The 144,179-nt window shown below is 43.9% G+C and overlaps 3 protein-coding genes across 4 annotated transcripts; 2 read left to right on the top strand and 1 right to left on the bottom strand.

The window, feature by feature from the left end:
• Positions 1-12,911: 12,911 nt before the first annotated feature.
• GALNT15 (polypeptide N-acetylgalactosaminyltransferase 15) lies at positions 12,912-55,715 on the top strand. Of its 2 annotated transcripts, XM_036758743.1 has the most exons (10): positions 12,912-13,747; positions 26,603-26,769; positions 32,521-32,725; positions 41,998-42,165; positions 42,785-42,902; positions 43,322-43,516; positions 47,519-47,650; positions 49,372-49,476; positions 51,280-51,426; positions 54,969-55,715. In XM_036758743.1, exons 1-10 carry the CDS (start codon positions 13,176-13,178, stop codon positions 55,113-55,115), a joined length of 1,956 nt encoding a protein of 651 aa, XP_036614638.1. In that variant the 5' UTR covers positions 12,912-13,175; the 3' UTR covers positions 55,116-55,715. The 2 variants fall into 2 exon arrangements, with proteins under 2 accessions (XP_036614638.1, XP_036614639.1); XM_036758744.1 differs by lacking the exons at positions 12,912-13,747; positions 26,603-26,769; positions 32,521-32,725 and adding an exon at positions 40,511-40,537.
• A 7,497-nt stretch (positions 55,716-63,212) lies between these two features.
• DPH3 (diphthamide biosynthesis 3) lies at positions 63,213-87,083 on the bottom strand. Its single transcript, XM_036759968.1, has 3 exons — positions 86,867-87,083; positions 69,218-69,292; positions 63,213-67,878 (listed from the first exon to the last, which is right to left on the bottom strand). The coding sequence occupies exons 1-3, from the start codon at positions 86,972-86,974 to the stop codon at positions 67,813-67,815; spliced, it is 249 nt and encodes an 82-aa protein (XP_036615863.1). The 5' UTR covers positions 86,975-87,083; the 3' UTR covers positions 63,213-67,812.
• A 10,457-nt stretch (positions 87,084-97,540) lies between these two features.
• Positions 97,541-135,421, top strand: OXNAD1 (oxidoreductase NAD binding domain containing 1). Its single transcript, XM_036758561.1, has 7 exons — positions 97,541-97,817; positions 98,090-98,153; positions 108,586-108,692; positions 116,731-116,872; positions 129,163-129,405; positions 130,142-130,250; positions 134,804-135,421. Exons 1-7 carry the CDS (start codon positions 97,702-97,704, stop codon positions 134,956-134,958), a joined length of 936 nt encoding a protein of 311 aa, XP_036614456.1. The 5' UTR covers positions 97,541-97,701; the 3' UTR covers positions 134,959-135,421.
• Positions 135,422-144,179: the final 8,758 nt, after the last annotated feature.

Here is a 144,179-nt window from a genome sequence, read left to right as displayed (position 1 = left end):
CCAATTTTGCTTCTCCTCCATCCCTCACTAGAACATAAGCTGCTTGAGGGCAGAGATTGTTTCATTTTTGTCTCTGTAGCACAGTGCCTGATACGTGGTAAGTGCATAAAAAGTCCATGTCTTGAGGGCTTGCTTGTGACTTTATGCCCAGGTGCCCTAAGCTGGCTCTGCCTTCTAGTTTCTCCTAAATGAGCTTCAGTTGGACAGCTCCCCATGCCAAGGGTAGCTTACCCTCTGGGGAACAGGCCATCTGCAAACACAGTGGGCAGAGCTCACATCAACTAACGATTTGTCCTCTTCTGAGTTCATTTTCTCAGATGTTCAAAACCCTGGAACAAATATCTTGGGCAAACAAAGAAAACAGGAAGACCCACTTCTGTACCTAAACGGTGGTTGTTGGCAGCTCTTTGGAACCTAGAGCGCCTTGTCTTTTCTTTTCTTTTTTGGCCAAATATACAGCTCTCTAGAGATCCCAAAGTAGCTGGGTAGGCAGAATGTTTTATTAGATCCAACGAGCAGCAATACAATAGCATGAGTTTGAAAACATGAGGCAAGTGCCCAGAATCTTCCCCCTTCCCCCTTCCTTTTGGACACTACTGTCAAGTTTAAAATCTCAGCCCCGAGAGTGAAACTTTGCCTACTGCCCCACTCATCTACATGCCTCCCCCTGCCCCCAACAACCTTATTACACACCCATGGAATTCCCAGAGTCTTCAAGTCACAAGGTCCCTTAGAAATCTCCCCAGTCCAACCTGACAGATGAATCCCTTCTCTGACCTTTGACAACTAGTCACCTGGTTTTTGCTTGAACACATCTAGGGACAGGGAGCTCATTACTTCATGAGTTAGCCGAGGTCATTTTCCAAACAGCATGGTTCAGTGGAAAGGTTGCTGGATTTGGTGTAAGAGGTTGTTGTGGTTGTTCAGTTGTTTCAATTACGTCTGACTCTTCATGACCCCATTTGGGGTTTTCTTGGCACAGATACTGGAGCGGTTTGCCATTTCCTTCTCCAGCTCATTTTACAGATGAGGAAACCGAGGCAAACAGGGTTAAGTGACTTGCCTAGGATCACACAGCTAGTAAGAGCTGGACCACCTAGCTGCCCTTGGTGTAAGAGGACCTGGCTCTGCTGCTTCCTTTCTGTGGGCCTTAGTTCTTTCATCTGTAAAATGAGGAGATTGGATTACGCAACCTTGAAGGTCCTTTCCATCTATAATCCTATAATCTTGAAGGTCCTTTCCATCTTTATATCTAAGATTCTATCATTCCGATCGCTAGAAAGTTCTTTTGGACATGGTAGAAGCTGTCTCCCTGTAACTCGGGATCATCGATTTGGAGCCTAAAAGGGTATCAGAGGTAATCTAGTACAACCCTCATTTTACAGATGAGGCCACCGAGGCCTGGTGAGTGATGTGACTTGTCTGATGTCATGTAGCTAGGAAGGGCAGAGCCAGGATTCAAGCTCAAATTCAGCCTTCCTCCCAGGGCACCAAGCAGTAGACTCAATCCTCCTTCTGTGGCCAAGCAAGGAGAAAAAATCTATTGCCTTCTTCACATGATGGCCCTTTAAATGCCTGAAGACAATTATATGTGCCAATAATCAATAAACGTTTATTATTAATATATGATAATAATTTATTTAGCACCTACTATGCGCCAGGCACTGATTTCCAGTTTTTCCTTCCCTACTCCAAATCACTGTGTATTGCTTATATATCCTTTAATCTATGGACATGCTGTGTGCTCCCCAGGAGAGTTTAAGCTCCTTGAGGGCACGGACTGTCTCCCTTTTGTATTTGTGGCCTTATTTTAAGTCTAGCATAGTAACCTGGCATATAGTAGGTGCTTACAACATGCTTCTTGATTGACAAACGTTCTCAGCTCCTACAGATGATCACTACACGGCATGATATCAGTACTCCCTTCTTATCTGCTCTCCCAAACATTGCACGGGTGCTGAGGCTGCTGGGCTGGTACTTTTATCAATACTTTGACTGTCTCCTCTAATTAAGGGCTTTTCAAAACAACAGCTCTGAGCCCCACTGTTTTCCACAGATCTGCTTCCTCAGCCTCCCTTCCTCCCATCCCCACGCCTAGGATTGGGAAATCATCCTGATTCCTCATCTATGAACATACCTCCAGTCAACAATTGTCTCCAACCACAAGCTGCCTCTTACTGGGCCTGAATCATGTTTTCCGGAGACATTACAGAGTTTTCAAAGGCCTTCTCCAGGGACAGTCCCACCCTCCCAAATTGGAACACAGCGCAGAGAGAAGCTGACTGACTTAGGATTGGAGCCCAGCTCCCCGAGCTCCAGAGAAGGCATCTTCAGCCCCAGTCCCAAGTCAACATTTCCTGTAAGCCACATCCCTCCATCAGCCAGGCACCACTTACACATGGTTCCAAGCTCAGGGAGGGCCGGGAGAGAGGGGGGAGCATTGGGGGAAGGGCTCACTGATGGCACCTGGAATGAGTGAATCATACAGCTGGCATGCCAAACTAAGCACACTTTTTGGTAAGTCACCAAATACCTTAGCTGGGACACCTACGGAATCTTCATCGCCCTCACCCAAATCCTCTTCGCTTGTTATAAAAGCGAGCTCTCCAGCTTCCCTGAGCCCCTCATACCACTCCCTCTGCCAATAGTACACACAAGTAGAACAGCCCGGGCACTGCCAGCTGCCCAGAAGTCACAAGTTTTCCAGCGGTGACCCACTGTTTGGGTATGCCAGTAGTAAAACGCCAGCCTGTGTTTATTTCGGAAATCTACCAGGCAGCCTAAGGTCTGCACCCAAGATCAGGGAAGGAGAGGCAGGGACTAAGCAGCGCTGACGTCACAGCCCAGAACCGTGTCCTCTTGGTTGGTTTTCCTGGACCCAGCCACCCACAGGCCCTCAGCAGCTCCGGAAGCTGTGTGATTGCGGTCAGGCGAGAAGGTGCGGCAGCTGGGACCCACAGACACAGGGTTTTAGGGCTCTAAGGTACCTTAGATGTCATTTAATCCAACCTCCTTCTTGTAACAGATAAAGAAACTGAGGCCCAGAGAGGAGACTTAAGTTACCCAGGGCCGCATGATTCAATTCAACAAGTGTTTCATAAACAAATCCCTACCGTGGGCAGTGAGGCGGCACGGTCCAAAGAGCCCTGGACTTGGAGCCTCAGATACTTGGCACTAATACCTAGTAGTCACTACCAGCCTCAGTTTCCCGATCTGTAAGAGAGGAGTAATAATAGCACTTACCCACAGGGGCCGAATGAGGTAATACGCAAGGTGCTTTGCAAACCTTAAAGTGCAATACAAATGCCAGTTATTATTTTTAATATTGACTATGTTTCCAAGTACCCTGATAGGTGCTAAGGATAAAAAAACAAACAAAAAAAACCAGTTACTGTTCTCAAGGAGTTATATATTAATATCACTATAATATAAACCAAATAGAATATTAAACTCCAACAAACAAGTTATAGAAATAGAATTATAATATAAATAATATAACTCAAGGAGTTATATTCTGGGGGTTTTTTGGGGGGAGGGGATTTCACATGCACATAGGCTAGAAAGTTCATACAAAACATATTGCTAATATTATCCCTGTTTTGAAGATGAGAAAACTAAGGTGGACAGAGATTAAGTGACTTGCCCAGGGTCACACAGCTAGCCAGTGTCCAAAGCCAGATTTGAACTCAGGTTTTCCTGGCTCCAGTCCAGGGCACTGGGACACCTAGCCACCTCCATAGCCAAAGTAACTTCATGAACAGGAAATAGGCCTAACAAGGGCTGGGGGGTGGGAGGAGAGGTATCAGGAGGGGCCTCATGTAGGTAGTGTCCGAGCTCTGCTCTGAAGGGAGCTGGAGAGTCGAAGAGGCAGGGCTGGAGAGGGAGAGTGCTCCAGGAATGGGGATATCAATGACTAACCTGAAAATGGAAGCAGCCAGGGACTCTGTCTTTAATCCACTAAGCAGCCTGCCTCCCATCCATCTGGAGAAAAACTCAGCCACTCAGGAGGTTAATCAAAGAGCAGTGTGGCTTTGCCTGTGCTCCTTCTTCAGGGGCCTCCTAGAAAGCTTCCTTTTGGAACCTTCATTCTCCTCCCCAAATTACTTAGAAATTGCTCCAGAAACAGGACAGAGTCCTAAGCAGGCTGAATGGCTTCTTTTCTTTTTTGTTTGTTTGTTTTGTGAGGCAATCGGGGTTAAGTGATTTGCCCAGGGTCACACAGCTAATAAGTGTCACGTGTCTGAGGCTGGATTTGAACTCAGGTCTTCCTGACTCCAGGGCCAGTGCTTCGTCCACTGTGCCACTAGCTGCCCCCGAATGGCTTGTTTTCAAGGTCATCCAATCCAACCCCCTCATTTAGCAGAGGAAGAACACAGTTTTGTTCTGTTGAACCTTTCTTGATGTCTCCTGTTCCTACATCAGCGCCACTTCTGGATATACTCATCTCTCCCCCCATCCCCTAATTCCCACCCCAGTCTTTCCTTAAAACAAACAAAAACATACAAAACAAATTGAGCAAAACCGAATGATGCATCAGCTCCTTCCTGTCTCCGGAGTCAGAGGCCCTGGGTTCAAATCCTATTTCCGAGGCTTACTGTCTGGGTCATTAGACCACCCTGGACCTCTGATGCCTCATCTGTTTGGCCTAGATGGCCTTCGAGGTGTCTTCCAGCTCTAAGTCCATGCCCCCATTATCCTGATGCATCCGTGACATTCCATACTCAGATTCCACCATCTAGACAATGAAAAGGGTATTTCCTCATCTCTGTGACCAAGACTGGTCATTATCATTACACAACACTCAGCATTTGGTTTTCTTCTTTTTTTTTTTTTTTTTAGGGGGGAAGGCAGAACAATTGGGATTAAGTGACTTGCCCAAGGTCAAGAAAGTGTGTCAAGTGTGTGAGGCCACATTTGAACTCAGGTCCTTCTGACTCCAGGATGGGTGCTCTACTCACTGCGCCACCTAGCTGCCCCGATTTGGTTTTCTTTTAGTTGATGTTCATCTTATCACTGTGTAAATAAATGCTTTTCCTGGTTCCTTGCACTTCACTCTGCATCGGTTCATACAGTTCTTCCCATGTTTCTTTGAATTCTTCGAAATCATCATTTCTTATGGCATAATTGAAACTCAGAGAGCAGTTATGTGACCAGAGGGAAGGAGGAATAAGTAGATGTTGCTGCTGAGAGGTTTTGAGACCTGAACTGGGGCGGGAGGAGCTAAAGAACTGACTCTGGATGACGTTCTCCGTGAAGTAAGAGAAAAGGTCATCTGCTGTTGGGGGAGGGGGCAGGCTAGGGACATGGCAGGAGGGAAAAAGGAGAGAAGAGAAAGACACTGTGGGGAATGAGGGGAAAGGATGGCTGAGCACACTGAGGACCTAGCTGGGGTCATAGACCATGAGTATGGAGCAAGTAAAATCACCTAGGTTATAACAGGATTGTAGGAACAAAGATTTAGAGCAAGGAAAACCCCTAGAAGTCCAAGGAGGGACCTTAGAAGTCATGTATTCCAACCACCTCATTTTCCAGATGAGCACCGAGGCCAAGAGATGCTCAGTGAGTCACCCAAGGCCACACACATCCAAAATGGCAGAACCAGGATTCAAACACAGCTCCTTGGACACTATGCCCACTGTTCTTTCTCCGAAGCGTGTGGAGTATGAGGACATAAGTGGGAGACTGCCCCAGGGCAAAGCCCTGGGGACGGTAGAAGATGAGGGTGAAGGGCAAGGAATTCTCTTACCCTACTGTTTCCTACCTGACCTCTCTAATTCCAACGCAAAGTCCACCAAGGAAACTTATCTTCTACTGCTGATACTCTCCCCTGTCGCACTCAACATCGATCCTGGGCTTTGCCCTGGGGCAGTCTCCCACTTATGTCCCCATGGGGTACCTCCCATATGGCTGTGATGTTCTACACACCAGTTTCCATGGAGTCCAGATCCACTCAGGGAGAATATGTCTCAATGAAGTCGCAGTCAACAATAAGTGGGGTTTGTATCTTCACTACAAAGACTCCAGATGTACATTTTTATCTCTGCCTCGTGCCAACTGTTAATAGATCAAAATCCGGAGCTTTGATCGCTGCGGGGGAAGGGGGGGGCTGAGCTGGAATCAATTCTGTTCTAATTCATTATTAACACACTACTAGAAGGCTCCTTTGAAGTCCCAACAGGCAGAGCATGCCATGGACATGAGAAATTGGCAGCTTTGGGAACTGGATGGTTGGAAAACCGACCATTTTCTAAGACTGCAACCTGTGTGAGTAGTGGGATACAGGTGATGAAACTTTCCCTGCTGGGAGTCAGTCAGAGTTCAGAGGATGAGCTGGGACTTTCCAAGGGGTTTTCTATTCTTAACTCGTAGGCTCCCTCTTTGTTAGTCGGGGAACTTTGGGAACTTTGGAATTGGAGTGTCCAGGAAAGGATGACCGGGAGGACAAAGAGTCTCAAGGTCATGCCACGACCATCCACATCCAGAGAAAGGAATAGAGAGTCGGAATGCAGATTGAAGCATACTGTTTCATCTCTTTTATTTTGTTTTTCATTCTCATGGTTCATTTCATTGGTTCTAATTCTTCTATACAACATGACTAATGTGAAAATATGCTTAATAAGAATGTATATATAGAGCCTATATCAGATTGCATGCTGTCTTGCGGAGGGGGGAGGGGAGGGAGGCAGAGAAAATTTAAAACTTATGGAAATGAATGTTGAAAACTAAAAATAAATTAATTAAAAAAAAAGATCATGCCAGGATAACTGGGTAGGGAAGGGGCGAGATTAAGACTTGAGAAGGTATAACCTAGGGCAAAGATACTATCGTTCTCTTCACCCATCTGAAGAGACTTACCGTGTTTGGTCTCAGAGGGCAAAGTGGGACCTGGCAGAAGCTGAGAGGGGCAGATTTATGCAAGTGTAATGGGGGATTGGCCAATAAGGACCTGGGCCTGGAAACATGTATGGGCATAGGGGAGAGGAGGTCTGCCTGGTGCCAACCCAGGTGGATGCTGGGGGAATGGGCTTCTGAAGCATGAGATGATGTAGAATGCCTCTGATTCAAGGCATGTACAGGCATTCCTTGACTCTTATTTCTGTTGGCTGGCTACTTGGTGAAGAAAAGTGTTTGGTTGATGAGCCAGAACTGAGCATGCCTTAAAAAAAGGCATTCATGGGCCAAATCATTCTCTCACTTTCCTTGTGGTGATCAAGACAAGAACTACTGTGGAACTCTTGGTCTGACTTATAAAAGAAACACATCAGAAAAGCCAACTGGAAAGTTATGACAACAAATATGAAACACAGGTCAGAAAAAGTAATACAAATAATAATGAATAAAAAAATAGCTAGCATTTATATAGCTCTTTATGGTTTGCAAAGTGCTTTATATATGCTATCCTATTTGATCCTCACAAGAACTGGGTGGGGTAAAGGCTGTTGTTATCCCCACTCTGCAGGCAAGGAAAGTGAGGCTGGCAGGTGAATTGATTTGCTCAGGGTCACAGAACTCAGTGTCTGAGACAGGATTTGAACTCACATCTTCCTGACTCCAAGACCAGCACACTAACCATTGTACCACCCAAGATTAGACCTTAAGTCTTGTTCTTCCCTTCCCTTCTGGTAAGTATGGGGGTCTGTCACAACAGAGCCTGCCGTAGCTCTGCATACCTGCAGGGCCAGCCAGTTACCCTCCTCTCCAGCTTTAATAAAGGCTCTGTGTCCTCATGTTCCAGGCCAGTTTATGCTGTTTTTGGGCAGAACCAAAAACACCCAACTCTTTTCTGCACAAACAAAAAACCAAAGAGTTGTTTGCCCAGTAGACTGGCTTCCCATGCCAAGAGGGCGATGGCTTGTAGAAGGTAAGCGAAGAGGCAGTGGAAACTCAACACTCCATTCCCCAAGTGGCCCCCACAGGCTAAGGCTTCCAGCCCCTCATCTCTCCAGACTCTCCAAGATGGAGGGCTGCCTGTGGCTATTTTTCCAGCATAAACTCAAAGTCCTTTAGAAGTGAAAGATGGAATGTTTCTGACTTACCTCAATTTGGCTGGTTTCAAACCGGAGCTGAACTGTTGATTGCCGAGAGCCAGTAGTTTCAAAACGAGGTCCTGAGTCCATCCTTGTGTGAGCCAAGGTTGTCTCAGTAAAAAGAGCTCTGCATGGGAAGACCGGAGACCAGGGTTCAAATCCCAGCGGCATCATTTACAAGCTGGGTGGCCACAAGCAAGTCACTCTCTGAGCTTCAACTTTCTCCTTGGTGAAAAGAGAGCCTTTACAGATTTGCTAGAGGAGTCGAGGTGGGTTCTGAACCCTGATCATTTGCAATCTAGAAGAACCCAAAGAGATAACTTATAATATGGAAGCACTCCAATGGGACAGGCCCCAGAAGTTCTGGGCTGAGCATAGGGTATCTCAGACTAAACTGGACCTCTGTCTCTGGGCATACTGAACAACAGCCCAAACAAACTCCCGACATGTTCTGGAAATGGTGCCTGGCACAGTGTAAGGTCTTGATAAATGCTTTCTGCCCGCCATAGTTCAGTGTCCTTAGGGCCTTTAGGACTGGAAAACTTTCAGGTCTGGGCTGGATCTTTAAGGAAACACTAGCCTGGTTGGGCTTGAACTAAAATCAAGGGTTTAAGCTGGAACCAAACCAGCCTTGGAAAACATGGAATCAGAGAACTTCAGTGTTGGAACAGACCTCAGTGGCCTTCTAGATCAACCTGTACCCCAAATGGAATCTCACTAGAACACACCCACCAAGGGGCTATCAAGCCTGGGCCTGAAGACCTCCAGCGAGGTCCTGAGATATCCCTTTCACTTCTGGATGGCTTTAATGGCTCAGAATTTCTACCCGACTTCCAAGCCCATTGTTCCTCTTTGAAACTTAAGAGGATCATAGATCTGGAGCTGGAAGGGACCTTAGACACGATGTAGTACAATCCTCCCATTTTACAGACAAGGAAACTGATACTAAGAAGAGATAAATGGCTTGTTCAAGATCACAAAGTACTAGGTAGCACTTGAACCCAGGTCCCTAATCTCTAGAGCTCCTTCCATGATACCATGCTATCCAGTACTTAGTTCTTCTCTCTGGTCTCAAACAAGTCTAATACCTGTCTTCCCCATCATGGCCTTTCAAATATTTGAAGTCAGCTAACCTATCCCCCCTTAATCTTTCCTTCTCTACTCTTAGTTCCCTTAAGTGATCCCCAGGACCCACAGGATGCCATAGAAACTACCTGAGGTCCTTCCCCAGCCTGGCTGCCCTGTGGTGAGTATCCTCCTGATTAATGGGGTCCTTCATAAACTATGCTCCTCAGAACTGAGCACAATGCCCTAGGTGTAGTCTGGCATCATTCCTTCTCACGCCTGATTTCTGAGTTGGAAATGCTTAGAAATGGAAAAGTCAACAATCGGCTCTTGAAAGGCAGTTTGAGCTGGCTCCAGCACCCCCCTGCATACAGGGGGCAGGTATGACCAGGGCACCTGTGTGGACGGCTAAATCACCCCTCAGACTCTGCAGAAAACCCGATGTCTTCTGGTCACACTATCATCTTGCCCTTATTCACTCTACCCCATCCTCTCCCCCTGGTGTGGCATCTCTACTGAATACAGTTCTTCACTGGTCCTGTGGTGACTCCTGGTGACCACCAGGGAGGCAGCCTCACTGGACACTGATCCTCTGCTCTTCCCTAGTCCTGTGGAGGCTACTGGTTACAACAGTCTCTCCTGGGCATTGTTCCTTGCTACCAATTTATGAGATTCATCTCTTCCAGTCTACTCACCGTCCATCTCAGTTCTAGGATTCTAGGATGTAGTGGCTAGAACCTCACCCTGATGAGGGCAGGCTGGCAGCACTTTAGCTGTAGCCTTCACACACAACCAACAAAGGCCAGGCAGAGTGCCCCCAGGCTAAGAGCAAACGTTTTCTTGTCAAACTCTATATCACAGGCCTCAGTTCCAGACAATCACTTCACTTGGGGTTGGATATTTCCTAGATCTTCTTCAATTCAAATGAAATTTGAACCTGAAGCCAGACTTAAAAATAAGCTACGGAAGTAAATAAAAGTCATTGTTCTCCATCCACCTAGACCAAATTCTTGCCTTTCTTATGCATAGCCAGCATTGGCAAAACTCATGGCATTTAGAGCATTCATTCAGGCTCTGTTTGGGACAATGAAAACTCTTTTTCATTTTCATTGTAGTATAAATGTTAAATTATTATATATGATAAAGAGAAATAAATGCAAGTCCTACGATGGGAAGAGGCAGTAACATCAGGGCAGGAATACTACCTTGGGGTCAGAAGTCTTGGGTTCAAGTTACTGCTCCAACACAAGGTGATTTGTAGGATAGTTACTAACCTTCCTCAGGGTCAGCTTCCTCATTTGTAAAACAGGAATCCATTTACCTACTAAGTGCATTATAAGAGGCACCAGAGAAACAAAGACACCCAAACAATGCCTGACCTCAGGGAGCTTATATTTTATTGGGGGAGGAATACAAAATATACAAAAATGTACAAGATGTATCTGTATAGCTATAAACCTATATCCATACAAATATATATCTTCTATTTATACGTGTGTGTGTATGAATTAACAAAAAGTAGTTACAAGAGGGAGAGATTACTAAGAATTGAGGGGATTGGGAAGGACCTCATGCCCTTCTCTCCCTCCTTCTAGGGTAACTATGAGAAAAGCGCCTTTGAAAGTGTTGTACATGTCAGCTATTATTACTGTCTAATTCACCAAAGGGATGGCCTTTCTCCCTCTATCTACTGCCGTATTTGTTTTACCAACCTCACGCCCTAAGCTCAGGTGATTGACTGGCTACTTAGCCTGAACAAGGAAAGACTTCAAAGAGCTATAAGAGCTTCCTTCAAGTATTTCAAAAGATGCCCTGTGGAAGGGGGATAGGGCTTACTCTGCTTGGCACCAGATAATAGCCAGGAATGGGGGGTTGGGGAAGCCTCTGAGAGGTAGATTTCTGCTTGATATTAGGAAGAACTTGCTAACCCAAGAGAACTTTCCAAAAGTGGAATGAGCTGTCTCCTTTCCCCCCTACTGGAGGCTTTTCATCCAATGCCATATGACTCCTTCCTTGTTAGGGACATGAAGGAGGGGATTCAACTCTGAAATTCAGTGATTTTATGATTCTAAATATGTCTTATACTTCTGTAACCCCCAGGAAGACCAGAATTCAAATCCAGCTTCCAACATTTACTAGCAATGTGAATATAGGTAATTCATTTTACCCTCTAAGCTTCAGCGTCTTAATCTGCCTAATGCAGATAATAATAGCATTTACTTCATGGTATTGGTGCGAGGATCAGTGAAAAAATGTAAGCTGTTTTGCAAATCTTAAAGTACTAAGTGTTAAAACAAAGTGTGTGCCCATAAATCAGGGGATGGCCAAAGAAACTATGATATATGAAAGCAATGGAATATTTTTGTGCAGCAGGAAATGCCAAATAAGAGGAATTCAGAGAAACCTAGGAGGATTTGTACGAATTGATGCAGAGTGAGATAAGCAGACACAACAGAACAGCCTACACAACGACTTCAACAATGTGAACGGAAAAGAAGCCAAACTGTGTGTCATTGGAAAACATCCTGAGAGTGATCCCAGAGGACAAATAATGGGACATAATTCTTCTTTCTGCAGAAATGTGGGGACTACAAGGACAGAATGTTGTCTGTTATGGCCACTGGAGTCACTGTTTCTGCTTGACTGTTTTTCTTCATTACAATGCAGGGTTGCAGTGAGAGGAAGATTTGGCAATATCCGGAAATAAATGGGATGTAAAACCAAAGGCATCTATAAAACTTATTTTCTTTTTCAAAAAAAATGTTTTCTTTTTTGATTGCTTGCCATGGACATAGTGGGGCAGAGCTTAGCGTGGTGTACCCCAATAAACAAATATGTGCAAAAGTCTTGGGTCCTAAGTATGCAGTTAAATAGTCACCCCCACATCCTGGGGATGCTGCAGACTTTCTATAATGGGACAGGGGTCACCCCCATCTACTGGGATGCTGTCAGATTTTCTACAATGGGATGGAGGTCATCCTCACTTCTTGGGGATGCTGTCAGACTTTCTATAATGGGAGGGGAGTCAACCCCACCTCTTGGGGGTACTGTCATACTTTCTGTAATGGGAGGAGGTCACCCCCACCTCCTGGGGATGCTGTCAGACTTTCTACAATGAGAGGGGGTCTCCCCCACCTCCTGGGGTGCTGTCAGACTTTCTACAATGGGAGGGGTCACCCCACCTCCTGGAGATGCTACAGACTTTCCATAATGGGAGGGGGGAGGAGGGAAATATGGGGGAGAGTAGCAAGGAAAAACTTCCTCTGTAAGTCCTGGAAGAAAAAGAAATCCATTCTAGAAAGAGATTGTAATCTGGATTCCTGAGTTGTTCCTGTTTTGATCTGGTCTTGGCAGGGCCCCCACTTTCACTTTCTGCACTAGTCAGGCTCTGCAGAGTTGGGCTAGGCCAAGGAACAGTGAGGGCATTAGGACCGAGAGAAAGACACCCACTTTGCTCTGTATTATGTCTGGCAAAAGGCTCCCTGACTGAGCGCTGGAGTTATGTGTGTAAGAAAGTCAGGGGCTGACTCGTTTACATCTGTTGATCTGACCTGACTTGAAGCATCAAAACAGGGAACCGCGGCTGTCAAAGCCGTTTGAGAGAAGGACCAACCAGCTCACCCCAGACATCTATTAGCAACTTGGCCAGTGCAGGAAAACACAGTGGAAGAAGCAATTGAGAAAGATGGACTGATCATCTTTTAAAATTATTTGCAAGATAAAGAAAAGGGGCAAAAGTAGTGGTGGTGGAAGGTGTGGGTGGGCAGGGAAATCTAAGCTTAGGTTAGCCCCAGGGGGCTTATGAGCAATTAACAGAATTACTTTGCAGAGGAGCGAAGTGTTCAAGCTTTGTGCCCAAGGAGAGCCAAGGCATCTGTAGCCAGCAGGTACTACATACTGTTGGCAGATGTTGGGGGGAGGCGTGAGACCACGTTAAGTGACAGGCACGTGTCTTGTGGGAGGAAGCACCAAGAGGCTGCTCTGCTGGAAGCCACCTGGCCTGAGGCCACTTAAGCAAGGGTCTGACAGAGACTTCTGAGGCAGGACGAACATGACCTGCTGTACCGGGGGACCTTCTGCAACATGATCTTAAGGAGGCGGTCCAGAACCGGGCCCCGAAAGCTGCAGTTCCTAGTGGTGGTGTTGATGCTGGGATGCTTACTGGTGATGGTGACCGTGCTGCACCCACCACCTCAGGACCTCTTCAGGGATCCCTCGGCCCAAGCTGAGAAGCCCAGCCCCCAAGTGGGGTATCAGGTGGACTTTGGCAAACCCCAGGACTGGGTGCTGGAGACTGAGGAAGAGAGCCAGGAGTATTACCCCCTGGAGGGCCTGGCCCCCTTCATCTCCTTGAAAGAGGATGAGCTCCTGATGGCAGTGGCCTCTCCCAGGGACAGAAGGAACCAGAGCCAGACCAGGAAGAGAGGGAGCTACCGACTGGTCAAGCAGCAGGGCAGGCGGCTGGAGGAGGGAGCCCTGGACAGACCTGCCTTGCCCTGGAGGGCCGACATGGAGGGTCTCTCCCTGACAGACTCTGATGCCGCTGATGAGGAAGAGCAGCTAGATACATTTGGATTGGACACCTACGGCTTCAATGAAGCCCTAAGCCAACAGATCTCTCTGCGCAGGGAGCTGCCTGAGGTCCGCAATCCTCTGTAAGTAAGTCTCTGCCTCCCTCTCCTGCCCCTACCTCCTCTGCTCTGAAAAAGAGGGCATCCCTTCACCATTCTCTCCACCCCTTCCATCCCTCCCCTACAGAGGACTTGTTATCTCTGGCTAACCCTGAGCTCTCCTCCCCCCATCTCTGCTCCTCCTCCTTCCCACTGATGCTGGCAGTCAAGAGCTGGAAGGGACCAGCTAGTCCAACCCCGCATTTTACAAATGGGCAAACTGAGGCCCAGTAACTTGCCAGAAGTCCGAAGAGCAGAGCCAGAGCTTTAATGCAGGTCCCCTGGCTTAAAATCCTGTGCTCTTTCTACACTATCCTAGACCTGGGCTCAAGGGAGGCTGATGCACTGAAGCAGAGCTCCTGTATCCACCCCTGCTGTCCACGGAGAGCAGGAAAAGCTGTTTTCATCAGGCTAGCTTCATTTGTGAAAGCCTTGCCCACACAGGGCAGCTGAGTGTACAGAAGAGGCTAGTTTGAGAATGAGAAACCTCCTTACCCTGTCTTCCTTCTGGTTCCTACGGGAGGACCAGAGTCCCCCAGATTTTGATTCCAGCTGTCCCTGACAGAGCGTGTGTCTTTGTACCAGCCTCTCTCCTCAGCTATAAAAGCAGGGGCTTGGATTCGGTGATCTCTGAGACTCCCCTCCCACCTGGGAAGTTCTTTGTCTCTAGGAATTGAATAAATTCTGCTCTTTCTGTTGTTAGCTGAGATGGGTTGTTTTGTTTTGTTTTGTTTTTTAAAAGACAGTGAGTCAGAGAAGACAGAATGCCAGACTTGGAAACAGGGGGAGCTGGGTTCAAATCTTGCCTCTACGGCTTACTAGCCATGTGACCATGGAGAAATCACTTTACCTCAATTGCTTTATCTGTAAAATGGGGAAAACAAAATGTGCAATATCCACCTCACTGGACTGTTGTGAGGCTGAAATGAGATTGGAAACGAAAAAAGACTCTGTAGATCAAAAGGCGAGAGGAACATGGCATGGCCAACAGCAGAAAGCCCCAGAAAGCCCTGGGTCCAAGTCTGCTTTCTGATATGTACTTTGTCACATGACCATGGTCAGGGACCCAGGAAACCCTTTTAGCAGATGAGCTGCCCATCAGATCAGGATGGAGAGTTTCCACACTGGGAGTTCCCCCACGCTGATGAAATCACAAGTCTGGAGAAAAAGAAAGTGCCACATAAATACCAGATGTCATCGAGAGACAGGGAATAATAATTTTTATTACTCATTATTGATCTGAAGCACCAAAAAATATGGCAGTCCTGTTCCAAGGACGCTGAGCAACGGAGCGCTCGCCAGGCCTGAGTGACTCAGGAGCCTCACAGCATCCTCAAGAGGCAAGTTCTGAATGCGGGGGCACAAGACCAAGAGGCTCCAGGCCCAGAGAGGTGACCCTGCCCGTCCAAATGACTCTAGGTGATGGCAGCAGCTGGTGAGCAAAAGGCCGGCAGAGAGAATGACCCTGGACTTGGAGATTTCCAGTACTGTCTGTCTATCTATCTATCCATCCATCCATCAATTTATCTATCTGTCATCTATCCATCTAATCTATCATCCTTCTATCTACCTACCTATCATTTATCTATCTTTCTATCACATGTTTCTGTCTCCCCTTATCATGCCATTAGCCCAGAACCAAGGGCATTACAAAGAGGAGAAAGGCAACATTTTGATTCCACGAGGGCCCTGGCTCCAGTTCCCTGCTTGGACACTGAGGAGCTGTGAGGCCTCGGGCAGGTCGCCTCATCCATTACACCTTGGTTTCCTCATCTGTAGAATGAGGGGGTTGAACTAGATGACCTCTGAGGCCTCTCTGGATGTCCTGGAGTCAGAAGACCTGAATTCAAATCCAGCTTCAGATACTTACTAGCTATGTGACCCCGGGCCAATCACAACCATTGTCTGCCTCAGTTTCCTCATCTGTAAAATTGGGATCATAATAGCACCTATTTTGCAAGGTTGATGTGAGAATTAAATGAGCTAATACTTGTGAAAAGAGCTTAGTACAATGTCTGGCACATAGTAGGTGCTACGGAAGTACCTGTTCCCTTTCCTCCCCTGCCTCCCTTGGGCAGCAAGTCCACACTCATCTGATCCTGCGTCACACTTGTCCTTGAAACTGAGCGCTGCAAGGCGTTGTTGTGGGGATCATTTTGTGTTGTGGTGTGTGTGTGTGTGTGTGTGAGAGAGAGAGAAGAAGGAAGGGAGGGGGAGAGAGACAGAGAAACAGAGAAGACAAAGAGGAGAGACAGAAACCGAGAGAGGAGGGAGACACACAGACAGAGAGACAGAGAGGAGAGAGAGATGGGGGGGAGGAAGAGAGAGGCAGAGAGAGGGAGGGAGGGAGGGAGAGGGTGGCAGGGAGAGAGGGAGAGAGAGAGAGGGAGGGAGGGAGAGGGTGGCAGGGAGAGAGGGAGAGAGACAGAGACAGAGAGGGAGGGCGAGAGAGAGAGGGAGAGGGAGAGAGAGAGGGAGAGAGAGAGAGAGAGAGAGGGAGAGAGTCATCTATCCCCAGCTGGGAGAAACCCAAGGCAGTCTTCTTGGGCTGGACAGTGACCCCTGCCCAGGTTCCTGCCTGAATTGGGCTGGGAGGGGTGGAGAGGTGAGGGTCTGAGAATATTTTTTTCCCTTAGTCCTCAGTTCTTAGTCCTGCATCTGCTGCTGACAGGACTAGGCTCTTTCCCCCCCAAGTGATCTGCTCACTTAGCCAGGAAGGCTGGAGGCCCTTGGTCATTTCCCAAGGTTTGTGGCGCCCTCTGCTGGCACAATGATGTAAAAAATGACAATGGAGCAGTCACCTGCCCATAGGAAGGAGATCAAGGTCAGGCAGAGCTGAAAGCCACTGGACAGGTCACTGCTGCTGCCAAGAGGGCTCGCACAGAGGGGGGTGGAGGAGGCAGGGGACAAGGGCGTGACATGAACAACACTTCCTTTAAAAAGATAATTTGCAAATCTTAAACTAATTACTAAATTTAAAATATTTAATATCAGAAAATCACTCTCTCCAAGAGCCATTGGGTGTTTTATGATTAATCAGTCAGCAGACGTTTACTATGTGCCTACTATGTTTCCAGTACTATCCTAGACACCATATCAATCCACAAGCATTTATGAAGCACCTACTGGGTGCCAGACACCACCAAATTCTGAGAATACAAAGACCAAATAGTCCCTGCCTTCAAGGAACTTACCATTACTTGTGTTACAAGGAAGGTTCGAAGCCTCTGGGGACAGTACCCCCAGGAAGTACTGTCTTCAAAGCTAGCCTAAGGCCCCCAGGTCCTCTAAGTGAATCCAGGAGGAAGTCTGCTGAATTTGGCCCCTCCTAGTCCTTCCCCCCTGTACTAATGAAGACATTGAGGCCAAGAGATGTGTGACTTGGCTAAGGTTGGAGCTGGGAACCAAACCCAGTCTTCTTAGGAGCCAGTCCCAAACCCCTTTCACCAACTCTTAGCATTCAGCAGCTATCACCAGCATCCAGGGTGGAACACCTGGCATAAATCTCAGCCCACTAGGCAGATGATACCAGGCCACTGGGAAGAGTTTCCTACTCCCGAGTACATAGGCTACCTAATACCCCTACATTTGGGTAAGTGCCCAGTGGCCTGCTAGGGCAGTCTAGTCTTGGGGACAATCCTCCTTCTAACACATTGAGCAGAAATCCAAGAGCAACCCCTTCCCCACTTGGGCTTGGAATATTCAGGATGGCCTTTCACATATTCCCCTTCTCCTTCAAGATCCTGGATGCATCTCTCCCCTGAAGACTTTCTAGAGATGTCCTGCTTCATTCACTGCAGTAATATACCTGTCTAGTCCTGCCTACCTCATTCATTTCTTGTCCTAACACTTGTTTACTGGGCACCTACTATGGACACAGCTCTGTCCATTTAACTGCAATAAGTGTTTATTAAGCACCTACTATGTACCAGGCACTGAGCTAGGGGCTGGGGATATAAAGATGAACAATACAGTCCCTGCCCCCTGAAGCCTTGGTGTAGCAGGTAAATGGCGGAAGTCTGGAGAAATAAGGTGGATGAGGAGCCAAGCTCCAGGCTGAGAAAACCAGTTCAAATCCCACCTGGGAAAGTTATAACCTTCCAGTATTCCAGGTAACTCTCTAAAACTATAAATAGCAAACAAGGTGGTGATCTACATTGGTGGAGGGAATTTCCTTTCCCAGGAGTTCCCTATATTAACAAATTCTCAGGACCAGTCCCTATCTCTCTCCTTTGCAGTCTGAAAGAACTGAGTTTAAATCCTGTCTCTGATACATACCTGCTATGTGAGGGCCAAATAAAATAATGCACCAAAAGTGCTTTGCTCCCCTCAAAGCATTGTATTTATTATTATAAGGATGTTTGCTGTTTTTTACGCAGTGACGTTTGTTACTGTTATTTATAATGCTACGTTAGCTATATTTGCTACTATTGTAATTCCCGGAGGAAGCCCAAAGGATGCACAGAAATGTATGTTATGAGGTAGGCAGAGATCCCATGTGCTCTGGGAAAATCTGCAGAGGGGGGCAAACACTTTAGGTCAAGTAACAACAGGAGCCAATAAGGCGATGGATGTCACAGGGTCATAGATGAGTTAGGTGTCACTGAAGAAGCACGAGGTCACTGTGGGCTAGCCTGGAAGGCTCCATGGAAAAGGGCATACTTGAGTTGGGCTGGAGGATGAGCACAGAGCAGTTAGGAGGCTCTCCTCAAGCATCTAGCCTCAGGTGTCCTCCTCTGAACAGCTGCGGTGGTTTCTGTAGAGCAGGTCTGTTTTTACGTCTCTGATGCTTATGTTTATGGTTTATGGGCTCCACTGTTATCCTCAAAATACCAGGAGAAGACAAGGAAGGCTTCGCAATGAAGCAGTATGTTGTTGTGAGAAGACATGGCTTCAGAATCAGAGGACCTGTTGCTCCTTAGGCCAATTGCTTTGTCTCCCCTGGGTCTCTCCTTAAAATGGAAGGGACTGGCCTTCGTGGCCTCTGAAGGCCTTTCTGGCTGTCATTCTGTGATCCATGCTAGGTGTTAATGTGCTGAAAGGATATGAACAAGAGGCATCCAGGATAGGCAGGCGTGGATGGGGTATGATCTCTGTCTGTGGAGGGAGCACCTGCACTGATGAGATCCCACAGGGCCATTTAGAATATATATATATTTTTATGTCTCACTGTCCCATCAGTTCTACAGGGCATGGAGAGAATGGTGGTGGTTGGGACACCCAATCCAGAGCCCTTTCTTGCTCCTCCAGGGCCTCCCTACCCTCAGCAATTTGATCTGTTCTTGATGCAAAAGAGGAGGACAGATTACTAGCTAGGTATCCAGATCTTCCTTTGCTTTGTCCCTCCCTCCTTCCCCAGGGAGGCAAAACTAGGTAAAGCTCAGAAAAACATCCTTGGTAGCTTGGTTATATTGGGAGGTTGAGGGTCCTGACTGGACAGTTCCATCTGGATCCAAGTGAGGCTAAAGCATGAATCAGCCCATCCTGACTGCCCTGCACAGCCTGAGATGGAAAACAAAACCAGGACCTGATGCTGAGGGGGTGACCCCATCCCCAGAAGGGGTCAGGGGAACAGGGTGTCAGGAACTCAGAGTGCCAGTGACCTGCTCCTGGCTCCCAGTCTAGCCAGTTCAAGAAAGGGAAAACAAGCCCAGCACATCTACTCCCTCTTGGTCCCCCTGAGGACCAGCTGGCAGGGAGAGCAGAGTGAGGTCACAGCCACCAGGCCCTCCTACTTTCTCTTGGCAGCCCCTCCCTTGTCCTGCCCTCAACTAGTCCTCAGAGAACAAAGTCACTTTATGGTATGGTAGATGTTTAATTCAACATACATTCATCAAATGAGATAATATCTATAAATCACTTAGCACAGTAGATAGGCTGGCTTTCTTCCTTTCCTTTATTAAGCCCTGACAGTGGGCAGAGTATGGTGCTAGGCTCTTGGGAACATCTGAATGTATGATGTCTTGATAAGCTTTGCTGTTTTTCAATCGTGTCTGACTCTTCATGACCCCATTTGGGGTTTTCTTGGCAAAGATACTGGAGCTGTTTTGTTCTTCCCTTCTCCAGCTTATTTTACAGATGAGGAAAGTGAGGCAAACAGTGTTAAAGGACTTGCTCAGGGTCACACAGACAGTAAGTGTCTGAGGCCAAATTTGAACTCAGGTCCTCCAGACTCCAGTCACCCAGTTTCGTAACCTCAGAGTCATTGCTGACTTTATTCTCAGATCCTGTCCATTCTGCCTCTCTGGCCTCCACCCCTTTCCCTCTGCTCACACAGCCAGTGCCCTAGCTCATGCCCTCATGACTTCTCCCCTGGATAGACTGGAGGAACCGCCAAACTGGCCCCTTGCCTCTCCTCTCTTTAATCCATCCTCAGCATGGCGGCGAGTGATACCTCTATGTTTCAACAATCCGACTAGCAGCTGCTGTGGGGAGTGTAAAATCAACAACAACCAGTTCACAGAACGCTGCAAAAGCCCAGGTTCTTTTGATCTGCTTTGCTAAGGAAAGCAACGTTAGGGGGTTGACAGGCTTACTTTAATTCAGCATACAAATGTCATTCACTTAGTTCAGGGGAAAAAGCCAGCATACTGAACTTCAGAGCAAATACAAACAAATTACAAACATCGACAGACAGGCCACATACAATTCATAGTTACCAGCATCTAAGTTCAGCCCCGGAGCTCATAACAAGGGCTGGCCTAGAGTCACGCGCGCGCCACCACGGCTGTGGGTCACAGCTCTGGAAAAAAGAAAGCCAACCCTTGGTTTTATATCTTTTTCAGGGTCAAGGGTGAGTCACACATGTGACTCACCCACGTGACCTAAAATCGTCACAAAGAGGCGACTTAAACCCACATGGTCTAAAAGCCTCTGATGTTGCAAACAAGTCACTCAAACCCATGTAAACTAGGCTTTCCCTGGAGGAAGGAGGTCATCAAGAACTCCTAATTTTATCAAGGAAATAAAGGCCAAACTCTTCAAGGGCACTTGGTTGAACTGAGTGCTAAGAGCCCATTTTGATTGCCAACACACTCTAAGATACGTATCTGATGGTGCCATTTCCCTGGTCCACAGGCTTTAGCGCTTTTCTGTTGCCTCTAAGAGAAAGAACAAACTCCTCTGCTTGGCATTGAAACCAAATGTCCACAAAAGGCATTGAAGTCCTTCATCACCTGGCTCCAGCCCGGTAACTCACTTCACACCACCCCCTTCATGCCCTCAACATACCTTCCAGACTGGCCTCTCTGTCGTCCCTGAGCTTGGCACTCTATCACTCGCCTCCTGTCTCTGCTCATGCCTGGAATGAGCCTGGAAGGCCTGTCCTCCTCACCCCCACCTCCAAGAACTGCCCCCCATGCACAGCGGACTTACCCCCTTAGGGCCTCAGTGTCCTCACCTGTAGAGTGGGGATATCAACAGCGCCTACCTCCCAGGGCTTCTGTGAGGATCAAATGAGATGCTTGTAAAGCCCTCGGCAAATCAGAAAGCCTGCAATAAATGCCAGCCATCACCATCACCGTCTCCATCACTGTCGCCATCACCATCACCATCATCATGTCAAGGCCTCTTAGGATCTCTCTCCTCCACCAAAAACCCCGACTTTGTCTACATTTGCCTTCGCTTATCTGGGTGCATGCTGTCCAGTAGAGCAGGAGCTTCCTGAGGGCAGGGGCTGCTTTATTCTTGTCATTCTCCAGCACTAGCATATTGCCAGGAACTTAGTAAGAGCTTAATAAATGTCCGACGAATTAAACCGTTGACTTGAATTATGTGAAGAGAAGCAGACAGAAGAGACTCGGGCTGCGATCTTAGCTTCTGCCCTTGGTGTCTGTGACTGTGAGTCATCTTGGTTTACTCGTCTCTAAAATGGGTCTAATATTATATATGCCAATCATGATTATTATTAATATTATTAGACTTGCCTTGCCAGGTTACTGGGGTCTCAACCCTTTGTAAACCTGAAAGTACCGTAGATGTGGGAGTTAGGTGATGATGTTTACACTCATTTGTTTTGACAAATGAGCACAAAAGGATTACATAGAAAGAGTGACTAATAAAGGTAAATTCACTGAGCTCATTACTTAATGGAAGTCAAGGCTGCGTGCCTCAGGGCAAACCGCCTATCTGGAGAATGCAGAAAATAGAACCCTCTTGGCCTCTCAGGGCTGCTGAGAGGGCGGCCATTCCTGGAGGACAAGTGCTCTCTCCCTCCGGGGTACAGCCAGCTTTCAATTCTCGGTGAATGGATTATCCACTTTGCAGGCGATACAAGGCACACCTCCTCCAGCCCCCCCATCTAGCTGGTTCCCCATCTGCCAACAGCAGGGCTTTTCCTGGGAAGGGCCAGAGCCTGGGTAAGTGTGAACATGGCTGAGCACATGGGTGTGTCTCTGGCTGTATCCAAGGCCATAGGATCTGGGGGCTGAGCATTACTTCTGCACCAGCTGGATGTCTTCTCTCTGTTAGGTTATCAAGAATTTATCTCCACCCAGAGAGCGAACTACATGCTGTTGTTTGAACGTTGCCAGCTCTCAGGTCCAGATGCCAGGGGAGGCTATGGGAAAGATCTAGTTCAGTTGAATTCCTCAAATGCAGTAAGTGCCTACTATGTGCAAAGCTCTGTGCCAGGGGCTGGCTTTAGAAGATCACAGGTCCTACCTGCTGGACTGATACCATATTGAATCTATAATAACAACAGTCTAGAACAGTAAGACAAAGCAAAGTCAAATGATACTAAACAATCAACATAATTATTATATTTATTCTTAGTCTCATCTTATACTTAATGATGATAATGAGGAGTAGTTACAAAGCCAGACTTAGAGTTAAGAAGACCTGGGCTTAAGTCTTGCCTCTGACCTATACTGGTTGTATGACCCTGGACAAGTCACTTAACGCTTCAGCGTTCCAGGTTACTTTCTAAAAGACTGCTGATCAGCATAGGCGAAGGATGTTTCCTCACATAATTGGTAGAGCTCCCTCTACCAATGAACTCACAGGATCAGACCAAGCATACAGAAATAATTATTTAGCCCCCACAAGTCTTACTCTGATGACCTTTGGCATCAGATGATATTCATAAGCACGGCACCTGGCACAAAGTAGGTGCTTAATAAATGTTTATTCCCTTCCGTGGTGGTGTGGAGGTGACCCTGGGCTCTTGAAGGCCTGGTCTAGCAGGCTCTTCTCTGCTGAAATGACTTCAAAGATGGCGGCCCTAGCAACAGACTTTATTGCTTTCAGATGACTGGCCTCACTAGGCATGAGGAGACTCATCACCAGCAGTCTGGACACATGGGAATGAATTCTTTGGTCATGGCAACTACCCCACCCTCCAATGAAAAAAAATCAAAATAATTATGAATAATAGCTCATTTGTGCGCCCTCCAATGAAAAAAAATCAAAATAATTATGAATAATAGCTCATTTGTGTGCTGTAAGACTTGCAACATACTTCAGATACGTTCTTTCATTCTATCCTCAAAATAATCCTATGAGATGGATGTCCTCATTATCCCCATTTTGCAGTTGAGGAAATCTACTTTTTGGACTGACCCTGGGGAAGGGAATTCTCCATGAGGAAACTCCCTCCAATAACGCGGATCTGCCACTTGCAGCCTTATCAAGTCACCTAGAGGCCCCAAGGAACTTGGTGTCATTGGTCCCTCTTCATGGCCACCTGTCCAGGTTGGTGAGAACGGACGAGGTAGCAGTTCATACAGCTAGGAACGTTGGCTCTAGGAGTGACCAGCTGTTTCTTTTTGGTGATAAAGAAATTTCCACCTAGAGAGAACTTATGTGCCTGGTCTGGAGCTATAGATTGTCTTAGCTTTTTCAAAGACCTGGGAAGGGCAGGAGGGGCCCATCCATGGCTCACAACACATAAGAACCAACTCTGGCACCCCATCCACCACCATACAGATACTGCAGCTCAAGGAGCACCAGGTTTCACAGTTGTGGAATAAAAACATTCTTCCCAGAACCACCAGAGTTTCCTAGTCAATTTACTGGTCCAGGGGGAAGCTCATAAAAATCCCAAGCCCAAACAGGGCTCTTTGTTTTGGGTTTGCCTCCTTTTCCCATAATTTCATTCCAAATACACAAAGAAGGCCTCCCCTCTGAGTCCTTGGTTGAATCTATTGCCCTCCCCAGTTACATGCATGATAGACGGCCAGTGGAGATGACCCTAAACATTCAATTCACAAGATCATGAAGCTAGACCTAGAAGGGGCTTCAGAGACCATTTGCTCCAGCTCCTTCATTTGATAGATGACGCAGCCAACGTCCAGAGGTTAAGTGACTCAGCCCAGGTCACCAAAGCAGTAGGTAACAAAGGCGGGATTTGAAACCCGGTCTTGGGACTCCAGACCCATGGCTGTTTCTGGCATACTAAATTCGATTCAAGTCAACACACATTTATTAAGTGCCTGCCATGTGCAAAGCACTGAGGACCCAAGAATGAAAACAAAGCAGTCCCTTTCCTGAAGGAGCTTACCTTATAAAAGATACTTTTCTCCCTGTCCCCTCCATTCCTCCCACCCCCTCCTTTCCCATCAGACACAATGCATTCACAATCTGACTGCTCATTGGAAGTGTTCAGGCTGCCTCCAAACCTCATGAGACCTGTGTGTTCAAGAGCCCAGGGGGACGTAGGAAGCCTGGTTTTGACATGATTCTCAGAGCTTTTGTTCCCCACCCTTTCTCATGTCAACATCATTTTACGCATCCCTACAAAGCTGGAGAAGCCCCGGCTCTGCAGATGACCCTCCCATTCCCCCCACCCAAAAAAAGAATCCAAACACATTGACACCTTATTTCCAGCCCCACCTGGAACTGCAGTGAGAAGCTTCATGTAGTCCATCCCCAACTGGGCCTGCCTCCCATTCACAAAGCCTTGCCAGACACAAAATAATAAACCTCTGGCTTCTCTTAAAAGGTTCTAATAGGCCACGAGACACGGCTGCCTGCCAGACTTCTGTTTGTAATATTTAGCTCCTCGGTCCAGAATCGTGTCAAGCAGCTTCATCATCGCGCACAAACCACAAACCAGGTTCGCCCAGAGTACAGATGCTTCTCCCCAAGACGCCGAGTTCTGAGGCCTTCCTCTCCCTCCTGCTAATGATTCTCTAGTCTCATGGAAAGGAGCCAGACTCACCACCCTCGAAAATGAAGCTGTCTGGTTCTAGCCAGGGATCACTCTGTTGTGCACTGGCTGGAGAAGCCCCCGTCTTGGAGAAGGCTTGCCAACAGTTTTCAAAGCTCCAGCAGGCCAACAATAGCTCTAGGCAGCCCGCTGTGCCAAGCCCCACTGACATCCTCACTATTGTATAGTGAGAGGAGTGTGAACTCTGGAGCCAGAGGACCCGGGTTCAAATCTTGCCTCTGTGCTTACTACCTAGGCAAAATTAGACCAATTAGTTAAGCTAGGAAGCTTAATTTAAATAGGAAATTCCTAGGACTCAGTTTCCTATCAAATCAAGGGGTTAGCCTAAATGACCCAGTTCTGGAATATAACCTCATGATCTCAATCGCAGTGTTTTCCCTCTCCCGGGACAAAGAGCATCTCTTTGCTGAAAGCATGCTCCCACATATGAAAAATCTAATGAAAAGCCAAGCACAGTAATACTTGCTGATATTCATATATACCCACCTAACACCTGAAGGTTGGCAAAGTGCTATACATATGTAACCACTTGGTGGAGCTGTTGGCAGGGTCTGAAGGGTTAAGATGGTAAGGAAGAGGTGTTCCTCTTTCCTCTTGTTCCCACCTTTGGAAGTCGGGATGTGACCACTCTTCTCAGATTCCCGCCCTCCTTCTAGGGAGAGTTACAAAGGGCAGAAAACAAACCTCAGATCCAGTTTGAATTCTGCTTTGGGGGAGTTTACAAAAAATTATTAATAATCAAAATCACAGAATTCTCTATTATAGTTCAGAGCCCCCCAAGCTAGGATTTAAAAAGAAAGAAAGAGACTCTAGCTATTTTAGACAAAGGAATTAGGCCTCTCTTCCTTTGGATACCCATCCCAACCATTCACTAGTTCCACTGAAGCCAAGTTGGTCACCAATGATGACCAGTCATAATTTAATATCAAAGGGCAAATAGCTTCTAAAGTACTATGAAAAATCACAAATTAGAAACAATTTAAGGAACAGGAAAATCTTGTAGTAAAATGCCTGCACTATAAATGTGGGGTGGGGGAGGGGAAGGGAGCGCAATTAGACATTTCACCAGTGCATTCCATCTGACACCCCTCTTTGGGATTTGAAACAGAAAACAATGCCATCTGCCCAAGACGATAAGTCCCAGAATCCATGAAGTTCAGTCTCAGGGCCTCTCAGTCACTCCCAGGTTGGGGCAGCTTGTCCACTTCAAATGCATCCCCCTTCCCAATTTTTTGTTTGTTTGTTTATGGAACAAACCAAAGAATTCCAGCTCAACCTTCAGAGAAGTAACAAGGATTATACATGCATTATCTCTTTGACTCCCTATAGCAACCCTGTGAAGGTGATACCAGAGCAAGAACTCTTAACCATATTTGTGCCGTGGACTCCTTTTTGTCAGGCTGGTGAAGCCTATGAACTCCTTCTCAGAATAATGTTCTCAAATGCATAAAATAAAATACATAAGATTATCAAGTAAATCAATTATATTGAAGTGCCATTATCTATCTATCTATCTTTTTAAGAACCCCTGCTGTACCAAAAGAAGGCAAAGACATAGTCTAGGGGAGCCCCATCATGAACCAGGAGGACGTGCCCATTCTCCCTGGAAGGTCATTCTCAGGCCTCTCACTCTTGGTTCTGCTTTTCTTCCCCTGTCATCCTCCAACCCCTAGGTGCCTGCAGCAGGACTATGGTGACAATCTGCCCACAGCCAGCGTCATCATCTGCTTCCACGATGAGGCCTGGTCCACCCTCCTTAGAACTGTGCACAGTGTCTTGGACACGACTCCCAGACCCTTCCTCAAGGAGATCATCCTTGTTGATGACTTCAGCCAACAAGGTAGGGGCTCCCCCACCTCTCTTAAAGTCCGAGGCTTTGGGTCCCAGGGAGGGTAGTGGGTACAGAAGTGCAGCATATTAATTATTTGTGAACATGGGCAAACTAGTAATGGTAGCCTAGCTGAAAGGCTGCTTTGCCAAGACTCAGGACACCTGGGTTCTAGTTCTACCATTAACTCTGTGACCTCAAGCAAGGTACATAATTGCTTTGTGCCTCAGTTTCCCCTCCCTGTAAAAAGTGCACTCTGAGGGCAGGGACAGCATGGTACAGTGAAAGAGAAGGACAGATTTGCAGGAAGAGGACCTGGGTTTGATCCTGGCTCTCTCACTTCCTATTTGTGTGACCTTGAAGTCACATAACCACTTTAGGCCTCAGCATTTTTTTTTTCTGGAGGAGATCCCTACCAAAGTGACTTAATTACAAACTCCCTGTGTCAACGCAGATCCGCTGCTCCTCTGTGGCCTCATATGAGTCATGGTCTCCTTACAGTCTTTTATATAGAGAGGCTTGGGCTTTGTGAGGTTAAGTCATTTGCCTATGTTGCCCTGGGCAAGTCACTTAACCCCGTTTGCCTCAGTTTCCTCATCTGTCAAATGAGCTGGACAAGGAAATGGCAAACCACTGGAGTATCTTTGCCCCAGGTAGGAGGGGGGTCATGGAGAGTGGAACTCAGTTCCCTAATCAATAAAGTAAGGGAGTTAGACTACGTGGCCTGAGGAGCCTCTAGCACTCTATAGCTCTGAGCCCAGGACCTTGAAGAAACCTTAGGATAATGCTGGTTCCCATTCCTTTAGTATTTTCTTCCTAACAAACTAGGGAGACAGGTAGTATTAGCATTTCCCCCATTTTTTAAAAGAACATAATCAGGTGGTGCCTTACCTAATGTAGCTACAACAGCCAGCAATATAGTCGACGTGGGTCTTCCACAGCCCAGACCTAGCTCTCTATTGCCCTGTCTGCTCACTTGTTGCTAGTGCTTGGCCAATGAAATCAGAGCCTCAGTTTACCCAAGTGTAAAGTTCCCCCCCAGCTCTGAGGCAGTGACCCCAGAGCTCTCCCACGTCTCAGGGCTGTTGTGAGGCGCTTTACCAACTCAAAGGCTGTAGTACTATGCATACTACTGCAGGCCTGTCTCACAAGGTTCTTCAGTAGAGCAGGAGAGAGAACAGAAGTTAAAACGCTATGCAAACACAAAACACAGTCCTACCCCTGCTTAGCCGGAGATCATCATCTGACAATTTAACCATTCCACAACACGGAACTCTCCCTCCTCCCCCCAGCTTACCCCCTTCCACCCACAGCCAAGGCCGAAGGAATGGGCAGTGTTTGCCTCAGTGGAGGACGCGATCATTGTCTTCGAGCATCGGGAGGGCTGCCCTGTAGAAGATGCAGCCAGAAAAAAAATAATGATAATGATCTAACATTTATGTGGCACTTACTGGGTACCGGGCACTGTGCCAAGTGCTTCATAAACGCCATCTCTGTGATCTTCACATCAGCCCGGGAAGGCAGGTACTATTATCATCACCCCCCACTTTTACAGATGAGGAAACAGGAAAACGGAGGTGAAGTGACCTGCCAGTAGAATTCACAGGGTGAAGGATTTAGGGTCAACAGATGGAGGAACCTCCTAGCAGTTACTCCAAAAATGGAATGGGATGCTGTGGAAAAGCAGTGAGCCCAGGCAGCTAGGCAGTGCAGGGGATAGAGTGCCATGCCTGGAGTCAGGAGGACCCGAGTTCAAATGTGGCCTCAGACACCTACTAGCTGTGTGACCCTGGGCAAGTCACTTAGCCCTGATTGCCTCCAAAAGAAAAGAAAAGTGAGCTCCCTGAGGCTGGAGGTATGCAAGCCTAGGCTGGACAAGAAGAGTGGAGTAGTGAGGTTGTGGCTTTGGCATGATCTGAATATTGAAGGACTCCAGAGGCCATCTGGTCCAATCCATCCTTGGACAAAAGTCCCTCCACAACATATCCCACAAGGGGTCAGCCAGCCTTTGCTTGAAGGCCTCTGGTGCGGGAGAGCCAGGGGTATGCTGGAGTCAGCCCAATGCACAGGCTCAGGGAAGCTGATTGTTAAATGTTCACTGCAAGCATTTATACCTTGGAAATCAGTGAAAGCTACAAATCCAGGTTTAATTTCTTATTTTGTTGATAGTCTATATTTATGAAAGCCATAGAGAAAATGTTAATAATTGAGTTTAAACTTCAAAATGTGTTGTGCCTTTTTGGAGAGCCAGTTGTTAAACATCTATCAGTACACCCTGCGGGGACATCCATCACCTCTGAAATAGCTGTCACAAAACTCGGGCACTTTAGTGTTTAGCTCCTCAGGTGGGTCATTACTGGCTCAGTTTTCACAGGCTTTCATAATAAGCTTGTTTCCCTAGTTTCTGACTTCCTAGCAGCCAGTGAGGGCAGGCCTTGTCAAAGACATACACAATAACAGAGAAAAACTGGAGGAGGGCAGTCGACTAAAAAGTAGATAAAACCTATATTGCTGCACAGGACAAGCGGCAGGGTGGTTTAGAGGAAAGACACTGAATCTGGAGTCCTCTGACCTGGGCTCAAATACCAGCGCTGGTACTGATGCGATGTGTGTGAATTTGGGAACCTCTCTGGGACTGTTTTCTCTTCTGTAAAATGGGGGAGTTGGACCAGATGATCAGCAGGGAGAGATGATGATCCTACAATAATTGGGGGACTAACAGGTGACACAGGCCTCTACTTTGTAGTTCCCAAAGGTAAGAAGGAATAATTGGGTTCCCAAAGGGGAGCTCTCTGGCCCAGTGCTTATGTTCCATAGGGACAGGGGACTTCTCAAGTAACTTGCCAGATCTAGGATCAAGATCAGACCAAAGAACAGGAGCACACTAAATACTCACTCCTTCCTTCCTTCCTTCCTTCCTCCCTCCTTCCTCCCTCCTTTCTTCTTCCTTCCTTCTTTCTTCCCTTCTTTCTTCTTTCCTTCCTTTCTCCCCTCCCTTCCTTCCTCCTTCCCTCCAGATGGCATTTGCCTTGTACCCAAAGGGCAGGGGGGTTACCTGTGCTCTTCCAAGGGGTGAAATGAGGACTGCAATAGATGGTGGGGGTCCTCATTTTCTCTGCCTCACGGCCCGAGGGTCTTGGATATTTCCCGGGCCGCCTCAGGAGGTCATCTGAACACTCACCCTGGGTTCTGTGAACAGAAGAGGATCATTAAGGCAAATCACCCCGCGTGGTAGAGTGGTCTGTCTAATGACTCCCAGTCAGGCGTCCGGCCGGCGATTGGCCGATCCCAACGCCAAGCGGCTCTTGGAATCCCAGGCTCCAGGAAAGGTGCCCACCTGGGAGCGCCCCCAGGGGCACTCATCCCCACCGCAGATTCCGTGATTTGGAGAGGCTACTCTGTGCGGACCTCCCCCTCCCATCAGCGCAGCCCAGCCCGTCTCTAGTATATTCTTTAAGCACAGAACCAAACAAACCTCCTGGGTACGAATCATGCCAATCAAAGGACAGCTGGACAAGACCCCAGTCATTCCCCTTCGCAGCCCTCATTAGCAGGCTGGACTGCTTTGCATCTCCCAAGGTCCCTCCTGGCCCGAAGAACCTTCAAAAGGGGGGGGGCAGGGAGAAGAAGGGGGAGAGAGAGAGGAAAGGGGGATGGACGGGGAGGGAGAGAGAAAGAGGGGAGGGGGAGAGAGAAAGAGGGGAGGGACAGAGAAAGAAGGGAGAGGGAGGGGGAGGGAGAGAGAGGGAGGGGCGCGGTCAGAAGCAGCTGGACTCAGTTGTCTGATTAACAAGACCCTACCTCCTCAGCAGGAAGGAGAAACATGGTCAACCTCTTTCCTTGGTCCGGCTCTGCCCTCGCCCCAAACTCCCGACAACAAACACCCTTCCCTTCAGATCTCCTTGGTCACTTGACCTAGGGACAGCCTTTGGTCAAGAGGGTACAGGCAACTCTTTGCCGGCCTCCCTCTTCTCATGTCATTTGGGGATGCATCATCTTTGTGTTCCCTCCTCCTCTAGCCAGCAATGGGGGTGCTGTCCCAAAGGACCAGCGTTTTCATGACTGCCCAATCACTGCCAATATCCTGTCCCTCAATGACAGAGGTCAACGGGGGTCACCCTGTTCACAGGCAAGGATAACAAGTCCATGGCATAAGGGAACACACAAGCACAGTGGGAAAAAAACAAAAGCATTCAATGCTTGTCAGAGGGCACAACTCAAGCCCTAACCCTACCACTCACCAGCTACAGGACTTTTGGCCAGTCACCTCCTCGGAGCCTCAGCTTCCTCATCTCACAGGACTGTTAGGAGACTCCAGGGCAATGATAGCTGTAAATGCTTTATCCCTAAGAGCATCAAACACATGCGCAGAAGTGCTCTGTTTCTAGGCAGAATTTGCACAAACCATCCAAAGCAGGTGCCTCCACCTCACCACAGCCTCATCACCAGGTGATGATTTTTTTCAGCCACAGCAATTTCTGAAGGCGCTAGGTAGGAAGGTATATTATAAAGGTTCCTCATCCCTGATCAAGGGGCCTACATTTCCACCATTATAGAGTCATTCCCTTGGTACTGCAGATACGAATTTTTAGGTATAAAAATATTCACAAAATGAAAAAAAGCCTTAGAGGAAGGAAGGTTGTCAGCACATTCCATAGGCCCCTCTTAGTGGAGGGAGCTCCCAGAGCCCTCACTTGAGTGGGGTAAGCTGGGCTAAGTTCCCCAGAACCAAAATCTAGAGGACGCAGAAATGCAGCAGGCAGACAGATAGATGCCTTCATCCTCTTCATATTACAATAGCCATTAATTTTCCTTCCAACCCAACTGGAATTGTCCTAATTCCTTCTAGTACTATTTCTATACCACAAATTACAAAGTTGATTTAAGGGTAGGGTCCTGCCAACCTTTGATGTTACTCCATGCTGCTTGCCCTGGGTGTTAAAACTGCTAATTATGACTGAGGACACCATGAAACGATGGATCCTTGAAGCCAGAATATGATAATGTTCTTGACCTCAGGGCCAAAATTGTTCCCAGTGAGTTAGCCCAATTTCTTAAATTCTTCATAACAGAAACAGTTAATCAATCAACCTTTATTATCACTATTAAGAAAAAAATTGTTGGGGCAGCTAGGTGGCACAGTGAGTAGAGCACCGGCCCTGGAGTCAGGAGGACCTGAGTTCAAATCCGGCCTCAGACACTTGACGTGCTTACCAGCTGTGTGACCTTGGGCAAGTCACTTAACCCCAATTGCCCTGCCTTCCCCCCCAAAAAAGAAATTGTTAACTTATCACTATTATTAATTAATCACAGGTTATCACTATTACTACCAGTAATCGCTAATACTACTAGTATATTATAGAGTACTAGTACAATACTAGTAACTAGTAGTACTAGTCATACTAGTACCAGTATTGATAAGCAGTTTTCTAGTACTATATACTAGTACAATACTAGTAAGAATACTAGTAACTAGCAGTACCAGTATTGAGAAGCAGAGTTTTCTAGTACTACATACTAGTAACTAGTACTATATACTAGTAACTAGTACAGTACTAGTAAGAATACTAGTAACAATAGACTTGTGAAGTGTGTCATATACTCCGTGAGGTAGGTGCTAGCGTCATCCCCACTTTATGGATGGGGACACCGAGGCAGGGAAGGGAGCCCAGGGCTTCACGCTCTGCCCCTCCCAGCTCCCAGTGAGCTGGGCTTTCTCAGAGTCTCCGCGGGATCCGCTGACGATGGTTCCATTCGTTCCAGGACACCTCAAGTCCGCGCTCAGTGACCACGTGGCCCAGCTGGACGGTGTGAAGCTGCTCAGGAGCAACAAGAGGGTGGGAGTCATCAAGGGCCGCATGCTGGGGGCCGCCCGGGCGGCCGGGGACGTGCTGGTCTTCATGGACTCCCACTGCGAGTGCCACAAGGGCTGGCTCGAGCCCCTCCTCAGCAGAATAGCCGGTGACAGGTAAGATGGTCCTGGAGGGGACCTCGCTCGGGCCGGAAGGGGCGGGTGCTGCACTGGGCAGTGAGGTGGACCCAGCCACCCAGCCATCAAGCCAGTGGACGGGGTGGGGGTGACTTAAAGGGGGCTGCTGGAATTCTACCAGCAGAGAGTTGCTTCTTTGGGACTGAAACCAAAGGAAGCAAACTTCAGATCTAAGCTGATAATAATAACAGCACTTCAAGGCTTGCAAAGCTCTTTACACATATTATCACATTTTATTCTCACAGCCCTGGGAGGCAGGTGGTCTTACTGCCTTCATTTTAGAGATAGAGAGACTGTGGCAGGCAGAGTAAAGTGACTTGCCCGAGGTCACACAGCTAATGGGCTGGAAGCAGGATCTGAACTAAGGTCTTCCTAAGTTTAGCACTCGACTCACTGCGCCGCCCTTTAAAAGGGGTAAAGACCAAGCTCTGAGCGAGCTGGATCAAGCCCAGGGTAGAGAAAAAAAGAATGAGAATTGCCAGATCTTCTGGGTCCTTAGAACTGATGAATGAAAACTGAGAGCTGGAGGTCCCAACTTCCTGAGATGAACGACCTGACTCTATTTCTCTGTGCCAAAGAGGTCCTTAAACAAAGGGGCTCAGCTGTTGGCTTTCTGCTGTTTGCAGAAGGGGCACTGACCCTTACCAGCTGTGAGACCACAGGGAGATCACTGAACACTCAACTTTCCTTACCTGGAATGTGGAGATGATAAACTTTGTGCTCCCACCTGTTGTGAGGGACAAACTTTGGAAACCCGCAGGCCCTCTATGAATGTGAGCTAGGAATCCCCTCCTCAGCCAGAAGGCACCAGGCTCTGTGGGTTCCCAGGACTGCAGGCCAGCTCAATGGAAGTGAAAAGCTAACCTGAGATAGAGCCAGGAGGAATCGAACCCCCAAGGTGAGGGGAAAGCAATTCTTCTGTCAGAAGGACCTAAAGTGGATGGCTTCAATGTGGAAAAAAACTCTGCTTATCAATGTGGAACAAAGAGAAGAGTTGTTTTCCTGAAAATCTCAGGCACATAAAAGGGAAATGTGCGCCACTCAAGGTACCACCTGAAGGCCACCTCACCACGACCCATCTTTCTCTCTGACCTGCCAGTGAACCAGGAACTTGGTGGAACTTGGCATTCAGTAAGGCAAGCTTGGCAAATACGGCTGGAGAGAAGCAGATGGGTCAGAGGTGGGGGATGCCATAGATGAGAGAGACCCTAGAGATCCTAGAATCATGGATTTAGATTTGGGAGGGACCTTGGAGGTCAGAGAACCCTAAATTTCGTAGATACTCAAGCAAGCAGGGACCTCAGAGAGGCTTACTATAAACAATTATTCTGACATTTTTTCTCTTCACCACAAACAATGACACTGAAATAATATTTAATGATTTTTATTTCTGTTTTGTATTTAGGTAGATTGTTAAATTATTAAGAATTGGGCCTTGGTTTTCTCTTCTGTGAAATGAGGGGTTCAAAGCATGGTATAGTGGATAGAATGCCAGACTTGGAGATGGGAACCTGGGTTTGAATCCTGCTTCAGATACTTACTGGTAGTGTTACCCTGGGCAAGTCGCTTAACATTTCTGAGTTTGTAAAGTGAGAGGCTAGGACTCACTCCAGATATGAGTCTGATTTCCAAGTTTTCTCCCAGATCTAAATCTATGATTCCATGATACCTAATAACCACAGTTATAACAGTAACCGACTTCTATACACCACTTTAAGTTCTGAAAATTTCCTTCAGAGAAAATGAAGATCATAGATGATGATATCCCCTCCAAAACACACACACACACACACACACACACACACACACACACACATACACATACACACACCCCTCTATCATTCTCAGTATGGGTACGTATCCTGATATAGGGAAAGTGTTCTGCAAATTTCAAAGTGTTATGAACATGTCAGTTTTATTATTGATTTAATTATATATTTTTATATTATCTTTATTCTTGTGGGTAGTAGTATTCTCCCATACCTCCTCCGCAGAGCATCATTTTCCATTCTGTTGACACCACGACAGCATTCCACCTGTCCTGGCTATCCTGTTAATCCTCTGAATTCCCAGCTAAGCTCCCTCCTTTCCTCATCTTGATGATATCCAAAGATATGCTGGTAAATGTTTAACAACCAGCTATCTGGGGGGAAAATGTACATGACACACTTTAAAGTTTAATCTGCATTAATAACATTTTTCTCCAACACTTTCTTATATCTAGACCAGTGGTGTCAAACTCAAAATGGATCCCTACAGGCCATACACTAACTTAGAAAACTTCAAATTAACATTACCTATGTTGCACTATATTAAAAAAAAAAACCAAACATTTCCCAGTTACATTTTAATCTAATTCAGGCTGCAATGGATAACCTGCTGGGAGTTTGAAACCTCCAGTCTAGATAATCAACAAAACAATAAATCAAGCCCTGATTTATAGTGTTCGTTGATTTCCTAAGTATAGATAAATGCTCACACTGAAAATTTAACCACCTGCAGAGTTGGTACAAACCAGTTCTAACACATCACGGAAGACACCCTATAAGCCATCATTGGAATGTCCTGTAGCCAACTTCCACCCAGGAGGTGTCTCTCCTTTGTCCTTTGGGTCAGTCACAACTTTGATATTTTGGACTAGACACTGGGGTATACCAAGATATGCAATAACACAGCCTCTTCAAGAAGACATTTTTACTAAAAAGATAAGGTTTTGCACTGGGGACTAGTTTGGGATAATTAAAAACTTTGCAGTTCCCTAAATGGATCTAGCCTGCTGTCTTCTTTCTAGCCTATACTAGACATGCCCTCACTATCAATCTGCACCGTCTATAGCGCACACACACACACTATATATATTATATGTACACGCACATACTATATATATATGTACACACATATGTAGTGTATATATATGCATATATTATATATATTTATATGGACCAAGTCCATTAGTGACAGGCGATCCAACTCCACATGGAGTCGTAGGCTCTATAACATAGACCTTAGAGGCCATAGAGTTCAAACTCTTCTTATTTTTTTTAAAAGAGGAGGAAATTGAGGGCAAGAAGCCATGTGACTTGCCCATGGTCTCCCAGTTAGCATATGACAGAGGCAGAATGTGAACCCACATGCTCTACCTCCAAGCCAGGGATCGTTTCACTGGGGGAAATGGAGATTATAATCTGGGGGGGGGAGGGAAATGAGTTTTTCATCCCTTTAGTTTTCCCTATGTGGATTGTTGGGGAGGTCTCTTTTGAGGAATCGTGGATTTTTTTTAATGGTTTACAGCTCAACACAACCAGCATCATGCCAACTGTAACATGGTGGTCATTGGAGAAAGATATAATTAGAATGCTTAGAATTAAGTTGAGGTTTTCAGATGGTCAGAAAACAGTGCAATTCCTAGCATTTTCTGTCTCCTTTTCCATCAGTCAGTCAATAAACTTTTATTAAGGACCTACCCACAGTGCTAACCGGGCCCTGGTCACTTGGAAGCAGTGGCTGGGGTGCCCCAGGTCAGATACTTCATCCCCTAATGGCCAGCCTATCTCTGATGACCAAGCTGGGCTTGTCCTTTGCCAGCAGACCCAGTCCATTGCCTTTCACTCGGAGCTTGTGGTCTTTCAGACCCCCCAGTCCACAGGAGGGCCTTGGAGGGGACAGAGAGCTGTACTCTCTGTACAATACTATCTGATAAGTATATTAAGGTGACACACTTCAATACCCTTGTGCTAAATGAAGTCAGAAGGGAGGGGCTCCTGTCATTACTGAGTACAAAATGCCTCCTGGGTGAAAAAAGTCTTGGCAGCTGGAGAGTACAGGGTTTTTGAGGGGCAGAGACCCAGCCGGTCTGACTGCGGCATAGAGTGGGATGGAATGAGCTCAGCTAGAAAGTGAGGAGGTCTGGCATCAGGCTGTGGTGGGCCTCATGGAGGAGTTTGAACATAACTTGGCGGGGGGCAATAGGGAACCACTGAAGATTGTAGAGGAGAGAAGACCCGTGAAGGGACTCGTGGACCATGGCAAAGAAGGTGGGAGGGCTGCCGTGACTGTGTTCTCATCAGCACCACCCTTTGACCGACTAGTTCACAAAAGCCCCTCTCTGGTCCCTTGGGATGGGGAGGATGAGGTAAGGAGTCATTCCGTCAGAGATGTAGATTGCTAGAAAGGTGTTTTAGGGGCTTTCTCCATTAAAATGAATTATCTAATTAATACCAGTCCTCAATAGAACTGTCTTCTCTTTATGGACCCCAAAACAAGCCCCACAGGGCTGATCTGCTGGCATCTAATCATTTTTTGCATCTGGCTTCTGAACTCTAATGATGTCATTTGTAACAGGATACAGTGTAAAGGGCTCTGGGTAAAGAGCTAAGTGAGGGGGAGGGTGGACACAAGGGAATCAGGGAAGGCTTCCTGGAGGAGGGGCTTTACATGCATTACCTTGTTTGATTCTCAGAACTCAGAACAACAGCGAGGAAGGTGCTTTTACTATCCCTGTTTTACTGATGAGGAAACTGAGGCTGAGACAGAGTCAGTAACTGGACCAGTGTCACACAGCAAGCAAAGCGTGGGAGGCATAATCTGAACTTAGGTCTTCTTCCTCCAATGTAAACATAATCCATATTCCAGACCTAAAGGACGCAGCCTGAGCAAAAGTCTGGAGGTGGGAAAGGGGTGTTTGAGATTCAGCAGAAAATAAAGAATCCTATAATGGGCAAAAGTTCTGCCACTAAACCTGTATCAATGGAGGGGATGGATTAAATACTTCTGACTCTACAAGGCTATGAAATTCAAATTTTGCTCTGTTCCCAGTACCCCCCGCTCCTGGTTCTCCTCACCCCCACAAGCTCCTCATTTCATTCTTCCTTCTGCCAGCGATTTTTTTCCCCTTTTCATCACCCTCTGCTTCATTCAAACACTCTTGTGTTTGAAGCTTCCTTTAGTCTCTGACCTGGGCTTGTTTTCAGGCCTTGGTAGACAGACTCCCCTGAGAAACAACCTAAGCTTCTGGGCTCATAGACTAGTATAAACATAGAGTGAGTGTGAAGAGGATAATATTTCAAAGTTTGCTTAGTTTCCCCTGGTGACTCAGAAGCACAGAATGTCAGGGAATGTTAGCGCCAGAGGAGACTTCTGAGGCTGTCTCTTCTGATGCCTCATTTTACCAGCGAGGACGCTCAGAGAGCCTCCCTAAATTCACAGGCATACAGCAATTTAGATTTATTACATAAATATCAATATTTATGGAACACATTCACTCTATAAATAGAAAATTACCCATAATTTACATATAAATAAATATTATAGAAATGTTAAATATAAGTTATTGATAAACATAAATGTGTATATTTATGTGATATTTATGAGATATCACATAAATATACATGTTTATATTATATACATTTATTATAGAAATATAAATGTTTACTATATAAATTTATTATAGAAACATAAATGTTTATTATATAAATTTATTGGAGAAATAGAAATACTCATATTTATTATAGTAATTTATTATATATAGACATGTTTATATTGTATACACTTATATAAACACATTACTATATAGTTATTATATAAATATTTGTTATATATCTTTACTATATAAATATTTTTATTTAATACATACATTTATTGTGTAAATATGAATATTTATATATGAGGTTCAACCCAACTCTTCCTAATTCCAAATCCATGGCTTTCACCACTAGGAGGTTTCTGGCCTCTGGGATGCCCAGAAAGAAATGGCTCTCACAGTCTGCATGTCCCAGAAGCCACTGGCCCAGACAGATGTGCTCAGAGAGAGCACACACTTTCTGCTGACTCCCAGCAGAGGGTGGCCAGGCTCAGAGGTTGGGAAAAGAGTGCCTGAAGACCCTCATCACATAAAGAGTATTAGACCCAGCGACCTCTGGCCTTCTCCAGAGCAGCCCCCTGGGACTTGAGCCACCAGCCAAAGAGCCCCAGGAGAGGAATGAAGAAGGGATGAGAAAGGCACCTGAGGGGTGCTTGATGTGCCAGAAATATGACCTGTCTCATGTGCCCAAAGCCCGATGACTCAGGCCGTGAGTGGCCAGCTCTGGCCCAGGTTTCCTGGTGTTTTTCTCATCAGCCTTGGCCCATAGGCCCAGGGTTCCAACTCAAGAGCTGTTGGACAAGAGCTGCCAGTTCTGAACCTTCCCCTAGGAGGGGAACCATAGCAGCGGCTCCCAACATGCGATTACCTGCTGCTGGCCTCAAGAAAGGGGAAGGAGTGAGTGTACATCAGAAAGGCTGAATGAGAAACCAGAAGAACAAGAGAACCTGGAGGCTGCCTCCTAGAGAAGTGGGCTATGGCCCAGGATCCATCTCCCCTCTCTATGCATTTGCTCAGGCTGTGCCCCCTGCCTGGAAGGACACCTCCCCTCCCTTCTGCTCCTCCCTTCAGAACACTCGAACACCATACCTACAAAAGGCCTTTCCTGATTTCTTAGGTGTTACACTCCTCTTCCCCACCCCCAAACTCTTCATTTTGTTTTTATTTACCTGCTATTTTCCCCAGTAGAATGTAAGCTCCTTGACAGCAGGAACAATTTCATTTTTTCATTTTGTTTTTATATCTCCATTGCCTCACACAATGGCTGGCATACAATAGGTGCTTAATAAATGCCTGTTGAATTGGGGAATCCACATATGTAGGAGTGAAGGAGACAACATTAAGAAATGGTTAGTTACCCAGTTTGAGCTATGAGCCTGGAAATGTAGGTTAGAACCACAAGGGTCACTGAGTGTCAAGCTAAGCCATGTGTATTTTATTTAGTGAGTAATAATAAGGAGCCACAGAGGACTGTTGAGCACTCAGTAGGACCTGTGTGTTAGGAGGAGGGCTCTGAAAACAGGACTAGAAAGGAGAAACAGATTGAAGGAACCGGGTTTGAAGTCAGAAGGGCTGGGGTCGAATTCTTATTCTGCTGCTTAAATGCTGTGACATTGGTTAAGTCACTTAACTTCTTTGGGGCTCAGTTTCCCCATATGTAAATAAAGGGGTTGGGTTAAACTCTAAGGTACCTTCCAGCTCTACAATAAACCAAACAAAGCTAGGAGCCTGTTAAAGACGGGAGTCAGGGAGGACATTTAGGAAGCTACAGAATTGTCCAGGTGAAAAAAAGCCTAAATTTGGGTGATGGTAGCGGGAAGAGAAAGGAGAAGGGAGGAGGGGTCAACTTCACTTGAGAATGGATCCACAGGATGTGGCAACTGAGTCAAAGCAGAAACGAGAGAAAGTGGAGGCACACTGTCCTTTCCAGCTTTTTGTTCCTCCACGTTTTAAGGTTCCCCCCAAGATGACCCAAGAAAAACAGTAAACCAAAGGAACCCTGTTCCACTTGCTTCCCATAGGGAAACAGTGCTAGGGAGAAGGGGGAAAAGAGTCCCTGAAGGCCCTGCCTTTAAATACAGATGCCATCACCACCACCACTTCCCCACCCAATGCCCAACTTCCTGGCTCATCGCTGCATGCAGAGAATCACATCCTGAAGACCCCCACTGACCCTCTCAGTATGACCATCTGGGTCTGCTTCAACCTCGCCTGTCTCCAGAGATGGATGGTGGGGAAATGGAGATCAATCTCACTGTAAACATAGAATGGGCTGCCTTCCCACGTTCTAGGACCTTGGCTTCATTTCAAGCGCTACCATTCAGCTGACCCTGGCTCTTGGCTCCTGGCTTCAGGCCTTAATTACCTGCAGGTCTGAGGAGCGGGCTGGAGCAGTTAGGACCGGATGAGGTCTGCAAAATGAGATTGGGATGGTGAGTGGGAGGGAAAGGCTCCCGGGATACCTGGCTCGGCTGCCAGTCCTGCGAGGAGGTGAGGTCCTTGCCCCACAGATTTCCAACAGTGCCTACTCTGTGTAGTTATGTGACTGAGATTTGCAGAACCACTGGGATAGAATAAGGTCAGATGGTAGAAGCAGAAATCACACTGACCAATCTCCAGGTATTGATCTCTTGTTCTCCTTGAGAATTCCATTTGTGAAGGGCGTTTAAAGATCATCATAGCCTGGCTCTAAGCTTGCTCACCTGTAAGATGGGGATATTAACACCTCCTGCCTCCCAGAGTTGTTGTGAGGATCAATGAGACGTTTGTAAGGTATAAGTGCTAGTTGTTATAATCATCATGATTCATGATGGCATCCCAGCATACTGATACTGCTGTGAGATGTGAGTGTGAGAGCCGATCACGTGAGAGCCAGCAGTATGGTGGACAAGGTGGACATGGTGGGGGGCTCCAACTCCCTCTAGCCTTTGCTATACTTGGCATTTATAAAGTCATTGGCTTCTTCTACTCCCCTCCATAACTTTGTCCCTCTTTATACACCGATTTAACTTATGCCTTTTGTCTCAGAAAAGTGGAACAATGTCACATGATACAGTAGGAGCAGATGTGAGATCCCAGAGGACTAAAAAGGCGCTTAGGTGATATCAGGAACGATGGGGCTTCCAGGACCACCTCTGTTAGGGACCTGCGGCACCAGCTTGTCTGTTAAATCACTCCAGCTCAGGCTCAGTTTCTCGATCTGTGAAATGGAGAGAATACCTACATGATAACCAATGAGCAATACTACTACACTTGTTATTCTGCTAGGCATTGGGGACAGAAAGGCAAAAGTGAAATAGTTCTTGCCCTCAAGATGTTTACATTCTCTTGGGACAGGAAACACATACGTGCGTGCGTGCGTGCGTGCGTGTGTGTGTGTGTGTGTGTGTGTGTGTGTGTGTAAATAAGGAGCTGACCTGGAACGGAAGGAGGAATGTCATTTGAAGGAAGTGGCCAGGAAGCACTTGATTTAGAAAGCCTCATGTGCATGTCGAGATCCACAGATTTAGAACTCGCAGCATCCTTAGAGGTCTGTAGTCCAACCTCATGATTGTTTTTCTCAGATCCAGATGGCAAAGCTGGGAGCAGGGAGAAGTTGCACGGGAGGCAGATTTCCATTCGATGTCAGGAAAATTTTCCCAACCATCAGATCCATCCATAGCTCTTTGGGGAAGTAGAGAGTTCCCCATCGCCAGCTGGAAGAAGGGATGGCTGGCCCCTTTTCCAGTTGCTGCAGATGTAATTACTAATCGGGGCAGGTGGGACAAGGTGACCCTGGAGGTCCCTGCCAACTCATGATCAGGCAGTTCTGTCTACACTCAGTCATGGGCACATCATCCGTGAGGTTTTCACTGTTCATGATCATTTTACCCCATCGAACAATTCTCTTTAGGAGCCGCGTGGTGTCTCCTGTCATCGATGTGATAGACTGGAAGAATTTTCAGTATTATCATTCCATGGATTTGCAACGAGGGGTATTTGACTGGGAATTGAATTTCCACTGGAAACCTTTGCCAGAGCATGAGAGGAAGGCACGCCAGTCTCCCATCAGCCCCATCAGGTACGAGGCCATTTCCCAGCATGCCCCACTCTTGTCTTTGCAGCATCAGCAACTCCTAGGAGTACCCAGTGTGAATAGGAACGTACCCAAAGGGATGTGGCTGCCCTTTTTTTATCTCAAGGGCAAATATCCTTGAGCAAATACACTGGAGCCCCCTGCTAGATAATGGTGCCTGATGGCAGCCAACTAAATATGTCTTATAGCCTGCTCATTGCCAAGTTTTATGCTGGGTGCTTTGGGGTCAGGCATGAAGTAGGTGCCCCTTGGACCCTGCTCCCTCCCAACATTGAGCCTCTGGGAGTGACCAACGCTGGGAACAAAATCAGTTCCTCCCCAGTTTCATCTAGACCCAAGAAAAGAACACTGTACTTAAAAGCAAAGGACCCCAGATCTGTCACAGCAAACTATGTGATCCTGGGTCCCTTGGGGACAAGCCCTGTTTAGTTTCTCTTTATCTCCCTGGCACCAAGCAGCATCTTGCATTTGATCAGCACCTAAAAAACACTTGTTGAATGAATGTCCTGCCATGGGGGGACAAGCCTTTCCAATACTCTCAAAAGAAGCTAGCTGAGCTCGTCTTCTGAAATAACGCGCCCCTCTCTCCTTCCTCTGCAACCAGGAGCCCCGTAGTGCCTGGGGGAGTGGTGGCAATCGACCGGCATTACTTTCAAAACACTGGAGCGTATGATTCCCTCATGTCCACTTGGGGGAGTGAAAACCTGGAACTTTCCATAAGGGTAAGAGCTGAAGAACCTGGATTGCAGAAGCACATTTCTGTGTTTTCATTGAAAATACATTAGAAAAATCTCGGGGCAGGAGGGTCCTGAAATACAGTTGGTCCAGGGATAGAACACTGTGGGCATCAGAAGACCCCACCATGCCCTTTCTGCAGAGGACCTCCCGACAACCACCCCCCTCTCCGTCACTGCTACCAGGACTCCCTTAGAGAGCTGACTGCTTCCTCTCCCCTCAGCCCATTGGGGCAACCCTGCTCCCCTAGCACAGCCTGGCCCTGCCACAACCCCCAGTGTGGGAAATTCAGCCCCAGCCTGAAGATTCTAATTTACCATGCCCTCTGTTCTGGGACTGTTTAGGATTCATTAGAACCTTAAAGAAGGAACATGAGGATCTTTTCTTCTTTTTACCTTGACGGCAGGTTTGGCTCTGTGGCGGCTCTGTAGAAATCCTCCCCTGCTCCCGGGTGGGGCATGTCTACCGCAACCAGCCTCCCAATGCCACCCCTGACCAAGAAGCGGCCCTCAAGAACAAGATCCGAACTGTGGAGACTTGGCTGGGTTCCTTCAAGGACACCTTCTACCAGCACAGTCCCAAAGCTTTCTCTCTGAGCCAGGTAAGGAGTCGCTCCTGCTCCTAGATCCATTCATCTGCTTCTCCTGTCTCTATGATTCCTCAGACTGGAGAAAGGGGCAAGGAAGGAAGCAGGGGAGTCCAGAGAAGTGGGGAAGAGTGCCCACAGATCCCCACCTGCCTTCATTTGGGATGTCATGGGATCACAGATCCTGAGAAGGAAGGGACCTCAAAGGCTACCAACACACTGTCCTACAGATTGACCGGGGGATGAGGTTAAATAACTGGCCCAAAGTCACACAGGTAGTAGGGGGCAGAGATGAGGCTTTCTGGCTCCTTCTATGAGCACACTGTTTCTCATCCTCTTGCTTGTGACACATGGACATTCCAATAAGAATGGATAACCTTACAGCCACCAACCCTTAAAGGTTCACCAGGTCAATTTCCCACCCAAGGAGAGAATTCCCATGCACACAGCTGGACTGGGAGTGATCCTGTCAATCAACCAGCAAGCATTTACTAAAAACACTTACTATGTGCCAGGGATTTAAAAAAAATAACCAAAGTGAAACAGTCAAGGGACTCTACTATCTTTGCTTGGATATTTACAATGCTGGCCATGACAATAATTCACATTTATGTGGCCATTAAGATTTATAGCATCCTTTCCTAACAACCCTGAGTGGTAAGTAGGACAGATACTTATATCCCCACATTACAGACAAGGAGACTGAATATCACTGAGTCTTTGTGGCTTGCTGGTGGCCATAAAGCCAGTAAGCATCCATCAATAGGCATTTATTAAGCACCTACTATGTGCCAGGCGCACAGGGTGACAGCATGGCTGTGACTGGCAGTTTTGGAAACCTAAACAAGCCCACCCAAATGGTGCCTCTAATTCTGCTGAGGGGGTAAGGTTCAGAAACCTGAAAGACCCCAGGGAGGCCAGGGATAGGAGAAGACAAGAGAAGCTCACCTGGGGTCCCGCTGTGAAGGAGAGGGTGCAGGCCCTCTGGTGGCTTAATATCATATCCAGTTATTACTGCCACGCAGATTCTGAGGGGCAGTATGGTATAGTGGATAGAGCTGGCCTGTGAGTCAGGTTGACTTTGGGTGCTCAGGTCCTGCCTCTGACCTATGTTGGCTGTGTGACCTTTAGTCACTTAACCTCTCACTGCCCTTAGGTAACTCTAAGACTCCAAGTTGCACATTTGCTACTGATCTGAATTAGTAGAATAAGGAAGCTCCCTGCATCCATTAAATTACAGGTCTGAACCAAAATAAAACAGAGTAGATGCTAAATTCTGTTGTCTCTATTCTGTTTCTGAAGGACGGCAAGTGTTTTCAGAGCCTTCAAAATTCTGTGCTCTGGGATAAAGCACCAGTTGCCCCACCCTAGTTATGGCTCTCTGTGACAGTAGGATTCCAACGCACGTCTCTAAACTCCAGCCCCAGTGCTGTTTCGACTCTACCACACTGATTCTCAATTCCCAAGCTACTGATTAATAACATTGCTTTTTTTTTTTCACAGCTCAGGATAAGAAAACGTTTGCTCTTGGGTGTCAGAAGGCATGACCAGGCTCGCTTGCCAGCTTGTGGATAGGCTTTTGGCTCAGACTTTTCTTCTGGGTTTGGGAGCTTTTTCTTTAGGCACCCAAGTGTTACTATTGAGCTAGGACATGCTGAAATGACATACACTTGGCAAACGCATGAGGTTGGCATTGACTTGAAATGCATTATCATTTAAATTATTTACAAAAGTTCACATGCCCACTCTTCCCCTGGCCTTCCGGTAGGAAGGTGTGCCCTGGCGATTGCCATCCCTGGCTCCCGAACGGAAATCTAGGCTGGGAGGTGGTCACAAGTCCTTACAGCCAGTCTGACCTGCTTTAGGAAATCTACTGCCCATCTCTCAGGAGGCTGCTTGGTCAAAGGGTATTATTGTTTGTTTCTGTGCGGCCCCACAAGGCTGCTCCTCTGCCCTCTGACTACCTGGACAGATGAAGGGCAGCATGCTGCAGCTAGGAGAGATTTCATAGGTCATCTACACAGAGCCCATAGTACACATGAGGAAACTGAGGACTACCCAGATTCTAGTGAGATATCATGGCATCATCATGGTGTAGTAGAGAGGGAGTCCTGGGCCTGAGAGTCAGAAAGTCCTAGGTTCAAGTGCCCCCCCAGGCAAAGCCACTTACCCTCTCAGTGGCCCCACGCAGCTCTCTAAGATGTCAAGTGCATTGGGAGACAGAGGTCTGACATTAGGAGTTCTCCAGAATAATGAAATCCTAAAACCAACCTCACCCCCCCCCGAAAATGAACCAACCCAGGTTTTTTGTACCCCTCAATGTTACTTACCTTCTAGCCTAGCTCAAGCTGCACAATTTCCCAGTTACGTAGCCTTGAGTAAGTCATAAGATTGTAGATTCAGAGCTAGAAGGGACCTTGGAAGTGGTCTAAGCCAACCCCTTCGCAAACGAGGAGACTGATGTCCAAGCACAAAGCTTGGGTCAGTGGCAGAATCTCAACCCAGGCCCTCTGACTGGGGGACCCCCCGCACCACACAACCCCCTTAAGCCATCTGAGCATCAACTGCCTCATATACAAACACGGGATAATAATGTGTCCTTGCAGGGTGCTTTAGAGGAGGCGCTTAGACAATGTATATGGGGAGTTCTTGAAAAGCTCTAAAGCCTTATACAAATGCAGGGTGTTATTATTTCCTAACCGCTTTTTCTTGGATTGCCCATTTATTATAAGGTACACCTTTCTATTTTACCTAAGGGAAGCCTAACATCTCCCTCCGGGGTTAATTTCTAGTTTCTGGAATGTCACTCATTCATTCATAAGGTGAAGGGAGCCACCTACTGGCCAGTAGGGAGAATGCATCCCCAAATAAATCCAGCCAGGCTTTTTTGTTGGGCATTTTTCACACACCTTGATCGTGTTTGTCTTAATTTTATTCTAGCTTTTGCTTTCAGTAAAGTGCTATATGGTGTATATTTATCATCATTACCTTCACCAGTAGTATTAGCAGCAGCAGTAGTACCCACGGCCCAGTCCTACAACTCTGGATTTATTTACACAGACTGGATTCAGTCTTGGGGGCCTATCAACAATCATGCTCTTTTTGGATCATTCCCCCACTCGGGATGTCCCCTAAGAACCTCAGAATTTACTTTGTGTTTAGAAATCAATGGCAAAAGGGAAAAGGCCCTCAGCTCCCATGCAAGCATTTTGGCTAACGGCCATCAAATATAGGATGAAACATGACCCCAAAAGTAACATCCTCGCCTTCTGGTACGCCTCCATCTTTCCCAGGGGCTTGTACCTAATTCCATAGCTAACCTTAACCCTGCTCCATGTCTAACCCCTGCTTCTAACTCCTATCAATATAGCCCTATCCAGTCCTATAAACTTGTAGTATTGTCCTTGGGTTGAGGCCATCCCCTGCCCCCAGGAGGAAGCTGCTCTTGGCTCATAGAAAGTCAACCTCTCTCCCTCTAGTGAGAACCACCAATCCATGGACCTCCACAGTACTTATAATAGTACCCTAGTTTGAAATTCCCCAAAAGGGGCAAGAATTCAGGGTTCAGAGTTCATCTCCTTCCCCTGGACAACCACAGTCCATGAAGTATCAGTAAAAGGCAGGGTCTGGGGTTCTTGACGCTAGCTCCTGCCTAGTGGTCCAGGACTTAGCTGTCCTAAGGCCACACAACTTGCTAACTGATTCCCATGGTTCCCTCTAAATAACTGGGGTCTGCTTATTTTTCACTGGCATCTCTGTTTGTCTCAGGTCTTATTTCTATCTCTGGCTCACTCTCCCTTTTAAAAATCTAGTCTAAGGGTATATAGCAGGCTGCCCTGAAAGAGGCCTTGAACTAATCAATGATTCTGCAAGCCAACAGTTATTAAGCACCTGCTGTGTGTCAGGCATTGTGCTAAGCGCCAGGGATACAGAGAACAGTAAAAACAAGGTCTCTGCCTTTCCACAGTTGTGCTATTCGTCTGGCATTAACTTTGCTTCCTATGTTTTCCCCTCCAGGCTGAGAAACAAGACTGCAGTGAACGACTTCAGCTGCGAAAAAGATTGGGTTGCAGGACTTTCCACTGGTTTCTGTCCAATCTCTCCCCGGAGTTGTACCCCTCTGAACACAAGCCAGGATTCTCTGGAAAGGTAAGAGTTGACCCCAGGGAAAGAGGAAGGACAGAAACAGTGGAAAACGCAATCAATCCATCCATCCACCCATCACTTATTAAGCAGCTGCTATGCGCCTGGCACTATCCTAGGTGGTGGGGGTACAGAATCAAAGAATGAAGCAATCTATACTTTCAAGGTCTTTACAATCTCCTGGGGGAGATATGTTTATGGATAAATAAAATACAGGATGCGTACAGAAAACAATACATGCTATGGGAAGGAGAGTTGGCTAACAACTGGGAATAAGGAAAGTCCTCTTAAAAGAGGGAATCTTTGAGCAGAGTCTTGTAGAGAGCTAAGGGGAGGGAGAGCATTCCAGGCAAGCTTACAGAGGCAAAACCTGATGTACAATAGGACTGCCCTGTTTCTTTTGGTCTGCAGTCATACGATTCTGGGCCAAGGGGCTAGAAGGAATCTCAGAGGCTGTGTAGTGCATTCTCCCAATTCCTTTTAGGACTACACTAGAGACCCTGGTGTGAGTTTTCACAGAGCTCTGTCTCCAGCCTTGGCTACTCTGGGGGCTCAGTGTTTTAGTCAGAGCAGGGGCTCCACAACAAATTCAGAAGGAAGCCTTTCCAAGCCTTTTCACTCTATAGGGTTCTTTCTATATCTATCTTTCCATGAATCCATCCATCCTAGAGGAGTCCCTCAAGATTCGGGAGACTTTCCTTTGTTTTGTTTTGCTTTTGGTACCTGAGGAGTATTACAGTACCAGGGTGAACATCAGTTGCCTCTCATACTCACTACCTGAAAGGTGTGCCTCTTTCTAGCCATCCACAGACTTCACAGTGTCTTTACATAATTACTAGCATGCAAGTATATATTAGCAACATGCTGTAGCCAATTTACACTCACCATGTTTCTTTCTATTGCTTTTCATTACTTATAATTTGTATTCTCCTGAGATACTGGTGTTCTGTGATTTGTACATTTTATTTTGTCTTTGGGTTCCCAGTGCCTGGCAAAAAGTAGGTGCTTAATAAATATTCTTCTTAATTGATCTGAGACCATTTGAATCACCAGGAGAATATTAATGTTAAGAGGATTTTGACCCAGTGAGCAAGCAACCTAGAATGTTTGAGAGACTGTGCAATTCCAAAACACAGCACAGTGCAACACAATCACTCCTTCCTTAACTGTGGGCTCAGCTCATTTCCTATCCGTGATGATTGTCTAAGATTAGATGAACATCTAGAGAAATAAGCAGACTAAATTTATGGCTTGCCTTTTCAGCTACACATCATAATCTGGGCAATGTGCATTTTTCATCCACTTTGTTTTGGGATATGGATGGTTAGACCAATCTCTTTCATTTTATTGGGGGTTCTATTTTTTTACTTTGTAGCATTCTGGGGCATGACACAATTAAAACAATGTCATATGCAAATAGGAGTCTTTAGAAAGCCATGCCATTGATATGGAATCTCTTTTCAGTTTGGCCTCAGGGTGGCCAACAAAGAACCACCACATTCAGACACAGTGGCTGGGTGTTCACTTTAATCATGCAGATGAGCCCTATCTATGATCCGAGAGTCCATGCAATCTGCTTCTCTCTGCTCCTGGACCCTAGGTCTTTGGCTTGACCCTCCCGTGTTTGCGAACTGGATTTTGTAGCCCAGAGTCTACATATTTGACCAAGGGAGTTTCTGGGTCACTATTGGCTTGGGTGTCATTTCCTTCTCCATGACTATTTTCAGCTCTACAATTCTGGAGTTGGCTCCTGTGCAGACTGTGTTCTTGGAGGGGCACTTCTAGGAAGCCTGGTGACACTCTCTCCCTGCAGTGACAGCTGGCAGCAACAGGTGAGGGGGGTCATGGAAGCTGACCCAAGGCCAAATGGTCAAGAGGCTGAACCTTGTCTTTGGTGCCCCATCATTTACCGCAGAACATAGAGACCGTGCAGCCCAATGCCCTCATTTTAGAGATGAGATGGAGGCTCAGAGAGGGTAGGAATGTGTCCCTGGTCCAACAGGAGGTAGCAGGGCAGGGATTCCAGCTGATGTCTTCTGACTACTGGGTTCATTTTCTCTCCCACTACAGCCTGTGGGCTTTCTCTTTTGACATGTCCTCACTTCCACCTATGCACACATTCAGAGTCCCTGTGCTTCAATGCAGACTGAATATCTGGCACCCTGCACTATAATGCCCCACGTGACTTGTCCCCCCTCAGCAGTGCCCCATGGCCTGACCTTCTTCCCACGTCAGGGCTCCAGCGCCAGTAATAACAATGACATCTTTCATGTGAATTGATCTCGTGAGCTACAGAGCCCCTTCACATACACTGTCTTGTTTAATCCTCACAGCCCACTCGACTGCTCCCCACCCCCCCCCCGGCCCATCCCACTCACAGAGGTCAGGAATACATGATTATCCCCATTTTACAGATGGGTAAATTAAGACTGAATTAAGAAGTGAAGTAACTCACCCCAAAACATCCTTTAAATGGCAGACTTGCAGTAGATACAGTGGGTAGAGGGGAAATGAACCTGCGGCTTGGAGTCAGAGGACCTGGTTCAAAGCCTACCTGTTTCTCATCACCGATCATGAACTCGAGTGAGTTACTGAACTTCTTTGGGCCCCTGTAAAATGAGGAGGTTCCAGATGGGCTCCGAAGTCCCTTTCAGTTCTGAACCGTGAGCTAGTCTATCACTTGGATCCAGGTCTCCAGACTCTTAATCCAGGTTTTATTCACTTAGTCTTAGGTCATTGGGCTCCTTCCCGAAGGACAGGCAAGTCAACAAAGGGGGCGGGGCAGGGGGTGTGTGTGTGATAAGATTAGAAAACCTGACAACTCTATTCCAGAGTTCAATGCATTTCACAAGCTTATCACAGCAGACCCTCACTGGCCTCACCTGGCAGGTCACTATTACAGGTGAGAAAACTGAGGCTCAGAAAGATTGAACAGCCACACACAAAGTAGTGTCTGAATCATGGCTGGCAATTCACTCCCCTCTTCTGGGCCTCAGTTTCTTCATCTGCAAAATGAGAAAATTGTAGTAAATGACCCCTGGGGTCCTGTCCAGCTCTAAAGCTATGGGTGTGAGTAGGATTTCTCTTTCAGTCACACTGAGTTGCATTTTATGAAACCCTGGCCAGTCCACCTTGGAAGACGAAGCAGCTGTGCTTTTAAACATAGATAAATAGAGAGACAGAGATCTATTGATAGAGATCTAGAGATAGACAGACAGAAAGATAAAGATCTAGAGATAGACAGATGCAGATATCCTCTGTTTCAACATCACTTTTATTCCTGAAAATTTCCCTCCCTTTTCCCCAACCCAGAAGTTGTTGTTCAGTCATTTTCAATTGTGTCTGACTCTTTGTGACCTTATTTGGGGTTTTCTTGGCAAAGACACTAGAGGGGTTTGCCATTTCCTTCTCCAGCTCATTTTGCAGATGAGGAAACTGAGGCAAACAGGGTTAGGTGACTTGTTCAGGGTCATACAGTTATTAAGTGTCTGAGGCTGGATTTGAACTCAGGTCTTCCTGACTCCAGGCCCAATATAAGAAAGGATAAAAAAGAAGAGGAAAAAAAAGCGGTGTAGCAAAACTACTGAATGCCTCCATCTGGGCAGCCTTGCTAATGAACATGCTATACCTTGCAGCACCTGGAATACAGTAGCAAGAAGCAAATCAGCTGTGGAAAGGACCCCATACTCTGCTTTGATGTGAACCAAGAAGGGCAGGTGGTACTTCAGAACTGCACAGATGAGACCCTCTCCTTCCAGAAGCAGCACTGGGATGTCCAGGAGGTACGGAGCCACCCTGGGGAGAGGCTGCAGAGATGCAGCTAAGGGCTGGCTTGGGGGCTCTGCAGACTTTGGGCTTTTAGGATGTAGAATCTCGTCTCTGAGTTCTCTTTTTGTTCACCAGGTTGAGGTAGTTACCCACAGCCAAAAGGTAAAGTGAATGTCCTTGGTGAATCCAAATAACCTGGACTTTGTTGAAGAAAGGCACTAGCTCCTTGGAATCTCAGGATACTTAAGAAAGCTCTGATACTGAGAGTGAGTGGTGGAGGGGAGTGGAACTGAATTATGGAGTGGGAATTTAGGGGCATAGGCAAGGTCACCTACCCGCCCCCCACCCCACCCCCATGATGCAACCCGGCTTCTGCTCTCTCCGTTTAACAAGGTGGTGACCAACGCTACCGACAGTGATTCTCTCCAATGCTGCCAGTGAGCTCTCAACTGTCAAGTCTGATGCTCTTAGCCCAGGCCTCAACCTCCTTGACCCCTTGGGCACATCTGACAGCAGCAATTACCTTATGTTATTTAGTTCTTCTTATCTGTCTGACCGCTCCTCAGTCCCCCTGCTGGTTCTTCATCTGTGTCATACCTAACTGTGGGTGTCCCCTGTGGGACACCCAGGCCCAGCTAGGTGGTATAATGGATAGAGTGCTGGGCTTGCCATTGGGAAGACCTGAGTTCAAATCTAGCTTCAGACACTTCCTAGCTGTATGATCCTGAGCCAGTCACTTAACCTCTGCTCGTCTCAGTGTCTTCGGCTATAAAATAGGGACAATAACACACCCCCCCCCATTAGAATGTAAACCCATCGAAGGCAGGGCCCCTGTAAGCACTTTGCACTTAAGAGCACTCAGCACAGGGGGTACTCTTCCTCATGCCACATCTCCAGTCGGCTGCTCATGTTGCTGCTTCTCCCTCTACCCACATGTCCCCTTCACCCCCTCCTCTGCAGTCACACAGCCACCTTAGTTCAGCCCTCCTTCCCCTTTGCCTTCACTATTGCTATACCTTCATAATCAGTCATCCCGCTTTAAGGTTCCCCCCAGCCCCAGTCCATCCTCCACGATGCCCACCTGCCCACTTCCCTCCCTAGTCTATAAATAAACTCCAGGGGCTTCCTAATGCCCCCGGCATCAAATGCAAACTCCTCTGTTTGGCTCTGAAAGTCCTTCACAGCCTGCCCCCAACCTCCCCCTCTGGCCTCACTGGCCATTTCTCCTCCTCCGGCACTCTGCATGTCAGCCTTCCCGCTGACCCTCAGTGCAAGCCTCCAACTGCCAGAGAGCCCACCTGCTCCTTCACATCTAAAATCTGAGAAGTTCATTCTTTTAGTCTAAGGCTCTGATCATCGATCAAAGAGAGGTACTTATGAAAAGGGAACACTTTCTGCTGTTACCAGTCATTTACACTGAGTTCCAGATCTCTCCTTGAGATCAGTCCTCACTAGGGAGGGGGCCGAAGGATGATGGGGCTTAGGTTATAACAGATCTGGACTAGAGTGACCAAGGGAAGCAAAGGGGTGAGCGCCTCCATGACAAATTTCACTTACTGTTTAGTTAGGCCAAGACACAGATGAATTGCAGGCACTATTTCCAAAATGCTTTCTTATGATACATGAAAAACTACCCTTTTGGCCATAATGCCCTTCTCAAATGCTAGGTCACCTTAAATCAAGAGCCAGGGTGCTATAATGTATGAATGAACACAGAGTTTGGACTTGGGTTCGAACGATGGCCTTTGCCACCTTCTACCTGAATGGCCTTCATCAAGTCACTTAACCTATTTGCCTCAGTTTCCCCAACCATGAAACGGAGATAATACCAGCACTCACCTCCTAGGGGTGTTGTGAGGATCAAATAAGGCAATATTTGTAAAGTGTTCAGCACAGCCTGAAACATAGTGGGGGCTATATAAATGCTCCCTATTGTTACTGTCTCAGTTGTTCCCTGAAAGCAATCACGACTTCTACAAAGCTACACGACAGAGACTAGCCCATTATTATTGAAGTGAGTTCTATTTTTCTTCCTCCAATCTTTTTCCTTTTCCTAAAAAAAAAATCATTTTTAACATTTAAAAGAAATTTTGAGTTCCAAATTCTCTCCCTCCCTCCAGGTCCTCCCCCACCCATTAAGAAGGCAAGCAATGTCCTCCCCTGATTTAATAAGAACAAATCAACGGGCCTGTTCACACAAAGTGGCCAGATCCTATACTGGGGACACGCGAAAGCAATTACGTACATACAAGACACGTACAGGGTAAACTGGAGGGGACAGACAGGGAAAGGCTTCTCATAAAAGGTCACATTTTAGCTGGGACCTGAAGGAAGCCAGGGAGCCACAAGGCAGAGACAAGGGAAAACAAAAGGTTTAATGAGGAATTTTCTGATTTTTTTTAATAAGTGGGAAATTCAAGTGGTAATCTTGTGAGTCTGCATCAGTTTATCACAGGAATCTCAGGCAAACAACCTATTGTTGATTCAGCTTTCCGAGAAATGAATAAACCCCTTTTGGAGGCTGAATCAGCTAAATGAAAGGAATGATGCAAACGTCACAATGAGCAGAAAGAGTATTTTGGCTGTGGTAAGAGCGAACCTCTTGTCTGAATCTCTAATTAACTGGAAATCTCCATTAACTAGTACTGTACAATCATGACAGTATCCATACGGAGCCCTCTCTAATCCTGAAGAGCTTTCTGAGCCACGAGAGGAGGATTCAGTTAGGTTCAGTAACACTCGTCCTCTGCAAAAGTGGAAGACCCTAGGTTCCTGAAGGGTATAGGGAGAACCCAGGGAAGCCAGTAGGCAGGGTTGATGAGGGAGAGTGTTCCAGACATGGTGAACAGGCAGAGAAAACGCCCAGTCTAGAGATGGGAGTGTCTTGTTTGTGAGACCAGAATCTTCTATTAACCCCAACACTGACGAGGCCAAATCAGAGTTCATTGTATTTATTATTTTGTTCATGGTTAGCATAATTGTTGAGAATATGTTTTTTCCCTTTGATCATGAGGCAGTATAGCATAGTGGGTGGAGTCCCAGGCTTGGAATCAGAATACTTGGGTTCAAATCTTGCCTCAGATACTTAATAGCTATGCAAGTCACGTAACCTCTACCTGCCTCAGTTTCCTTATCTATAAAGTAAGGAAGTTGAACACAAGGACCTCTAAGGTCTAGCTCTGAAACTGTGATGATAATTTGACAATGTGACAAATGAAATCACACTGAATGGTTAAAAAAAAATCCGGAGAGGAAAAAGCAAGCTACGTGCTTTACAGTTTTTTATATTTACTTATCGGCATAGATGGTTCCCTTTCAGTTAACATGCCTTTTTTTCCCCAGTGTTTAACACAGTGCCTGGCATATAGTATGTGTTCCATGTTTACTGACTGACTAAACAGAGAATAGACGTTAATAGATAATTGATAATAGAACATTTTGGGAGACAGGGGCTAAGTTTTGGTCTTTGGAGCCCTGGTGCCTAGCGCATAGCAGATTCTTAATACATGCTTATTGAATGGATAAATGAGGTGGGAATAATTTCTTTTTTTTCCAGAATGGAATGATTATCCACATCCTCTCTGGGAAATGCATAGAGGCTGTAGAGAGTGGCCATGAGAAAACTTTGTCCTTGCAACTGTGTGATGGGAAAGCCAACCAGGTATGGAAGTTTGACCACATCCATGCTGTGGATCAACGATGAGCACCAGAAACACCAGACAGTAGCTTGTTCTCACGGAAGATCTCCGAAGGCCTCAAAACAGCCCAAAACTTTAGAGGAAAAAGTACCTTTGCTTGAGCTCTTTGGTGGCTTGCAACAAGCCACAGCAAGACACAGTGACAAGAGCTCAGAGTCAAAGACCTAGGTTTACATCCCAGCTGTCATTTCCTGCCCATGGGACCCTGACTATGATACTTCCTTCTTTGGGCCTCAGTCTCCTTATCTGTAACATGAGAGGGTTGGAGAGTATAGCATCTGAGGTCCCTTCCAGAGCTAAGTCCACAATCCTATAAAGCTATGAGACATCCCGGAAATGTCCAAAATCTCTGGTTGTTAATCCGACGTCAGCTCTAGCTGTATGAGAGGATCAATACGCTTCACTACTGTGAGAAACGAATGTATGGACAGGTACTTCAACTGTCAGGATGAAAAGACTGTCCTGTCTTAAAACCACATTCTTCACATCTGACACAAGAAAGGAACCTGAGTATCTCTGGCCATGTTTACACAGACCTTAGCTTGAAAAGGCCAAGGCCTCCCACTGCATCCGGGGCCACTTCCAGGCGTCCTGATCTGTATCTGGCCACTGGACCCAGATGGCTCTGGGGGAGAAAGTGAGGCTGGTGACTCTGCACAGCCCTGCCTCACTTAAATCCAAGTCATGGCATCACCTTCCTGATGTCACGGTCCTTTTTGAGAATGAAGGACAAACAACAACAATCATGAAATGAAGTGAAAGAGAAAACGTGTTTTGTACAGTGAATCCCCTTCCTGGCCAACTATGGCCACCTGTGTGACCCCGAGTAAATCCCTTTACCTCTTTTCGTCTTGGATTACTGTAAAATGAGGGGGCTGGACTTAAGACCTCTGAGATTCCTTCTAGCTCTAGGTTTGCAAACTTAGGATACTCTGCCTAAGTCCTTGGAAGAAATACTCAGGGGTTCATGCTCAGAGGGAAGAGGAGCTGGGGAATGGGTGTGAGAGGAGGTAGGCAGGAATCAGCAAAGCTTCAAAGTAGGTATCTGGCTTGGCTGAGTAATCACATCTCAAGGGAATCATGAGATGGATCTAGGACAATGCTCATTCGAATCAATGAAACCTCCTTTCACAAAATTGATGATAGCTGGTACATTTCTAGTGCTTTCCCATTCACCGTCTCCCAGCATGATCACTACCACCTTGTGAAGCAGGCAGGGAACGTACTGGTTTTTTCTCTGTACAGGCAGAGACTGCAGGAACTACTTATCAAGGTCCCACGGTGATGTCTTTGACTCCCGGTCCAATGTCAACTCTGCCAAACTCTGTGGCCTCTTCAGACCGTCTGTCTCCTCTCTCTCCCCCCATGCCTAGGTTTCCATCTCTCTGCCTTGCCCTGGCCTGTGTGAATGAATCAGATGTCATCTATCATTCCACTTTTAACCCTTATGACTGAAAGTAGAAAGCAGAGCTGGGCAGCCAAGGCAAACCTAGAAACGACATTGTTTCTAATATTGTTATATGTATGGTTCTATAGATTATCAAGAGTAATGAATCTTTTATATATACACACGTACATACAGATACACATGTGTTTATATATACATACGTATGTATATATACACACACATATATACACACACACACATGTATATGTGTAGTCATAGGACAGCCAAGAACGGGGTTCAAGTCCTGCTTTTGACACATATGCAAATCCCTTAACCCCTCAGGGCCCCACACAACTCTCTCCCCAAGACTAGTACACAGACACATATAATGGCATGTCTGTGTGTGTATATATGGATGCTGGCAGCCAGGTATAGTGGATAAAAGGCTGTCCTTAAAAGCTGGAAGGCCTGAGTTAAAGCTAGCACACAGTAGCTATGTGACTCCGACGAGTTATCTAACCTGTCAGCACCTCCAAGAGACACTTCTACGGCTGCAAGTGTCTGAACGGATGTTGATCTGTATTTGTAGAGGGAGTTTTCTCACCAGGAGTTCCCTATTTCAGCGAAATTATGTCTGAATTCCCCCCCTCCCCAACACACACACGGAAGTATAGTTGACTACAAAGTTCTAACCCCTGTTCTTTTGGGTACAATGAATACATATAGAGAGGAAAGCTGCTGATGGTCAAGCACTGATTCAGTCTCCTTAACAAGAAGGGACTCATGAGGATGATTTGGGTTACAGAGGAGTGGGAGGGAGGTTATTCTATCAAGGGGGAGCAGAAACTGATACAGGCAGGAGGTTGGCCGTATTTAGCATGAGGTCTTGGGAACCACTGCACTACAAAGTGGTTGGTAAATAGAAAATGTCTAATAAATGCTTGTTGACATCATTGGGAAATCTCTCCTCCACATGACAATGCACAAGTTTTGCTTAAATACACTGCTAGATTATCCCACTTTTTCAAAAGCATTATACTTAACTTGAATGAAATGATCCCTCTCTCCCTAAAATGAAGCACCACCCCCATCCCCAGAGCACAAATATCTGAGTTTGGAAACTTCACTCCAAAGATGTCCCTCTTCTGCAAGAAGTGAATGAATTTAATGTATTTCAGACGAGTAAAACCAAATAGATGTTATGGGCTTGAAAGGATGCATTACTCTCAGCTTCTGTCACGTGGGCACTTCACTTTTCCAATACATGGTAAATATTCAATTCATTTCTTCTTCCTTATATTATGCTCCAGATGGCCTTACTTTATCTTCAAAAGAAAAATCATTGCACAACGAATGCCTTTTCTTGGCTTTAGGTTTATCTTGGTTTAAAAGGAATCCTGATATTCTCAGCAACATCTCCAAAACTGACTTTTGAAAGATGGCACAAAAAATTCCGTCACAACTACAATGTAGAGGATAGCCAAAGGTAAAGAGTGAAGAATGAAAGAAAAAGATTTCTAATTCTTACATGAATTTTTACTATTGGTATTTTATGTGTTCGGACCACAAATTACTGGGTTAAATTAATATACTGAAATAAAAAGTTTATTTCAATTGCCTCTTTTGTGGTTATTGGTAGTTAAAAAGAGGATACCAGTGGTTTATTTGGTAAAGAATGGAGTGCTTCTTGGTCCATTCTGTTTAACTAATCCTTTGACATTATTTTTAAAGAGAAGTGGTCTTCAATTCAGAACATGATGGGTGCTTATAGCATCTTTTAAAAAACCCAAACTTTTGCTCTATTCTAGAGGGTTTTCTGGTTCGTTGCCGCTATCAGCTTTGACACAGGTTCCTCTCTGGCAATAAATCAGTCTTTTCTTTGCTGAGCTCCCTCTATCACTCAGAAGGCCTCGAGAAAGTCTGTCGGCTGGTCTCCAAACTCAAGAAAAGGGGGTCAGACAAATTTCAATTGTGACATTTCTACAAATGTCAATCACAATCCAAGTCACATATTTAAGTGGTCCTTTATGTGATTTATTTGGACCTGCTTTAGTTTTCATACAACTACCTAGTTTTATGCAAAATTTTACTGTAAAGATGAAGAGCAAGTATTGAGGGCACACAAGAGAAAGATGATGATGTTGATGAAGAGAGACAAATGCTGGTGAACATGGGAAAAGATTAGGAGAGGAGAGAGAGACAAGCAGCAAGGAAGGGAGAGACATCTAGGGGCTGGGGACCCAGCGATCATAAGCAAGCGGTACAACCAACAAAGGATCCAAGGCCAATGCTTAGGGTCGTGCTTCTGATTTCACAGCAATGATGCTCATCCATCAAACCCGAATGTTCTTGGAAAGTCTGTCAGTATCTTCCTCTTCCTCTTCCTCTTCCAAGCCTTACACTCCAGACTGATTAATATTTTGCTCTTTACCCAGTAACAGGACCTTCCTCTCACTGCCATAAACCTTGGTCCTCTCTGCTCTTGTTGCAATCCCAAGATAGCTCCACTTTCAAGGTGCCATTGAAAAAGTCACTTTCATGTCACATGTTCATGATGTCTAACTTCAACTGGACCCTCAGTACTATGGAGAAATTCTTCTATTTAATTCCTTCTACCTCTATCTATTATACTTTCTGCAGAAATTGCTATAAACCTTCTCCTCTTTCCTTAAATACCCAGCTTGGACCTCCTACATCCTTCCCTCCGAGCAGATGACCTTAGCATCTCCTTCACTAAGAAGACTAGTTTCTCAAACCTGCTTTTTCTTTTCCTTTTTTTCTAGCTTTTATGAGGTTATTTACTTCAAAGATATATCAAGGGAAAAAAAATACGAGCATCTGCCCTCAGTACCTCTAATACTCTCCCCTATACCACAGTGATCACTGGGGGACAGCAGGCTCAAAACTTAGCACAATTCTTATATAACACTGGGTCTCACTAAGTTTATATCTGGTTGCATCATAACAGCTGGAAGAATCTGTCTCAGCCACAGCTGACCTGGGTCTTGGTCAATCTTTCCTCCCTGGGACATCAACGCTGTACTGGCTGCAAACCTGGATGGAATCTGAAACACCAGGATGCTAAGGTGCCCTCCTGACCTTTCAAAACTCACTTATGACAGTGAGGCCTGTTACTCTAGGCCACGTGACCTCAAAGGGGAGAAGGCCCTATTGTCTCTTAGCAAACACAATGAGGGAAGGAGCCCAAGAGTGAACAGACCAATGCAAGATGCTTCCTTCCTCAAGTATCCACGTCCATCTAATAAAATGGGTCTCTGTTCTCTTGACTGTTTCTCTAACCAAGAACTACCAAACTCTTAAACTACTTTACGCCCTTAAGTGGAATGTGAGGACCCTGAGGAAAGGGCCTTTGGAAGAGCAGAGAGGTAAATGACAGCATTCCAGCTTGTCTGAGACATGAGAGTATGTGAAGGGGACCAATGTGAAATTAGACCAGAAAGGCTGGTTGGAGATAGGTTTGGGAGGGGCTTGACTGCCAATTAGGATTTTTATCCCGGAGGCAATAGGCAGCCATGGAAGATTTTCAGGTGGGGTGGTGAGTGGTGATAGGGAAGTACAAGACTATCCTGGAAAGTCACACTGGCTAATTCAAGGGACCTGCAAGATAAAAAATTCTCATGAGATACAGAAGACTGCTCAGTATTATGGAAAGGTTGTCTGCTTATTGGCAATACCCAGTGGCAATTTGGAAAGGTAGCCCAGTGTCTGTTCTAGGACCGATATGTCTCAGTAACAAGGACGAACAGGCATAAAGCGGGGGACTGGGGAGAGACACAGAAAGGCTATGCGCTAGGTGAGACAATGAAGATCTCATAAATGCAGTCCTTGTCTTCAGGTGCCAGGAGGGATACGACATAGACACAGGTACACATAATATAAAGTGTGCTGAAGTGGGGATTATAACTCAGAAGGCTGGGGAGGATGCTGTGGTCCATACCCAATAATGGGTGTGTAGAAAGCCTGGTGCTCTTGGCCTGAGCAGTCTGAGCACTGATTGCAGTTTTCCCACATGGCGCATGGCTTCTTTGTGGTAGTTATTTGCCCACACAAGCATGAATCTGATTTGTTTTCTATAAAGAAGGCTTGACAATCTAAATTTGGTAATTGTTAACGCTCCAAACTAGTCATTAACCATCTGTCCACCCCCCTGGTAATTCCCCTGCAGTTGTTACTGGATTCAGTATTGTTTCTATTCCTAAATTTGTGGGGAGTGACGCTATGGGGTTCCCAGCAGTCTGTCAACATTTATGGAGGGCTTGTTGTGTGAAGTGCCCTGCCCAGGCCTGTTTTGAGGGAGTGGAATGTCACAAAGGAAGAGAAGCCATGTTCTGGCCCCAGAAAAGACTATACATAGCCTACCTGGGGAACAAACACAGGAAATGTGTATTTCAATTAAAAATGTTTGCAAAGTTATTGAAGTTGGTCTGCTAGGCCCTTCTCCCCAGGAAGGGAGCTGAGGAAAACACATTCACTGGAATAGCTAGAGTGACTAGTAAATGCGTAAGGCATAACTATGAAGATGCCAAAAGGATTTCTCTAACCCAGGTGCACAATCTTACCTGCTTTACATCCCTTATTTTATGGCATTTCCTTACTGGCCTACATTAGTGTACTTGTGGGTGTCTTAAGGTCCTTCCAGTTTTAAAGCAGATCCTCTGCAGAGTACTAATTGTTGGGGCTGCATCCTATTTTCCATTTTTGTATTTGTTTACCCTGTTTTCTGATCATTTAACATCATCAAAGCAAAGAGCAAGGGGTCATATGGTCACCACGGGTGTTCACCACCTTCCCAGAGGATGCCTAGCACTCAGTCCAAATGAAAAAGGGTTTTCTTATAGATGAAGTCTTCCAGGTGCTCCTGCTTCCAGATGACATCACGCTCACTGAATCAAGCCCTAAAACTTTGCAATCTCCTAAACTGGATTTACAATAATTCAAGAAATCCTGCCTGATTTTCTACATTGGAAAAAGCAAGCATGTAACAAAAATGTTAACTGCCTTGACCAGCAGTTCCAGACTCTGTGGTCTCAAGACAAAATTGATTTGCTTTCCCAAAATTGACTTTTGTGCTGCTGTTCTGCTAAGAATTTCTCCAGTGTTCTCTATGGTAACAATCGTGCTATGCTCCGGTGTTCAACAAATATTGACTTAAATTTTGCAAACAAAATGGAGATTTAAAACATTTTGCATGGATTGGGAACATTTTAAACCGATTTTCTTTTTAAAAGTCCCTTTTTATATACTTTTACCAAGAAATGATTTTCAAAATTATTTCCTAGTCAAATATGTAATTATGAGTAATTTACTTTGTGGGAAATAGTGATGAATTTTCAGTTAGAAAAAAACAAAAACAAAAAAAATCCTCTAATTACTCACACCTGCAGATGCTGTCACTCAGTGTGAGGTATAAAACCGGCAGCCTGGATAAACTGGAAAATTCAACTACCTGCTTAGAGACCACATCCCAAACCAGGCCCAGGTGGGAGTTTTTCTTCCATGTGCCATTACTGACCCATCCGTATTCTCTGATGGTTCAGGTGTGGGAGCACACGCATACCAAGCAGACGGTTCCGTTAAAAACATGGGGCTCAAATTTCTCTTTAGTTTGGGACAGGCAATAATAATTGTAAATTCCTGTCTGACATCTCAGACGGGTTTGCCCTTGGCAGCAAGAAGAAAAGGCTCAGTAATCAAAGAAAAATCACTGTAGACAATTACCATACAGTCACTAGAACAATTTATTTGATGAAACAAGCATTTCATCATACATTCAGAGCTTGGAAGGGACCTGAGAGGCCATTTGGTTCCATCCTCTCACTTGAAAGATAAGGAAATCTAGGCCCAGAGAGATTAAGAGACAAGGTCCCATCACAATGCAGTGCTGGGACCTGAATTGAGGCCCTTTCATTTGATTTAAAACACTCCTGAAAAAACCAGTGAAATTGGTGCCTGTTAATTGAATAACGGTTGTGATAAAATATAAATAAATATTATACGGCAAGGAATTGATGTGGGTACAAAGGTGCCCGAAGGGTTGAGTCGCTCTTTCCCTGGTGCCCTAAAATTTCCTCCCCTTATCTTGAAATACCACCAAACTTCCCCTTATCCTGGACCACGGAATTCCTTTTCTTACCCCCACCCTGGGTCATAAAATTTCCCTGTCTCCCTTAACCTATTCCTTCTAACAACAAGCCTCTCTCCCTCTGTAAACTGTTAATCCTGGCTAGTCCTTCTTCCAGGGCTAGTCTGCTGCTTTTGCATCAATAAAGCTCCCAATGGCTACAGAGAAGGTCTAAGCGAATTCTTTCATATCTGATGAACCAGCTCTCCCAACTCTGACCATGTCAAAGTGATTATGCGGAATTCAGAGAGACATTGGAAGACAGCGAATGATGTGATAAGGTAAATAGGAATTTGGATATGTTCAAAACAATGGAAGTGGAAAGATTCCCTAGTACCTACAATGCCTGCCTCTTGCAAACAGATAGTTTTCTATCTTCCTCTGAGCAGCAGCAGACCTCCCCAGGAAGAAAGAAGGCTGTCTGCTTTATCAGACAAGGTTCCCATGTTGCTGATTTTTGCTTCACTCTTTTTCTTTTTTGTGAGAGATGTTCCACAGAGGGGCAGGAAAAGGCATGTTCTAAAAAGGCATCCATAAAGCTTGCTTTTAAAGTCAATGAAAACAATCAAGCTGTTTTGCATTTAGACACGCACACTTTTATTGCACAATACGGTCTTGGTATAATATTGGAGTTGAGACAGCGATAACAACTGCTTTACACATTAAGTCATAGTGAGCAAAGCACTGGCACCATGTAACCACATACACTAGGGACCCGACAGATCAATGGCCTAATGGAGGCTATTAAAGGGAGACAGTCATTGGTGGGTCTTACTATACACAACATTTTAAATTCGCTCTGATTATCTTGAGTGTTGATGAAAAGGTTCAACTCTAAAAAGAAAGATGATATATAAGACATATTAAGCACTTTTGTTCCATTCAAAAGAACATTCTGACACTCAATTACATTCCATTTGAATAGCTGTGACTCAAATTCAAGTGGCACAAACAGAACTCAAGTCCAAACTTACTCCCAGTGAAAATTTCCCACTATTTTACAAACTAGAGTTGGCTTGGGCACTGCCCAAAGCCACACAATCAATGTCAGAGATCTGAACCCAGATTGCCCATCTCTAAAGCCAGCTTTTTGTCCACTATACCATACCTTTGAGTGCTACATAAATGCCAGTTATTATTATTGAGACTACCAATCCAATCCAACTTTTAAAAAACAATATAGAACACTAAGTTCAGTTGCAAAAGTATTATTTCCTGAAGTGTCATGAAGACTACTCTTCTGGGCAGGGGCAAAGAGGACAGGAGGATAACAAAAACCCATGAGTTTATATGGTGATCAAAGAAATCAGACTAAGGAGTAAATCTTTTCACTGAATATGCTCTTCATTCTCACACTGATGATACCTCCATGGGCACTGGGACTGGTACCCTCATGTTCATCTAGTACTTTCAATTAAACGCAATTGTGTTAACTGAAATTACTTAAGGAACTTTAAAAATTTAATTTCTCAAATTAAACTACTTTCAAAAAATAAGCTTAATTTGCCATGAAAGAGAACATGAATATTTGAGTTCAATTTGGTTCAGGGCAGCAAATGAATGGCATTCATCCTAAATTTGTTGACACAGAATCATGGATTGTTACGAGCTGGATGGGAGTTGGGAACCTATCTAAACTAACCAGCTCCTTTTAGAGATGAGGAATCTGAAGCTTAGATGGGTTCTAAGAATTACCCAATGTCACACGGCGAATTAGTAACAAAGCTAGAACTCAAATCCAGGTCCCTTAGTTGGACAGTGTACCATACCACCCTGCTTCCCCAAATCCTCCTTTAGAAATACCCACTCATTAGGATACAAAAGATTAGAAAGGGCGAAGTACCCTGAACTTGTTTTGGAGACTCAAAATTTCTAAGTCTACTTACATTTAGCTTTACAAAGATGCTCATATGGACACAGGTACAGAAGAATGAAACACATCAGTGACACTATTAAGAAAATGTCGTGAGGAAAGTCCTTTGCAAACTATCAAGTGTTACACAATGTGAGTTATTATTGTTATTACAGTGCCTGCGAAATAAATCCCAAAGTTCGTGTCACTCAACTTTCACTGTACTGTTCTGGCTTAACTGTCAGACCAAGGTGACACCCAACAACCCCTCAGAAATGACAATGGGCCTCTCCATAATTCAGACACTGCAGCCTCTGCTGTGCCTACCCCAGGGCCTATGTTGTAGAGCCTATTAAACCATGACTGCTGTATTTCATGGCATTAAGTTTGTGGTTTTTGTGACCTTTCTTATATTATAAAGATGTTTAAAAATTTTGTAACTGCCAAGTGCCACCCTTCCTCTGGGGAATGTAGATGAACTGATATTACCTGCTATAAAATATATATATATATATGCATAGACATTTATAACATACATTGATAACTCCATAATTTAGGCCTTTCCCCTTGTTAGGGTCTTTGTGTATTAGGAATCACTTTTTCCCTCCCCTACAGAATACATAATAGCGCAGATTTCCCTTGTGTAAACCTGAGGTTTCCGGTACATCCATCACAGGGCCTTTGATCCTCACTGCCCAAAGTTGTCCTTCTAGTAACTGCCAGGCAATTCTGGGGCAGGTCTCCCAGAGAAAGACACAAGTCCATATTGTTTACTACTTTGTAGGTACCTTGTAATTGTTTTTCACTTTTTCTTTTAACCTCTAAAACCAGTCAAAAAGGTCTCTCCAATTATAACATAGCGAGAAATGTCCACCTCAGCCTAAATGACCCCATAGCATCTGGAATCATAGGTAAGATCCACCACATCCCCTTTGTTAGGGGGAGGCCATTCCAATCCCATGATCCTCATCCCTCATCCCAGATAAGCATCAGAGGCAAAGGATATCATCTTCCTCCCCCTCCCATCCCCCCATAACCATCCTGGAAATCACAGGAAGGAGGAAGGATCCTCATCTCATGCCAGAGATGGGACATTTTTCCATACAAAAAAAGGCAAAGCTGGAAAGCCATTTTTGGAACTTCCATGCCCTCATGCCAATCTGGACACAGAACTGCCTGACTGCAGAAGCCTCACCTTGTCCCTAGCCCTGGTCAGACCCCAGCTAGCTTCCATACATCTCATCTGCACACTCCTCACTTCAGAATTTCTCCAAGTCCCACAATGGACCCTCATCCAACTGCAGCCATGAGTAGCCATGGCAGGCCAGCACCAGGAAGCAGAGCTTGGGCTGGCAGCAGCTTGGCTAATGCTCAAGAGCTGCAAATGCAACGAACAAGAAGGCTACTAGAAGGAAGTCAAAGACGAAATGAATGGGAAAGAATTGCTCATTTTGAGGTGACTGGAAACCGGTCACAGGTCAGAAACACAAACTCAGCAGCTGTGGACAGAGTCACTGATAGCACTCTAATTTATCACAAATTCAATCACTGTTCATATTGTCCTAGCTTCTCTTCTTGCAGGATTCACGGACTCAAGAAGCTTCTTTCTTTTCTTCCTGTATACAAATTTCACATTAAAGGTGCCTGTCGTCGATACAATAACAGCAGAGGTAGCCAACATTTGCAAAAACATCAACACTGATCGGACAATCCATTTGTCTTTGTAGCTCATTCTAGTCTGAGCCAGTGTGGACGCTCCTTTTGTCCAAGCCATCACTGGTGTTCGAGGTCGGCTTTGCTTTTGTATGAGACCGTGTCCCATGCAGCAAGGGGGCTCCTCATTGAATCAAATATCATTTCTATGTTGCTAGAACAGCTACATTCCTTTGCACTCCATGTAACCAAGTGCTTCAGATATTCAACTTTTAGTTCATCATCCCTTGGCCTATTAAGTTTGGGTACGCCTTGTGGGGCTGACAGGCAGAAAAGGAACGTGCACATGTTTTCATTTAAATATGGGTATGCACAGCACATTTAACAGCAACAAAATATCTACTTTGGCAAGCCACTTTTTCTAATTGCACAAGTCAATACCAAAATAACTTTTTAGTCATCAATGCATGTTTGCTAACTCAGTGTTCACAGGGAAGATGATTCACGCCTTTCATGAGCTGGGCATTTTCCAATTTCCCCACAAATGGCTCTAATTTCTCCCTACTACCATCACAACAGCAAAAACTGTCCACATGCCTTTTTTTCCCTCCCTCCACAGAAGCTTCCTCTTTCAGGGCTGCTAAGATCTGACTTGGTTGTAAATCACATAAATGACACCTGCTTCAAATGCGTCCTTACTAGTGTTGTCATCTGGGCCTCACTCACATTTTAAAGATGATCTTCAGCAATGGGTATGGTTAATGGAGATGCTTCACCTTTTTTTACATGCAGTGGACACAATGTTGTAATGGTACCAAAATACACAAAGCCACCTTCCTTGGTGCAATTACACTAGCTTTTACTTTTAGAAAATGATCAGACAAAGGGACACCATCGGCTCTGGTTTGGAATAATCAACTGGTTCACTTCCTGACTCAACGGGGCTTGCACCTTTCATTTTTTTCCCTTTGGTCACCACTTTATTCTTATCATCCAGCCCTAATGCCTGCCTTTTTATGCTCCTCTTAGTTTTGAGAAAGCATGACATGAGAATTCCAAGGTCTCTTGCAATTTCGCATTGAGTCTTGTTTCTAGTATCTAAGACACAGAAGACTTTTATCCTCTGAGGATAGAGGTCACTTATTTTCCTCTTCATATCCATTGCTTTTACTTAATGAAGTTAGGATATGACAGAAAACAAGAGGACAACTCACGTACCTAGCACTATTATGATTCAGCTACTGACAAGGTTTCTGCTGTTGATGCCAATTAAATGAGCATCAGTGGCTACTACTGATTATGGAGGTAGATGATACTTTGCAAAGAACAAATATCAAAGTTAACAATTTTTATGATATAAATGATTAAACTATAAGATCATAAACTGACGGAATTCTTCTTTCGAATTCTGGAAAATGAAAAATTTTGACTGAAACTAAGACTCAAGTTCAATTATAAAAATCTACATTTGTCCCTTCTGTTCTTTATTTTCAAGATTAATGTGGCAATTGATGTAAAGAAGCTATGCTTTGCAACACACTGCAAGCATGCAAAAACAAAAATCCAAAAAGCCCCTCTTGTTATTCAGAAGTTTTCAGTTTCACATTTAATATCCACCTGGGCACATCCTCTGGTTATTTGGTATAAATTAGGTTTTCAAAGCTTTCTTCAGCATTTAACTAACTCTTTGCTGGTCGAAGGTACAGAGACTGTTTCCCCACACATAAATTGATCCTAAGAAAGAGAGACAATAGCATTAACCAATAAGTATTCAAAGCACTTTTTGTTCAATAATATTAAAGTTACATTTTTCCATACTATCAGCTTAGGTTTTAACAATGTTTTCTATCATTAATCACACTGTAGCAGCATTAAAATTTAAATCCATTTTCAAGAAGTCATCAGTTCCCAGACTTCAATAATTGTTTCTAAAAGCTCTCTAATTTGTTAAAAAAAAAAAAAAAGAAAAACTAATCATCTGCATCTTTTATTTCCAAACCACCACTCCTTAGATATACGCATACGTCATGCAATAGAATGTAAGCTCCCTGAGCCCAGAGACTTAGGTTTTTGTCTTTGTACCATCAATGCCTCGCTTGGCACACAGGAGACACTAATGATTGTTGAAACGAATTTAAAAGGTTCCTTTACTTACTTTTTGCATATATTTTTACAATAAAAGGTGTAAATTATGGATAGCCATTTAAGATATCTACAGAATTAAAATATGGGCAACTACCCTTCAAATTTTTTGAATTTTAGTTAAAAATGGCTTAAATTTAATTTTATTTATAGTAAAGCCCCATTAGTTCAATATTCCATTACGTCAATCCAGCCTGTTGTTAGGCTAGCTATGGCAGAATCTAAACGTCACATTCTGATTCTGCAATTTGTAGCTATCCATTTTGCTTCAAACCCTAGCCCCTAGCTTTTTCCCCCCTGCCTCTTTCCTGATAATGTTTTTAATGATAAAAAATATTAATTACACACCAAAATTTTTTTTCTGTCAGAAATTGAACAAATTTTTAAAAGGCAAGAAAAGAAAATTAGAATAATCAATTTTTTGTTAACTGTTAACAGCTCTGGCTGGTTCATATTTTATTCTGACAGCTCAACAAATGACCTTTACCACTTATGCGTTTCCATTAATCATGCGTATGTAAGCATTACCAATGAAAAAGTGGTTTATCTACAGCTGGGTTTTCGGTACCAAATTGGGCAAGGAATTGCACAGAATTCTGTTTTTCCTTCCTAAAAAAATGGATGAATTCTGAACAGTCCTGATTACAGGCTAAGAGACAAGGGAACAAACAGCTGCCAGCCCTTCATCGGACTCTGCCCAGTGAGCGCTGACCAGGGTCTCCAAAGGATGGAGATCAAGTTCTCTGCTTTGCTCCCCGCCCCCCTCCCCAGCTAAGTGCGACAAGCTTCTGAGCGCACAAGATTCTACTACAAACACCAGGACAGAGCCCAAGTTTGCAGACGCCGGGACCTCCCTGAAAAGGGGCTTTTTTCCTCACTCCCTCCCTGCTACCCCTGCCCCCACCCACCCCCAGGAGGGAGAAGCACTTACTCGGTCATAGATCACCTTGATTACGAGGGAGCAGCTGGGACAGGTGGCCACCTCTTCCCCGTTCTCCAAATCTTCCTATGACAAAACCAAATAATAGTAACTTCCCTACTCCCGCGTAGAGTAGAGCTCAGTACGGCGGAGCAGAAGCGAGAGCAGCCTGGCGCCAAACCGCCCACCTCCGCACTGCGTCAAAGCTTCCCCAGCCTGCCCAAGCCTGCCCCGGAGAGCGCGTCTGCGCATGCCTGTCTGCCGCCGAGCCGCCGCCGCCAGGGCGGTTGCCATGGCACCCGCCGGGCGGGAGAAGGATCTGCATCAGCACCACTCTGGCTCGGCATCAGCACCTCTGCCCCGGCTGCCCCAGGCCTCTCCTCCTGCCTCAATCTCCACCAGACTCCCGGAACCTACTCGGGGCCTGGGCCAGTCGTTTAACCCCTCAGTGTCTGCATGGACTCTCTAGCCCTGGGATCCGTGAACTTTTTTAAAAATTGTATTTCAATATAATTGGCTTCCGTTGCAATCCTATGTTTTTCACTTTATACACTTAAAAGGCGTTCTGAGAAGGGGGCCATCAACTTCACCAGACACTTGCCACAGGGGTCCAAGATCCTACTTAGACTTTCTGCACCGATACAGGCAATCAGTCAATAACCATTTACTAAGCAATTACCATGTGCCAGGAATTATAATGAGCTGAGGATACAAAGAAAGACAAAAAGACAGTCCCTCTGCCCACGAGAGACTCACGTGCCAAAAGAGGAGATAATATGCCCCCCCCAAAAAGTGCAAGATTTATACAGTGAAGGGAAGAGGGAAGAGAGCAGTGAGCACCCAGCAGAGGTGGGACTGGAGCTGAGTCTGAACCAGGCTGAAGACAGGAGGTGGAAATGAAGGGAAAAGGCATTCCAGGTATGGGAGAGCAGTGCAAAGATAGGGAGACAAGAGATAGGAGGGTCATGTGTCTAGTATGTGGAAGGCAGGAAAAAGACTAGGGAGGTAGGAAAGAGCCAGATTGGGAAGGGTTTGAAATGTCTGAGGTCTTTATTGTTTGATTCTGGAGGTAAAAGGGACCCAATGGAGTTTACAGAGTATGTGTTGGGGGGAAGAGACCTACCTATGCATTAAGAAAATCACTGGCATCTGAGTGGAGGGTGGAGAGACACAAAGCAAGGAGTAATGAGATGATTACTGCAACAGTCCAGACAAGAGGTGGTAAAGCCTTTACCTAGGGCAGTGGCTACGTGCATGAGAGATGCTGTGAAGGCAGAAACAAGAGGACTGCTAACAGACTGCACAGTAAATCTACCGGGAGGTGAATGCAAGTGAGGAGTCCAGGATGACACTGAGCTTGTAATGAAAGGCCTGGTCCCAAACATATGTATACACTTGTAAATGGTGTGTGTGTGTGTATGTGTGTGTGTGTGTGTGTGTGTGTGTGTGTGTGTGTGAATCACATCAAGGAATCCATGTTCCGGGAAGGGACCCTGGGGACCATTATAATGTTCCCAACAATGGGCATCTAGCTTCTGTTCCAAGACTACTTAGGAGACAGGGCACCCCAGCAACACTACTCCTGGATTTGATCTCTAGGGACAAACAAAAGAGGATTTCTCCTCATCATGACAGCTGTGCAAACCCTGCTTATCATGTCTCCTCTGAGCCTTCTTTGCACAACAGATCTTCATATGACACGGATTCAAGTCATTCCCCCCAGCTGTCCCGGAGACCCTCCTCTAGGCACACTCCAGTTTATCAGCCTTCAAACTAAAGGTTTACAACTGAACCTAGGACTCCAGATGAGTTCTGATGAAGGCAAAGTACAGGCAAATATTACACCAATCCTGAGTCCTGAAAACTGTCTCACTTAAAGAAACCCAGGCCAAGACAATAAATTTAGAGGCCTTCAAGGTCACTAAATCCACTCCATCTATCCCCATTTTGCAAATGAGGAAACTGAAGCAGAGACCTGGTGAGCGTCTAATGCGAGATTTAAATTCAGGCCTTCCTGCCTCCACATCCGGTGCCCTAGCCACTATACCAGGCTGCGGTTCTGATTAAATTAGGATTTGGGGGTTTGCCACATCACACTGCTGATTCATTTTGAGCTTGCAATACACTCAAATCCTCAGATCCTTTTAAAAACTGCTATCTAATCATGACTCCTCCATTGCACTGGTATAAGATGCACCATACTACATTTCACTGTGCTACAGAACAGCTTTTTATCCCTGTTGGGTTTTATCTGCTTCAGGCCCAAGGCTTTAGAATCTCAGCTGTGTGGCAGAGCCAACAAACCTGTAACTTCTGCAATACTCCCCATAACATCTCGTCTCTTAAGTTTCTACGACCTTAGTATGGATAGAAGGTTATCACTTTGCTTTTCAGGATTCTGTAGCAAGTTCCGTCCTAAGAGGAGTGTAAATGAATCAATGGTTTGCTATACTGTATAACTGCACACAGATTTACACATAGCTATATTAATAAATAGGGCCTTGTTAGGTTCACTGTATACTGGAAGTTTATTCTTCCCGCCATAAGGAACCTAAGTTAAGATTTCACAATTAGTCCCTGGGGAGGGTCACCCATTAATACCTCTACAAGGTCTCTGAATCCTCATGAGAGACTACCCAATGCCATTCTCCTGGTACTTTCCAGATAAGTGGCAGCTATCCTAGAAGTGTTAAGTGCCCCTTGCTTTTTGCTTCCACCACTAAGTCCAGCTCCAATGGGGCCCCCTTTAACCCACAAACTTTACAGATAAAGTGTCCATCCATCAGGGCCCAGATGGTTCATCTCATCATTAGCCCACCTTGAGTAAATCAGGAAACATTCGCCTGTCACACACTAACCCTCAAGTTACCATGCTTAAATATCCCAAAGTGTAGACCTAGAAGCAGGCGCTCCCCCCAATCACTATTCTAAAATACCCCCCAAAGGAAGCAGCATGCTTAGCACCACAGAAGATGGAATTTTCTTATCTATACAAAAACGGAAAGCTGAGAAACCATTTTTGCAGTTGCCACACCAACCCCATGTGGCTACCTGTCATTTCATCATCTCATTCTAGCCCCTTATATGGAGATCTGGAAGAGTACAGATCTGCTGTCTATAGCCAGCTGTAAAGAGCACCCTTTGATAAGAATACACCTGTCTAAAGTGTAGGCATCCTCTTTTTCCTTCTGAGAATCGACATAAGGCTTCTACATACTCATTTGGAGAGTGACGTGATGGCAAATGAAGAAATTTTAAAAGGCTGGACAAACTGACTGAGTCTCCTCTTTCTAAGAACTCCCCCTCTCACTCCAGGAGCCCTCATTCCAATTTTAGCATCGAGGGGACCTAATATAACTGGTGCCACTAAGAGTGGCATGGGGTGGAGGGGGGACAGCAAGAGAGCAAGCCCTAGGTTGGAGTCAGGAATTGTTTTCCTTGACTTTTGGTTGTTAATTTTATACTTCTGTCTTTAATTCAAACTTGGTTTTGAATGTTGTCTTTAGGGAGGGGATGAGTAGGGGTGCCTGGAGGATATAACATATAACACATAAGTAAACTTGGTGGTTCTTTTGAAATGCTGAAAAGAAAGACCAACCATTAGCTAACCCCATCCAAAAAAGGGAGAGGAAAATCAAACTACCAACATAAAAAATGAAAAAAAGAAAATTCACAACAAATGAAGAAGAGAATTAGAAACTATTTTGCTCAACTAGGTGACAATAACAGCTATCGCTCATATAGTATTTTACAAATATTATCTCATTTGATCTTCACAACAATCCTGGGAGGTTGGGCCTATGTTTATACCCATTTTAGAGAAGAGGAAACTGAGGCAAAGTGAGGATCACACAGCCAGTAAAGTACCTGAGGCAGAATTTGAACTCAGGTCTTCCTGACCTTAGATCCAGGGCTTTATTCACTGCATCTCTCAGCTGCCAACAAAATTGATAAGTAGATGATATTTGCAAAAATATAAAATACCCAGAGTCACAGAACACCAAATAGAGAATTTAAGTAAGAAATGCCATTCCAGTGTGCCAGATCTGTAGCCTCCCTCTCCCACTGAGGTTCACTAAACTCATCTCTACCATCCAATTACCGTATTTCCCCATGTATAAGATGCACCTTAATTTGGGGGCCTGAAATTTGAACAAAAAAAAAAAGTATTACATAAAGTTATTGAACTCAAGTTTTATTCATCTGCTCATAGCTTTCAGGCATCTTCTGGGCAAGTCTGGTGCGTGTATACATGCTTAGTCCATTGCATTTCATGAACCTGAAGCACCAGCTGTGTCCTCCTTTGAAATCAGTAATTTCTTTTTCATCAGCAATTCTTTTTGCCTCATGCTGAACCATCTTTGTGGACATAGGAATTCCAATTGCCCTTTGTTCTTCAATCCGTATCTTCAATTCCCCCTCTAAATCCAGCCATTTTGCTGACTTGCCTCTCACGGTGTTTTCAGTAGGGTTTCTTCCTCCTGTAGCCAGTCTTGGATTGTTTTCTCAGTTGGAGGAGGACCAAACTTACGTTCAGCAGCACGATTTCCATTCACTTTTGCAAACTGGATTACTTTTAACTTGAATTCAGCACTGTATGAAAATCTTTTCTGAGCCATTTCTGGGCAGAACATGGCAAAAGGTAACCTAATATACTGGTAACAAATGTGAAACAATGAGTGCAAAGACAACAAGCTTGAAAAAAAGGGGAAATGCAAGTAAAAAAAAAATCTACGACCACTGTATAAGATGCACCCAGTTTTTAGACTCCAAATTCTTTGGAAAAGGGTGCGCCTTATACATGGGGAAATACAGTACAATTCTGGTAGCTGTTATCTACAGCCCTAAAGGGCATCTTCCTTCTTTTCCCTCAATGAATTCAGTGCCTGGCTCACAGTCTTTCTCTCCTACTCAACTCCTGTTTTCACACTAGAAGAGTTCAACATACACACTGATATTCCCTCCTAAAATATTCAAACCTCACAGTTCTGCACTTTGCTCATTTCCCGTGACCTGCTCCTCCATTTTACCTCAGCCCCATAAAAGTCATAAGACTTGATTCCGCCATCACTCGAAAATGTACCACTTCCATATCTACAAACTCTGAAATTCCTTTATCTGATGATCATAATCTGTTGTCATTCCACCTCTCCCTTTGCCTTGCAACCTCAAACCTGGTTCTTCAAAACTATGACCTCCAGTCTCTAGACCCCTGCTTCGTTCTTTGTCAGGCCGTTACTCTGCAACTAGGGGGCAGCTAGGTGGAACAGTGGTTAAAGCACTGGGCTTGGAATCAGGAAGATTCATCTTCCTGAGTTCAAATCCAGCCTCAGATACTTTACTAGCCATGTGACCCTGGGCAAGTCACTTAACTCTGTTGGCCTCAGTTTCCTCATCTGCAAAATGAGCTGGAGAAGGAAACATCAAACCACTCCAATATTTTTGCCAAGAAAACCCCAAATAAGGCCACACCCGAGTCAGAAACAACTGAAACTACTACACTAATTATACTTCTCCTCCCTTCTCTACCATGACCACTTGTTGAACTTTTTCAACTCTTCACTGTTCTCTTCTGGAGGCCTCTGTCCTTTTATCACATTGCTGATCTTGCCCTGACAAATCTCAGCTCTGGATCACTCCCATAATCCCCTGTTTTCACTCCTCTCCATATGCTGTTAATGGAAGCTGAAGAAAATCATGGCTGACTGGTCTCTGGCAAATTTATGTTACACAACCTCAACTGGACTATTGCTGGGCAATCCTTCTTCACCTCCCTAATCAACTCTTTCTTCCGCCCTCCACAATGGCTCTCCCAAAGCTCTTCATACCTCCTCAAGCCTTCCATGGCTCCCAAGGCACCTTGTCAATTAAGAACTTTGCCCAGTATTTTACTGAAAAAACTGAGGCCATTTGATGAGAGCTCCTTCTCCCCTCCTCCTTACTTCTCATCACCCAGATGCCTTCCGCCACAATCTCCTCCCTTCACCATGTCACAATGAGATGGCCCTTCTCCTTGCCAAGGCCAACCCCTCTACATGCATAAGTGGTCTCATTCTGTCCTATCTTCTCCGCCAGACTGCCCCCTCCTCCCTTTCTCTATCACCCCCACTTTCATGTATTTTCAGTCTCTCCCTGTCTACTGGCTGCTTCCCAATGGCCTACAAACATGCCTATGTCTCTTCTCATCCTCAAAAAACCATTCCTTGATCCATCCATCTCCACTAGCTATTGTCTCACATTTCTCTTCCCTTCTGTGGTTAAACTGCTTGAGAATGTCATCTGGAAAGGAGGTACAAAAATACACTAAAGAAAACAACTCCTTAAAAAGCAGAATTGGCCAAAGTGAAAAGGAGGTACAAAAATTAATTGAAGAAATTTACTCCTTAAAAATAAGAATTGGGCAAATGGAAGCTAATGATTCCATGAGACATCAAGACTCAATCAAACAAAATCAAAAGAATGGAAAAAAAAATGTGAAATATCTCACTGGAAAAACTGACCTAGAAAATAGATCCAGGAGAGATCATTTAAGAATTATTAGACAACCTCAAAGTCACAATCAAAAAGACAGCCTGGACATCATATTTCAAGAAATTATCAAGGAAAACTGCCCTGATAATCCACCAATCATCTCCTGGAAGAGATCCCAAAATAAAAACTCCCAGGAATATTATAGCCAAGTTCCAGAACTCCCAGGTCAAGGAGAAAATACTACAAGTACTCAGAAAAGAAACAATTCAAATATCATGTTACCATAGTCAGGATTATATAAGATTTAGCAGGTTTTATATTAAAAGATCAAAGAGCTTGGAATATGGTATTCTGGAAGGCAAAGGAGCCTGGATTACAACCAAGAATCACCTACCTAGCAAAACTGAGTATAATCCTTCAGGGGGAAAATGGATATTCAAAGAAATAGAAGACTTTCAAGCATTCTGGATGAAAATACTAAAGCTGAATAGAAAATTTGATTTTCAAATTACAAGATTCAAGAGAAGCATAAAAAAGTAAACAGGAAAGAAAAAACATAAGGGATGCAATAAGGTTAAACTATTTACATCCCTATATGGGAAAATGATACTTGTAACTTTTAAGAACTATATCCTTCTTAGGGCACTTAGAATATACATTGATAGAGGGTGAGAATGTATATCGAGTTTGATGGGATAATAGCCAAAAAGCAAAAAACAAAATTAAAGGGATGAGAAAAAGGATTTCACTGAAGGGAGAGAAGACAGGGGTAGAATGGGGAAATTATCTTACATAAAAAGGCATGAAAGACCTATTATAGTGGAAAAAAAGATGGGGGGGGGGTCACAGAGAATCATTTGAACCTTACTCTCGTCAGAATTGGCCCAGAGAGGAAAAAACATACACATTCAGTTAGGTATCTTACCCTATAAGGAAGTAGGAAAAGAAGGGGCTAAGAAAAGGGGATACTGATAGAAGGAAGAGTAAATTGGGGGAGGCAGTGGCAGAAGCAAAAGACTGGTGAAGACAGACAGGGTAAAAGAAGGGAGAGGGGGAGAGGGGGAGGGGAGGGGGAGGGAGAAAGGGGGAGAGGGAGAGAGGAAAAACAGGATCAAGGCAAGTACACAGTAAACACAACTGCAAATGTAAATGTGATGAACTCACCCATAAAACAAAAGCAGATAGCATAACAATTAAAAACCAGATTTCTAAAATATGTTGTTTACAAGAAACAACTGAAGCAGAGACACACACACACAAAGTAAAGGTAAGGGGTTAAAACAGAATCTATTGTGCTTCAGCTGAAGTAAAAAAAAAAAATGGGAATAGTAATCATGATCTCAGACAAAGCAAAAGCAAAAATGGTTGCACAGATAATGAAGTAATATCAATGCTAAACACAAATGCACCAAATGGTATAGCATCCAAATTTTTAAAGCAGTTAAATGAGTTATGGGAGGAAAGAAGCAGAAAAACTATACAAATCTAACTACAAAATAAACAAGAAAGAAGTTAAAAAAGTGAATAGAATTTTAGAAAAGTTAGATATGACAGACCTCTGGAGAAAACTGAATGGGAACAGAAGGCAGTGCATGGGACTTATGTTAAAACTGACTATGTATTAGAACATAAAAACCTCACAGTCAAATGCAGAAGGGCAGAAATATTAAATGGATCCTTTCAGATCATAATGCAATAAAAACTACATTCAATAAAGGGTCATAGAAAGATAAGAGCAAAATTAATTGGAAACTAAATAGCCTAATCTTAAAGAATAAGTGGGTCAAAGAACAAACTATAGAACCAATAAATAATTTCATTAAAGAGAATGACAACAATGAGACAGTATACCACAATTTATGGGATCCAGCCAAAGCAGTACCTTAGGGGAAAATGTATATCCCTAAATTCTTACATCAACAAAACAGACAAAGAGCAATCAACAAATTGGGCATGCAACCAAAAAAAAAAAAAACACTTAGAAAAAGAATAAATTAAAAATCCCCAATTAAACACCAAATTGGAAATCCTGAAAACCAAAGGACAGATTAATATAAAATCGAAAGCAAGAAAACCATTGAACTAATAAAACTAGGAGCAGACTTTATGAAAATAAAATAGATTAAGCTACTGGTTAATTTGATTTTAAAAAAGAAAATCAAATTACCAATATCAAAAATGAAAAAGTAAATTCACCACTAACGAAGACAAAATAAAATCAATTATCAAGAGCCATTTTTCCCAATTACATGCCAATAAACCTGGCAATCTAAGTGAAATGGGTGAAAATTTACAAAAATATAAATTGCCCAGATTAGCAGAAGAGGAAATAGAATTCTTAAATAATCCCATCTTACAAAAAGAAATTGAAGCTATCGATGAACTCTCTAAGAAAAAAAAACAAACAAACAAACAAACAACCTAGGGCCAGATGGATTCACAAGTGAATTCTACCAAACAATTCCAATACTATATACTATTCCGTTAATTCCAATACTATACAAACAATTTGGGGGGAAAATGGTGGAGTCCTACTAAATTCCTTTTAGGACACAAATAAGGTGCTAATACCTAAACTAGGAAAAGGCAAAACAGAGAAAGAAAATTATACACCAATTTTCCTTATGAATATTGATGCAAAAATTTTAAATAAAATACCAGCAAGGAGATTACAGCAATATGTTACAAGGATCTTACACTATGACCAGGTAGGATTTATACCAAGAAAGAACTGGTTCAATATAAGGAAAACTATTGGCATAACTGACCATATCAATAACAAAAACAAAAGGAATCATGTGATTATCTCAACAGATGCAAAAAAAGCTTTTGACAAAATATAGCACCCATTCCTATTAAAAACACTAGAGAGCACAGGATTAAATGGGATTTTCCTTAAAATGATAAACAGTATCTATCTAAAACCATCAGCAGGCATTATCTGTAATGGTGATAAGCTAGAATCTTCCCAATAAGATCAGAGGCGAAATAAGGATGCCAATTATCACCAGTACTATTCAATATTGTACTAGAAATGTTAGCTATAGCAATGAGAAAAGAAAAAGAAATTGAAGGAATCAGAATAGACAATGAGGAAATAAAACTATCACTTTTTGCAGATGATATGATGGCATACATAAAGAATTCTAGAGAATTAACTAAAATTACTTGAAATGATTAACAACTTCAGCAAAGTTTCAGGATATAAAATAAACCCACATAAATCATCAGCATTTCTATGTATTACCAACAAAGTCCAGCAGCAAGAGATAGAAAGAGAAATTTCATTTAAAATGACTGTAGACAATATAAAATACTAGGGAGTCTACCTGCTAAGACAAACTCAGGAACTATATGAACATACTTATAAAACACTTTTCACACAAATAAAGCCAGATCTAAACACCTGGAAAAATATCAAATGCTCATGGGTAGGCTGAGACAATATAATAAAAATGACACTTCTACCTAAATTTATTTACTTATTCCATGCCATACCAATGAGACTACCAAAAATTATTTTCTAGAACTATAAAAAACAGTAACAAAATTCATCTGGAAGAACAAAAGGTGAAGAATATCAAGGGAATTAATGAAAAAAAAAGTGAAGGAAAGTAACCTAACTGTACCAGATCTCACACTGTATTATAAAGTGGTAATCATCAAAACTATTGAGTACTGTCTAAGAAATAGTGATTGATCAGCGAAAAACATTAGGTACACAAGACACAGTGCAGTAAATGATCATAGTAGTCTAGTGTTTGATAAATCCAAAGACCCCAGCTTTTGGGACAAGAACTGTGACAAAAACTGCTGGGAAAACTGGAAAACAGTATGCAGAAACTAGGAAAAGATCAATATCTTACACCCTATATCAAGATAAGGTCAAAACAGGTACAATAGTTTACCTGTCAAATCGATGGGGAAGAGAAGAATTTATGATCAAACAAGCTAGAGAGAACATTACAAGTTATAAAATGGATAATTTTGATCATACCGCATTAAAAAATTTTGCACAAACAAAACCAACACAACCAAGATTAAGAGGGAAGCAGAAAACTGGGAAAGAATTTTTATAACCAGTATCTCTGATAAAGGCCTCATTTCTAAAATATATAGAGAACTGAGTCAAATTTATAGGAATATAAGTCATTCCCCAATTGATAAATGGTCAAAGGCTATGAATAGGCAGTTTTTAGAGGAAGAAATTAAAGACATCTATTGTCACAAGAAAAAATGCTCTAAATCACTATTGATTAGAGAAATGCAAATTAAATCAACTCTGAGGTACCACCTCACACCTCTCTGACTGGCTGATATGACAGAAAAGGAAAATGATAAACATTGGAGGGGATGTGGGAAAATTGAGACACTAACACACTTTTGGTGAAGTTGTGAACTGATCCAATCATTCTGGAGAGTTATTTGGAACTATGCCCAAAGGGCAATCAAATTGTGCATACCGTTTGATCCACAAACACACAGATATACATACACACACATTTATAGCAGTTTTTTTTGTGTGGTTAAGAATTGGAAATTGAGGGGATACCCATCTGACTGAACTAATTGTGATTATATGATTGTAATGGAATACTAATGTGCTATAAGAAAAGATGAGCAGGATGCTCTCAGAAAAACCTGGAAAGACTTACATGAACTGATACAAAGTGAAGTAAGCTGAACCAGGAGAACACTGTACACAGTAAAAGCAATACTTACAATAATAAACTGTGAATGTCCTAGTTTTTCTCAGCAATACAATGATCCAAGACAATTCCAAAGGACTTATGATGAAAAATGCTATCCACATCCAGAGAAAGAAGTGATGGAGTCTGAATGCAGATTGAAACATACTATTTTTCATGGTTTTTTTTTCCTCCTGATCTGTGTCTTCTTCTACAATATGACTAAATAGAAATATGTTTCACATGATTGCACATGTGAACACTGCTTACTGTCTCAGGGAAGGAGGAGGTGAGGGAGGGAGAAAATTTGGAACTCAATTTTTTTTTAAGTGAATGTTAAAAACTTGTCTTTACATGTAATTGGGAAAAAAATGTCATTTAAAAAAAAGAAAGCCATCTAGAACAGGTATCTCATTTCCTTTCCTCTCATTCTTAAAAAAAAGTTAATGACATCTTTTGTTTTTACATTATCATAGTTTTCCCTAGTATCCCTCCTCCCCTACCTCAGAGAGCAATCTCATAAAACAAATAGTATTTTAAAAAGAGAGAAAGAGACATAGATTAAGTAGTTCAATATTAGTAAACTACAAACCTAAGAGATCATATTAAAAGTAAAAATCACATATCAACTGAGTTAGAAAAATATTTTGACAAAACACCTATTTCTGGTAACAAAAATATATAATATGTATGTGTGTGTTTATATATTTTCCAATTTTTTTACAAAAGAGTAAATGGACCTTTCCTCAACATGGTAAATACTATCTATCTAAAACCAAGAGCCAACATTATATACAATGTAGAAATGGTAGAAGTTATTTCCAGGAAGACTGGAGTGCAAGTATGTCCAACATTACCACTATCGTTTGATGTACTAATTCTTAGAAATCAAGTAACAGTGGCAGCTAGGTCGAACCAGAAGTTTCACTGCATGAGGCTGCACTTGGAGGGAGGAAGACTGCATCCGGTCTTACTTCAGTAACAGTTTGATCATGAACCAAGCTACTTGCCTTCCTACAGCTCAGTCACCTAATTTGTAAACCAAAGTATTTGGAGTAGGTGATCTCAAAAGTCCTTCCAAACTCTCAATTCATGAGGGAATCAGAACCCCAAAGAAAAAATAAAATGACCACTTTTTGCACATGATGTCACTGTTGAGATTCAACTAAAAACTGAAAAGGTATTTTCTAGCAAAGTAACAGGATATCTAAAACAAACCCAGACTTTCTACATAGTACTGACGTGCAGTAAGAAGAGAAAGAGAAATTCCATTCAAAATAACTTCAGAATATGCAAAAAATTTGGGCATCCACGAACAAGACAAATAGGAATTACGTTAATATAACTAAAAAACTCTTTTGAAACAAAGATAGAAATCATAGATGTCAATTGCTCATGGCTGTGCATGGCCACCATAATAAAAACAATACTGTCTAAATGAATTTGCATATTCAGTGCCATACTAAACTTCTAAAGTATTACTTTACAGAGGTAGAAAGAAAATTTATCAGAGCAACCAAAGCCCAAGAATCTCATGTAAAAGAGTGGGAAGGAAGGGTGGCTACCAGGACTAGATCCCAAACTACACTACAAAGTGATAATGATCAAAACTATCTGGTACTGGTCAAAAACCATGAAAATCAATAGTGGAACAGAGAGGTCTACAAGATTTGGAAACAAATGAACATAGTAGCATAGTGTTCAATAAGCCAAGGTCACCAACTATTTTCTACAAGTCACTATTAAACAACTGGGAAATCTGGAAAGCAGTCTGTCTTGAAAAAAATTCAGTTTACACCACCACCTCACACCATATATCACAATAAGCTCCTAGACATGTGGATATATAACCTAGACATAAAAAGTCGTACTATAAGCAAATTAGGAACAAGGAAGCTGTGGGAAGGCAGGTACAGTAATGTACTATTGGAAGAACTGTAAACTGATACAACTATTGTGGGAAACAACTTGGAATAATATGGCAATACTGTAAATAACTTTTAACCTAACATTGCCTGACGGGGGAAAGAACTCATACACCCCAAAATATTTCTAGGAACATGTTTTATCGTAGCAAAGAACTAAAAAAAAAGTGCGCATCTATCAACTGGGGAATGGCTTAGCAAGTTATGATATGTCAATACAATGAAATATTATTGCCCTAACTTCCCAACTCCTCAAATCTACTTAATTCCCATGACCTACATTCTACTCCCCCTTGGCCATACAAAGAGATGGGCATTCCCTTGATCGAGCCATCACCTAAACTTCCATTTCCATGTTCACAAACTCTGAAATTCTTTCATCTGATCATAATCTTTTATTATCTCATCTTTCCCTGTTGTCTTCCAAAGTCTGGCCCTGCTCTTGGTCTTCCTTTCCCTCCAGGCCACCCAGCACCCCTGCACTGATGACTCTTTCCTTTCCCTACCTCAAACCCTTGGTGAAACAACTTTATGCTGCTCTCTACTCTTAAGTCCCTTGGCCCCTTCTCCTGTTACTGATCATGCTTGGCCAAACCCCAAGCTTAGATCACTCTCACCATCTCCTTCTGTTCCCATGCTGCTGAACAGAACTGGAGGAAATAATGAAAGCATGCTGACTGGGTCAACTCCAAATTATGATCCCCCATCTTATATGGCTCCTCAGGGCAGCGATTCTACTCCTCACTAAGGCATTCATAATCCCACTCTCCACAGCAGTTGTTCCAGACCTTCTTAGCGTCTCTCAAGGCACCTCCTCCGTACCTTCTCTGCTGAGTATATGGAGAAAAACTTGAGGACATTTGCCAAAAGTTGCCCCTTCTCATCTCAGGATGCTCAGACATCTCCTCCTTCACTCCAGTCTCAGGTGAAGAGACAGGCCTTCTCCTTGTCAAGGCCAAGCCCCCTTGATACATACACTTGGAATCCCACTGTTCTGGTTTTTTTTTCAGAAGACCGCCCTCACCATCATACCCACTCTCCCTCATATCTAATCTCTCCCTATCTTCTAGTTTTTTCCTTACCACCTATATATTTCCACATCTCTCTCATCCTTTAAAAACCCTGACTTGTTCTTACCATTCTTGCCTAGCTCTTGTCCTGTGTTTCTCTCCTCCCTTTCTCCTGGAGAAAGCCATCTACATGTGGTGCCACTTCCTCTCCTTCACTCTCTTCTGCAACTCGGCTTCCAAGCTCATCATTCAACCCAAACTGCCCTCTCTAAGGTTCCCAATTATCTGCTAACCGCCCAATTTCATGGCCCTTTGTCAGTCCTCATCCTTCTTGAACTCTCTGCAGCCTTCCTCTGATTACACTCTTTTCTCTCCTTTCTTTTCATGACATTGCTCGCTCCTGATTCTCCTATCTGTCAGACCACTTCTCAATCTCCTCTGCTACATCCTCTTCCAGGTCCCATCTGCTAACCATGGTTGTCCCCCACATCTCAGTCCTAGGCCCTTCTCTCTCCTCTTTTACTTGGTAATCTCATCAGCTCCCATAAATTCAATTACCATCTCCATGAAGATGATGCTATAGATCTGGCTCTGGTCTCTCTCTCAGCTCCTGCTGTGCCCAAGTTTACCTGTCAGACATCCAGTAGGCAAATCCAACTTGATATGCCCAACACAGAACTCATCTTTACCCCCAAACCTTCCCCTCCCAAACATCCTTATTACTGCTGAGGACAGCACCTTCTTCCCAGACACCCAGGCTGGTAACCATAGTGTAACCCTGATTCCTTATTCTCCCTTAACCCACATGTCTAATCTATTGCCTGATTCCACTGTTTCCACCTTCACAACAATTGTTGTATATTATCCCTTCTCTCCACTCACACAGCCACCACCTCACCACCTCTTGCCTGCATTTCTCAGCGGTCTTCCTGTCTCAACTCTCTTCCCATTCCAATCTATCCACCATTCAGATGCCAAAGTGATTTTTTCTGTAGTATAAATTTGACATTCCCCACCCCCCCCATCTCACCCCTGTAACACACACAATGCACTCAATAAAGTGCTCCTTATTACCTCCAGGATAAAATATGAAATACTCCCTTTGGCATTTAAAGGCCTTTCTACTTGGCCCCTTTCTACTGTTCCCAACTCCTTACATCTACAACTACTCTACAAAATCTACAATCCAGCTTCCTAGCCTACCTGCTCCTTGCCCATGATACACCACACTCCACACATTATCTCAATACCTTTCCATGGGCAGTCTCCCTTACCTAAATACTCTCCTTCCTCCATCTCTGGGCTGCCCTCATCACGCAGCTCAAATCCTTCCTACTGCCTTTCTTGCTTCCCCAAGTCCCACAGCCAGTACTTTCCCTTGGAAATTCCCTCCCATCCATGTACAACTAGCATTTTTGTGGCAATTTAAGGTTTGCAAAAGGCCCATTACAAATTTTATCTCATTTGATCCTTAAAACAAACCTGACTTTTATTATCAATTTTACAGATGAGGAAACTGAGGCTGAGAGGTTAAGCAACTCAGTGTCACACAGCTAGCAAGTGACTGAGGGAGGATTTGCATTCAGTCCTAGCACTTTATCCACTACACTCTCTAGCAAGCCTACGTACACAATTGTTCCATGTCTCTCCCCCATCAGAAAATGAGCACCTTCAGGGCAAGGACTGTGTTCTTCCTTCTTTGTATCCCCTTTATCCCCAGTGCCTCATACACAATGAGCACTTAATAAATGCTTGTTGATGCTGGTTGTGAAAGACTTTCTTATTGGGATGTAAAAACTGGCAGAAAGGCTAGATTCAAAGAAACCTGGGAAGAACTGAAGGAACTGATGTTGAATGACAGAGACAACAATTTATACAAAGACTACAATACATATAGGAAAACACCTTTCAAAGATTTCAGAGCTCTCTGATCAATGTGCTGACTGGACAAGATTCCACAAGCCTCCTAACATGCCTCTACCTCTAGGCAGAGCTGATGGGCTATAGGTGCAAAATGAGACCTCCCTGTCCAGACACGACCAAAATAAAAGTGTGTTTTACTTTGGTATACTTATTTGTTACAGGGAGGGGTTTTTGGGGGACAGATTATGTTGAATTAGGGAAAAAGCATGTATCAAGTATTTGTTAATTGCCAGGCACTGTGCTAAGCACGATTGACTGAAATACAAAAGTAGAATAGTCCCTTGACCTTAAAATAAGAAGACAAACCACACTGGGGAAAGATAATGTGTTAAGAATGCTAAGTTCTGACAAGTCCCAGGGATGCTGAGTGAGCAAATAGATCAATTCAGTGACCTGCCCTTTCCAGAAGCAATGGTAAAATTGGTTTGATTGGTGTTCCCAGAGGTAGACAGGGGGAGGAAGTATATGTCCAGCGTGTCAGCAAAAGATTATAGTTAATGAGCCTGTTTGGATCTGGGGCCAGCCGGGTAAGCTCTGCAGAGAGCTAAGGATTCTAAGTCGCAGAGATGAAGAGGGAGAATATTTCAAGAATGAGGGCCAGTCTGTGTAAGAGGTAGGGAGGTGGGAGACTGCAAGTCAGACACAAAGAAATTAGGAAACCAAACTGACTGGATTAGAGAGAACGTGAGGGGAGTATAAGGAAATAAGGATTCTGGAGGGTAAAGATGAGGCAAAGGGGTAGTTAGTGATAGATACGAAAGAAAAGGAAAGCACTGTCCGTGAAACACTTACAAAATACAACGATACAAAATACAAAGGAGAGGAAGGGGGAAGTTCAGAATAAACACAGACAAGCTGGGCAGTATGGGTACTACTTGCTAAATGTAATACATACTTTTAAAAGAAAAACAAGTTCTGAATAAGAGAGATTCATAGTTTCATATAAAACCCCCTTTTCCTTTCCTTAGTATGTGAAATGTTCAGCTTTGCTCATATTTGTCCCGCCCGTGATAAAAAGAAAATTTGAAAAACTGCCACAAAACTGTAACTTCTAGGAGAGCTTGATACTAACTGAAGAAGAGGGGGATGACAGGAGAGGGGGAGGAGGAGTAAGTTCACCCTTTCTTAGAGAAGGACCAGAAAATCATCCGATTGGGCTAACTGTTCTCTAAAGATCGTTGCGGCTCTAAGTCTTAGAGGGAGGTCTTTCTGGCTGAAAAGAGATTTTAAACACACAATGTCGCCTCTTTAAAAGCCACACAAAACACCGCCTTTGCATCCGGCAAACTTCTACCTGGTCACTTTCTTGAAGTTTTGTTTAGACAGAGGGGCAAATGGGAAGGGAGACCAGCTCGTGGTCATCCTCTGGTCAGCACAAGCACAGACACTCTGGGAAGAAGGACTCTCCGGGGTTTCTTGGACGAGTTCAATGTGACGTGGTACCTCCTGACCCTGAAGAGCCTCGAACTTCTGAGGAGCCCCTCCCCTCGTTAGCTCTCGGAGGTGTAGAAAGTTCAGACTTGCAGATTCAGTCTGCCGCCCCCTGATTTAACAGTGAGGGAGGCCCAGCGTCCGACAGACACGCAGACAGTAAGGTTAAGGATTTGTAGGATTTGTACCCAGGCCCCGGGGCGCCGGCGTTACCTTGGTGATGACGAAGTTATCCCCACAGGGACAAGGGTAGAAATACGTCTCCGTTTCCTCCTCGTACTCGAAGTCTTCGATCTCCACCTCGTCGTGAAACACCGACATCCTCAGGGTAGTAACTAGCCGGCTCAGGCCACCCGCCAGCCCAGCCTCCAGCAACTCAAGCCAGCGACCTTGATTTCCGGCCGCTCCGGCCCGGCAAGAAGCCTGGAGCGCACGCGCAGATGCGCTTCCGACCGACGGCCAATGGGCGCGGCGAGAGTCCCGGAAATGAGTGTAGGCATCCGGGCGGAGATCACCATGGAGATTGTTTGGGAATTGAGAAGGAAGCACGAGGTAGGAAGTCCCGCCCTGATTCCGGGCAATCAAGCTATTCGCTCCGCCCTTGGGATCTAACCAATAGGATTCCCGCGTCTGTAGCGTACGCCCTGCGCAGCTCACGTGCTGGAGAACTTCCGCCGGCTTTTACACGCCGAGCTCCGCGGAGGCGGAAGCAGGCTTGGGGCAAGAATGTGTCTGCGATCCTTCCTCTTTTCCCTCAACTTCCACCAAACGTAAGTCAAGAGGCAGAGCCCGGGCTCCCCGGCGGCCTCGGGTCCTGGCGGCGCCCGACCTCGCCCCAGCCGCCTGGGGGCCGTCTCTCTCCTCGCGGGACAAAAACGCCCCCCTTCGGTTCCCCGGCGACCCCGGAGGCGGAGCCGATGACCTTGGGTTCGGGGTTCCTTGTTCTCTGTGCCCCTGATGCGAGCACGAGCTCCAGACTCTGGGCGCCTCCCCCCCGCCCCGTGTCCTTCCCGTGGTTGGAACGTCCATCCCCGGGCGTCTAGTGTGCGCGCACACACCTGGGCTTTTCATTCACATTGAGCACCTGCTCCCGCATGCTGTAGGGACCCCCAAATGACTGCGGGGACCCGCAGGTTACTGTGGGGCTGCACGACCTCGTGGTTACCAAACCGCCCTCCTGCTCTGGAGTACCGGAGTCCAGGGCTGACCTTTAACCCACATCTGCCGGCCTGCGGTGATCATCTAGTCCTTCCAGCGCCCCAGGCGGCTGCGGGCGGTGCCACCCAAAGACCCGAGTATAGACACTGAGCACAGGCTGTTATCACATGGTCTCAAGGGGCGTCCAGCTTGCTGTGAGCCACTCCATCCGTCCTTAAGAAATAGAGCATTTCAACTGGGAAATAAGATATCTAGGCAGTAGGGTGTAGAAATCTATCTTGCCCTACGAGAAAGTGAGGGGGTGATAGAAGGGAGGGCAGACTGGGGAAAGGGCTGATCAGAATGCATCCCATCTTGGGGTGGGGGGGAGGGGAGAGATAGGGAGAAAATTTGTAACTCAATCTTGTGGAGATGAATGTTGAAAACTAAAAATAAATAAGTCAGTACAAAAAAAGAGAAAATAAATAGCATATTGGACGCAAGCCTGCCGGCCTGTTTGCACTCAGAATTCTTATATAATTTTGGCCATGTGAATGAGAGCAGGATCCACGGGCAGCCCTGTTTTCCCATGCAGCTTTCTTCATCTCCCCAGCCTTGGCTTCCGGCTCCCCCTTTCAGTGGCCAGCAGTGGTCCCGCTTATTCTGGGGCTGCACAGCATTCTCCTTGGGGAGTAAAAAAAAAAAAAACTGTAGTCAAACCGGACACAAAGTTTACCATCCCACCCCAAAGCCTTCAGATCTTAGAGCCGTTCTGGGAAATAGTAGGAGTTTTATTCCTCAGAGGGAAAATAACCATTTACAATAAGACAAAGTTAATTTTCGGATTTTGAGATAGATAGCCTTTCCAGTTAGCAAAAGGTACCTTAAATTTGGTGGAAAATCTTAACATTTTCTTTGGTTGCAAAATGCTAAAATATTGAACTAGGGATTTTAACACTACAGCTGTTCATGAGCAAAGTTTCAGCTCTTCATTCTGATAACCTGGAAAATGTAATAAAACAAAAATATTTTAGCAGAAGTAAGCCATGATTTACTTATGAGCAACATAAATGTGTTTTTTGGTGGGGGAGTAGAGAGCTGTCTGAGCTGTAAAGCAAGGTCTAGTGGGAAAAGCCCTGGATTGGAAGTCAGAAGACCTGGGTTCAAGCCCCTGTTCCATCGTGTCTTGTGACATTGAGCAAATCACTTAACATCTTTGGATCTCAGTTTTTACATCCATAAAACCAGGAGGCTGAGCAAGATGATCTCTTAAGATTCCTTGCAACTTGAATTCTGCAGTCCCATTTTTGAAGCATTTACAGGAATCGGTAAAATAGTGCTAAACAATTCCAGATTGTTGGTGGGGATTGGGTGTTACTTTGATTAACACCAGGGTTAGTTCACTAGTGTAGACACAGCATGTACTTACTTATTAGTACTTATTATGTACTTAGAATATTCCTATGTGGCTTTAATGTCAGACATCACTTGGTATTAAAAACTCACTGGTACATAAGTTTTGTTGTTTGGAAATGAGCATCTTTTTGATCAATTCATGAATACTCTATGTTAAAACCTCAGTAGTTAATTTTATAACAATGGCATAGGGGATGGAGGGCTGGCCTTAAAGTCAGGAAGACCTGGGTTGGAGTCCTACATCTGACATATAAGCTGTAAGACCATGGGTAAGTAACTTCATCTCTCAATATCATTAGCCAGTACTCTAAGACTACATTTCAGAGTAGTGGCTCCCATGTATCAGTGTTCTTGAAGAGGACCCTGACCTCAGGAAGGTGATCCCACGACTTGCACGGAAATTGGATTTAAGTGAGAGAACTGTGCAGAGTCACCAGCTTCATCCTCTCCTCTGGATCTGTCCGGGTCCAGTGGCAAGATATAGATCAGTGATAGGAGTTTTCATATTAAGAATGAAACCAAATCCCTTGGCCTATCGAACCACAATACAATTCCAGAGGACTCATGGCAGACCATGTTATCTGCTTCCTGACAGAATCAGTGAACTTTAAATGTAGAAGACAACACATTTTCAGACACAGCCAGTGTGGGAATCCATTTTACTTGACCGTGCATGTTTATTATAAGGATTTTGTTTTTTCATTTTCTCAATGGGGAGGAAAAGAGTAGATGTGAAGAAGAGGGGGATTAGGAATGGTGTTTCAGGAAAAAGGAAGAGAAGAGAGCAATTGAAGCATTTTTTCCCACTTAATAGTTTTTTTTTTCCACTTACCTGTAAAGATAGTTTTTGAGTTCCAAATTTTTCTCCCTCCGCCCTCTCCAAGACAGCAAGCGATCTGATAGAGGTTATGCTACATTGTACAATCATATTAATCATATTTCCATGTTAGTCGTGTTGTGAAATAAGAATCAGAACAAAAGGGGAAAACCACAAGGAAGAAAAAACAAAAAAGAAGTGCAACTAGTAGAAGCATTTCTTAAAGTTCCCAGAAGCCCCCCCACCAGGAAATGCCAGATGGAATCACTGACTAGGACCGCTTTGAAAGATGTTAAATTTATTTTATATTTAAAAGGAAAAACAAGCTGTGCATAATAGATTCACAGGCATGTGTACAATCTTTTTTGTTCCCCCGTTTATATAGAAATGTTTATTTGGTGTTCAGAATTTTAAGTCCTCGGTCCAGATCCCCACCCCCCCACCACCATAATTCCACTTATTTATATTGCTCTCATTTTCCTGTAATAGTAGATTGCAGTCATTTCCATTCAAGAAAAGCACCTTACGTGTATAAAACACTTCCCAGATGCTGGAGGTACAAAAATGAAACCGTCCCTGCTCTAAAGGAGCCTGTGTTGTAATGAGAGGACACAATATGTGTGGTGATAAACAGAAAGTAATTTGAGAAGGTAATGAGCCCTAATGATCAAGGTGATTCAGAGAATAAATGAATGACCAAGTACTGTGTTTGCTCTGTGGCAGCACTTAGAGATTCAAATGGAAAGTGCTAGCCAGTTCCTGCTCACACTAATTGGGGAAGACCCAGCTGCGGCGTGCATGCCAAAGTCCAGAAATCCAAAGGGTTCAAAGTATAGAGAGGCAGAATAGCTAGTAAGGCCTGAAGAGCCTTAGGAAGCTGTGGAAGCTATATGGCTTTCCATTTCATTCCAAAGAATAGACTTAGTGATTACCACCTCATCTAAGTCTTACGAATAGTAAGGCAGCTCTCCGGTGGGTTCTGATAAGCTGTGGCGTAGCTAACCGAGGAAGAGAGGAAGGTTTCCCCCAGGGGAGTGGGTATGGGTGTGGGGGTGGAAATCTTCCCACAGAGCAATCTTGAGTGAATAAGGAACCTTTTAGGAAGACATGGTCAGAGTTGGGAAGGCAGTATATTTCTTAAATAAGGATTGTTTAGAAAAATCCTGGAGTTTGCAAATAGTACCATAACATTACAGGGCAGCTATTTCATTTTTCAAAAGAAGGAAGAGATAGCAGTCTGTGAACTCAATAGGCCAATGAACTTCTATTCCTGGCAGAAAACAATTTTTTAAAATTAGTTTTCAGCTAACAAGTTTTTACTTTCATTCCCTTCCACCCTTGCTGCCAATTGCAAGTCTTGGCAAGACTCTAAAACACATGAACAGGTCTTTCTAGACTAACCTAATCTACGTTTTGGACAAGGTTTCTTAATCTGTTACATGAGAGAAATGCTGTGGATACAGTTTACCTAGATTTTACCAAAGTATCTGCTTCCTCGTGCCTTGTGGACAAGGTGGAGATATAGAGGCCAGACAGTAGGTGCCTTCAGGCTTGGTGAAAAACCACACTATAAGAGTTGATCAAAAGTCTCTGGTGGAGTAGCCCAAGCAGTGGGTCTGCCCTTTGTTGTTTTCATACATGACTGAGATAAAGGTATAGATATCATGCTTACATTTGCAGATGACAAACCTTAGAGGGGTGGCTAATAAATTGTATGACAGAGTAAGCCTCCACCAAAGTCTCGACAGTCTCAGCGTTGGGCCAAGTCTACTGTAATGGAAAGAACATAGAGTTTGGAGCCAGAGGACCTTGTTTCAAACCCCACGTCTGCTATTTAAATACTTGAGTTGTCCTTGAGGGGGTTGCCTTGCCAGTCAGCCTCAATTTGATTCTGTGAAATGGGGAGCTCATTGGATCATAGATTTAGAACATCATTCCAACTCCTTTGTTTACATCTGAGGAAACTGAGGCACAGAGCTTGCTGAAGGTCCCACAGCTAGTGTCTGAGACTGGTTTTGGAGACTAGTCTTCCTGACTCCCACATCCATAACCTCCAAGATCCTGTCTAACTCTAAATCTGTGTTCTTAAGGTGAAGTTTAAGAGATGAATATACATTCTACACTTGGGTTAAAAAATCAGTTTCAGAAGTACAAGATGAGCGAGACATGTTTGTATATTTAGCAGGTCATTTGAAGAAGATCTGGGACTTCAGTGGACAACAAACTCAAAGAGGACAACATAGCCAACAAAGAAGCAAACATGACCTTAGGCCATGTTAAGAAAGGCACGTGGTATCTAGAGCAGAGAGATATTGATCTCACTGTCCTCTGCCCTTTCCCAGACCACATCCACCAGATTGGGTTTTGGGTACCACATTTTAGTCAGGAGGGTAAAGGGTCTTGCCATCTGAGAATTGATTGAAGGGGCTGGAGAGGATGAGACATGCCCACCGTCTCCATGTAGTTGTAGGGTTGTCTTGTGGAAGAGAGAGAAGCTCAGAATTAGCGCTGGGAACAAGGAGTAGAAATTGGAAAGAGGAAAAGATCCCCAGTAATCAGCACTCTCTCCCATCTACCAGAGGCCTCCCAACAAAGGCTGGATGCCCCCTTGTCGGATGGGAGAGGGCTGCATTTGGACTAGTGGGCACCCAAGGGCCCTTTTAACCATTAGACTCTGTGGTCAAAGATGGGCTGTTGGGTTCAGGGAACTCCCTAGTCCTTTGGCCAGAACACAGCCTGTCTAAAGGGGTATCATGAAGTAGCCATCGAAAGGGAGCTTGGACCTGGGACCCTCAGCCTTCCCTGCTAGCCTGGCGCAGACCTGACTTAGGAAGATGACTAGCCAGGGGAGAGATTAGAAACCAGCTGGCTGTTAAGAAGCCATTACAACAGCTCAGGTGACTAACGTGTTATCTGTGGCCTCCAGAAGGTCTAGTCCAACTTCCTTATTCTACCTATGAGGAAACCAAGGCCCAAGGGAGTTGTGTGTCTTGCTCCAGGTCACACAGAAGGTAAATGTCAAGAGATAGAATTTGAACCCAGATCCTCTAGCACCAGAGCCACTCTGGCCACTGAATCTGGTTTTACCCTTTGTCTTTTAATGATAATGTTTCTATAGGTTTACAAAGTGTTTTACAGATATTACCTCATTTTATTTTCATACCAACCTTGAGTGGCAGCTGGTTTTATTATGCCCATTTTAAAGATGTAGTACTGAAGGGGACAGGGTTAAATGCAGCCCAGGGCCACATAGCTGGTAAACAGCTGGGATAAATATATTAAATTAAATAATTAAAATTAATTATAAGGTGGTTGATGAGAGCAGATATATGCAACCAGCATCCTATTAAATGAATAAAAAGATCATTAACATTTTGGGAAATATTGAGGTTTATTGCACATCTGCAGTGTACTAAGCATTGGCGTGAACATATAAAAACTGTGATACCTGTGCCCAAAGATTCTTCGTGTTAATAAAAGTTTCATGTTCAAAACAATTGAATAGAAGCTTTGGAAAACTAAGCTAAAAAAGCCATGTAACTGCCAAAGAAGCAATTTGGTCAACCCGTGTGATTTTCCAGTAGGTGGCGCTGTGGTTAATAGGAGTTGTAACAAAACAACGGTTTAGGATTTAAAAAAGCAAAGCAGCTTAAAAAAAACGAACATTTCTTTGTTTCCCATTCAGTTGAGTAGAACATTCAACAACTTAATCGCCCGTGATGTTCCATTGTACAGATAATTAATTTCAGTACCAATCAGTTAAAATATTGAGTAGAACAGTTTTTTAACTTTTAACTATTTCGTAGCAGTTCTCTCTCATCTTGGCCATTGGAACAGAAACGCCGCTAGCCTGACTCGTTGTCTCCAGGAAATGATTGGAGGGCCGAGAAAATGAGAGAAACAAGGCAAAAGCCTGGGAGAAGGGGCCGACTAGAAGAGGCGGACTACAGTGAACTATTAAATTATAATGAGATTTAGCACGACACAGTATTAGTGCAGAACATTTGGTTTGGGTTTTTTTACATAGGGTATTCTTCCCCACAAGGACACAGCTTGGGATGGAGAAAGATGCAGTTACCCCTTCCGTATCATGGCGGTCCTGTGATTTGGAAAATCCTCGTAAAATTTTTTTGGCTTTCCCTTCATACCCAAGAAGAAGTTTGGATTTTTTCTTTTTCTTTTGTGGGATTTTTATTTTTGTTGTAAAATTGGGTTGATATTATACAGTGCTATACATATATTTTATGCTTTCTGAGTTTCTAAACTTTTTCTGTGTTTTCTGATGGCCTTTATGTGTCCTCTGCGGTTCTACAAAACTCCCCCAAAGTTCCCAGTTAATTTCTGATGCCGACTCTCAGTGTATCAAAACTGCAGTGAGGAAAGTTATGATGTGGAAGAGATAACTGTAGAGATAGATGGACTGATTCGCACGCGTGTTCGCACACACACACATATAAAATAGGGAGAGGGAATGTGATTTTACTGGTGTAGGAACTCTACTGGTCAAGGTCGGTGTTTTCAGCTTAACAGTCACAGCCAGTGTGTTTCAGTGGCAGTACTTGAACCCAAGTCCTCTGGTTCCAAAGCTACCTTTCTGTCAACAGTGTTGCTCTTAAGAGTACTAGAAGTTGTTCTCACCGTGCATTATGCTGCTCTTCCTCCTAGTCGGTTCTGGGTTTATTTTAGGGTCATTTTCTCATTAGTTCCATTGGCCTGTCCTACATCTATGTACTGAGGCACTAAGTAATTGCCCACCCTACTGAAGGCCCTAGTTTGGATGGATGATAGGCATTTTTCATCAGCCTGCTGTGGGTAGAATTTGGAGACTGGAAGCCTGGATTTAAATCTCACTCCAGACGTGAGCAGTGAGCACAGGTAGGCCCATCTGAGAACCCTAGACGTTCCGTGTTGGTGAAATGGGGAAAAGTCACATTTGCATTATGTGCCTTCAGGGAGGATAAGCCCTTCCACCATTGTGAGGGCATTAAAAAGAGTGTTACTATCCATTTAGCTTTTTTAACTAAAATAAGAGGCCTTTCTTACATCCTGCAGCAGCTAGTGCCTTCCCCATTTGTATCCTATGTATGCCTTTTTGTGTACATGTGGCTTCCCTCATCAAATGGAAGCTCTTTGAGGGCAGGGCTCTTTTTGCTTTTTCTGCTGTGTTCAGGACCTCGTGTGCTTAACAATGGCCCATCGATTGATGGATTTTTTTTTCCAGGTACGGATTGTTAGGTCTGTCTCTTTCGAAGAGGGTTACAGGATCATAAATTTATAGTTGGAAAAGGACTTAAATTTCATCTAATCCTGTCCTCTCATTTTACTGATGGGAAACTGAGGCCGAAAGAGGTTGTTACCTGCCTCAGCCAATGTCACACAGGGAGTAAATGGCAGCAGTTTGACCTCGGATCCTCTGAGTGTAGGAGCCTCATCTTATGGGTCCTTGTTGAAATTCAAGCACAAAATCTCATAGACTTAAAAATGAATTTGAACCCATTTCTTTCATGTAAATGCTGGTTTTTTATTTTTGGCTTTTTAATTCTAAAAATGTTTAAGCAACTTCTAAGGTGGAAAGTAATTCTATATTTTCATAATTTACTAAAAGAAAAGGGAATGTCTTAATTATTTCACATATTAACATCAGTCATAAGAAAGATTCTTGTGTCTAAAAACAGATTTGCAATGTAGATGACTATTTTCTAACAAGATTATAACTGAACAAGCAAAATATATGCAGTAGGAATGTAAATGCATGTTTTTATTAATGGTAAGCACAATACATTGATTTTATATTCTCCCAGAAAGTTAAAACTGGCTTTCTGAAAAGCTTTGAAAGACTTTCTGGAGGACTTAGAAGACATTTCATTCATTCTTCGGGTTGCCTGAGGCAAAGATGGCAGGTGGTTCCCAGGCAATCTTAGGCAGAGAGAGATTGGGCCTCCTCAGCAGGCCCTGTATCCCCTGTGCCCCGTGCTTCCTAGACTAGAGCGTCCTCTGCTTTTAGAAGAAGGCTTGTCAAAGATTTGGGGATTGAGAAAAGCTGCCTGATGTTTTCATGCCAAGGAATGTGCACCTTTTACAATATTAGGATAGGGCTTGGAAGAAAAAAATCCCAAAATAAACTTTCCCGCAAGTTTTTGACTCTGGAATTAGAGCACCTGGGTTCACATCCTCCCTCTGCCACTGAGTCTGTGACCTTGGGCAAGGCTCTTTACTTTGGGAGTCTTAGGTGGCCCCTGAGGGCCCTTCCCTTTGGAGGTCTAGGACTCTAGGTTCATGTGTATCACGGATCCTCATATTCAGAGAATGGAATGGGTCCAAGGTTATTCTCCAGCTGCCTTGTAGGCATCTCCAACTGGATATCCCACAGACTCCTCAGACTTTGTCTGAAATGGAACTCCAGTCTCTTTTGAATTTTCCTATTATTCTTCAGGGCACTCTCTCCCCCAGTCCCTCAGGCTCATGCCCTGGGAGTCATCACTGTCTCAGCCCCACCCCACCATCTACACTGTTACCAAGGCCCCTTGGTTTCACTTCTGCAGCATCTCTCAGATACGCCCTTCTCTCTGACACTGTGGCCTCCCTGATCCAGGACCTCCCTCAGCACCTTGTGTCTTAACCATTGAGGTCGCTACCTCGAGTAGTTCCTCTTCTAGCCCATCCTCCACACGGCTGATGGAATCATTCTGACGTTCCAGTGCTCCTTATTACATCGAGGACAGACTATAAATTCAGGTCCTCCATCATTTGGGTAGTTTGGTCCCTCCCCAGCTCCCCAGCCTCGTTACAGGTTTCCCCTCCTCCTTTCTCTGCACATTTGTCCTGTCCATCTCTCATACCTCTGGTGCCCCCCTCACCTCCACTTCATCCAGTCTTTGCTTATTTCGAAATGCAGTTCAAGCATCACTTTGCACAGAAAGCCTTTCCTTTTCCTCCTCTATGAGGCTGCTAGCTGTCACAGTGAACGGAATGTCTCATTTGGGGTCAAGAAGACCAGACTTCAAATCTTTCCTCAGGCAAATGGTAGCTTTGGTACCCTGGGTTAATCCCTTTTCAGCCTGAGTTTCCTTTTCAAAGGAGTTTAGCACCTACCTTACAGGATTGTTGTAAGAACAAAATTATACATGGACAGTACTTTGCAAACCTTAAATCCTAAAAATGTTAGCTGTTTTTGTTATATGTTGGGTCTCCCAAAAGAATTTAAATTCCTCCAGAGCAGTGATTGTTTTGAGTTTTTTGTCTTTGACTCTCCGGGGTCAAGCACAGTCCCTGGCATGTAGTGGGGAACTCCTACATGCTTGTTAATTAACTTTCTAACAGAGGTTCTTAACCTTTTGGTGTGTCCTGGACCCCTCCCTCTGCAGTCTGGTGGAGCCTCTGGACCCCTTTATATTGTTTTTAAATCCATAAAATAAAGCATGTAGCATTCCAAAGGAAACCAGTTATATCCAGTTACAGTTATCAGAATGTTTGGGGTTTTTTTTAAGTTCCTCAACCCGAGTCCAGGAACCCGTTAAGGACTCCTTTTCCCATAGGGATGAATGTCAAAGAAGTTCTCAATTCTATGGTGATTAATATTCAGGGCCCACTGCCAGCAGAATAACCTTCCTCTACCTCCTTTCATCTTTTTATAAAATTTAGGCTTCCCAGAGTGTTCTAGCCTCTGCCCAGCTGTACCATGGCTCGTGCTTTTGTCATCCTCCCCTTATTGAGAGGCTCTGCTGGAATATTCTGCCCTCAGGCTGCAGTGTCACCACGGAGGCCCAAAGGCTGGCGTCACTTCACCGGGAGCTGGTATGTCCTGTGTGCTCCATGACGTTGGAGGCTGGTGAGACTTCATTTGGTTTGACAGGCTGGCACAGTAGGCTTCAGTCGCCCACTGGGTACGATGAGCTGAAGATGACTGATCGTACACTGCTCTTCAGGCTGGTTTAATGGTTATTTTTTAAGATTCTGCCTGTCCCCGGTATCATTCTGAATGGCCTTACTCTGCATGTTAACTTGATTCATTGCTTCCCTAAAGGGCAGGTGTAGTAAACTTCTGATCTTATTTTTTATTAAATTAGCATAATGAAATCCCAGAAGAAAAGCAATCACTTGGAGAGGACAGCAGAAATCTTTCGGGACAAGGTCAGTACGTTTGTTGTGCCTTGACTTTTCTGTCTTCTCCAGAGAAGTAGGGGGAAATCCCGCATGATGCTGACTGTTGCCGTTTCTGGATAAGTCTGCGTAATGACAACTCACATTTAGGTAGCTCTTTGATTTAAAGAGCACTTCGCAAGAAGTGGAGGAGAACAAGTATTATTGCCTTTGGTTTACAGATGAAAATGAGGCTCAGAGACAGTTCATGGGCCTATGGACCCAGAGCCATGACGGAGCCCAGGCTGGCAGTCCAGCTTCCCACATTTTGGGGATGAGAGACTTGCCCAGGTTGCCCAGGGAGGCAGCATTGGGAGCTCAGCCCAGTTACGCACCTAGCACACCTTGCTGGCAGGGCTCATTGTCCTTGTGGGTGCGGGCAACAGACACATGCTCACTTCCTCCTAGAGTCAGGCTGGTATGGTAAGTTGACCCTCCTCCAGGGGGGAGCGCGTCACATCAGAACTGTCATGGGGGGTAGGGATGAGCTCTCGTAGAGTTAGAATCTTAAGTGAGAGGACTTGTTCCAAGCCTTTGCCTTATAATCCTTGTTCTCCCTCCTGCTGTAGAACCACTTCTCATTCCAACATGTGAGAAAGCAAAGCAGAAGATCTTTTTCCTTGTCCCAAGTGCAGACTTTCCACCATATTCAGACAGACCCCTAGAAAGCTTTTCTGCTCCATGAAGGGGTTTCACGGCTTGGGAAGGACACTCACCCTTTCCCTCTGTGAGTAGCCCCATTTTCATTGAATATCTAAAATTGAATGTTTGATCTGGTTAATGGTTTTTCATGGGTTGTGGTTTTCTGCCATCCATACTGTTAGACAGTGTTAAGATTTTTAAATAGAGTTTTCATTAGTTTTTTTAAGGCTTACAAATATCATACACTAAAATTTGTTATTCTGTGTAATGAGGCTATGCTTGGGGGAGAAAAAACAATAGACTTTGGTAGTAAGAAAGACATCATGACCCCCCCTGCTCACTCTCAGTCACGTGTGCTCTGAATGTGTGTTGCTTCCCGCCCCTAGGTCTGGTGCTGTTTCTGTTGCCTGTTGCCCTCATATACTAAGGAGTCGGGGGGGGGGGGGCAACATTTGAAATGCCATTTACAGTGGTTGAGGGAGTGTGCTCACCATTATGGTCCTCCACTGATGAAACCATGGGTCTGGCCCCATCATGCAGTGGAAGGGAGTATGGAAAGAGATCTGGAAACTCTTGTGACATAGACTGGGGAAGGGTTGTAGAAATCCTCTCTCAAACCTGCCCTCTACCACATACTTCATCCCCACTTTTCAGATGAGAAAGCTGAGGCCCAGGCCCTAAGGAGTCTCTCCCCAGATCACCCAGGGATAAAGCAAGGCCCTCTGTACCATGCCCTGTGTCAGGGTCCCTGTTGCTGCTCCTTTCTGAAAAGAGGACGTTTTGGAAGAGGAATCACTTTTCAACCTAATTCTGTTCTTAGAAAGTTGCTTTGGGACCAAAATTTTATGTGTTTTCGATTAGCCTTGAGCCAGTTTTCTTGGGAAATTTGAATTACATTAGCTCAGCTGCTCCAGGTTCATATGACATGGGAACATACACCTTCTAAAATCCGTTTTTAAAAAAATCTGTAAAGTGTTTTTGTCTCATTCAACCCAAAATTGCCGAATAGGCAAAGCTGAGATTTGTTAGCTCTCTTTGAAGGATGACAACCATGCCAATTACGAAGGAAATTAGTTTAATGTGATGGCGTGAAGTTTTTTTTAACATGCTTTGAGTTATTCTTTTTTCTTTTAAAGCTGGTACAATTAGAATATTCAATGGATACTTTTAAAAGTTGAAAAAGGCCCCCTTGACTGTGCTGTTAATTAGGTGGTTGGGAGTTTTTTTGCGGGGGAGTGGCAATTAAACTATATTTCAAGCTTAAAGAAAGTTAATGCAGACTCTTAATAGTACACTTCAAAAAGTTTTGAGAATCAGAGTATCCAGAAGTCAGGACATTATAAGTCTCTTTCCCCAAGACTATCTTAAGAAAAATTGGCCTGGCTGAAAGCTGAGTCTTTCAATACTCTTCCACCGGTATTCCAGAAAGGGCTACTATGTACAGAGCACACAGTGTGCTAGGACAGTGGAAAAGTTGAGCTAAAACGTAATCCCTATCCTCGTGGAGCTTAGATTGTAATAGAATAATATATGCTAGGCTCTCCTTACAGCAGAGGTGGAGCAAAAGAGTTAGTTAGGACCAAGGGTCGGGCCAGAAAGTCTTCAGAGCCACTTTATTTCTGAAGCTAATTAATATCTATTAGTCTGCCTGAATGTGGACCATAATAAGCTCTGGAAGGCTGTGTCCACACATGCTGGAGAGGTCAGGCTGGGGATGTCGAGTGAAGGTTACGAGGGTAGAGCTCCCTGGGCTGCATCACAATGAGAACATTTCAAGATGAGGGAGAGAAAAGGTCTTTGCTCTGAGATTGGTTTAAAAATGTATATTTAATGTGTATTTTTGGATACTGATTTATATTCTGTTACTTGTTCAGGGTATCTGAAGTATATGCTTTTATAGGAAAATAGAACTTTGGAATTAACGTTTGCCTGCTTATGATTTCAAACTTACAAGTATTTTTTATAGTCCAAATAACTTAGAGATTGTGATAACCTTAAATATCTCAAGGAGATAATGAATCAAAGGGAGGAAATGAAATATTCTTATGAATTAAAAATTATTTAAGCAAGAATAATATTTCACTGGGAGATTAGGCAAGGTTCTTAGCAGAACAGGGGCCAGAGGGAGCACTCTCTGTCCTGACGAAATTTGAGGTTTGTGGGAGCTGGAGGGTACAGTCGAGATCTTCCAGCGTAGGCCCATCACTTAACAGGAGAGGCTCCAAGAACGTGTTAGTGATTGGCCCCAAATCACAAGGGCACTTGTAGTTATTTGAAGGTCACATGCAAAGAAACATTAATTCATAAGACAGGTTGGATGTTTAGGGATTGGACAATTAGACTATTAAGTGTGGTTATCTCATCTTACAGCAAAGATTGAAAAAATAATCATTGTAAAACCTAGGCTACAAAAGCTTAGGGAATTTGTGTTTCAATGTCAGATTTTCTATTCAGCTCTGATCTTTTGATCAGGAATGCTTGAAAGTCCTCTATTTCATTAAATGTCCACTTTTTTCCTCTGAAGAATTATACTGTTTTGCTGGGAAGGTTATTCTTGGTTGTAATCCTAGTTCTTTTGCCTTCTGGAATATCGTATTCCAAGCCTTATACTCCTTTAACATGGAAGCTGCTTAATCTTTTGTTATTATCCTGTGGCTCTATGATATTTGAATTGTTTCTTTCTGGCTGCCTGCAATATTTTCTCCTTGACCTGCAAGCTCTGGAATTTAGCTATAATATTCCTGAGAGTTTTTGTTTTGGAATTTTTTAGGAGGTGATAGATGGTTTCTTTGAATTTCTGTTTTACTCTCTGCTTCTTGGATATCAGGGCAGTTTTCTTTACAGTTTCTTGAAATATGATGTCTAGGCTTCTTTGATCATAGCTTTTTGGTAGTCTAATAATTCTTAAATTATTTCTCCTCAATCTATTTTCCAGGTCAATTGTTTTTCTGATGAAACATTTCACATTTTCTTCTATTTTTTCATTCTTTTTATTTTGGTTTGTTGTTTCTTGATCTCTACTAGAGTCATTAGCTTCCAGTTGTTCAGTTCTGATTTTTAAGAAATTATTTTCTGCAGTGAGTTTTTGTCTTCTTTTTTCATTTGACCCATTCTGGTTTTTTAGGTGTTATTTTCTTGCAGTATTTTTTGTGCCTCTTTTACCAGGCTGTTAATTCTCTCTTCTTAATTTTCTTGCATCATTTTCATTTCTTTTCCCAGCTTTTGCTCTACCATTCTTACTTGATATTTAAAATCATTTTTTAGCTCTTCCAGAAATTCTTATTGGGCTTATATTCAATTCACTTTTTTCTTTGAGGCTTTGCTTATAATTGTTTTGACATTATTGTCTTCTGAGATTGTGTCTCCATTATCCCTGTCACCGTAGTAGCTTTTTATGGGACAAGTTCTTGTTTGTTCATTTTTCCAGCTTATTTCTCAGCTTTGACCTTTATGTTAAAGTTGGGCTCTGCTCACCTAGGGATGGGGAGGCACTGTCCCAAACTTCGAGCTTTTCCATGCTACTGTTTTCAAAGCTAGTGCTGGGGAATGGCAAGTTTTTGGTGCTTCCAAGGTAGTGTGACCTGGGGAGAAGTGTAGTTACTGCTCTTCTGGTCTGCAATCTGATCTTTAACCAGGAAGGGCCTCTGCTTCCTTGGGATTGCAGTCTGTCCTGCTCTTCATGTCCCCTGTATCCTTGGGACCACAGGAGCTCCTCTCCACCCTGGACCTTGGACCTGGAAGTGGGTATGGGCTTTGGAGTTGCCTAACAGCGCCCAGGGTCCCCATAATCCCTTGCCGACCAGTTCGACCCCCTCGCTTGTCTCTGGGCTGAGAGCTCCTAAAGTGCTGCTGCTGCTGCAGCCACCTCCAGGGCCCATGGTTGGTGCTGCTGCTGCCGCCTGTGCTCTGGGCTAGCCCCCACCTGCCGACCTCCTAAGTTGTCTTGGGCTGGAAAAGTGTCTCACCCTGACCTTTTGATGGCTCTACCACTCTAGAATTTGATTGGAGGTGTTTTTTTTTTTTTTAAGTTGCTTGGAGGGGAAATTTGGGAGAGCTTCGCTGTACTGCTTCCTCTACTCAGTCATCTTAGCTCCACCCCATCTAAAGGACTTTGGCTGATTTAGAGCCTCACTGCTTTCTTCAGGTTGACCTGTTTAACTGCCAGATCCATGGCCTTTTCTCAGGCCTCATTCTGCTTGACTCCTTGAGAGCTTTTCCCCATAATTCCTCCCTTCTCTCTTCTCCCCCTGCCCCGAACTCTTTCCCAGTGTCCTTTTGTGAATTATCCTCCTCTTCCCACCCACTGAGTGTGGGTGTCCCCCAAGGCTCCGTCCTGGACTCTCCATGAGTTCCCATGTTTCTCTAGGGAGAAAACTTCTAAATCTCAATACCCATCATCATATCTCTTCTAAACTCTGAATTACAAGCTACTTGCTTGATGTCCCATTGACTTCTTGAAGTTACCATGTACAGAATGGAATTCATATTTTCCCTCATCCCTCCTCCATACTAATTAATTTTTGTTGCATGAACCACCAGTATTGGAGTTAGATGAGACAGCTGGGTTGTGCAGTGGATAGAGCACTAGACCTGGAGTCAGGAAGACCCGAATTCAAATGCTGCTGTGTGACCTTAGGCAAGTAACTTAACTTCTCCCTCAGTTTCCTCATCTGTAACATGGGGATAATAGTGCTTATCTCTAGGTTTTTGAGGATCAAATGAGACAGATTTTGTAGAGGGCTTTGCGAACCAAATGCCGTGTAAATGCTACCTTATTGTTACTGGACTTGGCTGTTTGTTAGGCCTGGTCAAATCTAGCTCCATAACATCTCTCCTGTCTGCCTTCCTCCTCTCTTACACAGCCTTTACCAAAGTCCAGGCTCACACACCTGTCCCTGGGACTACTCCAGTGGTATGCTGACTGTCCTCTCTGCCCCTTCTCCATCCTGCCCTCCCATCTGCTTCTGGACGATGTTTCTAGTGTCTGACCATTACCCTCCCCTCACAAATCTTCAGGTTCTTCTTTTGACACTGAAGGCCCTCCACAGCTCTCATCTCACCCTGAGGCAAGCCTGGTCTCCTCCTCTGCCCTCACATGTCTGCCTCCTACAGTCTGTGTCTTCCCTCCAAGCCTTGCACTGAGCCTGCCTCCTACAGCAGAACCTCCGGGGCCCCCTTAGTTCTCACATCTTTCTGTATCTGCCCAATGGAATATAAGCTCTAGGAGGGCAGTGACCATTGGGGGTACTTTTACTTTGCACTCCCAGGGCCTAGCATGTAGTTAGGCACTTAATGAATGTTGGTTGAATTGAATTCTAAACAAGGATGAACCACACCAATGAATGTGTATCTAAGTGCCTGCTATGTGGGATAACCCAGGTGCTGTAAGGCATTGGAGCCGATCACTCCAAAGGTGATGATCTCTGGTCACCATGAGCTTGGTTACCAGCATGATCTTGGCATAGTGCTTCACTTCTCTGGGCCTCACTTTATCTCTTCAGTGAGGGCACTGGACTAGATTCTCTAAGGAATCATCAGCTCCTTTATTCTAGTGATAAATGTGTATTAAGTTTGTCAAAACCCAAAACTCTCTGTCTTAACAAATGATGGTTTGGCTAAGTCAGAAAAGTGTATCATCTGAAAGTCATGTTTCTTCTCTACTTCAGCTTATGCGTAAATGTTTTCAGGAAGAATCTAAAATAATTCTGGCACCCTCTCAACAGGCCACATTCACTAATGGCAAGGTACTTTTCATGGCCTTCTAAGTCATTGCTCAGTGAAAGGCCTGTGCCCCTGAAAAATACAAAGTCGTGATTCTGAGAGTTTCTACATCACATGAGACAATTAGATGTTTTTCTAGGTGACTATATTACTTGTATAAAAATCTTATCATTTTAATTTTCTTATCATCCCATTCCCATTGTTAGATTTATTTTCCTGTAGTAGCATTACGTTAAATAATTATTTGTATTTCTGTTTGGGTTTTTTTGCCTATGGTTTTAAGCTGGGGAAGTAATGGGAGAGAGGGGGAAAATTAGATTTCCTGTACCAAGATCCTTTTCCTGGTCAGAGAGTCAAAACCGTCTGTGTAAAACTTGTTTAATTGGTAGAATTGTATTTTTTTTAATGCTGGTACACTTAAAGCTTCAAAAATATATCTACAGGTATGTATGTGTGTTTGTATGTATACTAATATAAGTTGGTTGGCACAGACATTGTTTTACTGGACGGTAGAAGTGTTTAAATGTTATTTCATGGAGAAATTCCTTTGCTGCCATGTGTTTTAAGTTAGAATATGTCTGGTTAAAGCCTCAGTTTCTAAATCTTTTGATCATTAAGCATGAAAGGAAGCACAGACATCAGAATTGGAGTTGTTCCTGTCATCAAAAGTGTTTGCTTTTCCAAACAAAACAGAGAAGCAATAGCACATAAGAAGGTTGTAGATTACAGAGCATTGTAGAAAAAAACTGGAAAAGAATTCTCCATATTTACTTGCTTAATAATTAGAAGAAACATGATCAGGCAAATTATGTCACCAGGCCCAGCCCTTGATTCTCGTTACATCAGAAATGTGGTTGAGCTTCAGGAGGAGGCCTCTGCCTGGTCCATCAGGGGCTTTTCTTATCTCTTTCCTGTCTCTCATGTTCTAACCTACAACTTTAGGCCAAAGGTGACAGTAAGTCATGTGATCTATGGAGAATGTTTGGGTTATTCCTCGATCCTACAATCAGATGAAGAGTTGATAGTTGGCCAATACTTTACAACCTTTTCTACAAAATCATTGTAGTACATATTTGGAAATTAGCAAAATGCTGTTTCATTTCACAGGGTTCTTAGGAGTTGTAGAGAATTTGCACACTTAATTTTTATTTGTATGTGGAGAGACTATACTTTCATTTTCCCTACTACCCAAGTGCCTGCGCTTTGTAGGCTTAGATTTCCTATCTTTAAATTTTGAAATAGTGTTGACAGTTGGAAGTTAAGCATTTTAAAATGAAACAATACATCTTCCAGGTATATTTTTTAAAGGTTGCTCTTACTGAAAATTAGTAGTATTGATATTAATAAAGTAAGCATTTTCTTCCAGGGGAGAGGAATTACATTATGGAAGTTCCTGCGATGCTTTTCATTAGGTCTCTTTGTGTTGGGATTTTAAAAAATCAAATATGCTGGAAATAAGAGAAAATTCCTGTTCCTCAGAATAATAACTGAGACAAAGTATTTCTCCCCCTTCCTGTTCCCCGAGCTGTCAAATATTCATAATAACCCAATTTTCTTTATGATCTTAAAAAAATGAAGGAGGCCTTCCATTTCTACGACTTCCTCTTATTCTGAGAACTAATTTTCAAGTTATTATTCTGAAGTTTTCATTCAACATATGCACCTCCATCACTTCCTTTTCTCCAAAGCACCGTATTGGATATATTGGTTAGCATAGCAATAGGTAGAGTCTATATAGCCCTTTCTCAGAGAACTTGTAATCTACTACGTTGGCGGGGGGGGGGGGGGGGGGGCCCCTAATAAGCATGTATTAAACGCCTTTTGTGCGCCAGGCACAGGGCTAAGTATTTTACAGATTTCTTCTTACTTGATCCTCACAGCAGTTCTGGGAGGTGCATGAGGAAACTGAAGTCCTAAAGAGGTTAGGGGATTTTCCCAGGGTCACCCAGCTAGGCAGTGTCTGAGGCTGGATCTTCCTGACCTGACCTGACCATGAGCTCAGTGCACTCTGTGTGCACTTTGTATAACGATAAGATTCAGTAACAGATCCAGTTAGGGCGGGAACAGGGAGAATGGAGGAGACATTTTGAGGGAGGACTTGGCTAGTCTCTGCCACGCCTTGGCTTGGAGGGGTGAAGGGGAGGGGAATCAAAGACTGCTTTGGGCCTGGGTGACCAGGCTGAGTTTTAAGTTGTGTTAAGTTTCAAGTTCCAGACACACACAGAGTAGAAAAGGCCAGCGGGAAGCTGGGAATTTGGAACTGGAGGTCAGGTGGAAGCACCAGAGGAAAACCTAGAACGTGCCTTCTCCTGTTAGCCCAGGAGAGACTGAGTGTCAAGAAGTCTTGAGTAGTCAGCCCCCAGTATAAAACTTCAGAGGTCAAGATGGAGAGAGCCATTTCCATGGTGAAGATACGGGGCGGGGTGGGGGGGTGGGGCGGGATTATGGGCTGGGCCAAGGTAAAGCTGCTCTATGAGTTATGGAGGTTCTGTGGGCCACCATTGATAATTGTGTGGCACCAATTTAAAAGTAAATTTTGGAACACTGTAAGTTCAGAATTGTCTCTTACCTGCATGAGGGTACCTTTTGTCTAGGTTGACTGTAGAAAAGGACTTTAGTGGCCTGAATGATTTTATATCCCTCCAATAAGTGAACAGTTAATTCTTCATAGAACAAACAAGGTGTACATGATGAGAGGGGAAGGGGCAGTTGGGCCAGGGAAGCTTGAACAGATAAACATTTGGGGTAGCATTTTGGGGGTCATTCAAATATTTCAAGGATTGTCATGTAAAAGAGGGATTAGGCCTCAGTGGGCAGAGCAGAAATAATGAGTGAAAACTACGGAGAAGCATTTGGGCTCCAAGTGAAGCACAGTTTCCTAACAATCAGACCCCCCCCCCATTTGAGATTTTCTAGATGAGGCTGTATCACCACTAATTAGTAGCATAGAAGTGACTCCTGCCCAGGTACTGGTTGGAGAGATGACTAAGGAGCTATCTGGACACTGAAGTTTGGAAATAGGTCTCCTTCCTCACCCAAATAGATGGAGTACAGAATCTGGGAGCCCCCTTGAATTCTCCTTAAATCTTTCCACTTGAGGAGCCTTTTGCCTGAGGCATAAGCCTTGCATTATCACTAGGCCCAAATCTTTGTTACCCTTAAACTATTCTAGCCCTACCTGTCTGTTACCTCCAGGGAGCCTTCAGCTACTTCTCACTCTTAATCCCATTCTCTTGGTTCCTGGATTCTCACCTCACCTCACCTCCTCCTTAGACTCCTCTTCAAGACCTTCCCTAAACCCCTACTCCTATCACCCCAGGACCTCCCTAGATCTCTCCCACAGTCTTTCTGTATATAAGTCTCATCTCGCCTCCATGAAGGTGTTCAGATTCAAATCTAGCTACTCAGTAAATTAAATCTGGCTCGCTTGGCAAGTGTCACAAATGGTGAGATTTCTTAAGACTACCCATTATGGCAAATCTCTAATAAACTGTGTCATTCTAGGGACAAAAATAAATGATTTAAACCTTATCTCCTGGCCACCTTTGCTGGAAGTGTTAATGAGGACAGAGGACGGTCCAGTCCAGTAAACATTTATGAAGCACCTGCTGTATGCTAGGCACTGTGCTAAGTGCCCAGGATACAAAGAGATGGATGGCAGGAAGCTGAGTCACTCACCAGCGAGATGATTAGTGCCTCCTTGACTCTTAGCACCGTATTAGACCATTTAGGGTCTCTCTGAGTGCTGGGATTTAAAACATCGTCCCCAGGCATCAGACGTATTAGTTAGAATTTGAAAGTTTAGTGGTTATTGAGTGTTAGAAGGGCAAAATTGGACTAGTCTGATAGTTTGCCTCCTGAAAGACTTTCTGAATTTTCTTTGTAGACAAATTATGTGATCATCTTTCTTTGGTTTTGCTTCTGTCGAATTATCTTGAGGGTCAGTCACACTGATTTTCTAAACTGACATGCCATGCGGTGCTCTGCCCATGAGTTCCTAGGAGTTTTTGTATGTGGTTTGTAAATGTAACCAAATCACAGCGTATTTTTTCTGTTTTAGATTGTGTCTTCTGCTAAAGTGTGTGGGCTTGCCGATGAATCAGAAACCGTCCGAAGGCTCCGTTTGCTGGTCGCCAATAAAGACTTTACTTTCAAAGCTGGCCAGTGGTAAGTTTTTTTTATGTCCTTCCCATGGTACACGGAGGGGTAGATTCCCACATTGCTCCTGTACTTAATCTTTTTTTGTGGGGAGAGGAGATCCAGATCTTGGATTTTGTTGCTGTAGGGAACCACCTCCTGAGGAGGCTCTCTTCTATCCATGGACGTTGGCAGCTGCTCTGTGGTATAGTCTGAAAGGTGAAGGGCCTTGTCCAGTCACTCAGTCTGCATGTGTCCAAAATAGGGGTACCTGAGCCCAGATCTTCCTGTCTGAGGCAGACCTGCTCAGGAGCCACCCTACTAGCATACAGTCACTTGATTTTATACAGTGGTAACAGCCTCATGACTTATGCAGAGGATCAATACTTTTAAGATGTCCATTTTTCTGATTTAGAATAATTAGTGGGGAATTTACCTTTTTAAGTTTCAATTAAAAATTATTAGTCTTACCAACTCATGCAGTTATGGATAGTTGGCTGTAAGACAATTCTGCAAGTTATATTTGAGGCTGTAAGGGGGTAAATGAGTTTATCTTTTATTACTATTATTATTATTATTAATTTTAAAAATGAACAAGCATTTCTTTTCTCCCGTTTCTTACCCACCCCACCCCAAGTCCTTTCTCCCCACGTTGTTGTTCAGTCTTTCATTGATGTTCAGCTCTTTGTGACCCCATTTGGGGTTTTCTTGGTAAAGATACTAGGGTGGTTTGCGATTTCCTTTTCCAGCTCATGTTATAGATGAGGAACTGAGGCCAACAAGGTTAAGTGATTTGCTCAGGGTGACACAGCTAGTAAGTTGTCTGAGTTCGGAAAGATGAATCTTCTTGGCTTCATGCCTGGCACTTTATGCTCTAGGTATCATTTAGCTGCCCCCTCCCTTCCTCCTAGAACCCCACTGGAAAAGGAAAATGCTTGTAATCTGTCTACTTCTCTATCAAGAGGTAAGTAGTTGTTTTTGTCATCAGTCTTCTGCAGTCAAGGTTGGTCAGCATGTCGGTGAGAGAGAGTTCTTAAGGCTTTCATAGTTGTTTGCTTTAACAGTGTTGTTACAACATAAATGGTTCCCTTGGTTCTGCTCACCTTGCTCTGCTTCAGTTCATAACAAGTCTTTCCAGGTTTCTTCATTTCTTGTAGTAGAGAGTATACCATGATTTCTTCAGCCGTTCCCCTCCTCCTTAGGTTCTCGTTCTTCACCACCACAAAATAGAGCTGCAATGGTATAGGGAATCAGTCTTGTTACTACTTGTTCTGACTTCTCTAGCCAGCTTTTCCCAGCTCTGTCTGATCTCTACCTGTAAATTAGTTGGGGCACAGGAGGCAGGCATCTACCAACATTCCTCTCACCACCCACTCCACTCATTTAGCCATCCACTAATGCCCTTCGACCTGTCCACCATTTACAGTTTTTTATGTGTATATAATATGAATACATTCAAACAGTAGCCATCTTTCCCCATCGTAGTTACCACCACTTTTACCCATTTGGTTAAAAAAAATAGGTAGTGGAAAGAAGAATTTTAGGCTCTGGGGACACACCACATTTCTTTAAACTCTCCAAAGGGTCTTGGGCTGCTGGTTGGGGAACAGCACCTGAGACCCTTCTTTGAATAGGAGCGCTTGTGCCCTGTCCCTTGGGAAGCCGTCTGCTGGATCACTGTATGGCGATGAAGCCTTCCCTCAGAGGAGCAACTTGGCATTTCTGTAAGATCACACTGGGGACTGATTGTCACAAAATGTGCAAGGATTGAAAGATGAGATTCAGGCTGGAAATCAGAAAGCCTGGGGCTCTGTAGGAAGACTGTTGCTTCTGGTTATCTGGTGCAGTTCACATTTCAGATGAGAAGTTTTAGCCCCAGAATGAGCCCTGGAGTAAAGCTGCACAAGGACTGCTCACCATTCCAAGCCTGGGCTTATGGTTGTCTTGCCTTGGTGGGGATCAGCCCACTTCCAATTCTGATCCTCAGCTTTTGAGGCTCTGAAAGTCAGTGTTATTCTAAGCCCAGCTAGGGTGCTGGGCTTAGTCAGGAGGTCTGGATTTGAATTTTACCTTTGATGCTTATAAGCTATGGGATCACTTAGCTTTTGCCCAGTCTCTGTTTCCTCTGTAACATGGGAGTAACAGCTGTATCCCAATGAAATTAATGTGAGGATAAAGAAATGAGCTATTTGCAAACCTGCTATCATTCTACAAGTAATAATTATGATTAACATTAAGAGACTGATTTGTTAACCATTATGTTGATTCAGATGAAAGAGTGCTTGCTCACTCTGGAGTCGGGGGACTTGGGTGCCGGTCCTCCCATTGGAGTTTGCTCCCTGTATGACCTTAGGCAGTTCAGCCTCCTTGGGCCTCAGTTTACTTATCTGTAAATAAGAGGGTAGACTAGACGTCCTCTGAGAACCCTTCCCTCTCCAGATCCTGGATTCCATGTCAGATTCGTAATCTGTGAGAAGAAATAACAAAAATCCCTGCCACCCAGACATTGGATCTGTGCCTCGTGGGGCACTTTGCCTGTTAATGCTCATTGAATCAGCAGGTCCTTCTTCTAAATCAAAGTACCATTAGGCACTTGTTTGGGGTACACTGACCCCATTTCACCCCCAGGAATCTGGTGACCTGGACTCTTCATCATCCTCCTATCTATGTCAGTCATCGAATCCCTCTCCTTTCTTAATTCAACATACGTCCATCACCTATCACCGTTCCCTTAGAGACCCTGTTGTGTGGCTTCCGTTTTAGGCTGGCTGCTAATGGGTCACCTGTGGGACGTTTCCATGCCATAGCTAATCCCACAGAGAGAATGTGGATTCGGGTTATTTTTTGTCATGCGGGAAGCCCCTCCCAGGCCCAAGCCTCTTGTCCTTGCCCAGCCTGGTTTCAGGGCCCATAGTACTTTTGCTGGGAGTCCTCTGTGGGTCTGGTAGGGCTAAATGGCAAAAGCAGGATGAGGGACAGGGCTAGGCTTGCAGCTTCACTGGCATTGGGAGTACTTGCAAAAGGAAATAGCCTCTATCTGGGCAGGTCAGCACCTTCTCTGTGAGATTTCATTCCTGAGAGGTTGTGACTTGCCCAGGGTCACCCAGCCAGTATATGTAGTGTTCCCGGCTCCCAGGCCATCCCTGGCCGCTGTGCCTCTCTGCCTTATGCAAGTCAAAAGTAGCATTTTGAAGACCCTTACAGCAAGCAAGCAGCTACCAGCTTTCTCTGCATAGGCATCAGCTCCAAAAAGAGCTGCCAGCAGAATTCAGGGCAGTCATTTGATCTGGGTGAAAGCTGTCACTGGGCAGGGGTCTGTATTCAGACTTACATGCAACTGCATACAGCAGACTGTTCTCATTGCATAGCACAAACCCTCCAAGCAGTTTCTGCTCTCTCTGGTCTTTTCACTTTGTCTGGGTTGGATTTAAAGAGCATACTTAATGTTATCAGTGCCTCCCAGTTCATCTAGATCAAAGCAAATCATTGTGTCTCCATTGGACTCTTATGTCCTGAGGATAATCGGGACCCTCCTGGCCTTCCTACCCAGGGAGCTTAAATTCAGGTTGATCTGGAAATAGAGTGCTTTGGATTTTCATAGACTCCTGAGGGTATGTATGAGCTGTGGGCTATTTTTACAGTGGGGGTGGCCACTTTTTTAAAATTGTGTTGATTTTTAAGCACTTGGGCTTGTCAACCTTGATTGGATTTCACAGGCATCTCTTGGCTAATTTTGGCATGGTCCATCTGAAAATAAGTTTTGTTAGAATTGGGACTATATGAGAATAGTAGGAGTTAGCACTCATGTTAAATAGTTTGCCTTTGAATTTAGAACTAGAAAACAAGACGCTGATTGCAATAATTTGCGTTTCTGAAGCAATTTACTGTAATCTTCGCACATGTTCAGCGATACATATTAAATTCTTGGTGGCTGTTGGGGCGGGGGAAGGCGATGTAGAAAGTATATTTACCCTTCAAGAATTGTTCAACAGTTATTACGCAGTGAAAAGTAGAAGCTTTAATTATAATGACTCTCTTTGCATTTTTCCTTTCCATGGGACTGTTCGATCCTGTAGTCTGCTTGACGTGGCAGCAGCTTCACTCAGACTTTCTGCCAGCCAGACCACTTTTCCTAAGCAAAAAATGCACATGTGTTGGTTTCAGTGCTGTCGTGGTCAACTCTTTGTCTTTGGAATTAGAAACATTTACCGAGTCTGTTTATCTGAGCAGGAAAAAAAAGTCTACCATCTCATTACTGCTTTACAGAAATAAAATCCCATTTATATTCTCAATCAAAGTAAAATTAGCTAGGGGTACTTGTAATGGTGTTGCCATGTATTATATGGCTTTGATATACTCACATACTTGAGTATAAGTAAGTTTCTGGGAGAGAAACAGGAATCAGCAGCGAATCTGGCCATTTTGTTGACATTCTGGGCCATCTCCACAAACCGTAAACATTTATGATACATGTATTTTTTAGAAGCAAAGAACTCTTTAATTCCTTTTTTTCCCATTCACCATTTATGGTAGGATTATAAGTAAAGAGATTGTTTTGGCTTTTTTCAATCCCTTTTAAAGGCATTACCTTAGGAGTCCTTTTATGGTGATCCCTGCCATTGTCAAAATATTTGGAAAACTTTTCATAATCGTTACTTTGCTCTTGTTACATTGTGGCCATTGTCTCTTTTTGGACTGTAAACTATGGTGCCCACTTACCTTATTCAGCACATGTGATTTTGAATCAGTGTGACTGCTTCCAAACGTCAGCTGTCTGTCTGGTTAAGAGGCTGAAGATCTGCTGCCGCCAATGACATTCGAACAAATGTGCCGTACCTTCATAAGCTTTGAAAGGCAGCTGCCGCAGAGGAGCTCCCAGAGGGCACCGACCTTGATGGGAATAAGACCCAGAGTTAGACAAGAACCCTCAGGCTACCAAGCAGCCTGACTCAGGTTACTCAGAGGCATGCCACACTAACGTTTATGTAACTATAAATATATATATATTTATATATTTTAGGATGTTTGTTAAAACAGGTCATAGGGACCTCAGAGGCCATTGAGTCCACCCTCCACTCCAATTTTACAGATGGGGAAACTGAGGCACACAGGGTAAGGGACCCAGAGTCATGTACCTAGGAAGTGCCCGGTCCACTATGGCAGGCTGCCTCTCACGGCACTTTAGAGTCGGACCCTGTTGTTTTCTGACTTTAATCATTAAGAAGACCCACCCAGACACTCTGAGGTGACTGAGGTCAGCCGTAGGCATCAACCCACAAGTGTACAGGGTTCCAGTTGGGTGGGTGTTTATAAGCACTAGAAACCGAGTCCTCCAGAAGTGTGTGTGTTAATTTGGGGGAATAAGAAAAGTGCGTGCATCACCTGCGCTCCAAGGTAAACATATTAGCAGCAGAGGAGGAGGAGGAGGGAGAGGGCTATGGAGAAGGTGGCTAGGGGAGGCCCAGCCTCAGCTCAGCCTTGGAGGAGGACGATGCCAGTGAGAAGAGGTTTCTCATGTGGTAGAAATGAGACTGGGCCAAGACCCAGGACCCGTGTTCTGGTCCTTCTTCAGACACGTGATCACAGAGAGGTCACTTAACCTTCCTCAGCCACACTTTTCTCATCTACAAAATCGTTGAAATCCTCTTTCTGCTTGCTTCCAAGAGGTTTGTTCGGGTTATTATTAGCTCTTTAAATCACGTAACCTGCACCATGTATGTAAAGGATGTGGAAAACCTAAGGGGAGAGGCCATCCAAATGCGAACTCTCGTTCCTGATTTATAGAGAAGGCAATCTCCTTGGGATGCACAGGGGCAGGAGAGCAAAGCGGGGGATTGGGGACCCACTGAAGACTGTTTAGCAGGGCTGTGACAAAGTCGGGTCTGGGTACAAAGATAATTCTGGCCACTGAGTGAAGGAGGAGCTGGAGAGAGATGCTGTGTGTGGTCTACCAAGTAAGAGGCTATGCTAGAATTGACAAGTCCGAGCAGCTGATCAGGTGTGGCACTGGAGAAAGCAGTGTCGAATAATCACTTAAGGCTTTGAACCCTGGTCATTGCGAGGATGCCATGTTGTCAACAGGAAGTGCATTCTGAGGTGCCTGTGGACATCCAGCAGAGAATCAGAAACGGAGGCTTTGCAGTATCAGGGCCCCTGCAGAGGGCGCATCCAGGTGCTAGAAGTAACCCAGAGGGCAAGGGCATCATTTACCTGGTGATTGTGGGCATTTCTTTGTCGTCCTCATTCTATTAGCAGCAGCAGCCATTGATTAAGCGCTCTCCATGTTCAGGTAATTACTTATTTGTAATTTGTGGGATGGAGCAGCTGAACTCAGAACAGCAAATGTTCTTTAACTCCTCTTCTCTACCTTTAATATTCCAGTTACACCCTACAGGAGGTAGGGAGAATACCCTGGATTCCTGACAATACTACTATAGCATTGGGCAGCCCTCTAGTCCCACTTCACATAATGCTTTCACCTCTTATCATATTTGGTCCTCCCAGCAGCCCCCTCAGTTACACCAAGAAGGTATCATTTGTGTTTTACATTTGAGGCATCTGAAACTCAGATCTCTTACAGAAGTCATTTGCCCAATGTTAGTTAAATGGGAAAGGCAGTACCCGAGGATGGTTGAGTCAGCTCTAGGACAGGAAGAAAGCTTAGGACGGTCATCCAGCCCACTCAGCCCAGTCTGGTCTGACCACCTGCTCTTTACAGAGTAGGAAACCAAAGGGTAGAATGAGTGGCCCAAGGTCACATGGGTAGGACACCTCAGATGTGGAAGCAGGAGAAATACAATAGGAAAGGACCCCTTCTTCTAGACCCAACCCCTTGGCTGGGTGGCCTTTCTTGACCCTTCGTGCTGAGCTCCTTGGGGTGCTTATCATATTACTGTTATTGAGCACCTATCGCAGGCAGCCCCTGATCTCTTAGTGCATTATTTTCCCAAGATTCATTGATGGGTTGACTGCTTAGAATTCAGTATGCATTTCTCCCTAGGGTATTCTGTGCTGGTTTGGTTCTCAGGTCTCCCTTCAGAAGCCTACTATTGTCTATATAGCATTAATAAGACTAGCCTGAGTTCTGAGGTCTAGAACCCAGGACCCCTTGGGAGACTTAAGCAAAAATAAAGAATTTTCTTCCTTTTTGGTGGATTCAGATGGGTTAAGTTCCTCTTTGGCCCCCTCCATTTCCACTTGTCACGCTCTTCTGAGCACACAGTGAATTATCTGATAGAGGCCTCTGATCCCCATTTTCTGCAAATGTGCATTTTCATCCTAGTCCCAAAGAAGGAGTCCTGGTCCAGAAAGGCTGTTTTGTCATTTGGAGGCCATCAAGAAAGCCCAGAGATCCTGTTCTTGAAAGCACTTGTGCTCACCCAGAAGCCTGGCCTGGGAAGCCTCTGGGAGCGTCTCATCAGCAGAGGGCGCTGCAAGGCAAGCGATAAACCCGGCACAGTCTTAGACTCACCATTTGACCAGGGAATGGACAATGTACGCTGTTAATTAGTGGTGACTCTTATCTCTAATTAACCAACCATTTCATTACCCAAAATTAGGAGAACCATTTACGGAGTGAGAAACAGGGTCTAAGGTTAGATTAGCACTCCAAATGGACCACTAGCCTTAGGACATGTCAGCCGTTGGTAAATAAACAGGAATGATGTGGAGGTTCTGCTTTCTTTTCCTGGTGGGAGGGGCATCTTGGTGACTTGTCTCCTGCGAGATCGGCAATCAGGATTTGACAGTTTTCGGTGCTAATCATTTTTTCTTTCCTTAGTGTTTTGAAAAGGTTTGTCTCAATTGGCCAGAATATTCTGAGAGTTTCTGCTCAATATGATGTTAGTTTTGAAATGTGAGGAATCCAAGACTATAGCATTGTGATAAATGTGAAGGAGAAAAGATTGTGTAGAATTTAGTGTTGTGACAAGAGCTGCAGGAGGAGAAACTAGATGAGATTTCAAGAATGTATGGCCGGTACTTTGTTTTAGCAAATACTGCCAAATAGTTGCTTTGTTGTTGTTGTTAAGAACTGAAATCATAGATTTTATCTGCTTTTCTACTTTAGGGTTGATTTCTTTATTCCTGGTGTTCCCGTGACTGGTGGATTCTCGATTTGTTCAAGCCCGAGCCTGTTAAAACAAGAAAGTGTTTTGGAATTAGCAGTGAAATATACCAACCATCCTCCCTCCCTCTGGGTCCATACCAAGGTAGGGGCGTTGTGCACTTGACATCCTCTTGTGGCTGTCTGCACTTAGAAAATCTAGAATTAGTTCACTTTATCCACTCATGAAATCTAGACTTCAGTGAAGAGTTCAGCATTAGTATGTGTTTTGTTAAATTTCACATGGTTTTGTGCATCTTTTTCTAGGAAGCATTTTTTTGCTGGTTTTCACTAAGTTTCTTCCTTTCTGTTCTGAAATTTTATTCCCTCAACTGTGTCCTAGATCCTTATTAATTGCTCTTTGAGTTTCTTTGTGTTCTTTATGGCATTAAAACTTCCAAAGTCCTTCTAACCAGTATCTTTGTTATTGCCTTTGTAAATTTTTCCCCATTGTTCCTGATTTCTATTGTATCTTACTCTTAGACTTCTAAGAGTAGTCCATTCTTCAGGGAAGTAATAGGATGGAAGCATTGCCGGCTGATAGAAATTAACCTGTGTTCCAAATTAGGACTTAATAAGTGTCAATCACCCATTCCCCTCCTTTGTCCCCAACTATGCCCCCTCCACTCTATAACTTGAGCCTTCACTTCTGCTCCTCTGCCTTCATTTGTCTTTTTTTCTTTTAATTTTCCTTACATCTTTACCTGTGTTTATGATTTTTTAAACTCCCGAAGATCTCTGTTTTGTTTGTTTTACCCCACAGGTCAGTCTTTTTCTTTGTCTTTCTGGGGAAAAAAAGCCTCCAAATTTAGAGTTATTTTCATTTCATTTCCTTTATTTGAAGGTCTTTATCCTGGCCACTTCCAGAACTTCTTGTTGGAATTATTAAATTTAGAAACTGTGTGTCTTGGAGTTTGAAATGTAGGGTTTCATTCTGGAGACAGTCTGTAGATTTTTTTCTGCATTTAGAAGTTTGGGGCAGTTTCATTTGATTCCAACCCATTTTTTTAATATGCTATATTCTTCTGGGACACCTGTGATCCTTAAGTTGTCTCTTGATATTCTTTCTTCAAGATAGCTTTGGCTTGTTTAGAGATCATGTGTTCTTTTCATGGTTTTGCCATTACCTTTTTCTTCTGCCAGATTTTCCTCCACTTCACCATTTTTGTGTTCCATTTCTATTATTCCCCCCGCCCCCCTTTTTTTTTGCTCCTTTGGAGAAATACACTTTGGATTCATTTTTTCTAGTTTGCTAATTGAGTTTTTTTTAATTAACACTGAGAACTATAATTTCTAATATGTTAATTCCTAATTTTTTACAGATTTTATTTCTCCCTTGAACCATTCTGTAATTTCTTGCTCCACGTGCTCGTAGAATTCTTTGTTTCATCAGGCATTGGTTCACTTTCCTTTGTCTTCTAGTATTTATGGTATTGGTGAGGGTTTAATACTCATCTTTCCTTCTAGTTTTGGGATCCTCTTGGTTGATTTATCTGCTAGTGCTCTGTGTTTTTAGTGGGTTTCCTTCTCCTTGAAGTCTTTATTCTTTCCCCTGGTATTCCCCCATTACCCTCTTTCTGACTCCGCTTTGCTGGTGGATGCGCTCCCAGGACTGAGCTGCAAAGCAGCCTTGGCCTCCTCCCACAATGGGGATTTAGGTTTTGACAGTCTTGGTCTGTGCCTTAAGTAGTCTGTGGGAGACAACTAGCTCCAGCTGGGTTTCAGATCTGGTACAGCCACTCATGCTTATCCCTTATCTCTGTTCCTTCTTGGCCCTTGGCCTTCTCTGGCTGAGCTATGTTAGCATCAGCTGACTTTCTGCAGAACTCAGAGAAGGCTTTCCAGACAAAGTCTGTGCTGTGCAACTTTGGGGATCTCTAAGCTAGGGGGGAGACTGCTTTGATTCTTCTCCTTCTTTGTTGTTGTAGTATCTGCAGCAAGAGAACCTCCTGGTGGGCGTGGCATCAGCTCCCAGGTTGGACTCTGCCCTGGTAGAAGGGAGCATGGAGGTGGATGGATTGCTGAATGAGCCCTTTAAGGATTAGCCTTCTTCAGAGTTAATTGACAAGGATCTCACCTTGTTGGGGCTCTCTTTTTTTCTCCTGTAGATTCCACTGTTACTGTTCACATTTGGCACTTAATTTCTCTTTTCAGAAATTTCCAAAAGTTAGTGGGGACAGGACACAGTGTCTAGATTGCCATCTTGGTGGTCACTTCTTTAATGTGTAAACAGTTGCAGTCAGCTTCTGTTTATCTAGCATCCAAACAGTCAGAAAGCCCGAATCCCCTGTCTTTGTATCTTCCTCTAGGGATAATCCACGTTCATAAGGAAGACCATCATCCGTGTCACCTTAAGATCCTAAAGCACCTTTGGGACAGTACATATATCTCTAGAAAGATTCTGTTGAGCATGGTTTTAGTGTTAAAGCATATTAGACTACATTCCAGTTTATTTTAAAAATCACTGATATGATAACTGTTACCCCAAAAAGTCAATTAATCTGAGCACCCCATTTGCTAGTTATTCTGTTTAAACTGGTATGTATTTTAATTTTCAGATCACTTGTGGGGTGATTAAATATTAGCAGGTCCCAGTTTGTTGAACAGATTGAGTTTTATAGATTGACACTTGGAATTCATTTTCCCATAGAAACCATGTTGGTTTTTTGTTTTTTTTTTATTGTGGTTTGTTTATTGGGCCTATCCACAAAAAGACTATTTAATCTGTAATGTACTGAGTATCAGAAAACTCAACCACCCTTTGTAATGCTTTCTTGGGAAAATGGATCCCAGGGTCCAGCTTGAGGTGCTGGGAACCCGCCCTCAGCTGCTGTCATCAGTGGGATCGGGGGTGTCCTTTCTGCCCCATATTCCCCTCCCTCTTAGCTCAGAGCCACTGGTGGTAACTCCTGGGGCAGGCATTCCAGCAGGGTGGGGGCTTTAGGTGAGGAGGACGGAAGCGGGGCCATGACAGGAATCCAGGGAAATGGGGTTAAGGAGCTCCGTGGACCTGGGCCTTCCTGGGGCTACCTCCTGGGGGGTCATTCTCAGTCTGACAGTTTTTCTTGTTCCCTGGAACTCCCAGGGTTGGCCCACCCACCTTCCTTTTCATAGCCACCTGTTGTTTCTCATTAGTGCGTCTTTGGCTCTTTGGGGGGTTTCTGAGGAATGTAGGACCTTTTTAAGTTTTCTTTTTCTAATAAGCAAGGGAGAAACCAGGTTTCCCTTCCACCCCTTCCCTCCCCCCACGCTAGACCACCCCTATTGCAGTACACACATTTTTGTGTCGTCTTATTTTTCCTCTGTGCCTTAAACCACATAGGGAATGACAGAGTCACCCATTCCCATTGGTGTTCATGGAAGGTCTTTGTACATGGAGGTCTGCCAAGGGAGACTAGTGCTGGGACCTAGAGAACAGCTGTGGGGATTCCACCCCTGCCCCCCTTGCCATGGCCAACTCTGCCACTTGTCATGCACACTGGCCAGGGAGAAGTAGGGCCTGGGCGGAAGTGAGGACAGGTCCAAGCACCAGCCAGGGAAGGGAAGAACAGGGAAATCCTAGCAGCAGCATCAAGGGAAAGGTCAAGGAGAAATGAACTTGGGGGTTAGAGGACTCGAGCCGCTTGGAGGGGCTTGGATTCAAAGGCCTCTGAGGCCCCTTCCCACTCTTGAGCTTTGATCCTCTGTATGGACGATGAAATATCCAAGATGTACATAAGCCAGAGACCCTTGGCACGTCCCCAGTTGGACCCCTTAGTTATGTCCAGCACCTCTTGCTGCAACTGATTCTCTGCCCGGATTACATCCTATAGCTGCTTCCTCTGGCTGCCCAGTTCATCAATTCTCTGGTAGACCTCCCCTCACCCCAACATAGTCCTCAAATGGACAGTCTCTGCCCAGGGATTAGTTAAATTATTTGTGTGTGCTTGATCTGGGATCTGTTATAATAGTACCAGAGTGATAGGGTTCTCTTCCCGAGCAGCCAGTAGTGGATCGAGGGTAGAGTCCTCATGATTTACTCAATTGTGGAACTGGGATTATAGCAGCCCAACATACTTTCTTTTGTATTTCTGTTATAAATTTTGTCCTGCCATGTTTTCCCCCCTCTCACTTTTGGGGTCTGCTTTTTAGCATGGCTTGGTCTCTTCCTTCCTTAGTCTTATCATGAGGTCATGGGTGATTTTCTTTTCCCTTCCTATTTGCTTTTTTTTTTTTTTCTGGGCAGAGCATTTTCTGCCACCTTATTCATTACAGTGTGACAGCAGGGTCTTCTTCGGTGATCACGGTCAGATGTCCGTTGATCTCAGATTGGCGTACATGTGCCAACTGTCCTGCCAAGCCCCTTTCCTGAGCATGTCCAGCTGCCGTAACCAGCAAAGGAGTGTGGTGCTGCTCCCAAGTGCCCTGTGGTGCATCAGTGAAGTAAATTATTCTTGAAGGCTCTGTACCAACTCTGCCAGCGCCCTTCCTTAGGTGCACATGCTAATCTCAGGGAAGACCCTGAGCTGCCCACAGGCAGCTGCACACAGCCGATCTGGAGCCCCTCTCTAGTGGCTTGTTGTCCTCCTATTATGTGCCGTATTTGGCTTTTTGAAGGGATGATAGATGCATGAGAGAAGATTGCTGTGGGCTGGTATAAAAGTAGGACATCGAGTGAAGATCTTTATTTCTTTTATCAGTGGGGTACATCAGCCACCACCACACTAGAGTGCTCTGGGTAGGTTTTTTTTTTTTTTCCTATGTCGGCCTCAGGTCCTGTTGAAAATCCTTTTTTTTACAAATATGAAATCTGTTCACAAATTAGATATCTTGCACATAATTAAAAGCAGTGTCCTTTAAGCTGTTGTATATGGTAAGCTGTGTTTACTTGTTTGTTCCATTTATGGTTTCCTGGTGATTTTTATCTTTGTCAGAAGACAGAGGTAACCGCTGATTCTTTCTGATGCCAGAAATTAGAAGATAGCCCCACTGGAGATTGTTTGATAGCGTAGGGGAGGATCAGCTGGCTCCTGGAAAACCTTTACTCCAGGCACATTTCCTTTTGTGCGTCTCCAGTGTTGGAAATGCATCTTGAAACACAACAAGCTAAATTAGACTTTATAGGCTTCCTCTTAAGCGTAGACTGAACCATTGGAGGAAGAATCCCAGAGTTTTCAGTATTACTGTCAGATTCATGTAGGGATGAACGGGATTGTGAAAGATCATCCAGTCCATTCCCTTACTTCAGGCACATCCATACTTGAAATCTCTTCTTCATTCAAGTTGTTGTTTCATGTGTATTTTTAACCTCAAAGGAAGGAAATTTTAAAAGCACCTTTGGGAATGAATGTGTCAGTTTCCAACTCTTGTCAGTCCTTAATTTTATTCCACTTTCACTTAGTTTCTTTGTCCATAGTGAGAAACTGCTACTGTCCTTCATATAATAATAACCTCTGTATTTAAAATAGTTGTTATTCTTTGACTTTTTTATAGGCATTATATTTTAATTCTTTTCATTTTCTCTAATGGTTCTAATGCTTCATCAAAACTCTTAGATTCTCTCCAATTTTCCCTCCTCTTGCTGAACCTTAGATTAATTTCATCCAGTCTAACTTGGGTCTCTATGATGTGCTTATTAGCCCCACCAGGCTCTGTTACAACAAGCAGCACAGCAGGGCAGCCCTGTTGTATCTTAAAATGACCCACATAAGGAGGTTCTTGTTTCTCTGGCTGATTATTTCAGCAGCTTTGAGTAATGGAGTGGGACCCTGTATCTTTAGGATAAATGTTCTTTATTGCTGATGTCATCATTTTAATGAGGAAGAAGAGAAGCCAGCACCCAAACACCCCACCACTCTGCGTCTGCTCTGTTTCTAGGTGCTTACCAGCTACAAACAAAGACAGGGACTTGAATATCTTTCAGTGACGTGGTTATTCTGGTAGACCCAGAGTCAGCTGCCCTCTAACCTAGTAAGATTCATCCCTGTGTTTCCTTTATCTGAGTAGGTCACAATTGTATCTCTTCACTGCCTTACCCCGACTCAGAAATGTATAAAATAGATGTATAGTATTGTATAATATCAATATTTTATTCTTTAATACCATGATAATGGAGACTTCTTTTCTGGTACAAAGGGAGGGCCAAAAAAGTTTTACTTGGGATTTTCCAGTTCACACGGAGGGGGATGGGGTGGCCCCCCCAACCCTAACAACTATATGTAGAAGAGATAACTGTAATTAGAACACCACCTGAGCTTTACTTCCTTTGTAGTTTTGAGTTTCAAATTCTATATCTCTCTCCTTCCTTCCCTCCCTTTTTTCCCTTCCCCCTCCCTGAGACAGTAAGCAATCAGATATATTATATGTGTGCGATTATGTAGAACATTTCCGTATTAGTCACTTTGTACAAGAGGAGTTGATTAAAAGAAAAAAATGAAAGAAAAAAAGTGAAAAATAGTATGCTTTAATCTGTATTCAAACAATATCAGTTCTTTCTCTAGAGGCGGATAATATGCTTCATCATTAGTCCTTCGAGATTATCTAGGATCATCGTATTGCTGAGAATAGCTAAGTTAGTCATAGTTGTTCATTGAACAGTATTGCTGTTACTGCGTATGATGTTTTCCTGCTTCTGTTCACTTCACTCTGCATCAGTTCACGTAAGTCTTTCTAGGTTTTTCTGAAATCATCCTGTTTGTCATTTCTGTTTGTCACAGTAACATTCCATCATATACACTGCTTGTTCAGCCACTTCTTATTAGATAGGCATCCCTTTAATTTCCAGTTTTTAGCCACCACAAACAGAGCTGCTATAAATAATTTTTGCACAAAGAGATTCTTTTCCTTCTTTTGGATGTCTTTGGGATATAGACCTAACAACAGTATTGCTGGATTAAAGGGTACGCAGAGTTTTATAGCTCTTTGGGCACAGTTCCATATTGTTCTCCGGAATGGTTGGATCAATTCACAGTTCCACCAACAGTACATTAGTGTTCCAGTTTTCCCATATCCCCTCCAGCATTTTCCCTTTTTCTCATATTAGCCATTCTGATAGGTGTGGTATGGTAACTCAGAGTTATTTTAATTTTGCATTTTACTAATCAGTAGTGATTTAGAGCATTTTTTAATGATTGTAGATAGCTTTGATTTCTTTGTATGAAAACTGTTCATATCCGTTGAGGAGAATGACTTGTATTTTTATGAATTTGACTTAGTTCTCTGTATATTTGAGAAATGAGGCCTTTATCAGAGATACTTGTTGCAAAATTTTCCCTCCAGTTTTCTGCTTTCTTTATAATTTCGATTGCATTGGTTTTGTTTGTGTAAAACTTTTGAATTTTACATAATCAAAATGACCAGTTTTACATTTTGTAATGCTCTCTATATCTTCTTTGGTCTTAGATTTTTCCATTATCCACTAATCCAATAGATAAGCTATTTCATGTTCTTGTAATTAGTTTATGGTATCACCCTTTATGTGTAAGTCATGTACTCATTTCGGCCTTATCTTGGTATATGGTGTGAGATCTTACTCTATAGCCAGTTTCTGCCAAGCTGTTTTCCAATTTTTCCAGCAGTTTTTGTTGAACAATGAGCTTTTGCTCCAGAAGCTTGGAACTTTGGGTTTATCATATACCAGATTACTGTGGTCATTTACTGTATTGTAACATGTATATAATCTATTCTATTGATCCACCACTCCATTTCTTAGCCAGTACCAGATTGTTTTGATAATTACTGCTTGAGATCTGGTACAGTCTTGATTCCGTTGATATTTTTAAGTTTTTATTCTCCTAGATGAATTTTTATAATTTTTTTCTAGCTCTATAAAGTAATTTTTGATAGCTTAATTGGTATGGCACTAAGTAAATTAATTTAGGTAGAATTGTCATTTTTATTATATCGGCTCAGCCTACCCATGAGCAATTAATATTTTTCCAGTTGTTTAGATCTGACTTTATTTGTGTGAAAAGTGTTATAGTTGTGTTCATATAGTTCCTGGGTTTATCTTGGTCGGTAAACTCCCAAGTATTTTATATTGTTTACAGTTATTTTAAATAGAATTCCTCTCTGTCTTGCTACTAGACTTTGTTGGTACTATATAGAAATACTGATGATTTATGTGGGTTTATTTTGTATCCTGCAACTTTGCTAAAGTTGTTAATAATTTCAAGTAGTTTTGTAGGGTTTTCTAAGTAATAACATCATATCTGCAAAGTGATAGTATTTTGTCAGAGGCTTTTTCTGCAACTATTGAGATAATCATATGATTTCTGTTGGTTTTGTTACTGACGTGGTCAATTATGCTGATAGTTTTCCTAATATTAAACTAGCTCCGCATTCTTGGTATAAATACCACCTGGTCATAGTGTATGATCCTTGTGATATGTTGCTGTAATCTCTTTGCTAGTACTTTTTTTTTTTGCAGGGGGGAAGGCAGGACAATTGGAGTTAAGTGACTTGCCCAAAGTCACACAGCTAGTAAGTGTGTCAGGTATCTGAGGTTGGATTTGAACTCAATTCCTCCTGCCTCCAGGGCAGGTGCTGTACTCACTGCGCCACCTAGCTGCCCCTTTGCTAGTACTTTTAAAAATTTTTTTCGTTGATACTAGGGAAATTGGTCTATAATTTTCTTTCTCTGTTTTGGCTCTTCCTGGTTTAGGTATCAGCACCGTATTTGTGTCATAAAAGGAGTTTGGTAGGACTCCTTCACCTATTTTTCCAAATAGTTTATATAGTATTGGGATTATTCATTCTTTAAATATTTGGTAGAATTCACTTGTGAATCCATCTGGTCCTGGGGATTTTTTCTTAGGAAGTTCTTTGATGGCTTGTTCATTTTTTTTCTAATTTAGGTATTTGATTTCTTCTGTTAATCTGGACAATTTATAATTTTGTAGATATTTGTCCGTTTTATTTAGATCGTTAGATTTATTGGCCTACAATTGGGCAAAATACTTCCTAACAATTGTCTTAATTTCGTCTTCATTGGTGGAGAATTCACCCCTTTCATTTTTGTTACTACTAATTTGTTTTTCTTATTTCCTTTTTAAAATAAATTTATCAATGGTTTATTTTATTAGGGTTTTTTTTTTTTTCGCCACGAAAACAGCCTCTAGTTTTATTTATTAGTACAACATTTTTCTTACTTTCAGTTCTATTGACCTCTCTTTTGATTTTTAAGATTTCCAATTTGGTGTTTGGGGATTTTTAATTTGTTTTTTTTTAGTTGCATGCTCAATTTATTGATCTGCTTTTTCTCTGTTGTATTGATGTGAGCAATTAGAAATTGAAATTTTCTCCTTAGTATCACTTTGGCTGCATCCTCTAAATTTTAGTAGATTGTCTCGTCATTTTCTTTATTGAAATTATCAGTTGTTTCTATAATTTGTTCTTTAACCCATTTATTTATTTAGATTCCTTTCCAATTAACTTTAAATCTCTTTCCATTGTTCATTATTGAATGTAACTTTTATTGCATTGTGGTTTGAAAAGGCTTTATTTACTTTTTCTGCATTAGGTTGTCAGGTTTTTATGTCCTAATATATGGTCACTTTTTGTGTAGGTGCCATGTACTGCTGAGTAAAAGGTATATACCTTTCTATTCCCATTCCATTTTCTCCAGAGATCTGTCAAATCTAACTTTTCCAGAATTTTATTCATCTCCTTAATTTCTTGTATATTTTTGGGTTAGATTCATCTAGTTCTGAGAGGGAAAGTTGAGGTCCCTCACTGATATAGTTTTATTATCTATTTCCTCCTGTAACTCATTCAACTTCTTCTTCAAAAATTTCAATGCTGTTCCGTTTGGTGCATGTATGTTTAGTATTGATATGACTTCATTGTCTATGGTACCCTTCAGCAAGATACAGTTTCCTTCCTTATTACTTTTAATTAGATTTTTTTTTTGCTTTGCTTTTGCTATTTTTATTGCTTTTGCCTTTGAGATCATGATTGCTACTCCTGCTTTTTATGCTTCAGCTGAAGCTTAATAAATTCTACTCCAGCCCCTTAGCTTTATCCTGTGTGTATCTGTCTTTTCAAATGTGTTTCTTGTAAACAACACATTGTAGGATTTTAGTTTTTAATCCGTTCTGCTGTCCACTTTGGTGAGTTCATCCCATTCACATTTATAGTTAGGAGGACTGTATTTCCCTCCATGATATTTTCCCCATGTTTATCCTCCCTTTGTCTCTTAATCCCCCACCTTTTCCCTCCTCACAAGTGTTTTACTTCTGATCCCCACCTTTCCCAATCTACCTTCCCTTTTTATCCATCCCCTCTCCCCTTCTATTATCCCTGTTCCTTTTTACTTCCTTATAGGGTAAGATAGATTTCTGTATCCATCTGAGTGTGTATGTTATTTCCTGGAGTAAGGTTTAAGCTTTGGCTGTCACATCTCTCTCTCTCTCTCTCTCTCTCTCTCTCTCTCTCTCTCTCACTCTCTCACTCTCTCTCACACACACACACACACACACACATATCCATCTTCCCCTCCATTATAATAACTCTTTCATATCTTTTTTATGTGGGGTAATTTGCCCCATTCACTCTTCCCCCTCCTTCCACAGAAATTTTCTTTCTCACTCCTTTATTTTGTTTTTTGGGGTATCAGCCCATTAAAGTCATGTTATATCCACACCCTTTTAATTAGGAATGCTTGAAAGTCCTCTATTTCGTTGAATGTTAAATGTCCATTTTTTTCCCTGAAAGATGATATTCAGTTTTGCTAGGTGAGATTATTCTTAGTTTTAATCCTAACTCCTTTGCCTTTTGATTTATCATTCCAAACTCTAAGGTTCTTTAATGTGGAAGCTGCCAAATGCTGTGAGCTCTGGAATTTGGCTATGATGTTCCTGGGAGTTTTCATTTTGGGAACTCTTTCAGGCAGTGATCAGTGGATTCTTTCTATTTCTATTTTGACTTCAGGTTCTACTATATCAGGGCAGGTTTCTTTGCTAAGTTCTCGAAAGATGTATCTAGGTTTTTTTTTTTTTTAAATCATAGCTTTCAAATAATCCAGTAATTCTTACATTCTCTCTCCTGGATCTATTTTCTAGGTCAATTGTTTTTCCAGTGAGAAATTTCACACTTTTCTTATTTTTTTTACGTTTTTGATTTTTGTTTTATCGTATCTTGATGTCTCATAGAGTCCTAGCTTCCACTTGCTCAGTTCTAATTTTTAAGGAATTTTTTTTTCCAGTTTTTGTACTTTTCCATTTGGCCAGTTCTCTTTTTATTTTTTGCAAGACTTGGTGTTTTTGTGTGAGAGTTGGGCTCTGGTTCTGTAGTGTCCCAAGCTTTTGGTGCTGGGGCTCTGGGTCTTATTTCTGCCTTTCACTGGACTTCAGGGTTTAGCTGCCTGCTTTCTCTCGAGGGTAGGCTTCCCTTCTAGCTTGTACTTTGAGACAAGGAGACCTTGCTGTTGGCCTCCCCTGAGTGTGGAGGTTAGCTGCTCTTCCAGGGGTGGAGGCTTGCTCCTGACTTGCTATGGTAACAGAGTCTTTCTGGTGGCCAACCTTGGAGGAGAGATCTTGTTGCTGATCTGCCCCAGGGGTGAGGCCCTGCTTCTGGATTGCTATGGAGACAAGGTCTCTTTGCCCAACAGCAGGTGGGAGTGGGGAGACTTTGCTGCTGATCAGCATTTCAGGGGTGTGCTGGTGGCTTGGGCTGTTCCTTGCTGATGGATTGCCGCAGGCTACAAGGCTGCAGGCCCCCTACTGTGATACTGGCTGCTGCTGTTCCTGCTCTTGGTCATCATTCCCCTCCCACCCCAGTGAGACAGAGCTTTCCTACAGGACTGTTCAGCTGCTTCCCTGCTCCCAGACCAATTCTGAGGCGGTTTTCAAGTTGTTTGGAGGGAAATTGGGGAAGGCTTCAGAGGGTTCCTTCCTCACTCCACCATCTTGGCACCGGAAGTCCCTTTCTGAACTTCGTTCTGCTCTCTTCTCTGTACTGACGTCTCGCTCTGCTTCCCTTCATTGGGACAGATAAATATAGCAAACCCCACACACTGGCCGTGTCTGGAAGTCTCTTCCTGCCCCTCTTGACCATCACTTCTGTGACTGAAGTGGGAGAGCAGAGGTCATCCTCAGCCTTTCAGAATCCTTATTGGCCATTGCATTCATCAGGCTCTTGAGTCTGTCACCGTGGTTTTCCTTTTTAGGCTTATTATGTAAATTATTCTTTGGTCTGTTCATTTTACTCTGTATCAGTTGCTGTTAGTCTTTGCAGATTTCTCTGAATCTCTCCTTTTTGTCACTACTCATGGAGCAAGAATGTTTCACTCTAACCATTTCCCAGTTTATGACTTTGTTTCTATTTCTTTGATCTCCCAGAGAGTGCTGGGTCTTCCAGCTTAGCTGCAGAGTGCTGTGGGTGTAAGGAAGCATCTCATGCCATTCCTTTCCTTCCTAGTGTACGCTTGGCTCAGAAGTGGCCCTTCGAGTTGGTGGAGAGTTCTTCTTTGACCCTCAGCCTTCAGATTCTCCTGTGAACCTGGTGCTCGTAGCTGGTGGAGTGGGGATCAACCCTCTCAATTCCATCCTGCTGCATGTAGCTGATCTTTACAGACATCGGGAGAGGAAAGGAACTGGTTATGAGATGGGAAGAGTCAGACTGTTGTACAGTGCAAGAAATACCGGCGAGTTGTTGTTTAAGGTGGGTGAGGACAGTGGTATGAAACTAGGCCCAGCGGTCATCCCACGCTCACACACAGCAAAGCGCTTTCTCCTCCGTGGGATTAGACAAGCAGAGGCTTTCGTTTTTAAAAGAGGAAACATTTTATACAAGAGAGTAGTAAATATCTGGTGCATCACTCAGCGGGGCAGAGTCTCCCTCTGGAATGAGCTCAGTGGGCTCTCTTCTGACTGCATCTGACTGGGGATGGCATGCACAATCTGACTGCATCGCTGTGGCTACAGGCTGTGCCCCAAGCTCCAGGAGCTGTGGGATGGCCAGCCTGCCTGGGCAAGTGAAACTGGCTTAAATGAACATGTTTGGTTGGGAACCACATAGCTTGGGTTGGCTTTGCAGCTTCACCAAAAAAAGAACAAAAGAGTGGAAAAAGTTAATAGATGCAAATGTGGTCACTGAAACCACAGCTGAATTATTAGTGCTTGAGAAAAAGCAATCCCAGGAGTTAGTAATATGCTTGTTAGCATATTCATATTTCAATTAAAGCCAAATAGTGCAGTGCATTTTAAATGCTCTGGCCTGCTAGGCTGCAAACAATATGTCTCCAAGTAGAGAGGGAGGAGGGGATCTGAGGTGTGGGCAGATGTGGAGGGTGTGCTTAGCATGGCCAGAGGGAGCAAGGGGGTCTGGATGCTGTGATTGGGCACATCTGTTGGGATTCCTTCAACTCTGGTGTAACTGAATATGTTTAACATTCCAGAAAAGCATTCTCAATTTAACAAATGCATTTCCTGGGAAAATCATGTGTAGTTTCTATGTTACACAACAGACTACAGAAATCAGTGAAGAGCTTCTGCCATATGTTACTGGTGAGTGCGGCACACAGATCTACCCTAAGATGCTCTGACCATCTAGGCCAGAGATTTGGTGGGGCGGGAAGGGTTGTTGTGGTCAACAAGGAATCAAACTTTAGTTTGTTTTTAAATTTTTTTTATTTTGAGCATTCAGGGTTGGGGGTGGGGGTGGCAATCACGGTTAAGTGATTTGCCCAGGATCACACAGCTAGTACGTGTCTGAAGCCAGATTTGTACTCAGGTCCTCCTGATTCCAGGGCCTGTAGTCTATCCACTGTGCTACTCAGCTGCTCCGCATTCTTTTCTTTTTAAATTTTGAGTTCCAAATTTTCTTCCTCCCTCCCATCCCACTGAGAAGGCAAGCAATATGATATTAATTATACATGTGAAAAGGGCAGCTAGATGGCAAGCGGATAGAGTGCTGAGCCTGAAGTCAGGAAGACTCATCTTCACTTTGCCTCAGTTTCTTCATTTGTAAAATGAGCTGGAAAAGGAAATGGCAAACCACTCTAGTATTTTTGCCAAGAAAACTCTAAATGGGGTCACAATCAAACACAATTGAAAAATGATTTAACACCATACATGTGAAGTCATGCAAAACATATTTCCATGCCATAAAAATAAATAAATGAAGGAGCAAACAAAGTGAGAAGATTATACTTCAGTTTGCACAGAGTCCATCAGCTATCTCTCTGGAGGGGAATAGCATTTTTCATCATGAGTCCTTTGGAATTGTCATGACAGCATTGCTGTTACTGTGTGCAGTGATCTCCTGGTTCTTCTCACTTCACTTTGCATCAGTTTATAGAAGTCTTGCTATGTTTTTTCTGAAACCACCTCCTCATCATTTCTTACAGTACAGTGGAACTCCATCATAATCATGTACCAGAAGTTGTTCAGCCATTCCCCAGTTCATGGGCGTCCCCTCAATTTTCAATTCTTTGCCACCACAAAAAGAGCTGCTGTGAATATTTTTGTACATAAAAGTCCTTTTCCTTTTTCTTTGATCTCTTTGGGATACAGACCTAGTAGTGGTATTGCAGGGCCAAAGGGTATGCACAGTTTTATAGCCCTTTGGGCCTAGTCCCAAACTGTTCTCCAGAATGGCTGGACCAGTTCACCCTTGCATCAGCAGTTCATTACCGTCCTTGTTTTTCCCTCATCCCCTCTAGGATTTGTCATTTCCGATAGGTGTGAGGTGGTACCCCAGAGTTGTTTTAATTTTCTTTTTTGCTAATCGATAGTGATTTAGAACGTTTTTTCATGTGATTGATAGCTTTGATTTCTTCTTCTGAAAACTGCCTATTCATATCCTTTGACTGTTCATCAGCTGGGGAATGACTCTTATTTTTATGAATTTGATTTAGTTCCCTATGTATTTAAGAAACGAGGCCTTTATCAGAGAAACTTGCTATAAAAATGTTTGATATTACTTCATCGTCTATGGTACCTTTTAGCAAAATGTAGTTTCCCTGATCATCTCTTTCAGCTAGGTTTATTTTTGCTTTACCTTTGTCTGAGATCAGGATTGCTACCCCTGCCTTTTTCACTTCAGCCGAAGCATAATAAAGTCTGCTACAGCCCTTTATTTTAACTCTATGTGTGTCTTTCTGTTTCAATTATGTCTCTTGCAAAGAACATTGTTGGATTCCGGTTTCTAATCCTTTCTGCTGTCTGCTTCCGTTTTATGAGTGAGCTCGTCCCATTCACATTCACAGTGATGATTAGTAACTATGTATTTCCCTCCATCCCATTTTTTTGTTTATTCTTCTCCCTTTCTTTTTATCCTGACCCTCCTCAAAAGTCTATTTTGCTTCTAACCACATCCTCCCTTAATCCAACATTCCTTTTTGTCACCTCCTACCCACTTTCTCTTATCCTCTTCCCCTCTTATTTCCCTATTGGGTAAGTTTGATTTTGGTATTCAGAGAAGTGTGTATATATAGTCTTCTTTCTTTGAATTAGTTCCAATGAAAGTGAGGTTCAAGCATTGCCTGCTCTTCCCACTACCCCTCTTCCTCTCCACTATAAAAGTTCTTCCTTGAGTACCTCTTTTATATGAGAAGATTTTCCCCATTCTACCTCTCCCTTTCTCCTTATCCCAGTGTCATCCCTCTTTTTCACCCTTTCTTTTTTGGGGGAGATCATTCCAACATGATCAACTTATACCCATGCCTTCTCTCTGTGTAAACTCTTTTAACTGCCCTAATAATAATAAAGTTCTTAAGAGTTACAGGAATCATTTTCTTATATAGAAATGTAAACAGTTTAATCTTACTGAATCCCTTATGATTTCTCCTTCGTGTTTTCTTTTTTTATGTATCTCTTGAGTCTTGTGTCTGAATGTCACATTTTCTATTCAGCTCTGGTCTTTTCATCAGAAACGTTTGAAAGTCTCCTATTTCATCAAATGTTTATTTTTTTCCCCTGAAGCGTTATACTCAGTTTTGATGGTTAGTTATTCTTGGTTTTAATCGTAGCTCCTTTGCCTTCCAGAATATCATTTTCCAAGCCCTCTTTTCCTTTCATGTGGAAGCCACTAAATCTTGTGTGATTCTGACTGTGACTCCACAATATTTGAAGAGTTTCATTCTGGCTGCTCGAAGTATTTTCTTCTTGACCTGGGAGTGCTGAAATTTAACTATATATTCCTGGGAGTTTTCATTTTAGCATCTTTCAGGAAGTGATCAGTGAATTCTTTTGATTTTGATTTCTGTTTTAACCTCTGGATCTAAGATATTGGGGCTGTTTTCCTTGATGATTTCTTGACATATGCTATGTAGGCCCTTTTTTGATCATGGCTTTCTGATAATCTAATAATTCTTAAATTATCTCTCCTTGATCTTTTTTCCAATGTGATATTTCACATTTTCTTCTATTTTTTCATTCTTTTAACTTTGATTTTTTGTTTCTTAATGTCTCATGGAGTCATTAGCTTCTAGGAACCCAATTCTGATTTTTAAGGAATTATTTTCTTTAGTTAATTTTTGTACCTCTTTTTCCATTAGGCCAATTCTGTTTTTAAAGGAGTTCTTTTTTTCGTTTAATTTTTGTGCCTCTTTTACATTGGTCCAATTCTGTTTTTTAAGGTGTTATTTTCTTCAGTATTTTTTGTGCCTCATTTAGCAAGCTGTTAATTTTCTTGCATCGCTTTTATTTATTTTCCCTATTTTTCCTCTACCACTCTTATCTCCTTCTTAAACTCTTGTGGGAATTCTTGTTTGGATTGTGTCCAATTAGTATTTTTCTTCAAGGCTTTTATGGTAACTGTTTTCACGTTGTCATCTTCTGAGTCCTGATCTTCTCTGCCACTGTAGCAGCTTTTCATGATCACATTCTTTTCTTCTGTTGTTTGCTCATTTTTCTGCCCTGTTTCTTGGCTTTGAATTTTATATTAAAGTTGGGCCCTGCTCGCCCAGGGATGGGGAGGCACTGTCCCAGGCTTAGGGCTTTTTGTGCTACTGTTTTCCCAGCTAGTTGTGGAGGTCTGCAGGCTTTCATTGCTTCCAGAGTTGTGTGATCTGGGAGGAGGTGAGGTCGCTGCTCTCCTGGCTGGTGCTCTGGTCTTTATCAGAGAAGGCTCCCTGCTTCCCTGCAGCTGCGTGCACTACCGCCCCCCCTCTGCCTGAGAATGATAGCAAATGCTTCTCTCTGGCTGGGACTGACTGTGACCCAGAACTGCATATGGACAAGAGATTGGCCCCTCAGTGCCCACTGCACCCAGTGCCAGCAGAGGGTGCCCTCTGATCTTTTTTCTGACCTCTAGTCCAGCCCCCTCACCATGTCTGGGCTGAGAGCTCCTGGAGCTGCTGCCGCCGCTGCTGCCACCACTAGTCTGGGCTCTGGACAGACCCCCACCAAACCTCTACCAGACTTCTCTAGACCAAAAAATATTTCGCCTCAACCTTTTGTTGGGCCTGCTGCTCCAAAATCTGATATGAGGTGTTATTTTAAAGTTATTTGGGGTGGAATGCTGGGAGTTGCTTCATCTAATCCACCGTCTGGACTCTACCCCCAAAACTTTACTTTATAAGCAGTTGGAACATGTAGGCAATGTGGAGTCCCAACCTGGGAAGGCCAAGAATGAATTATTAGAGAAAAACAGGGCTAGAAAACAAATTGAGTATGCTGTTATAAACAGGCTTTTCACTTCCCTTCAGAAAAATTTAATGTGTGCATTCTTTAATTGGCTTTTTTGTTATCATAAGGATGCATGCACAGATTGTACATTCTGGTCTTGGCTGTGAATTGACACCATTTGCTGTTGATAGTCATTTAAATTTTACATTTTACCTTCTCCATTAGATTTTTTTTTTTTTTAAGGATGCTTAGTCCCATTTCTAGCTTCACTGCTTTCTGCTCCCTCTTGGGTCTTGAGGCGTTGGCTACACACCACACTTGACTGAGGAGAGAGATTGCAAAGGCTAACCCACAGCCAGCATGTGCATACACGCAGGGCTGACACACCACCCGCATACCCTGCCGCTTGGCTGTGTCTAGACCAGTCTCATTGGGATGGATGGACAGACATGACTGATCTGAGATGCTCTGTGTTCTCTTTTTGCCAGAGGGAAGGATCCCTGACAAGGATCTGGAGGAGCACATCTCCAAGGACACTTTGTATTTTCTCTGTGGCCCGCCACCAATGATAGAACACTTCTCTCACCATCTAGAAACCTGTAAGGTCCCCAGAGAGCGCATTTGTTTTGAAAAGTGGTGGTAGAAGTGGAGATGAAGGAGAGAGACGGGCGTTAGCTCACGACACTGACCAGGACTGGTTCTGTGCCACGTGTATGCTGAGGCCACAGGCCTCCCCGGGGCTTCCCCAGTGCTGCCCAGTGAGGTGACTTGCCAATGAAAGGAGATGAGGATGAAGAAGTGTGTACATGGTGAAAAGCACTAAGAAGACAAAATCTGAGCAAAGGTATCATTGATGACAGTATGTGGATAAGTTACCTGAATTTCCTTGATTTAAACCCTCACGGATCTTATAATGCTCCCCACATTGGGCCATTATTGATTTTTGGCATTTTTTCCAGAGAAGGCGGGCGTGGCAAGAATGATTTAGATTTATCCCTAAATATCTGAAACCATCAGATTTGGTTGTGAAATATTGTCTACGTAAAACTTCTCTTTTACAGAAAACTTGTGTCATTTATGTGCAATAAACTTCTATTTTAATCAGACATTTTTTAACAGTGTAAGTAGAAAATTAATTCTACACTGAAAATCCATTTATCAGAAAGCCTCATACCAGCTTGTTCTAGGCAGCAGCTTTGCTCCTTGGGGCTGTGGTTTTGTCCTAAGGAGCCAAGGAAAGTTGGGTTTTGAAATAAGAAATTACCAGGAAAATGAGTGCTGGCCGTTTAACCTTGGGCACATTTGCTTTCTCATCAGTAAGTGCCCCTCAGTATATACCAGGACTGATTGCCAGTCTCCTCTCAGGGTAAGTCTCCCTCCGAGCCTTGGCTACCGGTCCAGGTTACATCGGTCTGAGGATGACGCCGCCCCCTGCGTGGCTTCCAGGGAGGGTTGATATTACTGAAGAGATCTTGTCTTTTCTAGCTCGGGCAGGGTCCACTTAAGGTTTGCTTCAGGGAGTTGAAGCAGGTTCCAAGTCCCCCCTTCGTTGGGATGCTTCTGAGAAGAAAGGTGTCTAAAGCATGACTAACTTCCCCTCCCTCTGCCAGCCATCCCAGGTAGCAGTGAGAACTGTGCCATCACTTTGGATTGGGTAGGGATTTACAGAGGTCAGAGCAAGTCTTCCTCCTTTGGCTAAGCATGAGAGGCACCAGCTCCAGCTCACATAGGAAGCCAAGAAGGGAGTGACTTGTCCAGAGTCACCTTGCCAGGCAGTGGCAGAGAGAGGGATTCCTGAGCCCACGAGGGGGCTCTTTGGGGCATGCCACAGTGGCGAGAACATCACCTGGAAAGCTGTTTACAAGCCTGTCACGGCCACTGGAGAGATGCTTGGTGCAGGAGCAGGTCTCTGCATTGTAGTTTGGTTCTCCACATTTCAGGAAGCTGGATCCGAGAAGCGTCACCTTTGCAGCTCTGAGGAAGGTGTCCCCTGCCCATGGTTCAGGGGACTCAACAGATCGAAGGAAGTCTGGTCCAGTCTGGTCAGATAAACCAAATAAACACAAAAAGATTGTCCCATTTTCTTCTCTCGCTGCAGAGCCCCCCAGAGGTGCTTTGGGGTGAAGGAAGGGGGCCCTTAAGCACATACATAGACATAAAAATGTAATGGATTTGATTTGGTACCTTTTATTTTGGACTTCTGCTTAGTTTGAGGTTTGGTCAAGGTTCAGTCCGACGCTGGTGAAGCATCCTGGCACTAGTCCTGGACTGGGTTCACATGCCTCCTCTGCTTCTCACTAGCTGTGATTTGGAGCCTCAATTTCCCAAGTGTAGAATGAGGGGGTGGCTTTCGATGACCTTTACCAGCTCTTGGCACTCTTGGGACCCATCAGCATTTGTCAAAGTGTTTTGAACCTAGGTAAGAATTTCTCAGTGAGAGAGAGAGAGCCCATGAGGCACCTGATCAGAATAGAACAGAGAAACCAATTAAATGAAATAAGCAAGTTCAGACCTGCACATACAGTCCATGCATGAGATCTCCGAAGAGGGAGAGAGAAGTTTGGTTACTCGTGGCTCCTCAGCTTACCTGCTAGAGCTCCTGGGATTCCCAGAGCAAACCCCGACCTGAGGCTGTGTGAGAAGGTGCACAATTCGGTCCAGAGGCTTGGGGGCACCAGGAGGCAGCTCCCTTAGCAGGATGAGGCAGCTGGCCGGGCCTGAGGCCCCTTGGAGACCCAGCAAGTGGTTTCTCTGCACCATAAAGTGGTCATTCTCTGCAAGTAGCGCTGTAAGCCCTTGACAGGCCAAACCTTGAGCTCTTGTAATCGATCAGCAGATCCGGGATTGATGCAAATAGAGGCTGCACTGCCTTCTCCCCTCCCTCATACATACATATGATTTGTTATTTAAAAAAAAAAACCAGGTATGACTTTTTTGATTTTTTTCTTCAAAGAGATTGTATCTTTGAGCATTAGTTATAAATTATATTTCTTTAGCGCTCAAAGTTTGTCTTTACTGTTCATTGCATAAATTGGCCTTGTAGCTAATTCAGACTGACTTTTCAGCACTAAAAGGTGCTTTTGTGCTGGTAGGCCCCATGAAAATTGCCCCCAAACACATCAACCTCAAAATGACTTCCTTTGAGCTAGCTCCATTTCAGTGGTCTTTGATGGGTACTAAAACTGAGAGAATGATTTCTTTGGGAAGGCCCTGTTAGTGACTCAGTTTACATTTGACATGTAAATTGACACATTTTGAGGAAGGCTGCTTTAGGGGAAGGCACAAATCCACAGCTTTGGTAAAGCTGCTTTTGACCCAGGCCAGCTACAGGGTCCCATTGCTGTAAGCTCTGTTAGCCAGGTCCTAGGTTCACTATATTTCTTATTCTTTTTTTTTTTTTTTTTTTTTTTTTTTTTTTTTTTTTGCTTTTTGGCAGGGCAATTGGGGTTAAGTGACTTGCCCAAGGTCACACAGCTAGTACATGTGTCAAGTGTCTGAGGCCGGATTTGAACCCAGGTCCTCCTGACTCTAGGGCCGGTGCTCTACTGACTGCGCCACCTAGCTGCCCCCTATATTTCTTATTCTATATTTTGCTGGGTCTGTGAGCCCACCCTCCAAAGGTGCAGATTGAAAACCATCCACACTGTCTTAAATAGAAATTATTGCTGTCTTTTGTTCTTACAGCACCTTCATTTCCAAATAAATTCCTTTCTTCCCCAACCCCGTAAACCATCCCTTACAGCAGAAAGTGAAAAGAAGAGAAAAATGAGGAAGTCATTTAGCAGATTTGTCAGATGTGAAGTACAGCGTTCCTCACCCACAGTACCCCACCTCTGCAATGAAGAGGAGACAAGCCTCTGTCCTAGGCCTGTGTCTTCCCTTGAATTTTCTGCAGCTCCGTTGAAAGTAGTAGCCCACTCCTCTGTCCTGAGCACAGGTCACTGTCCACCCGCAGTGTGTTTCCAAGGTACATTTACCTCGTGCTAGCCGTTCAACTGTGAATCAGCCTGGACAATAGCCTTCATTCAGGGGGTTTTTCGTGGACAGATAGTGAAGTCCTGAATGATGGGAGATCTCATTCAGGAGTCTACAGTGGCAAGGAGCAGGCACAATGTTGAAAAATTACAAAATTTACTTAAGCAATAGCCCTTCTGTGTGTGTAACTCCAAGCTGGCAGACTTTAGCTGGGCCAAAGAAAGAACATCACGGCCCTTAATGATCAGAGTTGAGAAAGACAGCCACGTACATCTCCTTTTCTACATGATCATTTCTTGCCAACTAGCCTTTCTTACTTCAGCAGCAACAGCCTGTGTTCATGCATTTCGTCAAGCGTAGATCCCTGTGCTGTTTGCTGAGGTACAAGGTCGGGTCCCAGTCCTCAAAGAGCTTACGGTCTAGTTCATTGGCATCAAATTCATACAGAGACAAGTCAACCAAATTGTACAGAAGGATCCCTGCAGGCCACAAGTTGACTTAGAAAACCATATATTAACATCATCTGTCTTTTGCATTTTTATTTATATTGTCAAGTATTTTCCAATTACATTTTAAATCTGCTTTGTGCTGCATTCTGATGGGTTGGGCCTGAGGAGGCCACGTGTTGGGCTTCTGGCCACTCATATCAAAGGACAACAAATAAATCAGTAAGTAAAGGATTTCCTCCTAATCTAGCCAGCTATCTAGATCTTTTACTCACCAGGCACTGCCTGACTCTACTCTTGGATCTGACAGAATTATGAGCCCACCTTCTATATGGAGGCTTTCCCCTAGTAGGACTCGCAGTTACCAGACACAGCCCAAGAAGGGATTCCCTCCTCCCCACCCCCTCACCTCCACAATGCCATATTGCCAGATAATTTTTTTTAAGGTAAAGGGGAAGATACAGAGGATGAATGACCTACTCTGTTGGAGTCCAAGCAGGCTTATTCTTAAGATGGGAAAGGTTTTTGTAAACTATGACTTGTAACATCATCGCTCTGAGGAAGTATGTTATCACTGACACGTAGAAGTGAGGGGGGGGGGGTCTCTGCACCCACATGCATATTTGTAATTATGTGCATATCTGATGAGTGTCACGCTCCCAATTTCACCTGTTACTGACATGTTTGGGTTGTAGGTGTTTTCTCTGAATGGAAAACAGTTCCCTCAAATTCCTCCTGTCATTACAGTCTGGGTTATTATAAATATTTATGTTCTGATAATTTGGCATGACATTTTATTTAAAATAAAGCTATGATAAAAAGGTAGTTTTATTTTTGTGTGTTCTTAGAGAAAAGAGGAGGCCCTTCCTGGCATTGGTGTTATAGCATCCTCTTATTTATGTAGAATCTAAAAAATCAGTGGTCCCTTTTATGTGTGAAGATGATGCTACTGAGGAGGTACCTCTTTCCTGCTGTGGCCTGGATGTTTCAGGCACTCGACTGTCCCTTTCAAAACACCAGCTTCCATTTGAAGGGAATATTCACTCTAGTGAAATCAGGGGTCCTCAAGACAAGGTAGCATTATGTCCACAATTTCTCTTCCTTGTTAACAGGTATCCTTTGTTAAGGGAAGTAAGCGACTGAAATCATTCATGGATTGACAGCTCTAGAGGCATGTTCTTAACTATCCTGGCCTACTCGCCCTCATTTTATGGATGAGGAAGCTGAGATAGAGAGAAGGTAGATGACTTACCCAGGCTAAAGCAGCTAAGAAGTGTCTGGCTGGATTGAAACCAAGGCTCCCCTTTTCCCACTCAGTGCCTTTTCCATTTATTGGTATGTGGTCAGTGCCTTGGACGTGATGTCAGGAAGCTTTGAATCCCACCTCAGACGCTTCCTAGCTGGGTCACACCCTGGGCCTCAGTTGTCCTTTCTGTAAGATGGGGATAATAGCACACACCTCATAGGGTTGTAGGAGGATCAAATAAGATCAACAAGTATTTATTGAACATCCACTAGGTGCTAGGGACACACATATAAAGAATAGATCACTGCTCACAAGAAGCTTATGTTCTAATGGAGATAGCAAGTCCATATAAAACTATAGCCTAAATAAAAAGTTAATACAAAAACACGCAAGGTGGTTTGGGGCCAGGGGAGATGAGGAACGGCTCCATGCTTCCAGAGGGTGGTGCCTGAGCTGCACCTTAAAGGAAGGGGAGAAATTCTCGGAGGTGAGGAGGGAGCATATTCCAGGCATGGGGACGTAGGCCTTAAAGCACCACACAAATGGCAGCTATTACATTTGTATTATTCAACTATGCCTGTCAAACTGAATGGAGAAAACCTGAAATCTGTGGAGTCCTTCGTACTTCTTAGCTTTCACTTAAATTCTTTTATTTGGCTCCTCATATCCCCGTGAAGTTTGTTGTCCCAGGTTAACAGGGAAATTACCCAGCTAGGTAGTGACAAGGCAGGGCTTGGCATCTGGCTTCCTGACCCCCATCTTGGGTAGGGCACCGCCCTCTCTGCCACCCTCTCCCAGCTTGGCACCTGCATCTAAAAGCACCAGGGAGAGGCCAGCCCCAGCCCCCAAAGGCCTGATTTGGCCGACTCACTTGAAGTTTACTCATCAATGGACAAGATGACATTCAAGTGGTTTTGTTCTATTTCTTAGAAAAGTCTGAATCAAGAGGAATGCCATTCTCCCCGGCCCTTCCCCGCCAAAGCATTCCAGTGACAGTATTGCTCATACTTTTAACGGTTGTCCAGTTTGAGAGACGGAGAGAAGCTGTGAGTGTCCTAACTGGAAGGAACCACTGAGGCGATCTAATCCAATGCCCCCATCTTACAGGTCAGGAGACTGATCACAATCAGACGTATCTAAACGGGTTATGATCCTGCATCCTCTGACCAGAGCCTCTGAACATACGTAAAAGTGATTGCAGTAAGAGTCAGTGTGACTTTGTGGAAAGAGCCCTGGATTCTGCTCCTCGCTGTAGGCTCCTCCTCTGTACATAAGGGCATTGTAAGGGTCTCCACCTTCAAACTGCAACGATGCCATGATGGAAGTACTATGAGGGACAATCAAGGGGACTATGGACTATCTGCAGAGGAGATGGTGGAAGAGTCATTTCTCTGCCTTCAAACACTGGGGCTATTAACCTTCAGTCATCCTGTTTATATGGCTTTGGGGGGGCAGTTCATTCCACATTTGTGAAATCAAAGGGGTGGACCAGATGAACTCTTGAGGTCACTGTTTTTTAAATTAGATTTATTATTTTTAGTTTACGGCACTCAGTTCCACAAGTTTTTGAGTTCCAAATTTTCTTTCCCTCCCCCCTCACCCCAAGACAGTATGGAATTTGATATATGTTCTACATATACCTTCACATTAAACTTAGTTACATAATAGTCGAGTTGTAAAGAAGAATTATGACCAATGGAATGAATCATGAGAAAGAAGAAACCAAACCAAATAGTTTGCCTCAATCTGCATTCAGACTCCACAGTTCTTTCTCTGGATGTGCATAGCTTTTTCCATCATGAGTCCTTTGGGGCTGTCTTTGAACCTTGTATTGCTGAGAAGAGCCAAGTCTATCAAAGTTAGTCATCACAGAAGCAATACATACAATGTTCTCCTGGTTCTGCTCCCCTCGCTCAGCATCAGATCATGTAGGTCTTTCCAGGTTATCATGAAGCCCGTATCACCCCCATTTCTTATAGCGCAAAGTATTCCATTACATTCATATGCCACAACTTGTTTAGCCACTCCCCAATTGATGGGCATCCCCTTGATTTCCAATTCTTTGCTACTACAAAAAGAGGCACCATTAATATTTTTGTACATATGGGTCCCTTTGCTACTGATGTGATCTCTTTGGGATGCAGCTGTAGAAGTGGTACTGCTGGATCAAAGGGTGTGCACATATTTATAGCCCTTGGAGCAATAGTTCCAAGTTGGCTCTCCAGAATGACTGGATCAGTCCACAACTCCACCAACAATGTAACAGTGTTCCAATTTTCCCACATCCTCTCCAGCATTTATCATTTTTTGTCATGTTAGCCAATCTGACAGGAGAGATGTGGTACCTAAGAGTTGTTTTGATTTGCATTTCTCTCATCAGTAGTGATTCAGAGCATTTTTTCATACGATTGTAGATATCTTTAATTTCTTCCTCTGAAAACTGCCTGTTCATATCCTTTGACCATTTCTCAATTGGGGAATAACTTGTATTCCTATAAATTTGGCTCAGTTTCCTGTATGTTTTAGATATGAGGCCTTTATCAGAGATTCTGGTTGTAAAGATATTTCCCAATTTTCTCTTCCCTCCTAATCTTCGTTGCATTGGCTTTGTCTATCCAAAAACTTTTCAATTTAACATAATCAAAATTATCCATTTTGCTTTTTGTAATGCTCTCTATCTCTTGTTGGGTCATGAATTCTTCCCTTTCCCATAAATCTGACAGGTAAACTATCCTTGCTTCTGAGGTCTCTTCTAACTAAATCTCTGATCCTATTACTTGTTTCCATCTTTATACAGAATGGTTTGAAAAAAAAAAAGGTAGATTGCAGCCAAAAGGAATTTCATTTGAAATGAACTTAATTAAATTGGCACAGAGAGATTGCCATTTAAAAAAAAAAAAGACTGATCTTATCAGCCTAAGAGAGACAAAGATGTGGCCTAGTCTATGGGCTAAGGGCTAAACTGAAGATTGCCTGGATCCACATGGCCACTTAGACCGTCATCAACTGGCCTTTAGTACTCCAGAAACAGACGTTTGAGAAAAGAGCACAGGTTCCTTTTCCCCGAGTTGGAAAGTCTATACAGTGATAGTGCGCTTTCTTGAGTTTCCTTCCACTGAAAGACTGCCAAACGATGCACCTTCAAAAGCAGGAATCTTTAACCTGGGATCCTCCAGCACATTTCAGGGTTCCCATCAACTTGGAGGCAGAAAAGAAAAGTTCCATTTTTATTTTCAGTAACCTCTGAAATGTAATATTTCCTTCAGGTATTTGAAGTACTGAGTACTTCATAGGAGTACGGAGGAGTACATAGGCTTCACCAGACTGCCAAAGGGGTCTACGACACAGTTAAGGAGTCCTACCATGTAGGAATAATTCTGTTAAGGCTTTCAGTTAGTTTCACAACAAATGAATTATCAGTGACTATTAAATATTGGTGTGTTTTAGTGTTGGACCAGTACAAAGAAATAGATCCAAAAACATACAATTTAAAAAAGACACAATTGGTATGCCAGTGATTTTCTATATAGGTGTGTGTGCATGTGCGTGCGTGTGTGCACGTGTGTGTGTGCGCATGCACGCACATGTATACATCTTCCACTGAAGTCTTTCACAGATGCCTTACCATGAATGAATGAAAAAGCATTTATTAAACCATTCCTACATATGCAAAGGAGTTGGTTAAGGTCTGGGGATAATATTTTTCTAAAAATCCAGTCCCTATTCTTCCAGTTTAGTACTTAGCACAGCGTTTGGCACATAGTAGGCACTTAATGAATGAATATCAGTTGCTGATTATATTCTAATAGGTGAAGACAATACTCATGGGGGAATGGTAACCCGGGAACAGAATTTACTTACAGAGAAGAGGAAAGACTGGGGGATGAGGGGAGGTGTGCATACAGGAGGCAGTGGGTGGATGGGGGAGGCCCTGGAAGGATGATGAATTGCCATCAGAGTCTTCAGAATGCCCTTCGAAATATCCTCCCTGCTAGCAAATCTTTGTCCTTGGAGCACTGATTTCATCACGGCAAATAAGCCGAACCAAGCCTGATGAATAAGAGGAGTGATCGAGCTGGATTATAATCTTTGTAGCCAGAAAGTAGGTGTGACTGTCACAGAGACTCCCCCTAAATCATTTTCTTCATCTGTAACATGCTTCTTGAGTCAGAGCCTGCCTCACTTTTTTATTTCCAC

The sequence above is a fragment of the Trichosurus vulpecula genome, chromosome 5, assembly GCF_011100635.1.
Source record: "Trichosurus vulpecula isolate mTriVul1 chromosome 5, mTriVul1.pri, whole genome shotgun sequence".
Lineage (NCBI taxonomy): Eukaryota > Metazoa > Chordata > Mammalia > Diprotodontia > Phalangeridae > Trichosurus > Trichosurus vulpecula.
Note: the sequence above shows the minus strand (reverse complement) of the source record. Positions and strands in the feature narration are given on the sequence as shown.

Excerpts from the sequence above, each read along its gene's own strand:
- GALNT15 (XM_036758743.1), top strand. The coding sequence starts at position 13,176 with ATGATCTTAAGGAGGCGGTCCAGAACCGGGCCCCGAAAGCTGCAGTTC. Across the intron at positions 32,726-41,997 it reads AGCAGAATAGCCGGTGACAG|GAGCCGCGTGGTGTCTCCTG; the intron begins GTAAGATGGTCC and ends AATTCTCTTTAG. Across the intron at positions 47,651-49,371 it reads AGCCAGGATTCTCTGGAAAG|CTCTACAATTCTGGAGTTGG; the intron begins GTAAGAGTTGAC and ends GACTATTTTCAG.
- DPH3 (XM_036759968.1), bottom strand. The coding sequence starts at position 86,974 with ATGTCGGTGTTTCACGACGAGGTGGAGATCGAAGACTTCGAGTACGAG. Across the intron at positions 69,293-86,866 it reads ATAACTTCGTCATCACCAAG|GAAGATTTGGAGAACGGGGA; the intron begins GTAACGCCGGCG and ends GTTTTGTCATAG. Across the intron at positions 67,879-69,217 it reads TCAAGGTGATCTATGACCGA|GATCAATTTATGTGTGGGGA; the intron begins GTAAGTGCTTCT and ends TCTCTTTCTTAG.
- OXNAD1 (XM_036758561.1), top strand. The coding sequence starts at position 97,702 with ATGGCTCGTGCTTTTGTCATCCTCCCCTTATTGAGAGGCTCTGCTGGA. Across the intron at positions 97,818-98,089 it reads CGTCACTTCACCGGGAGCTG|CATAATGAAATCCCAGAAGA; the intron begins GTATGTCCTGTG and ends TTATTAAATTAG. Across the intron at positions 130,251-134,803 it reads GCTTCTGCCATATGTTACTG|AGGGAAGGATCCCTGACAAG; the intron begins GTGAGTGCGGCA and ends TCTTTTTGCCAG.